Below are 144,179 nucleotides of genomic sequence, written 5' to 3' on the forward strand. Positions count from 1 at the left end.
TTGATTGAATAACTGAATACTTTAGTCAAATTCACACATAAAACTAACGGTCACAATAGGAAGGAAATTTGTTTTTCAGAACTACACAAGCCAGAATTTCATTCCAAGACTTTTTAACTAAAAGAAAAATGTAAGTCTAATAACTCGTGAAACATCACTAATACTTATACTTTAAATTCATATCATAACACTATTCATTTATGTCCACTTGATAATTCCAGAGTTAACTGAATTTGTATTTTTATCAGATGCTCTGTGTAAGTTAGTGCATGAGTTCCTTCCTCTTCTGGCTTAATGTGGTGTGAAGCAAGCTTCTTTCATCATTCACACCATAAAAGTAATAACATTCATAGAGAGGAAGAACAATGATAAGGAGCAAATTTTGTATTTCTTAATTAAGTACACTCTCTAATTAAATGGTGACTGCTTGTATGTTCTCCTAAAAATTAGAACAATACATACATATATTGAATGAGAAAAAGCCTGCTTGACCAAAACCATAAAATATATTTGAAGAAAAAGAAGATGCCACTTTTTCCTTTTGTTAGTTTTTAGATTCGATCCTTATTTTTACACCAAATATTCGTTCTAATACTATTAACACATGTGCCACAAATATTTTTTAATATAGAGAAAAAAATTTCTTTAGGAGTCTATGATAATCTAGTTTATGTTTCTGCTTTTCATAAGCATGGCCAAGGAGATTACTACCCAAAATTCTTTAGCTAATGGAAATGACATTGACTATTTTTTTTTTTTTTTTTTTTTTAGAGATGGGGTCTCATTCTGTCACCCAGGCAAGTGTGCAGTGGCACCTTCTTAGCTCACTGCAGCATCGAACTCCTGGGTTCAAGCAATACTCTCACTTACACCTCCTGAGTAGCCTTCAGGCACATGCTACCTATTCCAGCTAGTATTTTTGTAGAGATGGGGGTCTCACTATGTTGCCCAGGCTGGTCTCAAACTCCCAGCCTCAAGCAACCCTCTTGGCTCAGTTTCCCAAAGTGTGGGGATTACAAGAGTGAACCACTGCACCCAGGCTGACTTTTTAATTTTTATAAATTAATTGTGCTATTTTCACAAACTTAAATTTCTAATAAAGAACACAAACCAGCCAGTCTTGTTATTATATCAAAACTTCCCATTTATTGATAAATCCAAAAATCAATCCTATTTCAAAGGTAATTTTAAAATCCTAAATTCAGGACTAGTATTTTCTCACTTCACTCTGACTTTACCAGGGCATTATTTTCCTCTGTCAATTCTGAAATATGAAATGAGAAATCTGCTTTTATTAATCTAGTTAGAGGAATGAACTTCAGACTTCTAAAATGCAGCAAAGAAATTGAGTCAGGCAGGAAAAAAATAATGAGAAAGTTAGGATGCCTTAGTGAGCAGGCAGAGTCATTTTATGTAGAGGTTTCCCTCAAGCAACTAAATCGAGCCCAAGCAAGCCTATTTCTCTAAAACTTGCTTTACGCGCCGTTCTGTCGCAAAATACATTGTAATAATATCATAAAACAGCTTGAGATGAAGAAAGATTCTGATTGACTGTTCAACATTCCAAAAGGGTAAATTAATATCTGTGAATCTCACAGCTGAAGCATTTTAATGCAAACTTGCAGTTTGTGGGAATTGAATCTGTCCGCCAAAATCATTTATTTATATATAGAAAATAGGGGGAAATAGACATTTCATAACAGCAATGAGTCCAGGGGATGCTGTTATCATGAGCTAATCACATCCCATGGGCATGATCGCACTCAGCTGTGTCCCCTGTCTCGTATTGCTCCAGAGGAATGATTATCTTATGATAATAACCCTTATCGTGGCTTAGCGGGTAATAAAAAATATATACTTCTTTGCCAAGTTCTTGGGCATTTATTCATCAGCTAACTTTTTCCCTCTTGAGTTCTGGTCATATGTTACTTTCTGCTTAGAAAACAAAAAGAAATCTTGTATTCAGATAACACTTTCTGTTAGCAAAGTGGAAAGAAAAACAATAATAATGTGACTGTATTGATCTGACTGTTTAAGAGTGGCATTGCAGACAAGCCCTGATCACTTGAGACCTGTGCACAGAAGATCCATGCTTGCATTGACTTTCGGTAGGATGTCTAGACTGGCTAATCCACTTGGAACAACAAATGTGTTTGGTAGCACAGAAACAATGAAGGGAAATAGATGCTTATACAAAACCATACATATCTTTGTACTATGATGCACAACTATCCAACATGTACTGGAGATTATAGACTATGCAACTTAAAATGTGGTTGTCCCATTTAGACAAAACAGCCTATCAATGACTCTCATACTGCCAAACTGCCAGGCACAGGTATGCCAACAGAAATTCAAGGTAACGCCAGTCACAACAGCAGGAATCCCAGTCCTTTCAGTGAGTATTTGCAGCTTAAGATCCAAAGGCAACAGGAATTCTGAGGCAAACTCATGAAGAAACAGAAAATCAAAAAGGAATTAGAGCGAAAGACAATTGAGAAGAAGGGAAGTGGAACACAATTCTCCTTGTTTATTTGTTGCCTGTATCATAACTCCAAGATTCTCTAATATTCTCTGTTTATTAATAAGTACTTACCTATGCTTTTTTAAATTTCAAGAAATGTTATGCTTTCTATGAAAAGCATACTATTATAAGGTATACCTCTTTTTATACACTAAGACCAATGTATAGCAATATGCAATATTTAATGTTTAAAAAATTAAGGGCAGATCCAATGAAACAGTAAGTGCTCTGTTAAACACAGCATAAGCAATCCAAATGATTCAACTGAAAATTTAATTGTAGTATATATATTTAGTTACATAACATTGAGTATATAGGAACAACATTAATAAATCTCGATGAATAGAATTTTCATTCTGCAGAAGGTATAAAACTTTACAGACCATATTATACACATTCACATAGCTCCTTTCTAAGGTATATCAAAATAATATTTTAGGAAAATTTGAAAGTGGATGAGGGATAGTACAAAAGGGAATAGAATTTATTTAAACTAAAAAATAAAGGGATCCTGGAGAGATGGTAGTGTGACAGCATAAACTTTCTTTTTTTCTTTTTTTGAGACAGAGTTTCGCTCTGTCGCCCTGGCTAGAGTGCAGTGGCAGGATCTTGGTTCACTGCAACCTCTGCCTCCCTGATTCAAGCAATTCTCTGCCTCAGCCTCCTGAGTAGCTGGGATTACAGGCATGCATCACCACGCCTGGCTAACTTTTGTATTTTTAGTAGAGATGAAGTTTCACTATCTTGGCCAGGCAAATCTTGAACTCCTGACCTCGCGATCCACCTGCCTGGGCCTCCCAAAGTGTTGGGATTACAGACATGAGCCACTGCTCCTGGCCAGCATAGCCTTTCAATCTCTTCAAATCTTCACGTAAAACTGACAAAGCAAGTAGATAGCAAAAGCTAAAACACAAGACAATATTTAAAACAAAATTAGAAAGGAGGGTAAGGAAAAAAAAAAACCTCAATCATACAGTATGACATTTCTTTTTTAAAAAATATTTTTTATTATACTTTACGCTCTGGGATGCATGTGCAGAACGTGCAGGTTTGTTACATAGGCATACACATGCCATGGTGGTTTGCCACACCCATCAACCTGTCATCTACATTAGGTATTTCTCCTAATGCTATCCCTCCCCTAGGCCCCCACCCCCCAACAGGCCCTGGTGTGTGATGTTCCCCTCCCTGTGTTCATGTATTCTCATTGTCCAACTCCCGCTTATGAGTGAGAACATGTGGTGTTTGGTTTTCTGTTCTTGTGTTAGTGTGCTGAGAATGATGGTTTCCAGCTTCATCCATGTCCCTGCAAAGGACATGAACTCATCCTTTTTTATGGCTGCATAGTATTCCACTGTGTATATGTGTCACATTTTCTTTATCCATCTATCATTGATGGGCATTTGGGTTGGTTCCAAGGCCTTGCTATTGTAAAGAGTGCTGCAACAAACATATGTGTGCATTTGTCTTTATAGTAGAATGATTTATAATCCTTTGGGTATATACCCAGTAATGGAATTGCTGGGTCAAATGGTATTTCTGGTTCCAGATCCTTGAGGAATTGCCACACTATTTTCCACAATGGCTGAACTAATTTACACTCCAAGCAACAGTGTAAAAGTGCTCCTATTTTTCTACATCCTCTTCAGCATCCGTTGTTTCCTTTTTTTTTTTTTTTTTTTTTTTGAGACGGAGTCTCGCTCTGTCACCCAGGCTGGAGTGCCGTGGTGCGATCTCAGCTCACTGCAAGCTCCCCATCCCAGGTTCACACCATTCTCCTGGCTCAGCCTCCCAAGTAGCTGGGACTACAGGCGCCTGCCACCACACCTTGCTAATTTTTTTGTATGTTTAGTAGAGACGGGGTTTCACCGTGTTAGCCAGGATAGTCTTGATCTCCTGACCTCGTGATCTGCCTGTCTCGGCCTCTGAAAGTGCTGGGATTACAGGTGTGAGCCACTGTACCCAGCCAGTTTCCTGACTTTTTAATGATCACTATTCTAACTGGTGTGAGATGGTATCTCATTGTGGTTTTTATTTGCATTTCTCTAATGACCAGTGATGATGACATTTTTTCATGTTTGTTGCCTGCATAAATGTCTTCTGTTGAGAAGTGTTTGCTCAGATCCTTCGCCCACTTTAATGAAATTGTTTGTTTTTTTCTTGTAAATTTATGTTCTTTCTGGATTCTAGATATTACCCCTTTATCAGGTGGATAGATTGCAAAAATTTTCTCCCATTCTGTAGGCTGCCTGTTCACTCTGATATTAGTTTCTTTTGCTGTGCATAAGCTTAGTTTATTATATCCCATTTGCCAATTTTGGCTTTTGTTGCCATTGCTTTTGGTGTTTTAGTCATGAAGCCTTTGCCCATGCCTATGTCCTGCATGGTATTGCCTAGGTTTTCTTCTAGGGCTTTTATGGTTTTAGGTCTTACTTTTAAGTCTTTAATCCATCTTGAGTTAATTTTTGTGTAAGGTGTAATGAAGGGGTCCAGTTTCAGTTTTCTGCATATGGCTAGCCAGTTTTCCCAACAATATTTTTTAAATAGGGAATTCTTTCCCCATTGCTTGTTTGTTTCAGGTTTGTCAAAGATCAGATGGTTGTAGATGTGTGGTATTATTTCTGAGGCTTCCGTTCTGTTCCATTTGTCTATATATCTGTTTTGGTACCAGTACCATGCTGTTTTGGTTACTGTAGCCTTGTAGTATAGTTTGAAGTCAGGTAGCATGATGCCTCCAGCTTTGTTCTTTTGGCTTAGGATTGACTTGGCGATGTGGGCTATTTTTTGGTTCCATATGAACTTTAAAGTAGTTTTTTTTTTCTAATTCAGTGTAGAAAGTCAAAGATTGCTTGATGGGGATAGCATTGAATCTATAAATTACTTTGGGCAGTGTGGCCATTTTCACAATATTGATTCTTCCTAGCCATGAGCATGTAATGTTTTTTCATTTGTGTCCTCTCTTATTTCCTTGAGCAGTGGTTTGTAGTTCTCCTTGAAGAGGTCCTTCACATCTCTTGTAAGTTGAATTCCTAGGTATTTTATTGTCTTTGTAGCAACTGTGAATGGGAGTTCACTCATGATTTGGCTCTCTGTTTGTCTATTATTAGTGTGTAGGAATGCTTGCGATTTTTGCACATTGATTTTGTATCCTGAGACTGCTGAAGTTGCTTATCAGCTTAGGGACATTTTGGGCTGAGATGATGGAGTTTTCTAAATATACAATCATGTCATCTGCAGAGACAATTTGACTTCCTCTCTTCCTATTTGAATACCTTTATTTCTTTCTCTTTCCTGATTGCCCTGGCCAGACCTTCCAATACTATGTTGAATAGCAGTGGTAAGAGACAGCATCCTTCTCTTGTCCTGGTTTTCAAAGGGAATTCTTCCAGGTTTTGTCCATTCAGTATTATATTTTTACAGAGAAGACAGAAGTAATGGAGGCAAAGACTCATGACCTCAAGAATAAGATAACCACCAATTTGAAAACAGCAACTAGAACTAAGTAGAGATTTGCTCTCTCCTACAAAAGGTGAGTGTAAAATGTCCATCATAAGAAGGACAAAAAGGATTGGAGCAGTCTAGCCCCTGTGAACTCAAGATAAAAGGAGAGAGAGGGTCAAGGCCAAAATGGAGAGGAACACAGTGAGGAAATAAAAACAGAAAATGGAGTTTTACAATGTTGAAAAGGTTTTCCTAATCTCTCCCTCATTTTAGGAATATGAAAAGTCCAATTTCATATAAAAATTAGCAACAGAAATTGATCAAGTTCATATTCCATGTAAATTTATATTATGAAAAAAAGAAGAGGAAGAAGCAAACCAAAATTCTTATAGAAAATAGAAGTATACCAGTGAGATTTGCTGACAAACAGAACAAATTATATTTCAAAGAAAACTAAAAGAGCTTAAGATTTTGATAACAAACATACAAGAATAATATAAATCAGAATTAGGAAAATTTAGAAAAGAGAATACAAAACAAAGTTACTAATAACAAATAAGAGAAAATAATTTTAGAAAGGAAGACCAAACTATACAGAACACATGAGTTAATAACTACAACAGCGTACATTTTACAGAAAATACAAGATGAAAATAAATGAAATCCAAAATCAAATGAAAAATAGTATTATTTGGAACTAAATTGCATACCTGATCATTTTAACCTAGATGAACAACACCTTACAAAATTAACAAACATTAAGAAAAAAGTTTCTTTGTGCCATTTAGATAAAAAGAGTAGCTAATTTATTTATTTATTTTAAAATCTTGACAACAAAATTTTATTAAGTTTGGTAACATCAAAAAAACTTTTTTAAAATTGTTAGGCAGTTAAGTCTGACTTATTAATTTAAACTATGTTAATGTTAATGAAAACAATTTGCAAGCAAATACATATTCCTAAACAAGCAAAATTTTAAGGCACTTAATTAAGAAGACATGGTTGCCACACAGCTCTTATGCTTCTCTTTAAAGAGTACATACTAACATACAAACAAAATTTCCGAGAAGAAATTGTATGTTAAATATCAACCATATTTAATTATTAGATTTAACATTAATAATAATCAGATATACAAATATTTTATGAAGCTTTAAGTGTGTACTTACATTCTTTTTGATGTACATATTTTAAATTTTAACTTTTATTTTAGATACAGGGATTACATGTACAGTTTTGTTACATGGAAATAGTCTGTGATGCTGAGGTTTGGGGTATTGATCCCATCACCCAGGTAGTAAGCATAGTATGCAATAGGTAGTTTTTCAACACACACCTCCCTCCCTCCCTAATCACTCTACTGGTCCATAGTGTCTACTGTTCCCATATTTATCTCCATGTGTGCTCAATGTTAAGCTCTCACTTATAAGTGAAAATTTGTGGTATTTGGTTTCCTGTTTCTACATTAATTCACTTAAGATAATGGCCTGCAGTTGTATCCATCTTGCCACAAAGGACGTAATTTCACTCTTTTTATGGCTATGTAATATTCCATGGTGTATATGTATCATATTTACTTTATCCAACATAACAACCTACCATTTATGGGCATCTGGATTGCTTCCATATCTTTGCTATTGTGAATAACACAGTGATGAACCTAGGAGACTGCATGTGTCTTTTTGGTACAATGGTTTATTTTCTTTTGGGTTTACACCCAGCAATGGGATTGCTGGGTTGAATGGTAGTTCTATGTTGTTTGAGAAATCTACAAATTTCCTTCCACAGTGGCTGGATTAATCTACAGTCCCATCAACAGTGTACAAGCATTCCCTTTTCTCTGTAGCTCACCAGCATCTGGTTTTTGTTTTGTTTTGTTTTGTTTTGTTTGGGGTTGGGGGGGCTATTTTTTTTTAATATTAGCCATTCTTACTGATGTGAGTTGGTATGTCATTGTGGTTTTCCTTTGCATTTCTCTGCTGATTAGTGATGCTAAGCATTTTTTGATGTTTGCTGGCCACTTGTATGTCTTCTTTTGAGAAGTGTCTTTTCATATCTTTGCCTATTTTTAATGGGGTTATTTGTTTTTTTGCTTGATGATTTATTTAAGTTTCTTAGAGCTTCTGGTTATTATGGCTTTTTTGGATGCATATTTTGCAAAGATCTTCTCCTCTGCAAGTTGTCTGTATACTCTGATGATAGTTTATTTTGCTGTGCAGAAGCTTTTTAGTATAATTAGATCCCAATTGTCAATTTTTGGTTTTGTTGAAATTGCTTTTGAGGAGTTAGTCATAAATTCTTTCCTAAGGCCAATGTCAAGATTACTGCCTAGGTTGTCTTCTAGGATTTTTACAGTTTGAGGTCTAACATTTAAATCTTTAATCCATTCTGAGATCATTTTTGTATATGGTGAAAGGTAGGAGTTTGGCTTCAATCATTTGCATATGGCTAGATCGTTATCCTGGCACTGTTTCTTGAATAGGGAGTTCTTTCCTCATTGTTTGTTTCAGTCAGCCTTGTTGAAGACCAGATGGTTGTAAGGGTACAGCTTTATTTATGAGTTTTCTATTCTGTTCCATTGTCCTATATGTCTGTTTTTGTAACTGTACCATGCTGTTTTGGTTACTGTAGCTTTATAGTATAGTTTGAAGTCAGGTAGTGTGATGTCTCCAGCTTTTTTCTTTTTGCTTAGGATTGCTTTGGCTATCTGAGCTCTGTTTTGTTTCTATATAAATTTTGGAATACTTTTTGCTAATTCTGTGAAGAATGACATTGGTAGTTTGATAGGAATAGTACTGAATCTGCAAATTGCTTTGGGTAGTATGGTCATTTTAACAATATTGATTCTTACTACTCATGAGCATGGAATATTTTTCCATTTATTCGTGTTGTCTCTGATTTCTTTCAGCAACGTTTTATAGTTCTCCTTGTAGATACATATCACCTCCTTGGTTACCTGTATTCCTAGGTATTTTATTTTCTTTGTAAAATAATACCTAATATATAAGGAAAAGAAAATTATATTATCACAAGAATTTTTAACGTTTTATCTCAGAAAAATAGATAAACATTTAAATATTCAAGAAAATGATGTATGGAAAAAGGATTTTATAATCAGTAAAATAAATTTTTAAGTGTAAAGGTGGCTCAGACAAACTGCTATTGGGATGTAAGAACTCAGGGAACTCACATTATTCCTGATACCAGAGAAAATTCTTCAGGCAATCAAACAATTAGAGAGATGTTAACATAGAACTAGCCATGAACATTAAATATATAGTTACCTGTAAACACAGAGCTACAGCTACATAAGGGCTAAGAGGTAAGAGTATAGTGTGCAATGACTATAGCTCTGACAGTCAGAGGTAGAAAAACTGAAAAATACAGGGAAGAATGGGAATAACACTACTGCCATATTGGCAGTATTATTATATTTATTATTCTGAGATACTTGCATATGCAATATGAGGTAGAACAATGAGTAATTATGGAATATTCTGATCCTATCATTTCTCTATAGTTGAGAACTAAGATCATTACTGTGGAAGAAAGAGGATGCAGATGCAGTACTATGAGATAAAAATCCATACTCCTGAATTTGGATTGGAAGTATTGACATTAAATTTAAAAAAAATTATTAGGGAAAAGGTCTATTTCCAGTTTGAAAATAAAATGTACAATTTGAGCCTGGAACATTTTATCCTATCAGAGAGTAGGAACACTATTGATGACTCCTGGAGAACTTAGGGGCCAGATTGAAAAAGGCTCCTACTGACCAAATACAGGAAATTTTGAACTTCAGTAATGATAAAAACTGCAATGGATTGGAATCAATCAAAATATTTAAATCCATACTTATAACAATATTTTTTTAAATGGCCATCTTTGGAGAATGACAGGGAACCTATTTATTTCCTTGAAGTCTGGAAAATAATTAATTGTAAATTTTGCCTCTTCAATTTAAACCATCACACAGGGTAACTAAACAGTAGCTTAGGACAAGTATGCTTTTGTAAAAGGATTCTCACTGATGAAAGACAAATAAATTATAGAATTAGAATACCACCATTTTTAATCCCCAATGAATAGATATAAACATTAATGGTTGCTAACATCATAAAAAAAGAAAACCAGACCCCTTTTCACTATCATATTTTTGCCAACTGTCACTTACAGTTGGGCCCAAAAGATTAAACCTGAGTCTGAAACACTTTCAAGATCTCACTACCAAATTGAGAAAAATACAGGGACAGGAACATGTTAAACTGCATGATGAGTATATGATCAATCAGATTGTGGGAATCTCTACAGGAAATTCAGCATGAGTTTGTCAACAATTTAGTAAAACAAAAGTTTGGCAAGGAAACTGAAGATCAAGAGATTTCAAAGATACTATTTTTTTTAATAGGCGTGACTATAACACCTGGGGAGGTACATTTTGATAATAAAATTCTTTTAAAAATGCAAACACATAAATACTATATAAGTCAGAATACTGGTTGCCTACAGAAGGTAGCGGCTTGTGACTAGGATAGGGCACAGGGATTGGTATTCTAGGGTAGATTACAAAGTTCTATTACTTGACCTGATGATGACCAGGGGCGTTTATGTTATAATAACTCATTAGGTTATATAATTACTTATTTTTTTCCTGAATTTGTATTATTTATTTGTTTATTTATTTTGAGACAAGGTCTCGCTCTGTCACCCAGGCCAGAGTGCAGTAGCAAGATCTCGGCTCACTGAAACCTCTGCCTTCCAGGCTTAACCTATCCTCCCACCTCAGTCTCTCCAGTAGCTGGAAACACAGGTGCATGCCACCACACCAGGCTAATTTTTGTATATTTTGTAGAGACAGGGTTTTGCCATATTGCTCAGGGTTGTTTCAAACTTCTGAGCTCAAGCAATCTGCCTGCTTCAGCCTCCTAGCATGCTGGGATTACAGGTGTGAGCCAGCATGCCTAACCTATGTCTTAATTTGCAATAGAAATATAGTAAGTATGAATAATGAAGAAATATAAAATATGAACAGACAAAAAAGAAGTAAAGATATTGAATCAGTAATCAAAGACCTCTTAAAAAAAGAGCTCAGGATCAGTTGGCTTCACTGGTGAATTCTAACAAACATTTAAATAAAAATTAATACCAGTAATTCTTAAACTTTTATAAAGATTTAAAGAGGAAAAAGTACTTCCAAACTCATTCTATGAAGAGAGCATTACCCTGATACCAAAGCGAGACAAAGACTCTACAAGTTAAAAAACAAAATTGGAAAGAAAAAAATGAATTGTTTATGTTTACAGATGACCTGATTGTATACACAGAAAAACTTAAAGACTCCACCAAAAAAACACTAAATTAAAACTAATGCATGAATCTGATAAAATTGCAGAATAAAAAATCAACATATAAAATCCAGTTGCATTACAATGCACTATCAATGAACTATCCCAGAAAAAAATTAAGGAAACAACCTCATTTACAATAGCATAAATAAAAACAAAATATATAGGAGTAAACTTAGCCAAGGAAGTGAAGATTTGTACACTTGAAACTATAAAACATTGATGAAATAAATAGAAGACAAAAATACATGGAAAGATATTTTATGTTTATAAATTGGAAAAAAATAAGTTGTTAAAATGTCCATAGTTCCCAAAATAATCTACAGATTTGATGTAAGCCTTACCAAAATTTCAATACCTTTTTTCAAAGAAGTAGAAAACAGAATCCTAAAATTTGTATGGAATCACAAAAGCCACAGAAAAGCCAAAGAAATCTTAGAAAAACAAATGTGGAGGCATCACACTTCCTAATTTAAAATGATATTCCAAAGATATTATGATCAAAACAGTATGGTACTAATATAAAAACAGACACATAGACCAATAGAACATAATAGGGCCCAGAAATAAACTCACACATGCAGTCTACTGATCTTTAACAAAGATACCAAGAATATTTAATGGGGAAAGAATGGTCTCTTTAATAAATAGTGTTGGGAAACTCGATATCCTTGTGCAAAAGAATAAAATTGGAGCTTTATCTTACACTAAACACAAAAGAGACAACTCAAAATAATTTAAAGATTAAATATAAGATATGAAATTCTAAAACATGTGGAAGGAAACATAAGAAAAGACCTCCTTGATATTGACTGTTCTTGTCAACAATGTTTTTGATATGATCTCAAAAGCACAGGCAACAAAAGCAAAAATAAATAAGTAGAACTACATCAAACTCAAAAGCTTCTATACTGCCAGAGAAATGATCAATAAAATGAAAAGACAACCTACAGAATCAGAAAAAAATATTTTCAAACTATATATCTAATAAGGGGTTAATATTCAAAACATGTAAAGAACTCATAGAACTCAGTAGCACAAAAAGAAATAACCACATTAAAAAATGGGCAAGTGACCTGAATATACATTTTTACAAAGAAGAGATACTAAAAAATAATGGGTATATAAAAAGTGTTCAACATAACTAATCATGAGGGAAATGCAAATCAAAATTACAGGGAGATATCATCTCTGTTAAGATGGCTATTACAAGACAAACAAACATTCAACCAGAAGTCTTGGGAAAGATGTAGAGAAAAGGGAATACTTGTACGCTGTTTGTTGCAATGTAAATTGGCATAACAAGTATAAAAAACAGAATGAAGTTTCCCTCAAAAAATTGAAAATAGAACTATCATGTGACTCAGCAATCCTACTTCTGCATATTTATTCAAAGAAATTGAAATCAGTATTTCCAAAAGATATCTGTATTCTATGTTCATTGCAGCATTATTCACAATAGTCAAGATATAGAAGTAACCTCAATGTTTATGAATGATGAATAAATAAAGTGAGGTATATATATGCAATGGAATATTATTCAGCCTTAAAAAGGAGAAAATCCTGCCATTTACAACAACATAATTGGGCCTGGATAATACAATGCTAAGTAAAATAAGACAGACATTGAAAAACAAATTATATTGTATGTACTTACTTGTATATGAAACCTAAAATAGTCAAATTCATATAAATAGAGAGTAGAATGATGGTTACCAGGAGGTTGGGAAAGGGACAAATTGAGAGAAGCTAATCAAAGGATACAATGTTTCAGTTATGCACGATGAGTGAGTCCTGGAGATCTAAACTAGAGTATGGTGACTCCAGGTAATAATACTGTACTATATACTTTAAATTTGATGAGAGTAAATCTTAAGTGCTCTCACCACACATATACAAACGAAAATATAGTAAGTAAATATGAAAATAAATATAGGACTGTACTCATAAACCTATGTAATATGAACATATTTTTAAAAGATACAAATAACCTAAACCAACACAAGAAAAAAACAAAATAGTAAAATAGCTATTATTTTACAGGAAGAAGTATACAGAATACATAGAATCATCTTTAATATTAGCAAATCAAATCTAGTAGTATATACAAAGGATAATATACTATGATCAAGTGCTGTTTATCATAGAAATGTAAGATCAGATTAAAATGTATAACTCAAAAAATAACTGACCATATTAACAGATTTAAAATGTAAGATCATATGATTCTCTCAATAGATACAGAATAAGAATTTTACAACTTCCAACATCAATTGTTGATGAAAACTCCTGGTATACTAGTGTTATCAGAACACTTACTGAATCTGTTAAACAGTGCTTACAAAAGACCTGCACTGTTATGAAATGCTGTAAGTCAGTGTGACCTTCTACAACTCAAGATTAGAAACAAAAGCATAGATACTCCTTGTTATCAGTTATATTAAATATTCCACTGGAGCTCCTAAACAGTGTGACAAAGATTAAAATAAGTAAGAAATACACATATTGGAAAGGAAGAGATTAAAATGTCAAGATATTTTGTGGTCATATATGAGATCATATACGCATAGAATTCCAAGGACTCTCAAAAATCTATTAGATGTAATAAGTGAATTTAGCAATGGGCACAGGATACAAGGTCAACATATAAATATCAATTTTATATGTAATACAAGAAATACACAATCATAAAATGAAATAAAAAATATTTCTGGCAGTGCCAAAAAGCTTAATATATTTATTAAAAATGTATCAAAAAAGATGTGTAATCCCCCTAAAGAGATGGGCAAAATCAAGTGTTTGTAAAGACATGGAGCAATAGAAACTTTCATATTAATATAAAATGGCACAGTTCCCTCTGAAAACACTATGTCTTACAAAATTAAACATATACACACCACACAATCCAACTATTCCACTCTTAAGTATTTACTCCAAAGAAATAAAGACATAACTTAGCATGAAGATTTGTACACAAATGTTTATCCCAGAAAACTGCTGGGACAAATTATATAATATCTAATTGTGTAGAAAAATATGACATACTCATAGATTAGAAACCTCAATAAGATGGCAATTCTTCAAAATTGATCTATGGTTTCAATACAATGCCGATCAAAATCAAAGCACACAATTTTTACAGAAATTGCCAAGCAGATTCTAAAATAATTTAGAAAATACCAAGAACCAACAATGATCAAAACCATTGTGAAAAAGAAGAACAAAATTGAAGAATTCTCACTACCCCATTTCAGGCTTAGTATAAGCATGAAATTTGCATCATGATAGGTATATACATCAGTAGAACAGAACAGACAATAGAGTCCAGAAATAAACCTACACGTGTAAGGTCAGTTTGTTTCAATAAATAAGCCAATGTATTATTGAGGAGAAAGATAATCCTTTAAAATAATGGGGCTAGAAAAGCAGGATAATCTTTTTTGGAAAATAAGTAAATAAATTTTGACCTTCACTTTGCATCATACAGAAATAACTCAAAATAAATTCTAGACCTGCAGTCACAAACTAAAAGTATACATCTTCTAGAAGAAAATATAAGGGAAAGTATTAATAAAATTAGGTAGGTAAGGATATCTTACATAGGAAATAAAACACACAAACTATAATGTAAATAATAATATAATGTACTTCATCAAAATTAAAAACTTTTTCCCTCCAAAAGTCATCATTCAGAAAATGAGGAGTCAAACTGCAGACGAGGAAAAATATTGTCAATATGTATATGAGCCAAAGCACTGGTATTCAAATTATATAGAAAATTTCTACAATTCTATAATATAAAGACAAATAACCCATTTTTTAAAAAAAGTAATCAATATTTGAATAGATATTTCACAAAAGACAACATAGAAATGGCAACATGAAAAGACAACATGAAATTGTGCTCAACATCACTAGTAATCACGCATAAGCAAATGAAAACCAAAATAAGGTACTATTACACAACACTCAGGATGGTTAAAAATAGAGAGACAGACAAAATCAAGTGTTTGTAAAGACATGGAGCAATGGAAACTCTCATACTAATATAAAATGACATAATTCCCTCTGAAAAGAGTTTGGAAATTTTTTACAAAATTAAAAATATAGTTACCACACAGTTCAACAATTTTCCTTTTAGGTATTTATCCCCTAAAAATAAAGTCATAACTTGGCACAAAAATTTTTCCACAAATGTTTATAACAGCTTTATTCATGATAACCTTTAACTGGAAATATGTTAAATGTCCATTGATAAGTGGATGTATAAACACATTTTGGTATAACCGTAGGACAAAATATTACTCAGCAATAAAGAGTGATGAGCTACTGATACCCACAACGGCCTGGATCAATCTAAAAAATGTTGTGAGGAAAAGAAGGCAGATGAAAGGGAATACATACTGTATGATTCCATCTACATTGATTTATAGTACAAGATAAACGAATCAATGGTGACAAAAAGCAGACTGCTGGTTTCCTGAGGCAAGAGGTTGGGGAACTGATGGCAAATAGATATGAGAAAAATTTTTATGGTGATGGAAATATCTTACTGAATGTACAGTTAACATGACATTGATCATGTTGATGACTAGAAAGGTGCATACATTGGTCAAAACTTAAAGTCTGTATTTTATATGGCTACATTTCATTTTGTGTGTTTAATACATTCTAATTTTTAAAAATCAGTAGCCCAGGCTGGGCATGGTGGCTCACGCCTGTAATCCCAGCACTTTGGGAGGCCGAGGAGGGCAGATCATGAGGTCAGGAGACTGAGACCATCCTGGCTAACGTGGTGAAACCCCGTCTCTACTAAAAATACAAAAAATTAGCCAGGCGTGGTGGCGGGCACCTGTAGTCCCAGCTACTTGGGAGGCTGAGGCAGGAGAATGGCGTGAACCCTGGAGGCCAAGCTTGCAATGAGCCAAGATTGCACCACTGCACTCCAGCCTGGGTGACAGAGTGAGACTCCATCTCAAAAAAAAAAAAAAAAAAAAAAAACAGTAGCCCAACCAAGTAATAAGAGAACAATAATGCACCTTTGCAATTGTTAACTCCCTTGGTACCACTACGCCTTTCAGTAATATGGTCAGAATCATCATAAATACATTAAATGAAACTATGCTGCTTAATCTGTTCTACAAGAAAAACATTACTGAAAATTCCAGGACAAGGATAAGGTCAAACCAATTATGGTGGCTTTTGGAAATGTTTTGAGTTCTTAGATGTTTGGAAACATGTTGCTTTCATTTCTTGCTTTGGTTCTTACTGCCATTCCAAGGAAGGAACTTCTACCCAGCTCAACAGAGATGCTGAATAGAGGAAAAAATTAGTGAGTAACTTAATAACAGCCAAGAATTATCAGACAATTGAGAACAATTGTCATATATCAGAGAACAAGGAATAAAAAAAATTTTTAATGACTCAGCAAACAAAAATAATTTTAATTGTACTTTTAAAATAAATTTCAATTATAATTAAAAGATACTCAAGAACATATTTCATTAACAAATATAGAATAGGACTGAGTGCAGTGGCTCATGCCCATAATTCCAGCATTTTGGGAGGTCAAGGCGGGAGGATAGCTTGAGTCCAGGAGTTTGAGACCAGCCTGAACAGCACAGGGAGACCCTGTCTCCCCAAACACTACAAATATTAGACAGACATGGTGCTACTCACCTGTAGTCCCAACTACTCAGGAGGCTGAAGTGGGAGGATCACTTCAGCCCAGGAGGCAGAGGGTGCAGTAACCCAAGATCGTGCCACTGCACTCCAGTGTAGGCAACGGAGTGAGACCCTGTCTCAAAAACAAAAACAAAACAAATATAGAATAGTGTCCTATGTAAAATGCATGATCAGAACACAAGGAAAAGCTCATGGCAAATGTAAAACAGAAAGTCAAATAAAAAAATTAAATTCAAGCTTGGAATATATTTAAGAAATTATCTCAAATTTAGCGATTCATTCATTCATTTAGTATTTACTAGACAATTTAACGCCATCTCCTTCTTCTCCAAAAGAAAGTACCTCCAGGGATTTGTGGCATTCGGATGGGGCGCCTGGCCAGGTCCACTCTCCTGCTTTTTTTTTTTAAATTTTTTTATTTATTTTTCATTTTTTATTTTTTATTTTTTGCTGGTCTTGGCTTTGTACTATCAATAGTGTCGTGAAATGCACAAATAATTAAACAGTGCATATGGGACTTATAATTCTTGGACTCCATGGAAACAAATAGACAATTTAATGTACAACATGAGGTCAAAAAGTGATAAGGACTATGAAGAAAACTAAAGCAGGAAAAGGAAATAGAACAAGAAGAAAGCGTTAATTCAAAGAAACTCCGTTAGATGAATTAATATATAAGAAGAAAGCTACTAGTCATATGAAGTCTAGAGAAGGTGTTTGTTGAGTCATAATCATATTTCAAGAGGAAAAAAAATGCTTCTTACTGAACCAACCAGAAGGTCAATGTGGCTAGAACAGAACAAGCTAAGGAGACAATGGTGGGAGGGAAAGACAGAGAGAAAAGCAAGGTATTGAAAAGATTTGTATTTTCTTATTAGTGTGATGGGGAATCCTTGGAGCAGAGAGTCATGGCCAGTGTGTGCGTGTGTGTGTGTGTGTGTATTTCAATGTGTATTTTAGATTCAAGAGATACATGTGCAGGTTTGTTACCTGGCTATATCGTGTGATGCTGAGGTTTAGGGTATAAATGATCTCCTTACCCAGGTACAGAGGATAGTAGCCGATAGTTTTTCAACCCTTCCCTTGCTTCCTTTCCCAACTTCTAGTAGTCCTCAGTTTCTATTTTGTCATGTTTATGTTCATAACTACCCAATGTTTAGCTCTCACTTATAAGTAAGAACATGTAATATTTGGTTTTCTGTTCTTGAATTAATTCGCTTAGGGTAATGGCTTCTAGCTGTATCCATATTGCTGCAAAGGACATGATTTCGTTCTTCATTATGGTTGCGTAGCATTCCTTGGTGTATATGCACCACGTTTTTTTTTAAAGTCTCATCCACCATTGATAGGCACCTAGATTGATTCCAAGTCTTTCCTGTTGTGAATAGTGTTGCAATGAACATGTGAGTGCGTGTTTCTTTTTTTGTAGAATGATTTGTTTTCTTTTGAATGCATACCCAGTAATGGGATTGCTGGGATGAATGGTATTATAAGTTCTTTGAGAAGTCTCCAAACTAATTTTTATAGTAGTTGGACCAATTCATATTCTCACCAACAGTGTATAAGCATTCCCTTTTCTCTGCAGCCTCACCAGCATATGTCGTTTTTTGAGTTTTACAAAATAGCCATTCTGACTGGCATGAGATTGTATTTCATTGGGGTTTTGATTCATATTTCTCTGATGATTAGTGATGCTGAGCATTTGTTCATATGTTTGTTGGCTGCTTGTATGTCTTCTTTCAAAGGTATCTGTTCAGGTCTTTTGCCCACATTTTAATGGGTTTATTTGTTTTTGTTTGTTTGTTCAATTGTGTAATTTCGTTATAGATTCTAAATATTATGCCTTTGTCAGATGCCTACTTTGCAAATATTTTCTCCCATTCTATAGGCTATCTGTTTACTCTGTTGATAGTTTCTTTGCTGTGCAGAAGCTGTTTAGTTTAATTAGGTCCCACTTGCCAATATTTGTTTGGCTACAATTGCTCTTCAGGACTTAGTCATAAATTCTTTCACAAGGCCAAGGTTCAGAATGGAGTTTACCAGGTTTTCTTCTAGAATTCTTGCAGTTTGAGGTTTTAAATTTAAATATTTAATCCCTTTAGGGTTAATTTTTATATATAGTGAAAGGTATGGCTCCAGTTTCATTCCTCTGCATATGACTAGCCAGGTATTAGTATCCCCATTGCTTATTTTTGTTGACTTTGTTGAAGATCATATGACTGTAGGTGTGCGGTTTTATTTCTGGGTTCTTTATACCTGTTCCATGGTATAGAGACAGTCTATATATCTGTTTTTGTACCAGTACCATGCTGTTTTGATTACTTTATCTTTATACTACAGTTTGAAGTCAGTGAGGTATTATAATGCCTCCAAATTTGTTCTTTTTGCTTAGGATTTCTTTTGCTATTTGGGCTCTTTGTTGTTTCCATAAGAATTTCAGAATCATTTTTCCAAATTCTGTGAAAAAGTCATTTGTAGTTGTATAGGAATTGCATTGAATCTGTAAATTGCTTTGGGCAGTACAGCTATTTTAACAATGTTGATTATTTCTGTTCATGAGCATGAATTTTTTTATTTGTTTCTGTCATCAGTGATTCATTTCAGTAATGTTTTGTAGTTCTTCTTGTATAGATCTTCATCTCCTTGGTTAGATGCATTCCTAGGCATTTTATTCTCTTTGTGGCTATTGTAACTGGAGTTGTTTTCTTGATTTTCTTGATTTGTCTCTAAGCTCAATCATTATTGGCATATAAAATGCTCTTGATTTGTGTACACTGATTTTGTATCTTGAAACTTTACTTAAGTCATTTATCAGTTCCAGGAGCCTTCTGACAGAGTCTTTAGGGTTTTCTAGGTAGAGAATCATATCATCAGTGAAGAGAGATGGTTTCACTTTTTATTTTCCTATTTGGATGCTTTTATTTTTTCCATTGTCTGATTGCTCTGGTTAGGTCTTTCAGTACTATGTTGAATGGGAGTGGTGAGAGTGGATAACCTTTTCTTGTTCTAGTTATCAAGGGGCATGCTTACAGATTTTGGCCATTCAGTATGAGGTTGGCTGTGAGTTTGTTATAGATAGATCTTATTATTTGATTATTATAGCTTTGATGCCTCATTTCTTGAGGGTTTTTGTATTAGTCAGGGTTCTCTAAAGCGACAGAACTAATAAGATATATGTATATATTAGAAGTTTATTAAGGAGAATTGACTGACACGATCGCATGGTGAAGTCCCGCAGTAGGCCCTCTGCAAGCTAAGGAGAAAGAAAGCCAGTGGTGGTTCATTCAGAGTCCTAAAACATCAAAAGTAGGAAAGCCTATAGTGCAGGCTTTAGTCTGTGGCCGAAGGCCTGAGAGCCCATGGAAAACCACTGGTGTAAAAGTTCAAGACTCTAAAAGCCAACGAACTTGGAGTCTGATATTCAAAGGCAGGAAGCATCCAGCACAGGAGAAAGATGAAGGCCAGAAGATGCAGCAATTCAGCTCATCTCACCTTCTTCTGCTTGTTTTTTCTAGCCACCCTGGCAGCCGATTGGATGGTGCCCACCCAGACTGAGGGTGGATCTGCCTCTCCCAGTCCTCTGACTCAAGCACTAATCTTCCCTGGCAATACCCTCATAGACACACCCAGAAATAATACTTTGCATCCTTCAATCCAATCAAGCTGACACTTAATATTAACTGTCAACAGTTTTTATCAAGAAGAGATGTTGGATTTCATCAAAAGCTTTTTCTGCATCTATTGAAGTGATCATATTGCTTTCATTTTTAGTTTTGTTTATGTAGTGAGTCAAATTTATTGATTTGCATATGTTGAACCAACCTGGCCTCCCAGGAATGAAACCTACTTGATCATGGCTAGTTAATTTTTTGATGTGCTGTTGAATTCGGTTTGCTAGTATTTTATTGAGGATTTTTGCATCTATGTTCATTAGGGATATTGGTCTGTAGTTTTCTTTCCTTGTTGTGTCTTTGCCAGATTTGGGTATCAGGGTGATGCTGGCTTCATAGAATGAGTTACCAAGGAGCGCCTCCTCCTCAAATTTTTGGAAAAGTTTCAGTACTATTGGTACCAGCTCTTCTTTGTACATCTGATAGAACTTGGCTTGTGAATCCATCTGGTCCAGAGCTTTTTTGGTTGGCATGTTTTTTATTACTGATTAAATGTTAGACCTTGATATTAATCTATTCAGTGTTTTTAATCTCTTAATTTCTTCTTGATTCAATCTTAGGATACAGCATGTTTCCAGGAATTCATCCTTTTCCTCTAGATTTTCTAGTTTACGTAATAGAGGTGTTCATAACAGTCTCTGAGGGAGTTTTGTATTTCAGTGGGATCAGTTGTAAATTCACCTTTGTCATTTCTGATTGTGCTTATTTGGATCTTCTCTCTCTTTTTTTTCTTTGTTAATCTAACTAGTGGTCTATTGATCTTGATTATCTTTTCAAAGAACCAACTTTTGGTTTCATTGATTTTTTTTTGTATGGATTTTGGGTTTCAATTTTTTTCAGCTCCACTCTGATTTTAGTTTTCTTTTCTTCTTCTAACATTGGGATTATTTTGTTCTTGTTGTTCTAGTTCCTCTAAGTGTGTTGTTATATAATTAATTTGATATCTTTCTAGCTTTTGAGGTAGGTATGTAGCACCCAAAAGACAGCCCAGTTTATAGTGCTTTCTGTTAGCATTGTTTTTGCTGCATTGCAGAGATTTTGATATGTTGTGTCTCTGTTTTCATTTATTTTAAATAATTTTTGATGGCTGGTTTATGTTTAAAAGATGCCTCAGTATGTAGAATTGACAGTAGATGAGCAATAGCTGAAATGTTAAGACTAATTAGAAGGTTATTGCAGTCATCTTGATGACAATTATGGTGACTATGGCTGGGGTGTTAGCAGTAGGATAAGTGTGACATAGATAAGTGATGCCAGTCTTTTAAATGTAGAGATAACATAGATCAGATGCAGAATGTGAGAAAACAAAGAATACTATTTATACTTGCTAATTAAACAGTAACGTTAAATTTGTGTTACTGTTGGTAATAGGGAAAATCACAAGTGAAACTCTGCTAGCATAAATGATATTTGTTTTGGATATATAATGTGGAATATAACTATTAGCTATTTAGGGGGACAAATAGAAACCTTATGTAAAGGAAAGTAATTAAGGAAACAAATATATAGACAGAAAGAGAGGCAAAACACGTGGAGAACCAATCCTCAAAACCTAGCATTTAACTCATTGAAGTTCCAAGATAATATCAGCCACATTAATATGATGGTCATTAATGCTAATCAAGAGACATTTCAGGCATTCTGCTTTCTAAGAACTTGTTAGAGTTTCACTTCCTGGCCTCCTTTAAGTTGAGTAGGGGATGTAACCAGTTCAGGCAAGAGTATTACTAACATAAGTGAAAGGAGTTATTGTGACACATTTAATTTCCGGTGAAAACCATCCAGTGACTTCTTTTCTTCCCCTAGGCATGGCAACTGGCCCAATCTCTGCTGCTGACTGCTCCTGCAGTCTTGTTCTCAGTGACAATAAACAATGCCACCTTCTCTTGTGATTGATCCATGATGGACACGAAGTAACACTGGGAATAAACCTATGTTGTTTTAAGACACTGATATTTGGGACTTATTCTCACTACTACAGAATAAACTCTTCTATTCTGACTGAACCAACTATTACTAAAAGAGAGAAGAAAAAGGACATTTTTGGACTCACAGTGGCTCAGCTATTTTATTTCCTATGCATCAGTTCTTAAGACATTACTCGAAAATATACTCCAGGGAAATGAGAGAGTAAACCACAAAAGAGGATGACAAGATCTGGAAAAATGTAACTCTATCTCAGCAAAATAAAAAAGGGAAGTCTCAGTATGGGCAGGAGAACAGAAGGCAAAATAAAAGAGGACTCTGGGTTGGGCGAGGTGGCTCACACCTGTAATCCCAGCACTTCGGGAGGCTGAGACAGGCAGATCGAAAGGTCAGGAGTTCAAGACCATCCTGACCAACATGGTGAAATCCCATCTCTACTAAAAATACAAAAATTAGCTGGATGTGGTGGTGCACACCTGTAAGCCCAACTACTCAGGAGGCTGAGGCAGGAGCATCACTTGAACCCGGGAGGTGGAGATTGCAGTGAGCCGAGATCGCACCACTGTACTCCAGCCTGACGACAGAGCGAGACTCCATCTAAAAAAAAAAAAAAAAGGAAAAGAGGACTCTGGGAAAAGAGGGTACTATACCAAATAGAATATTATTGACTTATTAGAGGAACTTAGAAAAATGACAAAGAAACAACTGTGTTAAAAAGGAGGAGTGTAACAGAAACACTACTGATATTGTTTGGTTCTGTGTCCCCACTCAAATCTCATCTTGAAGTGTAATTCCCATAGGGAGGGACATGTAAACCTCACGTGTCGAAGGAGGGAGGTGACTGGATCGTAGGGGTGGTTCCCCCATGTTCTTCTCATGATAGTGAGTTCTCACGAGATCTGATCATTTTATAAGGCAGTTTTCTCTGCTTTTGCTCACTTCTCTCTCCTGCTGTTTCATGAAGAAGGTGTTTGCTTCCCCTTTGCCTTCAGCCATAATTATAAGTTTCCTGAGGCCTCCCTGTGAGTCAATTAAACCTCTTTCCATTACAAATTACCCAGTCTCAGGGAAATTCTTCATAGCAGTGTGAAAACTGATGAATACAACTACCCACTCATCCCCTGTCTTCTAAAAAACTATGCAAATCAGGATTCAAAGATGACTGAAGCAGGAGTTCGAGACCAGCCTGGCCAACATGGTGAAACCCAGTCTGTACCAAAAATGTAAAAAATTAGCCTGGTGTGGTGGCCTGCACCTGTAATGCCAGCTACTCAGGAGCCTGAGGCAGGAGAATCTCTTGAACTCAGGAGGAGCAGGTTGCAGTGAGCTGAGATCACACCACCGCACTCCAGACTGAGCGACAGAGTGAGACTCTTGTCTCAAAAAAATAAGTAAATAAAAAAAAAAATACAAATATGACTCAAGGGTTCCAAAACTGGAAGGGAAGGTGGACAATTTCAGGGAGAAGAATTCATGAAATCTATCAATAGAATAAGTAGGAAGTTGACAGTTGATGGTAATAAGATAAAAATGTAAATTTTAGAACATTTAATATATATTAATTAAAAATTTCCACACACTGGTATAAATTACTTATGATTATTTTTTCATCAATTATTTATGATTATTTATTTATTTTCTCATCACAATAGTCCTATGAAATATTTTTTATTATCAATCCAGTTTTAAAGATGAGGAAACAAATGTCTTGTATAACTCATTGAAAGTCACATAATAAGTGTCAAAGTTATCATTTAAACTCTAAGAGTAGTTACATTTCAAATACTTTTTACCTTGGAGTTAGAAATATGAACAGAAACACAAGAAAAGTTACGGTTTTAATACCAAAAACACTAAAATATGGCATTATTTTAAACTGTGGGTTTTTTTTTAAAAAGGAAACATTTATTCTGAGTAAAATGGAGGTGACAAAACTAGAAATATAAAAATAAATATGCACTCAGTACATATTATTTGCTCTGTAGAGAACACTTTACATAATCATAATATAAATTCTGATTATTGTTCAATTATAAAATTGCCCCATGATATAATACCAAAGTCTAAATTTTAATTATGCAGCTAAATTTAAATCTAGCAGTCTATGAATATGTAAACACTTGTTACATAATGAGGGTACTATTACTAATCAATTAGTAACATGTACTCTTCAATAGACGTTGCTAGGGAACTTGGTTGTCCATATGGAACAAAAATAAGTCCAAATAAAATTGGACTTAAAAGAGATGAAGATAAAGTGGATTAAGTACTTAAATGTAAACAAGCAAAACTTCATAATATTTAGAAGAAAATAAAGCAGAATATTACAACCCTATGTTACGAAATTATTTCTTAGCAAAGGTACCAAAAGCACACATGATGAAGGAAAGGGTGCTTAATTTGTCCACAATAAAATCAGAAACATTTGCACACCAAACAATACCCGAAAAAAAAGATGAAAAAGCAAATCACAAGAAGAGGTATTTGCAGTGCAAATAGTTATTAAAGAATTAGAATATAGAGTACATAAACAATTTTAACAAATCAATAAACCCATAGAATATTGGGGAGAGAATATAAGCAACCATTCACAAGACAAAAGCATAAATGGCAAAGAATAAAGGAAAAAAGTATTTTGTTTGCTTTTTGTGTATGTGTGTGTGAGTGTGATAAAGAGAAAGAAGTTAAAGTAGTGAGCTCACACTTCAGCTTTGAGGAATTTTATCTAATAGAAGACATCTTTTGTGAAATTTATACTATGTGTAAAGTATCTGACCTATGGATCAAAATGTACAGAGTTCACTTCTGCTTTCCAAACTGGGAATAATAATGGCATCTATATATAACAGGTTGGTTCCCCGGGAAACAGTTTTCCAGAAGGAGTTTACTTTGCAGGAGATTTATTGAAGAGTGCCCTTGGAATCAACACCTATGAAAAAGAGTGGGGAGAAAGCAGGAGGGAGCAGCAGAAGAAGGCAAGTGACACAGATTTATGGTTAAATTTGGCCAAGCCCAAGGGTAACTCTGGAGCTAGAAGGGTTTTACAGAACTCTCTAAAATTGGGCTGAAATTACCAGAACTTTTATTGCAGGCATTAAACAGTTATCAGATGAGAGTTATCTTGGGAAAAGACATGGCCTTGGATGAGGTAACTGTCTACAGCTGAGTCAGTTACTGTAGGAGCTGACAGCCGAAGACTTCTGCCTACTGCTACATTTCTTTTACCATGGGCAATAAATCCTTCCTAGAAAGGAGATCTGGGCGGCACATTACATCTATCTCATAAGATTGTGATCACCGAGAGAGAGAGAGACAGAGAGACATACATACAGAAAGAGAGAGAGAGAGGAGAGAGAGATTATGAAAAGAATTGGTTTATAGTCAGGCTATATAAGTGTTGGCTATTACTATTAAGCAAGTAGGCAACCTCATATGAAATGTAATGTCTCCATAAAAGGAAAAGATGAGCCTATAGAGAAATTGGGGGAGTGGAGAAAGAGGTTGGAGTGAACATTTGTTATCATAACATCCTTGGATAATATTCTTCTTCTTTTTGGGAATTGATACTCTCCCATTCCAGCCATGTAGTTCCAGAGGAGCTGTGAATCATTACACTCCATACTCTCCACTAACTCCTGCACAGAGAAGGCCCTGACTTTCTTTGGGCTGAGGATAGAACTGCTTCTTCTAATACTGAGCCTTGTCTGATCTGCATGTGATACAATGTGAACCATTTTGTATGGAATTTCATTTCCCAGTTCTTACCTGGGAACTTTCACTGTGGAAAGAAAGGGAAAATTCCTTTCTAGCAGTCAAAAAGCTGGTAGGTTATGAATTCCATATTCTCACTATAGGTAAATTTACACTTTGGGTCCTAGAAAGACACAGTCATAATAATTCAATGTGGCTGAAAAATTCGTTAAAGAGAAAACACAACCCAGGGTGTTGAGGAGCATACTACCTACCAATTCCAGGCAGTAATGTTCTAAGGACTGGGAAACTCTAAGTGTTTTAGGCTTAATTTACTCTGGTCTATTCTCTGTGAAGATCCAGGTATGAGTCTCCCACAAAGAATATTGCTTCCAGGATCAGAAACCCCATTGGAAAGTCATCTGGTATGTGAGTCTTTCCAGATCGAATATATGAATCCATAAGCCCCCTAACTTACCTTCCTGTCCTCCCTGAGGACTTCTGCTCAACCAGTTTGCAGTTGTACTTGCAGTTTGAGGTATTAACACCAGAGGTCTCTCCCTACTCATGAGCCTTTATCCCCCATAGACAAGGCTTTGCCTCTCACACCCCAGCCTGCTGTACTTCAGTTTAACCTAATCTGCTATACCTATACCAAATGTTAACCATGCTAAGATTGGAAAATGCCCAAGAGAAAGAGTCCTGAAACCTAAAATCCTTGACCTTCTTGCTGGGGTCATGACACATTCCATGACAGACACACAAAAAGGAAACTTCACAAACAATAACAACAAACAGGCCACCACCACCAACTCTATTAATCTGCTCCCACTAAATCCAAAAAAGAGTCACTAAGGCTGGTTGGACCCAATGAAGTCACAAAGACTCCTTTTGCCGGGAAATCACATATCTAGAATAACAGCATACTGAGTGATCACCTTAGCTCCTTGTGCCATAATCTATGATGTTAACACCATTCTCTGCCTTATATGTTTTACATTCTGATATAGTAGAAAACAAACCCAAGGGAAATAAAGGGGGAAAGAAAGATGTTTACCTAAGGCCTAGACTAGAGCATTAAACCTAGCCATCTACTGCAAGCCTATTTCATAGGGGTCTTCATCTGGCACTCTAAAGAGGGACTTCTGTCAATCAGAAAAAAAAAAAAAATTGCTAAGGTGTGTTAAAAAGAAAAGAGGAAAAGAAAAATAATTACTGAGATAGAGAAGACAAATAACCCATGTAGAATTAGAACACCAATTCCTTTTCTATTAAATTTCCTTAGACTTGACCCATCCCGTTTCTCCTTCTTAGAGTTGAAGACATCAGAGGGAGTGGTGGAAGAGAGGGATTGAATAGCACTGGGCTGGAGAGCCGCCTTGAATTTTACCTAGAATCCGATAATATCATGTAGGTTGTCTCAATTAAATATCTGCATCTTTATATGATGCCTATTTACAGTTTGTCCAAAGATTGAGTATGAAGCTTGATTAATTAGAACATATTTAAATTTAACTCAAGTTTAGCCTTCTCTCTTAAAACTTCTATCACCAGTATCAGTTTCCTTAGCAAGTGAATTGAGATTTGTTGAGTGTGAAAGGCTAGACTTGTGAAACTAAAGTACAAATAGGTTATCAAGGAATTTTCCAAAAACCTGATAAGCAAAACCTACATTAAAATGACAAAAAAGCACTAAAGATTATTGACCTTACTAAGAATTTATTTTACATTTTGTATTATTTAAGTGTCAAAACTCCATATTCTTCTAATGTGATTCAATTTATAACAACTCTTAATTCACACAACTTTTCAGGATCACATAGAGTGTCCTTAGTGAAATAAACCTGCACTTAACTAAGAAGAACTAGAAATGTTGTGAACTTGATGCTTTCATTTAATTGCACACATTGAACAGATGGTCGTCATTTAAGAGGAACGTTCATTTTTATCAACTAAGGAGTATCCAATTGCGTAACGTAAAACTTGTGTTCAAGTTAGTCTTTAGTGCTCATCAACAAAATACATTCATTCTTATTAGAAGCAGTCTAAAGCTGTAGTATGAGGAATATTTGCTAGATATGACAATGAACTTCCTGACAGAGAAGGGCTTTAAACACTGGGAGAGGTACCAGGTCACTTTTCTGGAAACCTTTTTTTTTTTTTTTTTGAGGTGGAGTTTCACTCTTGTTGCCCAGACTGGAGTGCAGTGGTGCAATCTCAGCTCACCGCAACCTCTGCCTCTCGGGTTCAAGAGATTCTCCTGCCTCAGCCTCCTGAGAAGCTAGGATTACAGACATGTGCCACCACGACCAGCTAATTTAGTATTTTTAGTAGAGATGGGGTTTCTCCACGTTGGTCAGGCTCCGGAAGATTTTAAAAGTTGAATCATGCTCATCAACAAATATGCTGTAAATATAGTCTTTCAAAGGTGTACTATGAGAACCCAAAACATATTTTTAGACAGTTATTCTGACCTGTGTTGCATGTACTATATGTATAAGTAGGAGGTAAATACATGTGCACATGTATGTTCTTCTGTTTTACTGTAGAGTCAATGGTGTGCCTTGTCAGCTTTTCAAGTGCGATCATTATGCTATTCACTGATGTTCTGCCCATCATCCTCCTCACAAGACAGTGTTACTTGTAAGGGATGTGCCATCACCCTTTTGGCCTAGGAGCCAGCCAGACAATGCACCTCTTGGATGCACCATCCTCATTGTCATTCTGCCCGAGCGCTGCCTGCTCCCTCGCCTCTCCGAAGGTCAGCCTGAGGTCTTCACTCCAACGCTAATGGGTGCACACACGGCCTGCTCACTGCTCCTGCTGTGGCAGAGGAACTTCATCCCTTTATATCTCTCTCTCCCTAGCTCTTTCCCTTCCTCCCTCCTTTTCTCTCTCCTGTACTGGCTCTCTCTTTCTCTGCCTTGCAAATGACTCTGAGGAGCTATGCTGGTAGATGATTTATATTAAGAAAAAAAAGCACTCAAAAAAATTTTTTTTGAACTGGGCTCCCTGAGAGCACTCAGGGCTGCCTCGTAGTGCTCAATGCCTACCTGCTTAACTGCAGGGAAACAAGCTTCTGAAGGCTTTAATGGGATTTTGCCTGAGGCTGTTTTATTAAGATGTTGGCTTTTTCTGCTGCCTCTGCAGCTGACACCATTCACTGTCAGCTGTCCCCTCCCCTTCCCACCGCCATTGCCACCCCCCAACAATGCACCAAATTATTCGCTTCATTTAGTGTTCATGGCTCAGTGTGGGCAAATTGGGAGAAGGAGCCCTACTGGGCCAGATGAACCAGGCGGAGAGGTGAAAAGCCACTGTGCTACTTAAATGGGAGTTTAAAAGGATGGGGGAGGCCAAAAATGGAGAGCTAAATCAATGCCACTGGGGCATACTTCCATCCTATTAGGAAGAATCATATTCAGTATCAACATACCCATTTTGGAAGTGCATTTACATTACTAATTTGCATGAAATCTTCATTTGGGAGAGCCTGTGTACAAGGTTTTGTATAATTACCTACAATATATAATGTGCATTGTATACACATTGCAGGGCCAATTGGAAATTATGTTATTCAATTTTAAAAACTACATACTTATTAAAAGAGAAAATCAGCATGGGATTATATATTTTAATGAATGCTGTGTATTATTTATATACTATATATGTAAGATACTTTCTGGAGAGGGGATTTGACTACAAAATGGAAATTAACATAGGTCGTGGTGGTAATGTTAGAAAGATAGAAAGATAATGAGTTTGTGCCTCCGTGTATGCCTATGGAAGGAGTGTATGTGTTCGAGGTATATTTGCGGTACAGGGAGAATATTTAAAGCCAAATAATTCATTCTTAATTACCTGTTATTTTTACAGCAAGAATAAATTAAACACAGCTCAGCAGTCATAGTGGTCAGGCTTTGGTGTCAATGATGACATCCAATTAGTAGAGGAAAATTTATGTTTATATATAACAGATCTATTAAGTGCTCAGGATGTATTTAGAGTTATTTATCATGAGTGTTGACACAGGAGAAATGTGTCATGTCCCCATTTTATGGATCGGGTAACTAACAGCATAATAAGACGCAATTGACTCAAGATGATACAGCAATTCAGCATCAGAAGCTGAGAAAAATATTGCACTCTATTTCCTTGGAAAAACCTGACCAATAACCCTGTATAACAGAAATGCTTTCACTTAGAAGTCATTCATTCATTCCATAAATATTCACTGACTCCCCTATTTTGTACTTAACTACATGGTATTTCATGTACTGGCTAAAGGTAAAAAATCAAAAGCAAAAATTGCCATTATGTCTGCTCTCATGAAACTTCCAGTTTAGTGGAGAGGACAGACATTGCTGGATGGAAGTGGTACAGTTTAATAAAAGCCTTTATTAGGAGGATTTGAGGCAGTTTGGAGAATCAGATTAGGCTTCCCTGGTGAAGTCGTTTGTATATATGTGTGTTTTGGGGTGGTGGTGTCTGGATACATATGTACAAAGGCCCTCTGGCAGAAGCAAGTTGGTGCTTCTAAGAAAATAGTATGTGGTTAAAGCACAAATATCAAATAGATATTGCAAGGTTTTCCTGGTGAGCTAGGGCTCAGAGCTCACATAGCCTAGGAGGTCTTGTTATCAAAGGCTTTGTTTCTTTTTTATCGTAAAAGCAGTGAAGATTCTCCTACTGTTGAGAGGTTTTCATTTTAAGCTTTGTTTGAGGGTGGGAGCTGTTTTATAATCCATGTCTCAGTAGTAGGAAGTCTTCTTCACTTCCATATGGACGATAAATTGGAAAGATGTGAGAGTGGAAGCACAAAAGTAGCTAGGGGACTTTTGCAGCGATCCAGTGAGAGATAATGGTAGGTTGAACTTGGATGCTGACAAAGAAGTTGAAGAGAAGTAGACAATGCTAAGAGATATGTGGTAGGTAAATTGGCAGGAGCTAGTAATAGTGAGAGAGATTGAGGTTCCAAGGGTAATTTCTAGGCTTCTGATTTGCAAAACGAATGAATAGTAGCTCAGTTTTCTAACACAGGAACACTGGATGAAGGTCAATTTTGGAAGAAGCAATCCTTAAATTTGGCTCTGGACATGCTATATGAGATGACTTTGAAATTTTAAATTTTGAAGTTTCAAGTGAGAAGGTGTTGAATAACTATTGATATGGCCTAGTACCCAGAGGTGAAGACGAGCTTGAAGATATATGTGAATTATCTGTGCATTGGTCATATTGATACCAAGGGAAACGTGACATGAATTAAAAGGAATAAAGGAAGAACTAGGAATATCCATATTTATCAGGTGGCTAAAAGAAATAAAATTGCAAAGGAAAGTGAGAATTAGCCAGAGAGGGTGGTAAAAATATCCTGAGGAATGTGTGCTGTCAGGAAAATAAAGTTTCTCAAAAAAGAATTGTGTTCAGCAGTTTCACAGAGAGGTCAAGTGCAAAGAAGTCTAAACAGACATTCACTGAATTGTGCAACATGGGACCCACTGGCTAGTGAGCACTACTAAATCAGTGAGAGATATTGAAGGCAAACTGGAACGGACCCAGCAGTCTAACATAAGAGCAGTAACCAGTCTCTCAGATTGCAAAGGATTGTCAGTTTATACCTGTTGTCCCAATACTGTTTAGTATCACTTCTTTTACTCTGAAAAGTGTCACTCTTTAGATGATGCATTCTATGAGCACAGAAATTTTGAGTCTGAGGCCTTACTATGCATTTTTGACACCTCTCCCTCCTTGATTTGCCCTTCTCTGTGAATTAGATATCACCATCAATGGCTGGGATTTCTTTGTTCTGTATTTTCTGTCTCTGTGAATATCTCTTATCAATTCTGCCTTGCAGATCTAAAATGTGATGACTCTCTTCCATCTCTGCTGTCATTGCCCTAGATCATATCACTACTACCTGCTTGTACTTCAATAGCCTTTCCTAATTTCATTCCAATCTATTCTTTATGCAACAGCCACAGTTACCATTTTTAAATATAGTCAAATTATGCCCTTATCCTGCAAAAAAATGAATAATAGGATAAATGACAACCTTCAAAAACTTTCCACTGACCTTAAAATAAAAATCAAACTCCTTAATATTGCCTATAAAGTTTGCCATGATACTGACTCTGCATATCAATCAGATTTTATATCATTTCATATGCCTACGTTCTCTCTCAAAACTAAAGCAAAATTGTACCATATAAGATATTCAAAGTGATGCAATCCTTCCTGACATGAATGTTGCACAGGCTGTTTCACTGACTAATAATATTTAATTCACTCTTTACTTAGTGAACTCCTAAGCATCTTTTAGGTCTAAGTTTGAAAACCTAATGCTTAGCTATGTCTTCCAATACTTCCCCCCACTAGTCTCTTATACAATATCTTGTTTTTTTAATCTGACAATTTTCAAAACTGTGATTATATACTTATTTCTGTTTACTTATTTTACATCTATCTTACCATTAGATTATTACCTCAATGAAAACAAGAATAATACCTGTTTGCTCAATATTGTGTAGCCTAATCATATCACAGTACATATTATATCTTCTAGGTTCACAAAATACGTTCTTGCAAATATTGATTATGTACTAAGTACTATGCTATTGTTCAGGTAAGGACTTCCTGAATTAATGATCACTCAAGGGTTAAGGCATATCAACTAATGACTATTGTGTTACAAGTAATTCTTAATTACTTAATAAAAAGTTAAAGCTTATAGATCTCAAATGTAAAGGCAATGAATGCATCTTATTTATGATGCTATAAACTGAATTTAGACATCAAGGTTATCTTTGCAATGAAAGGATGTGATTGGGTTTTAGGCATACATTTTTAAAAGACTGATGACTGTTTTTTGCATAAATATGCTCAATGTGCTTGGACACCCTAAGTCCTAAATACCTTGCTCCCTAAAATAACTACTTGAATGACCTCTACTTTTCTGGTTACCCCGGAGAAAGTCAGGAGGATCAATAACCAACACTCTAGGATAACTTGAAGTCACTAGACACAGCCATGCTGTTATTATAATAGCTTCCACAATATAATAATGGAAAAGTCATCTCCCTCCGGCCTGAGAAAGAATGGCTTTCAGGAAAATGTTTATAATATCCCTTATCAGCACCACTGAGGACACCCCACTTTCCTGATTTGTAGCCTTTAACTCCAACTAAAATTGGGATCTTCTCTTTTCCTGTCCACTAAGTCAGGGAGGTGAACGCCAAAACACACTTGCTTAGGCCGTATGAACCTCCTGAGTTGTTCCCCTTGTAAAGCTCTATTCATCTATAAGAAAGAAAAGAAAGAAAAGAAAGAGAAAGAAAGAAAGAAAGAAAGGCAGGCCGGCCAGTTGGCTGACTTTGGGTGGAAGCATTTTACATGGTAGTGCAGTCCTAAGGAAACTTTGGCAAGACTGTCAGAGAGTCTTTGAGCCAAAGTTGCACAAGTAAAAGAACCCCACATCTCCTAGGTGCTGGCCTGCTTCACTAACCCCGAGGCACTTGGTTTTTAGCTGGTGGTGGCCTGCAGATTTCTAGTCTCAGTGAAGGCAAAGATAAACTTTAGAGTGTGGCCACTAGGGGTCTCAGTCATTTGCAGTTGGAGATCTGGGAATCTCATCCTTAGGACTGCCATACTATCCTTATCAGTTACTTTATTTTAGAATATCATCTCTCAATGACACTAAAGTTGTAGTCTTGTCTCAGATCTTCCTGCCTCTACTGCCTCCCACCACACCAACATTTCTTGTCATAATAATTATTCTTCCCTACAATCAAACTTTTGATTTAGTCATTTTTAAAGTACAAATTGAAGTATATTTTGTTTGAAAACTTCAGTGGCACCCTATATCCTATTTATTTAAGTTAAAACTTAAATCTGCTATACTGAATCATAAAAACATTTCTTGTCCTGACATTCCTCATGTAGCCTTGCATTTTACAACCTTTTATTTTTCAAAGACCACTCTGAATAACTTTCCATTACCAGTCCAGCTTGGTGGCTCAGGCCCGTAATCCCAGCCTTTTGGGAGGCCAAGGGGGCAGATCACTTGAGGTCAGGAGTTCAAGATCAGCCTGGCCAATATGGCGAAATCAGTCTCCAGTAAAAATACAAAAAATTAGCTGGGCGTGGTGGCGTCCACCTGTGGTCTCAGCTACTTGGGAGGCTGAGGCACAAGTATTGCTTGAACCTGGGAGGCGGAGATTGCAGTGATCCAAGATTGTGCCACTGCACCCCTCCAGCCTGGGCAATGGAGCAAGACCCTGTCTCAAAAAAATAAAAATAAAAAAAATTTCCATTACCAGCCCAACTTATTATCTGTAGCCTATAAGCCTTTGCAGATCATATTCAGGCTACCTATAATGCCTCTTAAAACCATCTCACTTCAGGGTTTGGCTAATATGCCACCTCCTGTAGGAAATATTTCCTAATTTTGAGGCAAGCTGCTCCTTATATGTGTTCTCATAGAATCTATAGCTTAACCAAATGTTCTTTACCATGCATGACAATTGCTTATTAGCTTGTCAGACTCTTCCATTGGCAACAAATACTGTAATATTTCCTCACCCAGATCAGTTTAATTTATATGGCACAATTATCTGTTAAATATATGAATAATCATACTTTATTGACATTATAATACAGAAAAAGAAGTGATAAACTATTGACAATGGAGATCAGTATTAAGGGTTTGGGTTCCAATGAGAAGCAGAGAAATGGGCCAGACCACTGTTACTGAAGCTCTAATACATCCACCAACCACAAAGTATGAACTAAGAAAATTCCATACAGTGTCTGCTACTGAGCTTTCATACAAACAAAAACACCTCTTCAATGAATTTTTTCATAATTAATATATGAGCCTCTGAATTTAGTGAAAATATGTTCAGTGATACGTGATATGAAGGAAGCTTCCCTAGAGTTCCAAATATGCATATATATATGTGGTGTGATAGCACATTTAAAGTTGTCATATTAATATTTTTCAGGTTAAAAGTGATTGGGGATATCTATCTTGACATGATGTTATGCTTCAAACAAAAGATAATTTTTTTTTGATATGATTACTCTTGGAGATACAGAGACATCCTAATTCCACCTAGAATCTGTAAACTTTGTTTCCCAAGCTTGAAGACCATTGTTACACCCCTATTGAGAGTTTATTACCATTTTTCTCCTTTTTCATTGTCTACTATCTATATCACTTAAAATAACATTGTGGAAAATTCGATAATTTATCCATGCTAAATTTGGCTATGTGCAGAATATAAATTTAGAGACTAGATAGGTTTATGGTTTATGGCCACTGTGTTTTCTCGTGACTTCCTAATAATAAGAAATATTATAATAACAACAACATTGCCAACTTTTATTGTGTATGCCAAATTAAAGTAAACTCTCAGTTATCTGATATTTAGAGAATAATTTTGTTTTTTGTTAGACATTAATTACTTGCCTAATATGATAATAAATACTGTCATAAGAAAAGCCATAAATTATGAAAAGACAATACAAGTTTCAGGGGCTAAAATTTGAATATTTAGAATTTGCTCTGCAAGAGCTCACAGACATGTGTGTGTGTTTTTCTGTTTGTGTGCATGCCTTCAAGTCTTTAAGATGCATAGAAAAGATATTTGGAACAAATTGAAACAAGAATTTTTTTTTTATGGTAGGGCTAGAAGTTGTCTACCACGGAAGTCAAAAACTGCCTGTGAATCAATCTTTATCTGAAAAGGAGTGAGACAGTAGAGGGGCACTTAGCCTATGCCAGTACAAATGAAAATCTTCATCAATTTACTACAGTGTTTATGTAAAAACTCTGTAGTTGTAAGACAGTCATAATTGTTTCTCATTGTTTCTTTGACCTATTAACTTTCTTATCACTTTCTCTTATCTCCCTAACTTCCAGTCTAAGAAAAGGCATCCAGTGATTAAATAAAAACAAACACATGATGAAATATAACATTTTGATTTTTTTGTAACCTATGCTTTATATAAAAAAATTATTACTGGACTGTAACTTGAGAACAGACAGAATTTTATAACTTTTTTCACAAGCACCTCCACTAACTTACAAATAGGTGGTAATATAGACTCTGATAGAATTGTCTATTTTGTGCTGCAATTTTAAGAATTTTTTAATTGTAGCCTTGTCCATCATGAGGTAGGCATGTGTTCCTTCAAACATTACCAAGGTCATTTTAGATATGAAATCAGAGTACAATTAGAAGAGGAAGGCTAGCACAATGGGCAGAGGTTTTCTGGGAATGGTTAAAGTAGGATAAACCCATGTGATTAAAAAAAAAATGATTAAAAAGGAAAGAACATAAACACATTTAGCCACATAAGCTCCAGTATGTTTCCCTTTTTGTGTGTAGAAAAAGACTATATGTTAACAAGGTAGAATCCCCTGAGTGCCTGTCACTGCTTGGTTAAAAGTTGATTGTTCATAAAGACATAGTCATCTGTTGGCCACTAAGGTACCATGTTATGCCGTGTAACAGTTCTGCCTTAGGCTTTGAGAGAAAAACTTCTTATAATAGTAACTCATTAAAATGTTCTTCGGCCAAGCGAAAGAGTTAATATCCTTCCTTGGCTCCTGACACTCAGAGAGAGTGTGGGTCTAAGAATAATTGGGCCCTCTGAAAATTATCTGTTCAAGTCTACAGTGAATGTATTTTAAATTTTTTCAAGAGGAGAAGAACAAATTGGTCCACATAGAGGTTTATATGAGATTTAAAATACCTGTAGCTGCATCTTATGCCTAAAAAATAACTTTACAACTTTGGAAAGTTAGCAAAGTTAAACAATATTTTCATTAGCTTTAACAGCTTAAACCTGTATCAGGGTGAGCATTGCTGGAATAGTCCTAAGGCAGGACTTAAAAAAAAGTCTATGTTACTGACCATAGTTGCTATACTAGGAGAAGTCCAACTGGAAATGTCTTACTTGCAATATATCCTCTATGACACATGTGGAAAAAAGTGGAGCGAGGGAAGAGGAGGCAGAGAGAATGAAGGAAAAGATAGCTCTAAAAGAACCTGATAAGTTAGGCAATAGTGCAAATTAAAATATAAGCTTATTCATCAACAGTCATACTTAAAAATTATCAGATGGCAGCTACATACTACTAGATACTAAAGATGTATGAAGTTTATGCCCAACACTTTATATGTTATCCCACTAAATATCACCATACCATTGCCATCACATACACTGTAAACTCCTGTGTCCTTAGTACTGTTCTGCACTGGTCGATCTAAACCATAGAGACTTTTGCAGTGGCTGGAGAAATTTTTTAGTGTCCTGATAAGGGGGAGAGGGATGCTACCGACCTCTAGTGAGCAGAGGGTATGGATGTTGCTAAATTAACGTTCTGAAATACACAAAACAGGCCCCCGGCACCCGACCAGAACAAATAATTATCCAGTTCAAAGTGTCAGTATTTCCTCTATTAAGACAACCCTATGCCACAACTAGGTAATTCAAAGTACTATAAATCACTTTTTTTCCTCTTTCTCTGAAACTTACAACCTTTTAAATGAAAATACAGAAACAAGGTAAAGAAACGATGATACATGGTCACATGCAAAGAGTACCATTTTAGTGATATAAAGAATGCTTGACAATGTTGCAGAGCAGAGAGCTGTGAAGCAGGCATGGGGAGCCTGGAGAGGCTCACCCCTGTAGGGTCTTAATGAAAGCGCGAGACTTAGATAAGTGAAGAGTAGGGTTTAGAGCCAACAAAACAAAGATGAGAGGTATGACCGAGGAGCACGTCCCAGGCAACTAGAAGGGAGCAAAGAATGGGTGAGATGAGGAATAAAACTGGGGCTGACATGGGAAACATGTTATGTTCTGCTAGGATATTTACATTTCAAATAAATTGAAATTTATTTAATTAAAATTGTATTTAATTTATTTAACAATTCAAATTTATACTTTAGTCTACAAAATAATGTAGAATTATTTAAGATATTTAAACAGCTGAATGATTTAATACTGTCCAGTTTTATGCTTCATAATTTACTTGTTTCTCTACTTGTTTAAGTTGAATTAATTCCCTGAATTTGTCTTTAGTTTATTTACTTTCCATTCAAACTGTTTTGGAGACTTTTTATTTACTTGAAGTGATACACAGCTAGAAAATGCCAAGCATGCTCTGGGTCTTTATTGTACTCCTGTGAAATGTTATTCATAGCTTCATGCTTTACTTTTGTTATCTTTTACCTTATATCAGAGTTACTTCTTTTGTGTGTGTTTGCATTTCCACTGAATTCCTGAAAGCAGAGAGTAGGACTTCTCTATCCTGGATATTTCAGTGTTTTAAGAGTTTGGTGAAAATTTATTAATTGAATATCTATTGGAGTCCAGGAGAAAGTGTACTCTGGCATTTTAGGAGATAAGCAGCAGGACTTACCTAATTATCATTTGACAGAAATTATATTTTTACTTTAAAGTCACTAGATTTTGTTGAATTCTAGTACTTGTGTGATGCTTAACCATCAATAGTCAAATAATATTAATTTTACTTTACAGTTAAAAGAAAGGGGAAAAGGGAAAAGAAAGAGAGGTAAAACTAGATAAAAATTGTAGGTAAAGACACCAACAAAGGGCTCAAATAGCTGTGTGTAAAAATGCAAGACTGATTTTTCATTGTTTTTTAAAGTCTTACATCAATGAATAGAACGGATAGAAATAGAGTTCATCTAATAGAAACCGTTCTTCTCTACTTCCTTATACTAGCCACCAAAACTCACTAAGAATCAACCTTACCTGTCTATAGTTCTGCTGTGCAGAGTTGAAAATTAGCTGCTTCCTAATACATTTTTGTTGACTGAATCTTGGTAAAAATCTTGGTAACAATACTTCCCTCGCCAATGCTGATTTTCAAGTAACTAGTTCAAGCATTTTTCTAGATCATCTATTTCCTTGGATAAAATACAATTTGTGGGCATAAAACAGCAACCACTTTACTATGTTCATGGATAACATAAATCAAGAATTTGGACAGAACAAAGTGGGAATAGGTGACTTCTATGCTTCATGATGCCTTGGGCCTCTGCTGAAAAGACCCAAACAGCAAGGGGTTGTTTGAATGGCAGAGGATTTGTTTCTTGGTAAAGTACTGGAAGGCTGTGCTCAGCTGACCTAAGCCCCTATAGCTGGCTGGTGGTATCAGACTGGTCAGCATTTCTACACAGCAGTTCATTGCTTTTAAGAGTGAATGTTTCCCTAAGCAAAATGGAAGCTGCATGGTCTTTCGCGACATGGGCACAGCGTCATTTCCATTACAACTGTGTACTGTTTGTGTAGTCACAGACCCACTCTACTTCAAAATGAAGTGCATAGACTGCATCTTTTAATGGGGGAAGTGTCAAAGAATTTGCAGTCATATTTTAAAACCTCCAGGATAAAAGGAGAGTTTGGATAATGATGTTTCCATGCTCCTTTCCTTCTTTGGTCACAGATCTAATTTGAGGTAAATTTTACATATTACCAGATTATTCTTCTTAGGTAAAGAGTCAGTGAACTTCATTCTTAACATTCTAACTTAATTCTTCATTCTTAACTTTATTCTTTATTCATTTCATCCACAAACATGCAAAGAACAAGCGCCTATGTTTCTCTCTAAGAAGATCAAACTAGTATTGAAATGACTTTATTATGCCTAAGGAAATAGTCACCTTTCATGTATTTCACATAAGCATAATTTAGAGATCTTTGTAGGACTGCAGAGTTGTTGACTTCACTAATTTGGAAAAAGAAGGGTGGATCTACCTTAGGAAAATCTAAAGCAGATTCTAGGGCTCAGATTTTTTTTTTTTTTTCCAGATGCATGCTCACTAGTCTCCCTGTGACCACACAATCCTCTATTACTCACAGGACAACTGGTATGAAGGGTCTTCTAAGTGGTTTACCTCCTATTTTTACATGCATAAATACAGGTAAAAGGCCTGGGAGGAAACAGTTTACTTGGGTATGAACGTGTAGAACTCCAGGTTTTGTATGCTTTACATTGCTAATATCATGGGAAAATTGTACATTTTATTTGGCACTGAGCAAATGGAATTGTAACTTATGTTTTTCAATGTGAATAGCTTGCTGTATGCTCAAAGTTACTATTGCTTGTCCTTTCAGTAAATTTAGGCTGGATGTAAGACAAAGAAAGCGTGTACTCCCAAACTTTGTCTTCTACCCATTGGGATCTGCTTTCATGTAGCAATTAGCAGACATATTAAATCATTTAACAATGAAGGCATTGGATGGGAATAAAACTTAGATGTCTCTAGTCTTTCTTTCCTCTATCACTATTTAAAGAACCTCCTGGTTCTGTTATTTTAAGTGAGTCTATATTGTTTTTCACTCTGAAAACCAAGAGACAATGCTATAAAAACTGGAAAATAGAGAGCTCAGAACAAGTTTAACCTAATAGTTTTTAGGTGCCAATTTTTGAATTCTGTCATTTGTGAAAACATGGATGAACCTGGAGAACTTATGTTAAGTTAAATAAGCCAGGCACAGAAGAAAAATAATGCATAATTTCACTCTTACGTGACATCTAAACAAGTTGAACTAGAAGCAGAGGACAGAACAGTGTAATTACCAGATGCTACAGTGAGGGAGCGTGTTGAGGGTGTTGTGGAGATATTGGGCAAAGGATACAAAGTTTCAGGTAGATAGGAGGAATAAGTTCAAAACATCTGCTGTATAACACAGTAACTGCAGTAAATAACAATGTATTGTATGCTTGAAAATTGTTAAGAGTAGATTTTAAGTGTTCTAACCACCAATAAGTAAGTACATGAGCTAATGCCTAATGTGAGGTGTTAACTTGATTAGCCATTCCACAGTGTATACATATTTCAAAGCATCATGTTTTAAACCACAAATATATATAATTTTTATTTTTCAGTTTAAAAAGAAAAGAAGGAAGGAAAGAAAGGAGGAAGGGAGGGAGGGAAGAAGGAAGGAAGGAAGGAAGAAAAGAAGTCAGAAAGATGGGCTTAATAATAAATCTAGATATAGAGATAGTGGGTTAATATGAGGCAAGTACTTAGAACACCACCCAGCAACCTGATCAATCACTTCTGCATTGTTATTATTATCATTACTATTACTATTCCTATGGCTGCTGCTGCTCATCAAGATTCACTCAGTACTGTGGGTTCAATTTATTTCTTGCATCTTTCCTCAGACTAAAGTTTATTTAGAACTTCTTTAATTAAGAAAATGATTATCTTACATGGCATTCACACCTTGCCATTTTCAGACATTAAATGTAACATGGTGAGTGATGTTGTCCTTTCAAGAAACACAAAAAAATGCCTTTTATTTGATTTATTTAAAAGTTGCTTACATTGTTTCATCTGGTTCTACTTGTCTCTCTTTTCCTTTAGATTTCTTAATAATTTTATTTGTGATTTTGTGCAGGGACCTACAGGAGAAGAAAATAATATTGACCAATCTTCAGCATTATTCAAATTTCTATTTTCCTATAATATTAATATTATACCAGTGTATATACATATTAAAATTTATTTCATCTATAATCTCTTTCAATTAAAAAGACAGAGTTGCCTTCAGCTTTGTGAAATTTATGATATGAAGCACCTTAGATGTGCTACAACTGCTAAACTGAATTGTATTTAGTATTTTGATTATAAATTAGGAAAATGGTACATTAACTCCTTTCTAAGACTAAGATTTAAAAGGCTCCATTTATTTGCTGTTGTTCTAGTGTTTTGCAACATATGTTATATTTATAATTGCCTTATTAAATCTTATACACTGTAAGTGATAATCATATTGCCCAGAGCTATAAAATCATCAAAATATATAATGGCGTTTTAAGTTGTTGTATCTACAAATGGGAATTTTTATTTTTAGCTTTTTAATAATGTTTTCAACTGAGTGTTGGAAAGTCATAAGCTATTCAGAAAAGATATTATTTGGCAAGTGATAATAAGAGGAAATCATAGTCAAAATTCAGTCAGATAAGCATGGACATTATAAAACAATTTTACTGTGGGAGAGAACCGAGTACAGACCATAGCTTGCTGGAGAAAACACAGATGAAATAAGATTCACAGGACTAGCTCAACAATACTCTCTCTACTGTTAGCTTCTTTTCCTACCCTACAAAGTTATGTCCATGAACTTGAGTTATAATATCCCTGTTTACTTTGACCATGAATATACCTCATTTTTTTTGGTTCCTTTTTCATTATTTAATGTACTGGATAACAAATCTAATTCAAATCCCTGGTCTGTTTCATTTGTTTCATGGTTTAGCTTTATGTGTTTGACCCTGGATTTTGAAACAATTTCTGCTATTTCCAAATTAGCTCAGTAGAGAAGGCATAAATTCCTTCCCTTGACTCCTGGACTATGCATAACTGCAAAGGTGATCTTATACCCTTAACACCTACTAAAGGAAGGCCCAAATCAAATACCTATTACTGCAACGAAAGTGTTTCAAAATGTGTAATAGAGTAGAAAGCTAGTTAGAAATTAAAATCATCAAGATATTTGACAACATACATTTAAAAAATGTATTTTACATGGATTTCGGACATTTTTAAGTACAGTCAAGATTAATTATTTAATTTTTCAGAATGACAGATTTTTCTGGGAAAATGGTTGATTCCCATTTAATTGGTAAAAAAAAAAAAAGTTTTTGTGAGATGCAGAATTCTCTCTCTTATAAGAAGGTACTTTGCTCTTCTACCAGTAGAACTTTGAAAAACTAAAAACAAGCATACAAACAAACAAAAAAGTCCCAGATTCTTGGCCCTCTAAAATATTTGGAATCTTGATTATCAAAATGGAAGGTGACTAGGAATGTGAAAAATGAAGTAAATAAGCAATATTTAAGACAATAATATTTAACCACTAACCAAAAATCTTCTATATTGTCTCCTGGCTGGCAAATATAAGGGCTGTTTCATCAAGACATATAAAATTACACTGAGCTTATTTAAATAAGTTAAAGTTTTCAAGTTTTTAGAATGGTTTCCAAGATCTTTGGCCTCCCAAGTACACATTTTCTTAGGGAAAAGCAAATTAGAGGAGCACGTTTTTTTTTTTTTTTTTTTTCTTGTTTGAGGTTTTTTAATAAAAATGATTGATATTCATGAAGAGTTTCACTAAATTTATGTGGCTTTTCTTGCTGTGGTGATGGATATTTAAACCCCCAGTTTCACCTCTTCCACCTTCGTTTTTACTTACTCTTTCTTTTCCTCTCTCTCTTCCACCTCCTCCTCTTTACTCTCGCCTCCCAGTTAATGAAGATTGTCTCAAAATTTAATTTTTGGAATTTATCTTTCTTTTTAGATTTTTTATAAGTATATTTTTTCCAGAGCATTATATAAATGGAAATACAAATCTGAAATTAGTAATTTACTTCTAGCCCAAATTTATTTCCCAAGTTCCAGAGCAGTAATGACAATGACAATGACTGATTGGACATATCCAGAGTTTCTTCCTGATGCCCTACTGGCCCCCCTAAAACTCATCATATCCAGAAACAATCCCATCGTCTGTTCCAAATCAGCCCCTTATTATAACCTACTAATTAGTTCAAAAGCTCTGAGCTAACCACAAAAAAGCATCTCCGGACTCAAAGACAGGCAGCTGTGTTGGCTCAGATTGCATCATCTCTTATCTGATACCACTAATATCCTGCTGAAGAAAATGCAGTGGAGGAATTTCTCACCATGTTTTTCAAAGAAAACATCTGGAAAAGAAAGTGGAAAGAGATGATGGATAAGATGAAAAAATGTAGAGTCCTTGAAACCCAAAACATTTGCTTGTGTATGTGTGGTTGTACATGCATGTACATAGGCATTATCATGTTTGAAACTAAAAATTAGAAATACACAATTTTGACTTGTCTATTTTCGTTTAAAGGTTTCCTTTTTTAAAAAACTGTGAGATATGAGAATCCTCTCTAGAATGAGCCATTATTTCCTCTGAATCCTCCTTTTTGCTAGAGCAATGTAGCCCAGAGAAAAGGCACTGACACACATCTGGTTAAACTGGATCTTGGGCAAATACAGCTTGTGGAACGGTGCATAGGGAAGAGAAGGCCTGACTTGAAAATGTATTACTCTTGCTTTTTACAAACAGAGGATTAGCAAAATCTTCTGAATATTTGAGTATGAGCTGGGGAACTAAGTTAGGAACAATGGGTTAAGAGGTAGGAAAAAAAACACAACAAAATGAAACAACAAAAAATAAAACATAAGGTAGTGTGTGGAATAGTAAAGAAAGCTTGAAATAGAAATCAGTCATCCTGGGTTTTATTCCTGCTTCTACTAGCAATGAAAAACGATCTGTGGAATTTGACCACCACGTACCAATCTCCTAAGATTCTATTATCTAATGGTTTTCTAAGCCATTAGGTAATATAAATTCTGCTCTCGTCCATATTGACTTATTTTTCCTTTGAGAGGATTGTGCTGGTTCTCTACGCAGTGGGATTAGGAACACGGACTAAAATAAGCAGAACCCTCCATTTACAGAGTAGATGTTCATATCCCTTAGTAGAGATGCAAAGATCCTTGAAAGGCCCTTGACTGGCTAAATAAACTGTGGTTTATCCACATAAGGAGGTAAAAAGATAAGATGAAAATGTCTATGTATTGCTATAGCACATTTTCCAAGACATAATACTAAATCAGAAAAAAAGCAAGATACAAAAGAATGTATAGGATGTTACCATTTTTGTAAGAGATGTGTGGGCAGACATAGAAATATTTGTTAATTTTTCAAAATGAAATAATGAAAGGGCAAACCAAAGCTAATAAAACCGAATCTGGAGTTCTTTGAATATTAAATTATACTTTTAAATTTGGAAAAATGCAAATATTTTACTTATTTTAAGAAATATATTTAATCAAACAGAAAAAAGTTATCTCCAAAAATTAAAAGCAAACTGAAACAAATAAACCTAATTATATTTCAAGTTGGAGGCAAATCTGCACATAGAAAATTATTTCCAGTGATTTTATAAGACATTATTCTAAAGACTCCACACATGCATGTTCATACATAGTAATGCTAAAATACAGTCACTGGATTATTGCAGTAATCTTAGTTTAAAATTAATGAAATTGAAAACTAAAGTACTCAGAGTAAGAGAAAATAGATGCAAATAGAAAATTTAAAAAAAGGAAAGAATACTGCTAACTTCAAATATACCTTCTTGGTTCTAAATTCCAGTATCAGGGTCATTCATTTAGTTCTACTCTTAATTTTATTTTAAACCCTAGGTGAAATATGTTTATCATATTAGTCAGGGTCAATGAGGAATGCTTGAAGAATGGGAGCAAGCATAATAGAAATAAGTATGGAAGCTATCATTTTTTTCACACTTTGTGTGAAAAGTGCTATTCCAGCATTCTCTCATTAAACTTCCTCAATAATCTTCAGATGTTGGTGCAATTATGATCCCCGTCTATGAGCATTAAGTTGTATATATTTTACGTAAGTTTGATATGAAGAAGCAAAAAAGAAGCTTAATGAGAAGTAACTTAGTATAATTAAAAACTTTAAATTCAAGCTTCCCTGAGTTTGAAACTAATTTTATTTGCCAACATTAACTTATTTTTATTATGTAAACACCCCAGAAGCCTTGTTTTATTAAAGCCAAGAATGGGTATTTTAACATCTACACAAAGTTAACATGGGAATCTAGGCTGACTGAGTTGCCTTCTTTTACACTGACGTTAATTGTAGAGTGTTATTAGTGAAAAGACAACACATGAATAACATAAAGAAGCACATTTTTATTGATGCATAATATTGGTACATATTTATCAGGACGTGATATTTTATTATTAGATTGATGCAGAAGTGATTGCATTTTTGCCATTAAAAATAGCAAAAACTGCAATTACTTTTGCACCAGCCCAATACATGCATAGAATGTGTAATGATCAAGTAAGGATGTTTAGGGTATTATCACCTCGAGTACTTATTATTTGTATGTGTTGGGAAAACTTAAAGTCCTCCTTTTTAGGTATTTTGAAACTGGACCCCTTCCTTACACCATATACAAAAATTAACTCAAGATAGATTAAAGACTTAAATGTAAAACACAGAAGTATAAGAACCATGGAAAACAATTTAGGCAATAGCATTCAGGACATAGGCACGAGCAGAGCTTTCATGATGAAGATGCCAAAAGCAACTACAGTCAAAGCAAAAATTGACAAATGGGATCTAATTAAAGAGTTTGTGCACTGCTAAAGAAACTATCGGTAGAGTAAACAGACAACCTACAGAATAGGAGAAAACTTTTGCAAACTATGCATCTGACAAAGGTCTAATATCCAGCATCTATAAAGACCTTAAACAAATTTACAAGTAAAAAAACCAAACAGCCCCATTAAAAAGTGGGCAAAGGACATGAACAGACACTTTTCAAAAGAAGAAATACATTGGCCAAAAATCATATACAAAAAGCTCAGCATCACTGATCATTAGAGAAATGTAAAGCAAAACCACAATGAGGTACCATCTCACACCAATCAGAATAGCTATTATTTAAAATAACCAAAAAAAAAAATGACAGATGCTGGTAAGTTTGTGGAGAAAAAGGAACACTTATACGCTGTTGATGGGAGTATAAACCATTGTGGAAGACAGTGTGACTTTTCCTTGAAGACCTAAAGTCAGAAATACCATTCAACCCAGCAAACCTATTACTAGATATGTACCCAAAGGACTGTGAAGTGTTCTCTTATAAAGACACATGCATGCATATATTTATTGCAGCACTATTCACAGTAGCAAAGACATGGAATCAACCTAAATGCCCATCAATTATAGACTGGATAAAGAAAATGTGGTACACATACAGTATAAAATACTATGTAGCCATAAAAGTAATGAAATCATGTCCTTTGCAGGAACATGGATGGAGCTAGAGGCCATTATCCATAGCAAACTAATGCAGGAACAGATAACCAAATACAACATGTTCTCACTTATAAGTGGGAGCTAAATGATGAGAACACATGAACACACAGAGAGGAACAACACACACTGGGGCATATTGGAAGGTGAATGGTAGGAGGAGGAGAGGATCAGGAAAAATAACTAATGGGTATTAGGCTTAATATATGGACGATGAAATAATCTGTACAACAAACCCCCATGAAAAAATTTACCTATGTAACAAACCTGCACATGTACCGCTGAACTTAAAATAAAAGTTAAAAAAAATACAGTACATTGTTATTAACTATAGTTACTCTATTCTGCCTTTGAGTATTAGAACTTATTAAGAATAACTTATATCGATTTAAGAGTTTCCTTCTATGCAGACCCTGAATGAGAGTTCCTGCAGTGGCTTTAAACACTTTTCTACTTGGGAATGACTAAAGTACTAGGTAGACCTGGATCCCAGTAAAATACATGAGTTCACTATTATGTCCAAATGAAGGAGGAAAAGAGCTGAAATACATAAAGAAAATCCACCTCCTTCTTTGGAAGAGATATTTGGGCTTTACCAAGAGAATGTCCAAACTACTGAGATTCCTTTCTTCCTCACAAGTTGTTCCTTATTATGAAAGCTTTCTCATTTTTATCTTCTTAGTTTGGCTCATATGATTTTTTCTCTTCACTTCATGTATGCCTTCTCCCTGCTAAATCATTTCCATCATTATAAAAAGCATGATCTGTTATCTGCTATTTTCTATGTGTCTTTTTACTTCACATTTTCTTGTAGCTACTGTGTCATTTCTCTGTCCTGTTTGACAGCAAAACCAATCAAAGCATGTATCTATTTTCCCTTATGCCCACAGCCTCAACATTCATCCATTTCTCATCCTCTCCAATTGGACCTCTATGCTTACAGATGAATGGAATTGTTCTTGGAAAGGTAACCAATAACCTGTAAGTTCACAAATTCAAGAAGTTTTTCTCTCTGTATTCCATATTTCAGCTCATTTTATATATCCATGTCATCCCATTTTTCCCAAACCTTGGATCCTTTTGGAAGCAGAGTCAACTTGGTAGGAAGATGTATTTGATTAGCACTGAGATGCCCTATGACATAGTGGATGCCCTGTTGCATCTCACTCCCATGCCTCGAACCTACAGACTCTCCATTTATCTAAATCCTATTCCTCCTTCAATGCTTACTTTCATCTCCACCTCTTTTGTGTGATTACCTTTGCCTCAAAACTGTGATATTATTCATATGGCTACTTACTTAGCATTTATTATATGCTATCATGCCTAAGCTGCCTTGGAAGTACATGGTGTCTATCTATCTATCTATCTATCTATATATCTATCTATCTATCTATTATCTATCCTCTATCTATCTTCATCATTATCATCTATCATCTTCTATCTCTCCACCCACCCACCCTGACAGACATAAGTTTCTTTGTACAGAAGTTTTGTTTCTAACCTCTAATGTTTTCATTGCATATGGTTATGGACTTGACCCTGAGCCACAAACTGGAAAAAAAAATCCTTTTCTTATTGCATCACACACAAAGGTGTCATATTGTTTATAAATTAAGTGACCGAATTTGAATTTATCTGCTTCTGGACTGCGACATTTGTTCTACTCTCAATGTGTTTATTCTTGCATAAGACTATTTTGATTCTTTGAATGAGAAAGAATAAATATGATTTAATGGTGAGATTGAGGAAAGACAAGTTTTCTTGAATTTAATTCACAGTGACAGTCAGATAACAAGGTCACTTCTTTCATTTAAGAAGGAGAAACACATTTTTTTTTTTCCAGAGGCATTTCTCTTCTTCATACCTTACAAGTGACCATTTTGTGCCTGACAAGAAGGAAAAAAAAAATGTGTTTCTTGTTGTTTTCTCAAACTGAGACTCCACAGTGCTATTCTATAAATTAGAACTTGAGAATAGACTTAGTGAAAATTAACTGTGGACTGTAAGTTTCCCTCTAGCAGGGAGAGAAGAGTATGGTTTTATATTGCCTTATTATTCCAAGAACTCTGAAAATATTAGAGGAATTTTCCTACACATCTTTATAATACAACTAAAGGAAGTGATAGAAAGAGAAAGAAAAGTAAGTTTATGGATGTCTGAACCTGCAGGTTATTACACCAGGTGTTCCACACATGTTATTTTAAATTTTACAACAACATTGACTAATAGGTAGTATTATATCAATTTTCCACATGAAATAACTGAGGTGCAGAAAAATTAACAGGCTTCTGATTCCAGGACAAGATTTCATAGATCCACTTTTCTCTCCTACTTCCCTCTAAATACAAATAAATTATTAGTAAACAATTCAACAGAAATAATAAAAGGACTCAAAGATATGAAAGGGGAAGGCAGACTGGCTAGTGATCCCAAGATTTAAGAAATGACACCACAGTGATGTTCTTGAGCTTTTTAAAATTTTCCAAATATTTCCAAGAGAGGCCTGTAACCCAGAACTGACCACAGGCATAGGCATAAAGAAGAAACCAACAAAAAATAAAAGAAGAAAAGCCTATTTGCTTTAGCCAAATGACAAGAAAAGGAGAAACTAAGCAGAGACCTTGCCAGGAGCTTCCAACTACAGACCAAAACTCGGTACCATATGCAAAGTGGATATGCTGGCATTTGCAGGGTACCTGACATCTCCTAGCCCTCTAATCAGTGGCAGAAGTTATCCAGGCCAACCAAATTTCCTGAACTTCTAATATGTAGCCCAAGTAGCACTTGAAGGAACAGAGCAGCAGCTTCAGAGTCAACATAATAACGAACACCAGAAGAGCATTGCAAGGAATCGAAAACCAAGTTGTCATTGAAGTTACAGCTTTAGCAGTAGGTCAGTACCTACACACTAAACCTAAACAAGATGACTGCCTGCTAAAACACACATCATCCTCAGAACCAGGAAAAACAACTTGAATGGGAAAAACATCAATTGACAAACACCAAAATGAAGTAGATATTGAAATTATCTGACAAGAACTTTAAGACAGCCATAGTAAAAATGCTTCAACAATTGTGAATTATCTTAAAACAATTGAAAAAAAATAGGAAGTCTTTTTTTATTTATTTTTATTTTTTTGAGACCGAGTCTCGCTCTGTCGCCCAGGCTGGAGTGCAGTGGCGTGATCTCGGCTCACTGCAAGCTCCGCCTCCCGGGTTCACGCCATTCTCCTGCCTCAGCCTCCCCAGTAGCTGGGACTACAGGCACCCGCCACCACTCTCCAGTCTCAGCCTCCTGAGTAGCTGGGACTACAGGCGCCCGCCACCACGCCCGGCTAATTTTTTGTATTTTTAGTAGAGACGGAATTTCACCGTGTTAGCCAGGATGGTCTTGATCTCCTGACCTTGTGATCCACCCGCCTCGGCCTCCCAAAGTGCTGGGATTACAGGCGTGAGCCACCGCACCCGGCCAAAAATAGGAAGTCTTAACAAAGACATTGAATTTATTTAAAAAAATACAAATAGAAATTATAGAAGTTAAAAAATACAATAACCAAAATAAAAAACTCATTGGATGGACTCAGAGGAAAGTGAGATGACAAAGGATTGAAACAGTGAACTTGGAAGAGAGCAATAGGGTTTACTCAAACTGAACAACAGAAATAAAATATGCTGAAAATGAATGAACACAGACTCGAGGCTTATAGGACCAAAACAAAAGATTCAACATTCATATCATCAAAGTTATAGAACAAGAGGACAAAGAATGTGGGGCTAAATGATACTAAAAAAAAAAAAAAATGGCCGAAAACTTCCCAAATTTGATGAAAACTATTAACCTGTAAATTCACAATCTGAGCAAATCCAAATACAATAAACCAAAGAAACTTACACCAAAACACTTTATAGTCAAATTTCTAAAAATGAATGACAAAGTAAAACATAGCCAAAGAGAAATGATACATTACCTATTGAGCAACATAAATTCAGATGATAGTACATTTCTCATCTAAAATCATGGGGACCAGAACAAAGGAGTACATTTTTCAAATGCTGAAAGAAAACTGTCAGCTATTCACTCTGTATCATGTGAAAATATCCTTTAAAAACGAAAGAGAAATCAAAATATTCTCAGATTAATAAAACAAAGAGAATTTTTCTTACCAGATCTATTCTTAAAGAATGGCCAAAATAAGCTTCCAGAAACAAACAAAAAAATAGTAATCATAACTGAAGAAGCCTTGGAACTTTGAAAAAGAAAGGACAGAATGGGCAAAAACAGCAGTAAATACAATAGATTAATCTTTAGCTCATAAGTTTCCTTAATATTTGATGGTTGAAGCAAAAATTATAATACCAGTTGATGTGGTGCTCAATGTATGAAGAAGAAATACTTCTTTTTGTAGGTGAGGAAGGACCTAAATGGAAGTAAAATTTTAATATTCATTTAAAGTGGTAAAATGTCAACATCGATGAGCTGTGAAAAGTTACATATGTCATATATATATACGGTAATACCTAGAAGAATCACTAAGAAAATTGTACAGAATAACATACTCAAATACACTATAAATAATTCTAAATGAACCTCTTAGCCATATTCAAATAATTTCTAAAAAGTCAAGAAAAGAGTAACTTAGAAATGATGAGCAAAACAAACAGAAAACAAGAAATAAAATATCAGAGACCTATCATATCCATAACTACTATGACCATAAATAGTCTAAATACACAGGTTAAAATACAGAAATTGGCCTAGTGAATTAACAAAAGAAAGAATACACTAAGATGCACAGCCTTATTATACATTGTCTAGAAGAAACTCACTTCAAATAAAATGATATAAGAAGATTGAATGTAAAAGGACGGATAAATACATATCACACAAACATTAACTTGTTTAAAAATCAAGAATAGTTATATTAATACCATACGAAGTATACTATAAGGCAAAATAAATTAGTAGAAACAGAGTGATACTACATAATGAAAAGATCAAGTTGCAAAGTAAATACAGCCATCCTGAATATGCATGCACCAAACAACAAGGTTTCTAAACATATGAAGCAAAATCTGAGAAGCTAAAAGAAGTACACAAATCTATAATTGTAGTTAGGCATTTAAAAACCCCACTCTGAGTAACTGGTAGAACTACAAGAGAGAAAATAAGCAATTATATAGAACTAAACAACACTATCAACCAACAAAATCTGTTCAATTTTATCACGTGTGTAACTCTGATGATGATATAATTGTATACTGTGATTATGAAAATAGTCATACAGAGTTACACACGTGATAAAATTGAACAGAATTGCACACACATATGTACATACACGCACACATAAGTGAGTGCATGAATAACCAGAGAAACCTGAATAAGTTCTGTGAGTTGTACCAATGTCAATTTCCGGGTATTAATACTGTATTATAGTTAAGCATGATATTAATACTAGGGAGGCTAGATAAATAGTTCATGGGATCCCCCTATATATTTATTTGAAACTACATGTAAATATGTAATTATTTCAAAATAAAACTTTATTTAAGTTACACAAAAATAGTAAGTTGAGAAATATATGCAGAATGGTGCCCAAATCCAAATATAATCTCCTGCCTCTCCAGGTTGTACTCACTGTCCTTATTCCTTAAAAACAAATTGAAGTATCTGGAAGGCTCATTAGTCTTTTTCTCAATGAAAATCTGAATAATTATTCAAATGTCTATATAACATAGGGAGGGAAAAGTTGTAACAGTAACTTTTCATCATTTACACAAATATATTTTACAAAGACATCTCAATTCTCTACCACTCTTTGCTAGTGAAGACATTTATGAAACTCCGATCACTGACAATTTAAAATTTCTAAAGGAAATCACAGTAATTTAATACTGTGATGTAATAAAATCTCCTTACAGATACTGTGTCGTGGAAATTATCAAAGCAAGCTGAGCTTTCGTTTTTAGAGTCTAGAGCAAAGTGCAACTTTTAGATCTCATGAAAGAAACAGCTTATTTTAATTCTTGTAGGGTCATGTCTAGCTTTAGCCACAAGCTAAATAGAAAACATGTTTACATACCTTATTGCAAAAGTAAATAATACCATAACTTTCCATAGCTTCCATAGCTCTCTAGTCATCTTTCACTCATAAAATGGGATTTATTTAAGTAAGGAGTCATTTTGCTGATAATTTTATTCAATATGCTTTTTTTCTAACGCAAAGATTTGGTGACAACATATTCAGCCTTTCTTAGTTTATGTTTTTAATTTTATTAAATAAATCACTTACGGATCAAGTCAGCTCATAAAAAAATAGAAAAAAAAAAGCCTCAAACACTCCACAAGAATAGATGTTGAGCCAAAATCTCTGTAACTTAATCCATCCAACAGTCCAGAAATGTACACAGAAAGATGAATGCTGTTGTATGATCTATATTTTTAAAATGTTGATTTAAAGTTACAAATTTTCCTTTTTCTGCAATATGTATTCATTTTCCACTCAGACTAAACAGAATTCCACAATTTCATAAATTATCAAGCCATTTAGGATACATAATTAATTGGATTGTACTGTGCCATATTTATGAGGGTTATTCATGCACAGTATGAGATAATCATAAATTATTTTGTTAACAAAATCTCTTGAGAGACTTTTTAAAGAGTCTTCCCCTGAGTAACTTCCCTCAGTGTGACTGCTGTCTGATTTTTTTTTGTTGGTTAAATCAGGAATGAGCCATTTATTACTTTATGATTATAAGTCTAATCTGAAAAATACTGAAGTAATCTGCAGAGGAGGTGCAAAACAATATTGGGATTTCAAATCTTCAAATGTTAGAAATAATTTGAAGAAAAAGACAAAGTTCTATTTGTAGATTTGATGCCTACATTTATATTTAAATTTATGAGTTCCAATTCTGCATTTCTTGAAACAAAATTTGTAAAAACTCTGAGGTTTTTATAATTTTTGGAGCAACTTTTAAAAAGCATAATTCTAAGCAGAGTTCATGACCATAAATATGAGAAGGGAAAGGAAAGTGTTTTCTAAAAAAAATAGAAGGCCAAACACATCAAATAATATTTAATTGGGACTGGAAATATTCCAAGATTGACTTTCAAAAAAAAAAAGCTTTCATTACAATAGTTCATGTTGGGCTCATGTTGAGCCTGCCAAAAATTCAAGCTAGATCAGAGCCTTTTTTGAAATAAACACAAGCTTAATCTGATGTAGATATTTCAAAACTCCCACTGCTTTAGTTATAACATCATCTGTCACTGAATGATTTATAAATCACCCTCAATAGACAAATTTCTGCAAGATGGAGGGTGAGATATTTTAACCTGAGGACATAAGGACACGTCTAACTCATACATTAAAGCCACATTTAGAACAACTCTTCTTGGGAACAAACAAACAAGCTTTTTGTGTCCATGCTTTTTTAAGACAGTGATTGTATCTGAAAATTCACAGTACCTAAAATGTTACTCTTTTGTTCCCCAGTGATTAGTCAATAAATGGTCATTGCTGTCATTATTCAGTGCCACTAGAGGACTATTCCTGAGAGCCTGCTGCATGCCAGGATCTCAACTGTGTGTTTCCAAATAGCAACTAAGATTCTGAGCTCTTGAGTCTGACTATGGGGCTTGACTTCCAGCTTCCTGATCCATTGCTGTGGATCTTGAGCCAGTTACCTAACCTGTATGTGCCTTACCTATCTCCCTGTGAAAATGGACGTAATATACTAAAGCCTGTCTCTTAGAACTGCTGTGAAGAAATGAGTTAATGCATGTGACTCCCTTACAACAATGCCTGGCATGAAAGCATTTATTAGATATTAGTTATTATCATTTTTCAATTATTTTACCAATTTTACAGAGGATAAACTTGAAGTAAATTAACTTTCCTACGGTTTCGTGATAGATATGCGAATACTGGCTTATTTGTTAACAATAAATTTTGTGCCTATAACAACCTGTATTACTTCTTTGCAATATTACTCACTACTTTATGAGGACAGTTAATAATCTCAAAAGTTAAGAGTTTCCATTGCAGGATGCTTTGGTATATGTCTTTAAGTTAAATCTGTACCTCAGCATATCCAGAAAAAAAGCAGTTGTACTTAAGAATATTAGTAGGAGAGAAAACATAATAATCTATATAAATTTTCAAGAAATCACTGAAAATGGACACTAATTTGCAAACTCCAGTGGTATTTATAGGAGCAGATATATCTATCCCCTGACCTTGTGGAAATACTTGTGTAATGTCAGTACATTCAGAAGAAAAGTCGTTGGAGGGTAGTTAAGGCAATTGGCAACACAAAGTGAAGACTTCTTATAAATATTCAATTTTTAAATTGAGAGTTTCACATTCAAAAACAAAAAGCTTATGGTGTTCAATTGTAGGGAGATCATTTTTATAATAACAAGTCTGGGATAGACTCTCTGATTCAAGTCTTTATTCTATCTGTATAAGTTGGGATAAGAATGTAATTAAGCCATGCATGCTACCTACCAGGTAGATTGCTGTAAAACTTAAATAGGCAATGCTTATAAAGCATTAATCACAGAACCTAGAATATTTAGAAGCACTCAATAAAAATCAGCTGCTACTGGCAGTGGTGTTGATGGTATTGCTACTTCCTACAGCAAGCAAAATAGTTTTGTCTGACTGCCTCTCTGCCTAAGTCTATTACAAACAGAAGCATAAAAAATAAGGACTTCCATGGGTAATCAGAATTGATACGTTCTTTATAACAGTACATGGGTAGGATTACAAAAGAGATTCTCTACTGAAACAAGAGGAAATGGCTACCTCATAAAGCAAGCTGTTTTCCTCTGCTTTTCGGTTTAGCCCAGGGAACTTGAGCACCTAGGTCTATTGTGGTTTCAGATCCATCCTGTAGCATCTGAGTAAGTGCTGCAGGGAGAAGGAGGATCAGCAGCTGTTTTGTAACCCTCCGGGGATTTTGTGATATCAGTGCACATGAGAGCCCTGTAGAAACAAACAGGGTAAATGTCCCAAGACAAAATTTGAGAAGTCTTAAGATAAGAATGCAGAACAATTATTTATTTTCTTGTTGGTAGCAATTATTCTGTGTGATAATGGACTCAAATCTAATAATTATTATTAAGCAATTATATAGCCCTTTATTTTTGCAAAGTGCTTTACAATAATTTTTATTAGATAGTCATCACAATAACCCTGTGAAAGAGGTCATAATATCTTCAAGGAGGAGAAGATAACTATTTTTTTCTGAAATAGCTTACAATAAAATATTCTAATTTTCCTAATTCTAAATACAAAAGTTTTATGTCGTGATTTGTTTAGCCATCTAGCACACGACCTGGTTTAATAATGTGCAATTTGGAATCACCCAGCCTGTTAACTGCCTGATGCAATTGCTGAGAAAGTCCTATATCCTCAAGGGCAATACAAATAATCATAAAGATTAAAAATGTGAAGAGCAGACAATAGCAGGACAGAAATTCAAGAAAAGGAATGGTTAATGAAACTTTAAAAATTGTTTAATCAGAACAATAAAAATTAATATTTGCTTTGTTTTACAATCCCCCAACACTATTAACCAATGTATTTAATAATTAATGCTTTATCACAATTAACTAAGAATTTAAAAAAACTTTTTTTAGAGACACAGAAATGGAGTTCAAAGGGGTGAATAACTGGCTGAAGGTCATACAACTAATAGTCAGTAAAGTTGGTCGTTTACAATGTTTTTCTAATCTCAATCAACCTAGCTCTAGTCAACCTAATGGTTTATTTTAAGTGGTGCGACCAATTTACCTACTAATGCTAACAGGCTGCAAAGAAGAATAGAAGTTACCCTTTTGCAAAATTGTCAATGTAGGCTAGCTTATTGCATAAATCATCTTCTCCCAAATAGCGTATCACTTCAATTTGTAGAAATGTGCATTCATGCTGTCCTTGGACAGCTCCACGGAGAATGAGAAGTGATGGTATTTTGGAGTCCTGTCACTGTCACTGGTAGTCAGGGTGACTGTGTTTGCAGTACCAGTGCCATGGTATATTTATCCGAACAGTGGTCAGAATTACATAGAAATCCATGGCCAAGAAGGGTATTACCTTCTGATGCCATCTAGCACTATTCAAAGGATGATAACATTATAGTAAACTTGTGGCCAAGCGCCTGTTACCCTCTGAAAATTCAATCTGTTGCTCTCCAGAACACTAAGGAAAACGGTGTTGTAACAGGATAGGGAAGCTGCATCAAAAGAAGTGTTTAGTTCCAGTAGCCTAGAGCAAAAGTTTGGGCTTCTTTCTGAGAAAATATACTACTGGCTGCAGCAGGTAGGAGTTCTTGGCCTTCTTTAATTGCTGTGTTTAACTTATGAAACACTGCAGGCCAACAATATGTACACATGGGAGACTTATCTAGACAGTGCTGTGAACAGACGTACTCCAGACAGCAGTGAATAGGTGTGAAATAAAGAGAAGAAAAAATGGGGAGTTCTGTTTGTACCCACAGGGAGGAAAAATTCTGTACCCAGCAGCCAAGAGCCAAATCAGACCCAAAGGAGGTACTGCAACAGAAGAAGTTAAAGAACTGGGGCCAGCAGAGAGCTCAGCTCAGAGGAAAATGCTGGGCTTCTGCCTCTCCCATTTGTGTTAAATGTAGGATTACTCTTTTATGTTCTCATCATTCTCTACTGCTGCTGTCTTTCAACCCAAGTGTGCTTGCTGTTGTCAATCTGCAAGGACACGATCTGATTAAAACGTCCTGTGGAAGTAGTGACATAGATTTCTGAGGAAATCTTTTGGAAGCTTAAAAATTAAAATATTATGGCTCTATTGGAAGTAGAAATCTCCAACACGAAGTTTCAAATGTGAGCTTCTTTTAGGTCATGACTTTCCCATGCCAGGTAGTGTGAGGCAGGTACTTAACGTCGACTTACCTGAGGCTTAAACATGGACTTCAGGAGGCAGCAATGCTAATAAAAGTTGCCAGAAGTACTGCCTTTGAAAGGTTTTCCAGAATACTTTTTAAAATAGATGTTAAAACAATAATCCGGTAGTAGATCTTCTTGAATAATGAAAGCCTGAATTCTTGCATGTTGTACAGAAATATTTATTTTATACAGAGATATTTATTTTCTATAAGATTAATTGTATAAGCCACCAAGAAAGTGGAGTTGTCCAGAAATAAATGCGGAAAATTAAATTATGTAGAAATAAATTTATCCCATCTTCCTTGGATAGCATCTAACCATTCATATTATACATATTATACATATTATCTCACCGCACATAAGGCTGTGGAGCCAGATAATAAATGGGGAAGTGAGGGTTTGTTTGTTTTCCTTTAAGAAAAATAAAACGAAGTGCACATACAAAAAATTAACTTAGAGAAGTTTAGTTAAAAAACATATTTAATATTTTTTCTGAATGGTTACTAAAAGTATTTTACAGTGCTCTTTCTGAAAAACAAAACAAAACACTGTTTTTCTATATTACAATGTGCTAATATTAATGATGATTAAAGAGAAATAACCGTATAAAATAATTACCATGACTATGTAAAGTAGATTTGCCTAAGGGCAGATTCACCTTCCAGGAGGCCCTCTTTTCCTCCCTAGACTGTCAGTTTTTCCAACTTCTCTATTAAGGGCTTTGTCCATCTTTGTGGGGGAGATTTGGCCTGGGCAGGGGAAACAAAAGGGTGGGTAGTAGGGGAGTTAGTCATCAGGTTCTTTATTTTCTTGGTGAAGGATGGACCACCTTCTCCTTTGTGAATCCTCTTTGTGGGATCAGCGATTAGGCTCTTTGCTCCCTGGAGTCTTGGGGCAGCTGTCAAGAGCCCAGACCACTACATGGCCTCAGAGCTGCATTTTAATTTTGCAGATGAAGGAAATGGCCTCACAGGAGTGGGGGACTGTGGGGTTGGGGCTGGCTAATATGCAGACTTTTTCCAATAGGCTTTATAAGTTAGCAAATCTAATCTTAACTTTTTTTACTTCAGGTCTAATATCCAAAATGAGAAAAATTCAATTCGTGAAGAAAAATTCATCCATCAGAACCTAGAATATCTAGTTAATTAAGTGATCAGTATAGTCAAATTAGTTATTTGATATTTTATTGATAACATTCATATACATCAACTACATATCTATATATATGTAGATAAAGATAAGTAGATATATTTTTCTATATACATGTGCATACATGCAAATGTAGTTTTAAAACTATGTTTTCTTTTTTTATTATTCATCTTATAAATATGAATATATAAAACATATATAAAATTCCAGGAGAATTTATGTAAGGAAATGGTTGCCTATATTTGGCAGAAATATTCTTTTAAGTTGTTATAGTAATTAGAATAATTTTTTGCATTTTCAAGCCACGCAAAAAATTGTCATATAATTTAGCACTCAGAATATTAATATTGAGTATTCTCACCTAGCCTTTTAGCTCTTTGAAAACCTGGATTCTATTTTAATTTATTGCATTTCCAGACAAATTACATTCATAAATATGCACTTTAAATGTTTAACTTGGCTTTGTACAGAAATATGCCGATGTGTACATTAGCACGTATTGCCAGGTTGAATGACCCAAGGTACCCACGTCAAACTTATGGATAAACCATTGTTCTAAAAACAATGGAACTCTGAACCCACAAAAAGACCCATGAAGATCTCACCAGAACTGATCCAGCCCCTTTCTTCTGTTTCTTATTCTTTTCACTTCTCTTAGCCATATCTTTCACTAGGAGGAGTTGGTAAAATAATTAGGTTGTATTTTGACAAATTGAGGCTTAAAGAACACATATTTAGCTAAGAAATCTTATAATATCACAAGAGCTGGAGTCTGCCTTTAGGGAATATACATTTCAAACAGGGCTACCCAAAGCACGTAATTGTGGAATTTTAACATCTCTCTGTTGAGAAAAATAATAAAAAGTTGTACCAAAGGACTTAATTACATCAAACTACTCTTTTTGAGGTACTTATAATGAGTATGCTTGGTTGAAGAAATAAACATTTAATTGAACTAAACTGCAAAAAGCAAACTCATGTGCTTCAACACACTAAACTATTTTTGGTGATTTTAGTTTGGAGAATTAAACATCATAAAAATATACATAGTAAGTTTTAATTTGCATTCTCTCTCAAATACCTATACTTTTCCCTGAGTGTTCCTTTAACTGCCCCCAAGCTTTTAAAACAAAAACAAGAAAGAAAGGACATGAGAAATAATTTAGAAAGGAGATAGTTGCTGCAAGTGGTTCTGCAGTTGCCTCTCTTCTTACACCCCTTCATTTTCAAATGTCGCCAAAATTGAGAGGTGCAAAAGACTGTGCTAATTTTCCTTATAGTTTTAGTCTTCACACTAATTTATTACCCCAACACCTCAGAAATTGGTCAAGTTAAATATTTTGTTTTCCTTAAACATTTTTTTCCAATGAAAAGAACACATTGCTTACTCATTAATGACTGGAGTATTATGGAGTATTGAAATAATGACTTATTGTTTCAATGAGTAGAATGTACTCTATAAGCAAAATGCAATGATTATAATGATATGTATAACACACTTTGTTCCAAAAAATTAAGGCAGCTATAGAAATCAAAACTGACCAAAAAAACACTTGTATTTGAATGTTGCATCTGCTCAGATATTTGAAACTATATCAAAGCTCCCAGTTGGGGTCTTTGTCAAGAATGTGCAGCACTCTCATGTTTACAACACAGATGAGTGAATAGATTCTTACTCATTTATCCTTACTCATAAAGATTGCTCAGCAATCTTTCCCTTCCTTACTCCCTTCTGCCTGTCTAGTGTTACTTCAATCACTTTAATCTGAAGTTAGTACCTCCAGTGTTCTGAAATCTTTTATTGTCCAAATTTTGACCACATAGTTGACACTCTAGGTTTTGCCCAGAGGTGAGCCTAAAGAAATTTTGAAGAAGGCTGTGTATTCCCAAAGCAATGTACCTCTTCTTACATTGTCCTCTCTTTACCATTGGTGATCACATGATCCCAAGGGGGAGGCTGCTACCCCTGCCCCTATCCTATGCCCCATTGTACCCAACCTGGGACCTGGTTCACCTTCCTGCCCCCAAGGTTCTCTCACAATAATAACCTAATAACTTGTTAATGCATAGTAGCTGTGTGCCAGTCCCCATGCCAGGGGCATCAGAGAGTATAGGTTATTTCATCTCCACAACAAACCAATGAGGCTGGTGTTACTAACCTGGCTTTGCAAATGACGTAATGGGTACTCATAGAAGCTCAGTGGTTTCCCATACCCACAGAACTCATGATATGCAAATGTAAGTAAATGATTATGAGTAGTTATGGAACAACATATCAGGGATGTTGCAAATAGTACTAAATCACCAAAGGCTGGCAGTATCAGACACTGTGTCATGGCAATGCAAGGGGCTATTTCGGTATTTGGGTGTTCTTAAGGTCACACATTAAAATTATGTGTTGGACTATCTTAAACACCTAAAATGCCCATAATATAATCTGCTCTTTTCATTTTCTTCATTTTTTTTATTCCTAAGAGTGAAGGATTTAGAGCATGAATCTACCTTGAATGCCTAGAAATCCTGTAAACTGACAGAACAGTTAGAAGGGGATTTGGATAGTGAAAGGAGGCTGACCTTTGGAATTATAGACACTTTGATTGTAATGCGAGTTCATTTACTTACTAGCTAAATTTCTCTCAAGTATGTAAATAACTTGCTCTTCCCTGGCCTGCAATATGAGGATAATAATCTATTGAGAGGAGTTCAGTTGATACCAGTCATATATTTTGTAATCTTTAGTCTGGATTCTCAAAAATTGCAGTTAATATTTCTTGTACTCCAGGATTAAACTGTTTTATAATCTTCTCTCTGCCATTAGGCATTCCCTTACCTAATAAAGGGAGCAACTCATTAATTATCTGAGTCCACTTGTTTTAGAATATTTTGCTGTCACCTTTTCCTTATTGAGCTATGCAATTTCAGTACTCACCTAATCTTTCTAATGATGTTGATGCTGGGTAGAGAACCAAATATAGAGATGTTGAGCTGAATGTTACAAAACACCTACAGTTCACAAAAGAAATAAAGCAGAACACATCTCTACTCAAATATATTTGAGTTAAACATAAGGCTCCTGGTTGCAAATTTGGAGGAGTTTTCTTCTTTCATGTCTACATCTTATTTTAAATGTCCACTCAGAAGCAAGCAGGAGAGACAATTGTAATCTGTTTATAATTTGTTCAGCTTAGAACCATGAACTCAGTAATGTCTTCTACAGTTATGTAAGTTAGGTGCACTAATGTCTTTATATAATTTACCCCATTTTCCTAAATCACTTCTGTCATGTGTAAAAATACCCATTTCCCAAGGTGTTGGTAATGTGTTAAGTGGCATAATAAACATGAGGGCGGCTAGCATAGTCACTAGCACATAGTGATGCTTAATATCTGTTAGTATTTTTCTTTCTATCTCTCTTCCTTTTATCCTTACCATTGGATTCACAAAAGCTGGATGAATGTGAGGCATTCCAGAACAAAGATCTTTGAGTACACTTTGGTTCTCAAGTGGTAAACCCCATATTCGTACTCTGTTAGGCACTTCTGAATCCCTCACCATTTGGAACCACTTATTCCCAGTTTGCTCCAGTTCTGAGTAGAGTCGTGAACAGGTAAATTTTGAGGGCAGAGTCTGCTTGCTGGAAAGTGATTGAAGTGCCATTTCAGCCATGACTAATTTATTTAGTATTCAAAAATCAGTAAAGATTCTTCTGTCACATCATTCGCCCAAATAAAAGGGAATAAAAATAAAGTAGAAACCTGTTTGATGCCTCAGGCATGTTCAGCGTGTTGCTCAGGTCAGTTCATTTCAATACTTAATTTGTGGCACTTCATTTAATGGAATCATTTAACGCCTAAAAAGTAATTATGAACATGAACAAATTTGATTTCCTGGAGTTGATATTTGACATCTCCGAAACACTGAAATCCCTACTGCTGGCTTAAACTATGTTTGGCACTCAGTAAACAATTAAACTAAATTAATTCTAAATATGGGTTATGGATGAGCTCTTACATATCTCAATCTTTATTTATTTATATTGTAATTGAATTTAGCAATGAATAAAGGAATGATTTCCTGCAACATCATCACTCAAAATTAAGCAATGTACCAGAATATTGGCTTGCAGATTGCCAGAGCTGGAAGTAAACTAATCATATATTGTAACTAGAAGAAAACTAGAGGTCATCTAATTTGGTTTGTACTTCACATGTAAGGAAATTGAGACCCAGAGATGCTAAGGGACTTGGATGAAGTCACACAGCTGCTTAGCAGCAAAGCCCATGGTTCAAATCTCCTCTCTTCCAAATTAGAACTTTTTCTATTAAATTATACAATTACTGGTTAATCTATTATATAAGAATATATGTTCGTTTTTGAAATATGTTACTAATCAAGTTGTCAACTTGTTGTTCCAAGTTTCTCATCATATATTTGTTACAAAAGATTTATCCAGATTATATTCTCCCAGTTCCCTCCCATGTGTAAGTCCAGGAATGTTGAAGTCAGGAAGAAAATGAATAGCCATGTAAGCCTATGTTCCTCTGTATCCTGGAAGTGTGGTTACAACTGTGGTTTAAATATGTAACCCTTTCTGGATGAGAGAAAGACGTTGGGAAGATGAGTCGGATAAAACAAAGAGGAAAGGTGTTTGGAAGGGTAGGCAGAGCCTAAGCGTAGTTACTTAACTCGGAAAACTTTGCAAACCATTCCAGTTCTGCTGTCATTTACATCCCCAAAGTGATCAATCCACAAATATAGACGGAAAACCCATTTTATGTGAGGAATGGTAGTGCTTGAGAAGTGTAAAGGACAAGTCATGATTTCTGCCAAATGCACATGGAGAGAAGAGCACATGCAAATAGTGAGATAATAACGACTGCGTAGAAGAATTTCTAAATGCCTGAAAAGAAAAAGATGTATTATATATCACAAAAAGATAAAACATAATTAACTGCAGTGTCAGAAAACACCACCTGGAGAGAAGCAGGAAATTCACATTGGTTATACACATAGTAGTTGCTTTATATAGAAGATCTATTTTAATGTAAAAATCCTAAAAAGCATTATTATACAAGAAAAATGCAAGGCATGATATTGTGCTCAAATATAGGGAGTTGTATAGAGCTTAGCATTGTGCTTGATATTTAGGAGATACTTAATCAGCATTGGTTGTAACTAAATCAACTAGATCTACATATCCCATTCTCCTCTAAGTAGAGAGAATGAGATCTCTTTCAGCCACATTCTCTCTTTACCACATAGTGATTTTTCTTCTTTCTTTTTTCAGCACATTTGCTTTATTGTTTTTTCTAACAGGAGATCAATGTTCTCCTTTTTTTGTAGTACAACTGGGATAAGATGGAGTTCCAAAACCCAAAGTATAAATTACTTCAGTTCAAGCAAAGAGCTCATAATAATCTACTGCCTTAGTAGAATAATCTACTTCCAGATTCTCGGAAGGAAGAATACAATTAGGCCAGTTTGAGACATGTGCATACTCCTGGCCCAATTAGTATTAGATTCTACTCCAGGGCAGGAGTAGAATCATATAATACAAATATGACTGCTCAGAATCATCCCTGGTTGAGAAAGTCATTTGTCAGATAGTAAGAGTATACCAGCTTTCCTCTGACAACTGCTGTTTGAGCAGAGAGTATAACCCACAAATTATATAACAGACAAAGTTTATGTAGCTATTAAGTGGTGGGGCAAAGATTCAAGCCCAAGTCTCAATTTTAAAGATTCTGCAGTTAACCACTATGTGTGCTACCATTCCCAACAACAAATTGATTAAATATTTTCCCATGTTATTCTAAGAATTACTATTTTTTTCGAATGTCTACTGCTCATTGCTGTAAATACCAATATAGTCACTCTAACATAGGCTAAAATTATCAAAAATTGGTAATTCACTCTTTGCTTTTACCTTGGGTTCAATTTAAAGTTTCTATTGCAGGGTGTTCGATAACAAAGGAATGCTTAAAAAATTATCTCCAAAAGTCTTCATACTATGTCAATACCTTAGCAATATCAAACAGTACCTCACAAACTTGAGTAATGCAGAACAGTTGTAATTTTAAAAGTAAGTCACTTTTATTATACAGGCTATTAAATTATTACAATTATGCCGGGTGTGATGGCTCACGCCTGTAATCCCAGCACTTTGGGAGGCCGAGGTGGGCGGATCACGAGGTCAGGAGATCGAGATTGTCCTGGCTAACATGGTGAAACCCTGTCTCTACTAAAAATACAAAATGTTAGCCGGGCTTGGTGGCGGGCGCCTATAGTCCCAGCTACTCGGGAGGCTGAGGCAGGAGAATGGCGCGAACCCGGGAGGTGGAGCTTGCAGTAAGCCGAGATCGCGCCGCTGCACTCCAACCTGGGCGACAGAATGAGATACTATCTCAAAAAAAAAAAAAAAAAAAAAAAAAAAAAAAAAAATTACAATAGCAAAAGTGGGTATAAATTACTTTTTTTCAGTAGCTATTTTATTATAATAGCTACTGAAGAAAAATAATTCTAAAAAAATACAAATTAAGTATTACCAAAACTACTACAGAAATAGAGTTCAATTTAATACTATAATTTAATCAAATAGATGCATTTAGTTAAAGCTAAGTCAATACTAGCTTTGTGAATATGCTTCTTCCTACAATGGCATAGGATCATTTTAAACATTTACTCATAATATCTCACATCACCAATACTATCTATAGTACCATGTGCCATGAAAAAAATCAATTCACCCATTCTCTTCACTGTTTAAATTACTTTGCAACTTTTCCTTGTACCTGATGGCATGTCACCATTTGACTTTCAGATGCCCCCACTTCTTTTCTCATTAGCCCAAGACAAACGCATGACTGTACTTGGATATTAGGTGGTCATCTGGATGAGTCCAAAGTTGCTTATCCTACATTTCTTAAATTAGCTATTAAAATAAAAACATATAATTTTTTAATCATTGTTGAATTTACTTCTTTGAACTCTCAAAAACACAGAATGTATACATAATGTAGTGAAAAAATGTAGTAAATGTAATAAAAAAGCATTATTTGAGGGCAATCAGCTATATGCACAGATACTTGTCTCTCATATAACAGTGTATGAAATAGTCATATTGTGTCATTGTTCAAAGGTTAAATTAATCACTTCTTAAAATGCACCTAGAGGGTCACTCGATCATTTTAATGCTTCCAAGATAATTATCCAGGAGCATGACTACCCCATTTGCAGATTATACCAATTCATATAGGGCAGGGAGCACTCCCTGAAAGGCCACACTCCCAGTGCACATCCTCACCTACCATTGGGAAGTTGACAAACAGACTTTCCTCACAATATCTATGCTGTCTTCACAGACTAGTACATGATAACCGATTTATTTTGAAAGGGGGAGCTGTGTTAGCTGTTGAGGTGTAATATGGAGATTAGTTTAACCCTAGTTTAAAACTAGGGTTCTGATGAATTGAATACCAGTTAGTTAAGTTTGGATACATTTAAGGTGATTCATCCATGCATCCAAACTTAACTAACTGGTATTCAATTAATCAAGCTTTCCCCATAGGACAGCAGCTATGGGGAAAATAATAATGCTGAGACTAGCTCATTCTTCTGCATTTCCTTTCTCAGTAAACAGCGCCATTTTACATGCAGTTTCCCCAGCCAGTATGCTGTGCATTTCTTTTTTTTATTCTTTTTCCTACCACATATAACATCTCATTTCTTTTGACTATACCTTTTAAATAATTCCAATCATTCTGAAAGCCAAGCACTAATGCACCACTCTTTTTTTTTTTTTTTTTTTTTTTTTGAGACTAAGTCTTGCTTTGTCACCCAGACTGGAGTTGAGTGTCCCAGTCACGGCTCACTGCAGCCTTGACTTCCCTGACTCAAGCGATCCATCCACTTCAGCCTCCCAAGTAGCTGGGACTACAGGCCCCCGCCACCATGCCTGGCTAAGTTTTTGTATTTTTGTGTAGAGGCAGTGTTTTACCATGTTGCCCAGGCTAGTTTCAAACTTCTAAGCTCAAGCTATCTGCCCTCCTTGGCCTCCCAAATTACTGGAATTACAGGTGTGAACCAAAGTGCCTGGTCCATGCACCTCTTGAAATACCTCACTCCCACAACCCGGGCCCTGCCCATCATAATCTCACACCTGGATTCCTCATAATAAGTTCTCAGTGATATCTCTATCACCAAGTTATCCCACTCCTCACACAATCTGTTCTCCAAACTGCCACTGGAAAAATATTCCTAAGCTTATCATGTGTCTGCTCTCAGCTCTTTAGGGACCCATTGCTCATAGGTTAAACATGGTTAATATATCTTGCACAACACTGTATAAACTGGCACTAATATACCTCTGTAGCCTCATTTCTCGCTACTTCCATCTTTCAGATGCATTATCGTTCCTCTATCTAAAATGTTACACTTTCCATTCCTCTGCTTGGGATGCTCTTTCTAGTCTCTGCTTCTTTCCACTTCCTTTGTCACTTGTGCCTAGCGCAAGAGTGATGTGGATGAGCAGTATAACTTCAGCACTAGATGTGGATGTGGATGAGCAGTATAACTTCAGGATGTGGAGTGAGACTGGTTGGGAATCAACTCTAGCTGGTCACTAACTGCATGACCTGGAGCACGTTCTCATCCTCTGCGCACATTCATTATGATAGATAATAATATTACCTACTCCAAAGAGTTATTTTATGGATTAAATTGTGAAGGCATGGAGCTGAACTCACACTAAGAAGACAGTAATTGTTAGCTATACACCAATCAAGGAAACAAAAATTCAGGCATTTCCTACTCATGCTTTAAAACTGAGCTTAAATGTCACTCTGTAAAGCCTTGAGGTATTCTCCTGATTCCACATGTGATTTGGTTACTGTCCTATAAACTTTTTAATGCTTCATATTTTATCTATCATATTATATTTTATCATATCATAAAATGCTTCATATTTTATCTATCATTAAAACACATTACATTGTGTTTTAATGAATATTTTAATCGTATTTCTATCCCAACAAACCACACACATATCCTTCTGGTCCACTGGATAAAAAGTGCCTGGGGGCATAGCGTTTCTTCAAAACTATTTCTCACTTGAATTAAAGTCAAGAGCCTTTCACTAAAAACTTCGTCTGTTTCTTACCTATACCAGTGCCCTTCATACAGTCTATTCTGCTTTGACGTGTTCCATTTCACAGCTTATCCTTCTCACTTGAGCCTGAGCCTCATATTTTCAGATTTCATTTAAAAAGAGGGAGTAACAGAAGGTTTAATAAATCTAGTTCTACTGTGTGTTTTTTTTTTTTTTTTGAAAATCCAAATAGAAGTGCAGGTAATATTGAGCATGCATCAGTTCTAACATGTTCACTTGGAATAGAACCCACTTTCATTGAAAGGAAGGAGATTTCATACTTGGTTTATTTACTTGTTTGCTTCTACATGAAAATAATTTTTTTAGAGCATTGTCTATCTATACCACTCCTAGACATCAGTAGCTATCCTAGTTATTGTTGTTGTTTTCTTATATATCTTATTTTATTGACTAAATTGCAGATCCTGGATAGCAGGTACAGATTGTCTTATTTTTTGTTAATTATCGACAGGTTTTAAAACAATAAATGATTCACTATAATAGATAACCAATAAATGTGAAATTACTGGTGTCAATTTTCATTTTTCACAGACTTCTCATATTTTAACTGCTATGAGATATTCTATCATTTAAACATTGTATCAGATGAAACAAGTGTAGTTATTCTCACTTTCATTGGGTTGGTAAGAGTGGTAGAGTGCGAGGATAAGGAAGAGCCTGTTTCTAGGGTCCTTATTTCACTTACATCCTATTCAGGGTTGGTAAATCTCCTGTCTAAGCACACAATGGCATTTTAAGTCAGGGTTTCCCACAGGAAGCATTATGCCTTCAAGAGAGGAAAGAAAAAATCATTGTGGCATGCCAAGCAGGATGTCACTTACACTCGATTGGCTACATCGTCAAGGTTCATTTCCATTAAGCTTTGTGTCAGTTCGGAAACTTTACACATGAGGCTGTGCGTAGCAGTCTACCACTGCTGACTGCCCTGGGGCTAGCCCAGAGTCCCAATCTTGTCATTGGTTTTCCAGAATGTCTCTGTGAGAATTAGTTGCATATGCTGGCCAGCCTCACCATTTGAGACAGGACTGTGGTTTGGTTGTATTTTTATAAATCACTCTCTTACTAAACACATTACCATCTCTGACATATTTAGATAAGGCAAAGATAAGAATAAGAAGTGAGTGAAAATAGTCATAGATGATAGATAGGTAGCTAGATAGATGGGTATAGATGAAATGGATGGATGACTTCTGACATTAATAATAGAAAACAAATGTGAGAAAGGTATTGCTTTCAATTTCTGTCCAGTGCTTCTTAAATGTGCCATGAAACATGCGTAACAGAGATATTCAGACTATGTTTTTTATTGCTGACCATATTAAACTACCTGCATCAGCTTAAAACAAAACATCATTAGCCCAGATTAACACTGGACAAGAGAAAAGGTGCATAGGGGTGTGGAGATAGAATGAGGAAAGTAAGCTATGTTCTTTTTTTTTCTGATTGGTGTAAAGTATTTGCATACCTCAAACAACTTAACTCTTTAAAGAACAATCTTACACATGGTTGCCATTTACATAATGTTACATGGCAGTGTTAAGAAGTTCTCCTTACAACAACTATCTCACTCATACTAGTTTGCACAGTGACTAAATTTATACTATTTATTATTGATCCATTTTCATAAATACTGCCAAGAAATTTCATATTAGAGATCATAAATTTTTAGAAGGCCAATGTGTTAATTCAATACAAATCGATAGCATCACGTTTTGAATTTGTGACAGTTAAGTGGAAAATGATGACATAACACAGACAAGTTTTGTAGAAATGAGGAGAGAATAAGGTGGCTATGCATACATTTGCACATCTTAAGTAATTTTCAGTCTGTTTTTTTTTACGTAGGCTGCATTACTAGAGTTAACTTTACAATTTTGTCCACAGTTTGCTCAATGTCAAGACAGATTTAGGACAACAGAACAAAAAATGACACCAAATCTAAATACAATTACTGTTGAGATTTGTGGACACCTTATTTGGGGAAGAGGGTAAGACCATTTATTTGTGTGTGTAAAAGATTAGAAATCTATTTGTATTACAATATGTTGGAGTAATTTACTGTGTGTTACCATATGTTAGATGAAAAACCAAAGTAGTGGTCAGGCACAGGGGCTCACGCCTGTAATCCCGGCACTTTGGGAGGCCAAGGGTGTGAGGAATCATCTGAGGTTGGGAGTTCGAGACCACCCTGACCTACATGGAGAAACCCCATCTCTACTAAAAATACAAAATTAGTTCAGTGTGGTGGCACATGCCTGTAGTCCCAGCTACTCAGGAGGCTGAGGCAGGAGAATCGCTTGAACCTGGGAGGCAGAGGTTGTGGTGAGCTGGAGATCACACCATTGCACTCCAGCCTGGGCAACAAGAGCAAAACTCCATCTCAACAAAAAAAAAAAAAAAAAAAAAAAAGAAAAGAAAAGAAAAGAAAAACCAAAGTAGTATAATGAACTGAATGATGATTCTCTGCGAGGGCTCAGGACAGGATTTCTTTATTGTAGAAAAGCCAGTATGGCTGAGGTCAGTGTTACATTCCCTATTATGAAAGCTCAAGGTGGGCAGATATATGTTTCCCCATATCCCCGAAAATATAAGGGTCTGAGTAGATTTAGCCAGTTTCTACTGGAATGGAATGTTTCTACCCAGTCTTTAAAATCTTAGAATGGTAATGAAAAGTCATTGAGTTTGTCGGATATTATTTATGGAGACTTCAGCTGAGTCAGTAGTTCAGTGGAGTGGCAATAGGTACAAGGTGGCATAATCTTGGTTTTGCTTTCCTTTCCTTTAGTTTCTGCCGGTTGTCTGTGACACATTTTCCAAGTGCTCTATGATTTTCCTTTCCTTTCCTTTAGTTTCTGCCAGTTGTCTGTGACATGGTTTCCAGGTGCTCTATGATTTCTGAGAGCTATTTAATGTTGACTCAACATATTACATGTCTGCTTAGTGAGTCATGAATGCCTCTTCTTCGGAACTAGATGCTTGATAGATCCATATGTTTTATGTCTTATTTTTTTCTCCATAGTTATGTTTAACTTTTATTTCAGAAGAATTTAATACATAGTGCTTACTTTTCAGGAATTTTTAAAAGGAGAATATTAGCTGTTTTCCTGTGTGTTTTTCATTATCCATATTTTTTTCATTGCTTATTCAAAGCAAGAAATGGGTTTTCCCTGTAACTGCAGTAAGATGATCTATCTCGTTTTACAAAAGTTAAAGGTCTTTTATGCAGCCATTTTTGTGATTGTCTACTGGTACAATTTTACTGGTGCCCCAGCCTGCCTTCAATGTCAATATCCAGCATCTATTTCTTTGAATCAAGTTACCATGTTTTTAAAAGAACGTCCATAAAATGTAAATCTTTACAACAAGAGCTACATGTAAATGAGTACTAAAAGTTGATATTATCCTGATTCAGTTCACTAGAAGAAAGGAATCCCCCACAAAAAGTGTAAAAAGACTTAAGAAATATAAACTAAAGTGAAATTTAAGTCATAAGAATATTCAACAATTCAGTAGCACTTTTCATCATTCAGATGCATTTTCATAAAAGAAAAAGGGATATATTTACCTGTCTTGCTAAATGGTGAGGAATGTCACCAAAGGGAGTGCTGAACAGTGAAAGCCACTGATATTGAACATAGATAGAATAAAGGGAGCTATGAGGCACTGGATACAATGTCTTGTAAAGAATGCCTCTGTTTGGCCAGGCGCAGTGGCTCACGCCCGTAATCCCAGCACTTTGGGAGGCCGAGGCGGGCAGATCATGAGGTCAGGAGATGGAGACCATCCTGGCCAACATGGTGAAACCCTGTCTGTACTAAAAATAGAAAAATTAGCCGGGTGTGGTGGTGGCATGTGCCTGTAGTCCCAGCTACTCAGGAGCCTGAGGCAGGAGAATTGCTTGAACCCAAGAGGCGGAGGTTACCGTGAGCCGAGATCGCACCACTGCACTCCAGCCTGGGTGACAGAGCGAGACTCCATTTCATGAAAAAAAAAATGCCTCAGTTCTAGGTTTGATAAAATAAGATTTATATCGATAGATTTCCATACACAGAGCAATTGGCTGAGGGAATCTTTTATAAGAATACATAATCGGACATGCAAGAGCTCCTTTTGACTACCTTCTTAAGCTGTGAAGCCTAGCAGTTGACTTAACTTTCATAGTTTTGAAGGCATGGCTAGAAATTATTATGACATTCTTATGGTTTTATGTATCAAATAGACCTACCTGGTAAAATATATGCATTATTTCTTATGACAAAATGCTCCATCTTCATTTTTTTCCTGACATAGTAGGTAGTAGCTATAATTTTTTTTTTTTTTTGAGACAGAGTTTCACTCTTGTTGCCCAGACTGGAGTGCAATGGTGTGATCTTGGCTCACCGCAACCTCCACCTCCTGGATTCAAGCAATTCTCTTATCTCAGCCTTCCCAGCAGCTGGGATTACGGGCGCCTGCCACCAAGCCCGGCTAAATTTTTTTTGTATTTTTGGTAGAGACAGAGTTTCACCATGCTGGCCAGGCTGGTCTCCAACTCCTGACCTCAGGTGACCTCAGCCTCCCAAAGTGCTGAGATTACAGGCATGAGCCATTGCACCCGGTCGTATCTACAATTTTTAAAATTCATTTCTTTGAACAATGAATGCTAGACATTGAGGATAATGCAAAGGATATATTTGCTGTCAATGTTGCAAAGTGTAGGATTCCATCTAGAAAATTATTAGTGTTTAGTGTGGGTCCTGTGTGCATTAAGTTCCTGAAAGTTCACTCCAAAAATGTGATGTAATTAGATGAGTTTCCTCTAACACAATTGTATGAAATTATTTGACATAATCTGTCTTTCTGTTTTCTACATTTGCCCCAGGCTCCCAAGGGGCTACAACTATTCTTGGTAAGAAAGATAGTTTCTACCAGAGATTATAAAATTAATGAAAATTTCAAGCTACAAAGTACTTTTTTTCAATTAAATTGATTGACTTCTCCAACCAAAACAGTATTTACATTATAATTTGAAGTGTGATAATTTGAATATTGCTTCAAAAACTTATAAAATATGAGGTATTAGTATTGTTTTTCTTGTTTTCAATGAAAATTAGTAAGTCTAGTATTTGTTTCCCTGGGGGAGAAAAACCTTTGTGATTGTGTATAACTGAAAAAGCAAAACTAAAGGAAACAAGCAAGATGTTAATTCACTTCCAGCATATGTTGACATTAACGAAGCTATTTTTGTTATAGTATTTAAAGATCTAATAGTTTGATAAAAAAATAGTCTTTGTATTTCAATTACACTAACACTTTGTGAAACAATTTTCTCTGCCAAATTCTTGGCAAATAACATCGTTATTGTCTAGCTGAAATGGGGTCCACATGGTTTTCTAGTTCTATGAGCATATTGCTAGTGCTGCACATTTGTGCTTCTGTGAATATGGTACTGAAAACAGTGCCTCTTTATTAATGGATAACTTACTTTTATCTCACTCATTTTCTATTGTCACCTTCCCAGACTATTTAGGTTGTCCTAAAATCTTTTAAACTGTTTCTCATTACCTGATCTATTACCTTCAAAGTTCATATCACAGTCTCTAAATGATGACTATATTTTTATTGTTGCTTATTTTCATCACACTCTCCAAAATGTAAACTTACTAAAAGAAGAGCTTTCTCTGTTTGTTCAGTGCTATATTATCAGTATTTAGCACATAGTGAGTGCTCAATGATTATTTGTTGTAAAAATTGATACTGTCATTCACTATCTTCACCTACCATAGAGGCACTGAGCTACTTCCTCTGTGGGTTCAAATTTAACCAGTTCCTAGATCAATCTGATATAAACTGCTAATGCTTTTTTCCAGTACTGACTAGTCTGGAATTAGTTGTCTTGTTATAAATTATATATCCCAGGAGTATGTGGGCAGTGAGTTTCTGTGAGCCACAGTCTCCCCCTCTTTCTGTGCTCCTACCACTTCCGCCCTATGGTCTGTATGCTTTCTTTCCTATAGCATCTCCATTCCCTGCTGGAATTGAAGCCCCTCTCTGAACCACAGCTCATTTTCTGGGGTCTTGAATATACGGCTAACTTTTGGTATCTCCTTCTCTTGGGAGTCTGACTCTTCTTCACATTCAGAAAGAGAATTATAAAAATGAAATGGCTTTTGTAATAAAAGTTAGGGATTTTACATATTAATATAAAAATACTCTTGGGTGGTAATAAGAACAAAATACCAAAACAGATTATCAAGAAAAAAAAAGAAAGAAAAACTATCTTTGGTGATTATTAAGTATCAAATTTAATACCTGTTTTGAACAGTTTTAGGCATACACTTTCCAGCTTGTTAGGTGTGAAACTGTCACAGGATCCTTGGAGTGTCACTTTTCTGGCCAGAAACTCTGTGGCTGGCGGCACCTTTGCCTGAGTTTTGCTGAGGCCCACTGGGCTCATTGCACACAGTTGGCCTGGCAGGCTGCGCTTGGCTCACTCTATCGGTCTGGATTCCATGCCTGCCAAGGGCGAGCCAGGTATGGAGCAGTGACGGGTGTGTGAGTGAGTGAGCCTGGGGTCTCGCCACTGCCCATAACCAGGCACGCTGTGGCAAGGCAGGCAGCTCCAGGTGCCCGTACAGGCGCTCGTTCCCTATGAGGCTGTAGCTGGACCAGGAGTACCACAAGCAGCTTCCAGGCACCAGGGAATGTGGTGGTGGTGCCTGGAAGCTTGGAGACACCAGGAACCACAGAGCTCCAAAGAGGGTGTCACAGTCATGGCTCAGACAGCTCCAAGGTCTGGGCTCCCGGAAGGGCCGCAGCTCTTCTCTTCTCGCTTCTCATCACCTGCAATGTGGCGAGCAAGGGGTGTGTTTCAGCCCTGCTTGCGTTACAGTTTTTTCGGCCCCATCATTCAGCAGATCCCGAGTTCTTGTCCAGCATCCAGGAAGATTGAGGTACGTGGACAAGTGAAGGGTGAGCAAGGCGAAGAGGGTTTTATTGAGCGACAGAACAGCTCAGAGGAGACTCATAATGGGTAGCTCCTCACTGCAGGCAGGTCGTCCCATCATCTGCTCAGCTTTCAGCAGAGAGGAAACCCACAGTGGGTAGCTCCTCTCTGCAGGCAAGTCTTCCTGTCGTCTGCTGGAGTTGGCCTGAGTCTGGGGAGTTTTACAGGCCTCAGAGGGGAGAAAATGTGTGCTGATTGGTCCATGGGCGGCCACTGGCCGACCCGGAAAAATGGCCCTAAGTTCTCACTCCTGTGGAGGGAACTAGTAGCCCGGCCCCCAGGCCTCAGGCCCTCTGTGGCCTGAAGGTGGGATTTCATTGGGGACCCGTCCCTTTCCACCCAGAAGCCTGTCTACCTCCTACTGCCATTAACCTGCCATCCATGGTGCCCACAGCACCCAGGCTGTTCGTGCTGAGGGGTGCCTGTAGGCCTGCGCTGAGTGGCCTTTACCCCTCTTGGTCTCCCGCTCTTGCTGGTCAGTGCCCAAAGTCCAGAGGGGGCCGAGGCAGCAGGGCCCTGGTGTGTCAATGCTGCCCCAAGCATGTGCATACCTGGGTCATGACAGTGTCCTGGATTGTCCACAACTTTGCTCCAAAATTAGAGCAGGCACCAGGAGTGGGGAGAGGCCAGGCAGTGGGAACAGTCACTTGTGAGCCTGCAGGAGCAGGGGCACTTCCCAGGCCTTCAAGAGTGAAGTGATGCCTCAGTCCAGTCACAGCTGGGCGGCTGCAGCTGCACCTGGGAGGGCGGAATTCCCGCATCTCCAACTGGGAAGGGAAGAGGACTTCCACCTGTCCCTATTTCCCACCGGCTTCCTGGGGCACACAGCCCCGGCCATGCCTCCCCCACTGCAGCCTGGGTCATGGCAGCAGCCACCCCAGACAGGCTGCCACTGCCTTCAAACCCAAGTCATAATGTGAGCCTATCCGTGAGCCTGTGTACCTTGAAGCACTTAAGTGATGCACTTAAGTGATGCACTTGAAGCACTTAAGTACCTTGAAGCACTTAAGTGATCTTGTCTTACTGCCTCCAGAATAATGAGTAAAAATACTTATTAGGCTAATGTTTTGAACACTTACATGCTGGGCTTACAAGAACAAAAAGTGTTTTTATTTTTTAAAAGTATAGACACTTCTCTAATATTGGTAATGTTATGACTTTAATGTATTCTTTAAAGTTCATGTGTTGGAAACTTAATCCTCAATGCAACAGTATTGAGAAGTTAGAATTTTAAGAGGTGACTCAGTCATGAGGGCTCTACCCTTCTTAATGGATTAATTCCATTAAGAACCGCAGGGGTTCAGCCCCCTTTTTGTCTCCGTCTCACATGCTTTCTTCTGCCTTTTGCCCTTCTTCCATGCAGTGATACTCACCATATGCTAACACTATGCTCTTGAACTTTCCAGCCTGCAGAACCATAAGCCAAATAAATTTTTATTCTTTAGGAATTACCTAGTCTGTAGTACTCTGTTATAGCAACAGAAAATGTATTAAAACAGGCCAGAAGGTCTCCCCCTCACTCATATACTTTCCAATGAAATGTCTTACCAGATATGACTTTCTTTATAAGAAGACACTTGTTTCTTGGTAACACAGTACAGATGTCTTCTTTGTCCATCATCCTACTTCTTACATCACAAGGCTTATTATTATGTACACTCAGAAGCTCTGCTTTTAGCTATATGATTAATACTTAGATGAGTTTTATCCAAGCATTAATGACAATACCCTGAAATCATATCATTCCCATTTGCCTCTTTGTCTTGGTTAGGTAGTAGGAGAAAAGTGTCCAGGAAAGGCAAAGAGGTGGTTTACTTTTAGCCACTCCACACTTCCATAAAGAAGATAGATCTTAAGGCTCTTCATTCTTTTTTCACTGAGATTCAGAAGTCCTCTGAACATAGCCATCAAGGTAACTGTTCTCAATCAACTAAAACTCTAACATGGAGGTTTTAAAATACTAACTTTTCTGTGAAATATTCTATATAGTGACTCCCCCTGGATCCTTTGCCATCTGGACATTTTTATCAATAAAAGAGACCAACAGGAAAGAAAACCATCAGTTTATATAGTTTCTGTGCTTCACTCTACTTATATTAACATAATAAACCAGACCACAAAAAAAGGATTGATTTATTTAAAGTTCTACATACTCTTTAAATAATCTAATTGCTGTATAAATTCCTCTTGTGATATTTTCATTATAAAACGATGGCTGAGATCAGTAAAGTGTAGCTTGTGTATCATTTCTTTTCCAGCAAAAGTGGGCATAAATACATTAAGGACTTGAAGGTGGCATTGAATCCACTTCAACAAGGATTATGAAGATTGACACATACCTTTTAAAACTGATTCTTCCATGCAGATTGAAGCCAAGTTGCAAGACCTGATTTACCAGGGTTGAATGAACATAGAGCAAAATAATACCAGTGAATATTCATTTAGAAACAACATCAAACTGAAAATGTAAAGTAAATGTTACTGTGGTATTTGCCTAATATATATGTACTAACTCCCTATTATTTGATAGATATCATACTAAATGCTAACAATAATAACATGTGAGTAAAGCATAGCATATTATCTTAAAATTCAGGTAAGATAATATTAATAGAACTCCGTACTTCTGTACATAGATATAGACATACATAGACACAATAAAGGCCCAAAATTTTAGAGATAAAGGGACTTAAGAGAGTCCTGTCTTTCTTAAGAAACAAGATCTTAGGAATGACCTTGTTCAGGTTCAAATGTCTCACATTTGGCAGAACAAGGCAATTTCTCAGACTCACAACTTTTTGTCCCTAAATTTCTACATAAGAATTTTCCTAATTTATCTTCACAAATTTTTTGAAGGCTCACTATTTTCTTGGCACTGCATTAAATGCTTTCAAATATCTATGACATTCTATGTGTATATATATAATACAACTTTATATATAAATATTATACAGATTGGGCAGCCAAGATGGCCGAATAGGAACAGCTCGGGTCTACAGCTCCCAGCGTGAGCGATGCAGAAGACAGGTGATTTCAGCATTTCCATCTGAGGTACCAGGTTCATCTCACTAGGGAGTGCCAGACAGTGGGCACAGGACAGTGGGTGCAGCACACCGTGCGTGAGCCGAAGCAGGCCGAGGCATTGCCTCACTCGGGAAGCGCGAGGGGTCAGGGAGTTCCCTTTCCTAGTCAAAGAAAGGGATGACAGACGGCACCTGCAAAATCGGGTCACTCCCACCACAATACTGCGCTTTTCCGACAAGCTTAAAAAATGGCAGCACTGGGAGATTATATCCCGCACCTGGCTTGGAGGGCCCTATGCCCACGGAGTCTGGCTGATTGCTGGCACAGCAGTCTGAGATCAAACTGCAAGGTGGCAGAAAGGCTGAGGGAGGGGCGCCCGCCATTGCCCAGGCTTGCTTAGGTAAACAAAGCAGCCAGGAAGCTCCAACTGGGTGGAGCCCACCACAGCTCAAGGAGGCCTGCCTGCCTCTGTAGGCTCCACCTCTGGGGGCAGGGCACAGACAAACAAAAAGACAGCAGTAACCTCTGCAGACCTAAATGTCCCTGTCTGACAGCTTTGAAGAGAGCAGTTGTTCTCCCGTCACGCAGCTGGAGATCTGAGAATGGTCAGACTGCCTCCTCAAGTGGATCCCTGACCCCTGACCCCCGAGCAGCCTAACTGGGAGGCACCCCGCAGTAGGGACAGACTGACACCTCACAGGGCGGGGTACTCCTCTGAGACAAAACTTCCAGAGGAATGATCAGGCAGCAGCATTTTCAGTTCACCAAGATCTGCCGTTCTACAGCCACTGCTGTTCTGCAGCCACTGCTGCTGATACCCAGGCAAACAGGGTCTGGAGTAGACCTCTAGCAAACTCCAACAGACCTGCAGCTGAGGGTCCTATCTGTCAGAAGGAAAACTAACAAACAGAAAGGATATCCACACCAAAAACCCTTCTGTATGTCACTATCATCAAAGACCAAAAGTAGATAAAACCACAAAGATGGGGGAAAAACAGAGCAGAAAAACTGGAAACTCTAAAAATCAGAGCACCTCTCCTCCTCCAAAGGAACACAGCTCCTCACCAGCAATGGAACAAAGCTGGATGGAGAATGACTTTGACAAGTTGAGAGAAGAAGGCTTCAGATGATCAAAATACTCCGAGCTACAGGAGGAAATTCAAACCAAAGGCAAAGAAGTTGAAAACTTTGAAAAAAATTTAGACGAATGTATAACTAGAATAACCAATACAGAGAAGTGCTTAAAGTTGCTTATGGAGCTGAAAGCCAATGCTCGAGAACTACATGAAGAAGGCAGAAGCCTCAGGAGACGATGCAATCAACTGGAAGAAAGGGTTTCAGTGATGGAAGATGAAATGAATGAAATTAATGGAATGAAGTGAGAAGGGAAGTTTAGAGAAAAAAGAATAAAAAGAAATGAACAAAGCCTCCAAGAAATATGGGACTATGTGAAAAGACCAAATCTACGTCTGATTGGTGTACCTGAAAGTGACGGGGAGAATGGAACCAAGTTGGAAAACACTCTGCAGGATATTTTCCAGGAGAACTTCCCCAATCTAGCAAGGCAGGCCAACATTCAGATTCAGGAAATACAGAGAACATCACAAAGATACTCCTCGAGAAGAGCAACTCCAAGACACATAATTGCCAGATTCACCAAAGTTGAAATGAAGGAAAAAATGCTAAAGGCAGCCAGAAAGGTTGGGTTACCCACAAAGGGAAGCCCATCAGACTAACAGCGGATCCTTGGCAGAAACTCTACAAGCCAGAGGACAGTGGGGGCCAATATTCAACATTCTTAAAGAAAAGAATTTTCAACCCAGAATTTCATATCCAGCCAAACTAAGCTTCATAAGTGAAAGAGAAATAAAATCCTTTACAGACAAGCAAATGCTGAGAGATTTTGTCACCACCAGGCCTGCCCTAAAAGAGCTCCTGAAGGAAGCACTAAACATGGAAAGGAACAACTTGTACCAGCCACTGAAAAAACATGCCAAAATGTAAAGACCGTCAAGGCTAGGAAGAAACTGCATCAACTAACGAGCAAAATAACCAGCTAACATCATGACGACAGGACCAAATTCAAACATAATAATATTAATTTTAAATGTAAATGGCCTCAATGCTCCAAATAAAAGACACAGACTGGCAAATTGGATAAAGAGTCAAGACCCATCAGTGTGCTGTATTCAGGAAACCCATCTCACGAGCACAGACACACATAGGCTCAAAATAAAGGGATGGAGGAAGATCTACCGAGCAAATGAAAAACAAAAAAAGGCAGGGGTTGCTATCCTAGTCTCTGATGAAACAGACTTTAAACCAACAAAGATCAAAAGAGACAAAGAAGGCCATTACATAATGGTAGAGGGATCAATTCAACAAGAAGAGCTAACTACCCTAAATATATATGCACCCAATACAGGAGCACCCAGATTCACAAAGCAAGTCCTTAGTGACCTACAAAGAGACTTAGACTCCCACACAATAATAATGGGAGACTTTAACACCCCACTGTCAACATTAGACAGATCAATGAGACAGAAAATTAACAAGGATACCCAGGAATTGAACTCAGCTCTGCACCAAGCAGACCTAATAGACATCTAAAGAACTCTCCACCCCAAATCAACAGAATATACATTTTTTCAGCACCACACCACACCTATTCCAAAATTGACCACATAGTTGGAAGTAAAGCTCTCCTCAGCCAATGTAAAAGAACAGAAATTATAATAAACTGTCTCTCAGACCACAGTGCAATCAAACTAGAAATCAGGATTAAGAAACTCACTCAAAACTGCTCAACTACATGAAAACTGAACAACCTGCTCCTGAATGACTACTGGGTACATAACGAAATGAAGGCAGAAATAAAGATGTTCTTTGAAACCAACGAGAACAAAGACACAACATACCAGAATCTCTGGGACACATTCAAAGCAGTGTGTAGAGGGAAATTTATAGCACTAAATGCCCACAAGAGAAAGCAGGAAAGATCCAAAATTGACACCCTCACATCACAATTAAAAGAACTAGAAAAGCAAGTGCAAACACATTCAAAAGCTAGCAGAAGGCAAGAAATAACTAAAATCAGAGCAGAACTGAATGAAATAGAGACACAAAAAACCCTTCAAAAAATTAATGAATCCAGGAGCTGGTTTTTTGAAAAGATCAAAAAAATTGATATACTGCTAGCAGGACTAATAAAGAAGAAAAGAGAGAAGAATCAAATAGACACAATAAAAAATGATAAAGCGGATATCACCACCAATCCCACAGAAATACAAACTACCATCAGAGAATACTACAAACACCTCTACACAAATAAACTAGAAAATCAAGAAGAAATGGATAAATTCCTCGACACATACACCCTCCCAAGACTAAACCAGGAAGAAGTTGAATCTCTGAATAGACCAATATCAGGCTCTGAAATTGTGGCAATAATCAATGGCTTACCAACCAAAAAGAGTCCAGGACCAGACGGATTCACAGCCAAATTCTACCAGAGGTACAAGGAGGAACTGGTACCATTCCTTCTGAAACTATTCCGATCAATAGAAAAAGAGGGAATCCTCCCTAACTCATTTTATGAGGCCAGCATCATCCTGATACCAAAGCCGGGCAGAGACACAACCAAAAAAGAGAATTTTAGACCAATATCCTGGATGAACATTGATGCAAAAATCCTCAATAAAATACTGGCAAACCGAATCCAGCACATCAAAAAGCTTATCCACCATGATCAAGTGGGCTTCATCCCTGGGATGCAAGGCTAGTTCAACATATGCAAATCAATAAATGTAATCAGGCATATAAACAGAACCAAAGACAAAAATGACATGATTATATCAATAGATGCAGAAAAGGCCTTTGACAAAATTCAACAACGCTTCATGCTAAAAACTCTCAATAAGTTAGGTATTGATGGGACATATCTCAAAATAATGAGGTATCTATGACAAACCCACAGCCAATATCATACTGAATGGGCAAAAACCGGAAGCATTCCCTTTGAAAACTGGCAGAAGACAGGGATGCCCTGTCTCACCACTCCTATTCAAAATAGTGTTGGAAGTTCTGGCCAGGGCAATTAGGCAGGAGAAGGAAATAAAGAGTATTCAATTAGGAAAAGAGGAAGTCAAGTTGTCCCTGTTTGCAGATGACATGATTGTATATCTAGAAAACCCCATTGTCTCAGCCCAGAATCTCCTTAAGCTGATAAGCAACTTCAGCAAAGTCTCAGGATACAAAATCAATGTACAAAAATCACAAACATTCTTATACACCAATAACAGACAAACAGAGAGCCAAATCATGAGTGAACTCCCATTCACAATTGCTTCAAAAAGAGTAAAATACCTAGGAATCCAACTTACAAGGGATGTGAAGGTCCTCTTTAAGGAGAAATACAAACCACTGCTCAATGAAATAAAAAAGGATACAAACAAATGGAAGAACATTCCATGCTCATGGGTAGGAAGAATCAATATCGTGAAAATGGCCATACTGCCCAAGGTAATTTACAGATTCAATGCCATCCCCATCAAACTACCAATGACTTTCTTCACAGAATTAGAAAAAACTACTTTAAAGTTCATATGGAACCAAAAAAGAGCCCGCATCGCCAAGTCAATCCTAAGCCAAAAGAACAAAGCTGGAGGCATCACGCTACCTGACTTCAAACTATACTACAAGGCTACAGTAACCAAAACAGCATAGTACCAAAACAGAGACATAGATCAATGGAACAGAACAGAGCCCTCAGCATATCTACAACTATCTGATCTTTGACAAACCTGAGAAAAACAAGCAATGGGGAAAGGATTCCCTACTTAATAAATGGTGCTGGGAAAACTGGCTAGCCATATGTAGAAAGCTGAAACTGGATCCCTTCCTTACACCTTATACAAAAATTAATTCAAGGTGGATTAAAGACTTACATGTTACACCTAAAACCATGAAAATCCTAGAAGAAAACCTAGGCATTACCATTCAGGACATAGGCATGGGCAAGGACTTCATGTCTAAAACACCAAAAGCAATGGCAACAAAAGCCAAAATTGACAAATGGGATCTAATTAAACTAAAGAGCTTCTGCACAGCAAAAGAAACTACCATCAGAGTGAACAGGCAACCTACAAAATGGGAGAAAATTTTCGCAACCTACTCATCTGACTAAGGGCTGATATCCAGAATCTACAATGAACTCAAACAAATTTACAAGAAAAAAACAACTCCATCAAAAATTGGGCAAAGGACATGAACAGACACTTCTCAAAAGAAGACATTTATGCAGCCAAAAAACACATGAAAAAATGCTCACCATCACTGGCCATCAGAGAAATGCAAATCAAAACCACAATGAGATACCATCTCACACCAGTTAGAATGGCAGTCATTAAAAAGTCAGGAAACAACAGGTGTTGGAAAGGATGTGGAGAAATAGGAACACTTTTACACTGTTGGTGGGACTGTAAACTAGTTCAACCATTGTGGAAGTCAGTGTGGCGATTCCTCAGGGATCTAGAACTAGAAATACCATTTGACCCAGCCATCCCATTACTGGGTATGTACCCAAAGGACTATAAATCATGCTGCTATAAAGACACATGCACACGTATGTTTATTGAGGCACTATTCACAATAGCAAAGACTTGGAACCAACCCAAATGTCCAACAATGATAGACTGGATTAAGAAAATGTTGCACATATACACCATGGAATACTATGCAGCTATAAAAAATGATGAGTTCATGTCCTTTGTAGGGACATGGATGAAATTGGAAATCAGCATTCTCAGTAAACTATCACAAGGAGAAAAAACCAAACACCGCATGTTCTCACTCATAGGTGGGAATTGAACAATGAGAACACATGGATACAGGAAGGGGAACATCACACTCTGGGGACTGTTGTGGGGTGGGGGGAGGGGGAGGGATAGCATTAGGAGATATTCCTAATGCTAAATGAGGAGTTAATGGGTGCAGCACACCAGCATGGCACATGTATACATACGTAACTAACCTGCACATTGTGCACATGTACCCTAAAACTTAAAATATAATAATAATAAAATAAAATAAAAAATAAAAATAAATAAATATGATATGTTTATATATTTATGTATAGTATTGTTTATTATAATACTAGATAATCATTTATATATTATATAACTCATTTCTAATTTACATATTAAAACATATAATATTTATTTGTTCAACTATACTAAACAATTTTCCCAATGCTTAATTATGTCAGATTCTGTGCATTGTATCAGGAATACAAAGGTGAATAGAAATGCCTCTCTGCCACAAAAGAACAAAGATATATAGAAGAAAGAGATACATAAAAATGTAACTGAAATATGTGATGAGTCCCACAGCACAAGTATACACAAAATATGAAGATGGTAACTCAGGCGGCTGTGAGGCCCATTGACGTCTCCAGGAAGAGAATAAATCCTGATGCCTTTTATAAAAAATCCAAATTCAGTGTAGTGGAGATGAATGTATATCTAGAATGACTGCAGTGACTAGATGGTGGCAACATTAACTATTAGGACACAGGAGGAAGAGGTATTTGATATTGGTAAAATAGGACTGGTGAGATAGTTTAAGAAAACTATTGATTAATTTGTGGATATATTGTGTTTAAGATGCTTGGGAAATGTGAAATTGATTATGTATAGCAGATATATGAATGAATAACACTGATTTTAAAGGATGTCCGAGCTTGAGCTGGAATTTAGGGAATCAAAATAATATGCCCATAGAAATATATCTAGAAAGGAACTAAATTAAATTAAAGTCCAAGATATCTGGTTTGGAAGTTCAGGATCTTTTCAAAGAGAAGATATTTGTCATTACCTGCTATTCCATTCTAAGTAAGAATGTGATATAACCAGAAATCCTATTTTAAGTAGGTGTGTATATATAGGTGTGGGATGTGTGTGTGTGTGTGTGTGTGTGTGTGTGTGTGTGTGTATATATATATATATTTATTTATTTCTAGGGTTTTTTTCCAGAAGAATTTCTTGCTCGATACTATAAAATACTGCATTGCTTGAAGGCTTACCCGAGGGTGCTTAGAGAGAAGTTTTGTTTCATTTGAGAGAGGAATGTATGGAGACATAAAGAAATCCATATAAGAGAGTTTCTGAATCTCCATGTTGAGCCTCCAGATTCACTTAACAAAAATCTCATTTGTCAAATTTTCTCATTGCCAAACTTTCAACAAGACTATTGGTGAACATTTCTGGTAAGGAGAGAAATATTTCTTCCAGAAAAAGCCTGCCTCATGTTTGGAGAGCTTTTATTAGTATCTATGTGTTCATTCTTTCATTTATTATTTTATTTATTCACCATGCTTTCATTGAATATCTGCTACACACTGGGTTCTGTACTAGGTGCTAGAAATAAAGCAGTTCATAAACCAGATAGAGTTCCTGCCTTTATGAATTATTGTCACAGGCTTTAAATAAATAAATAAAGTAAGCAAGTAAATAAATAAATAGATAGACATAACTGTGTTATGTATTGCTGCATAATAACTTATTCCCAAATTTAGTGGCTTAAAAATAAATATCTATTATCTCATTTTTATTTTATGTATTAGTTTCATTTTTGTTCTAAAATAAATATTTTTAAGTAACTGGGTTCTTAAATGAACACAATTAAGCCAAGAGTATGTTGGCATATTTCCACTCCCTATAAATGCGTTTTAAAATAATCCTCTTTCTCAGAGAAAACAGAGCAGTACACATATGTGGAGAATGAACTGTGTTACTATACAAATTTGTCACTAGAAAATGAAAAAAAAAACAGAAAAATATCTACTGGAATGAAACATTCTCAATAGCACACAAAAGACTATTTTGTGAAACAAAATTGGGGTAATATACAGAGGGAATAGGCTAAGTGTTAGGAAATTAGATTTTTTTCTTAAATGATCCACTTAAAATTGACACTGATGTGGTTATTTGATTCCTCTGATATTAGTTTTATTGCAAGATACATGGTTGAATAAAGAATACAACTTAACTTTTTTGTTGCAAATTGAGATACATAATTCATATTCTTCAAGGAAGGATATGCGGCCTCAGCTACTAAGGCATATACCTTCCAACTGTCAACTCTTTCCATTTCCCTCAGCTGCAAAGTGGTACCTTGTCAAGAAACAACCCTTATTGAATGGCATGGGGGCAGATGTGTCAAGTGTGGTACAAAGCCTAACCATTTCAGCCAACCAAAAGCCAAATCGATCAGATTTTCATGGGGGATATTCCAGATCTTCCCGTGGGGTTGGCCCATGCCTTGTTGGGATTTCATGGCAATTTGTCTTTTTCTTTTGCTCAATCTTGCATGTACCATATTCCTCCAGCCCCTGATGTTATCATTCAATAATTATTCTGCAGAAAATCTCAATCTCAACATCTGCTTCCAGAGAACCACACTGTGATATTTCATGTCAATGATATTCAAAGAAAGAAAGTGTTATGGTGTGGTTTTGGAGGTAACTCACTTACTACCCATCTGTCAATGAAGATACAATTATTGGTATTATGTAGAACACAGAAAAATCCTTGGCTTAAGGTGATGGTACAATTATTAAAACTCTCCCTGGTGGTGAATTGACATAAGATACCAGTGGAGGTAAATGCTCTAGCTGCTGCAAAGTATCAGATGCTTAAATATTATGAGAAAGGGAAGACAATTTTGCTAAGCACCACTGCTAACCTAGAAAAAGAGTGAAAAGCTCTGGGTGATGAACAGGTAATTAAAAATTAAATATTGAAATTCAGTAGGTCTCTCTGATAGCCTACCAAAAGGCTTTCATATTCTGGATCGGAATATTAGAGAAAATCGAGGATGAGGACCAGTACTTAATAGAGTGCCTTAACTCCAGAGAAGGTTAAATGCCCAACCAAGGCAGTTCTGTGTTGCAAAAGTGCTGGCTCTTGCCTGGCTGAAAAATAAAATGTACCTTGGCACTTTGGATAGACACATCTGGGTATATGCCTCTGAAAATTTTCTATATTCAGAATCCTTTCAACTCTTAGTTTGCAGAAATTACCCATCCCTCTGTGTTAATAAGTGCAATCCCCCACCCACTGCCACTTGCTTAGAAAAAATGCAGAGGCCTTTTGCCCACAATATAGCACGTTATCCTCCTCTAGGAACTGCCCCACCTTTCTCCTTCTCCCATTCTACTCCCTAGGCCTATAACATGAACCAGCCAAAACATTCTGGTGCCAATAATTGAGGAAAGGGACTTCACCTCAAAGAGTATCAAGGCCTAGTTAGTATGGACCAACAAGGGCCAGAGGAGTAAGGTAGAACCAGATTTCCGGAATGCTTTATTCAAAAGTCTAGTACATAAAATTGAATAGTTATAAGTGGCAGGGTATTGGAAGCACACTCCCATTATAAGAAATATAGCACCTTAGTGAGGACTCCAAGAAATGTTGCTAATTCACAACATTGGCTCCTACAAGCATAATAAAAGCAATGGCTATTCAAAGTTGAAATGTCAGGATATCATAAACTTTACCCAGTAGTGGCCTCAATTGCAGCCTTTGTGCTAGATGTGGTTTTATGTAGAGTAGATTAATATGGCCCCAGGTTCCTGTATGCTATAAGGCTATGGATTTGGTAAAGGAGGACTTTCTTACTTTATCCTGAAGGGAAAATTAGAAACTGTTTGCATTCATGTGGAAGGGGCAATAATGTTCATTTACTATTTGTCCCAAGAGCTAGGTTAACTACAGTGCAGTCATAATACAATCTAAAGAAATCTGGGCTATTTTTATAATATGAACAGCATATTGATCCATCACATTGTTTACAAGCTCATTAAGCTGGGTGAAAAAGTAGTTGTCACTATTTAGGGAGACACATATGCTTCAGAAACTGGAGATAAACCCCATGAAGATTGAGGGCCTAGCTAAATTTCAAAATTTTTAGGGCTACAACAGTCAGAAGAGGGTTGAAACAGCCCTTCTAAAGTAAAACAAATTATTTAATGTTTTATTTTCCACTGTGGTTAAGGAAGCACAATGCATGATAGAGCCAGTTTTGAGTGGGACCTAGAGCAGGAATGGGTCTTAAGGCTAGAGGTACTCTCACTTGGGTCATGTGACCCAGCATACCCTTATAATATTAAGAAGTATAGGCCGGGCGTGGTGGCTCATGCCTCTAATCCAAGCACTTTGGGAGGCTGAGGTGGGTGGATCACAAGGTCAGGAGTTCAAGACCAGTCTGGCCAACATAGTGAAAATCTGTCTCTACTAAAAATACAAAAAGTTAGCCAGGTGAGGTGGTGGTGTGCACCTGTAATACCAGCTACTTGGGAGGCTGAGGCAAGGATAATCGCTTGAACCCAGGAGGTGCAGGTTGCAGTGAGCTGAGATCGTGCCATTGCACTCCAGCCCGGGCGACAGTGCAAGACTCCTTCTCAAAAAAAGAAGATCAGTGACTAGAAAGGTTTTATAGAAAGATTACAATGGAGGTCCCTAGGATTCTAAATAAAGGCTTTCTTTGTCATCTGCAGTGAAAATGAGTACATAATATGAAAAGCAACATACATCAGGTCTTGGACCCTGGTAGAGATGGACTATCTGACCATGGGAGACCACTTAAACACTCATCTGAAATATCCCATCTTGCGTTGAGTTTTCTCAGCCTTTCCAAGTAATAAAACTAGGCCCTTTGGCCTCTCTCTGAAATTGGATGATATGATATCAATCATTAGCATATGCTAGGAGGTAAATTTTGTTCCCTCAAAATTCGTAAGTTAAGGTCCTAACCCCAATACCTCAGAATGTGACTAGATTTAGATATGGGACCTTTAAAGAGGTAATTAGGGTAAAATGAGATCTTATGAGTGGTCCCTAAACCAATATGACTGATGTCTTTCCAAGAGGAGATCGTGACACAGAAACACAGAGAGGGAAGACCATGTGATGGTATCGAGAAGAAGGCATCCATCTCCAAGCCAAGCCAAGGAGAAAGAACCTCAGAAGAAATCAGTTCTGCTGACAATTTGATCTTGGACTAGGACTGCAAGGAAATAAACTTCTGTTGTTTAAGCCACACAGTCTGTGGTATTTAGTAACAACAAATACATAGCTTGAACAGTGGGCATAAGTAAACTGTATGAGCAGAGTCCAGACCCACATATTGTCCACCATTGTTTAACCATGACCTTCTTTAGCTCACACCTATGTTTGTATGAGGCAACCTGAACAACAGGTTACAGAGCAGAAACATGTCTGATGGCTTTGTTTCTTTGATTTTGTTTGTTCTATGTCAGAAAGAAAACATTTACCTCTCCACTATTAGATATTTCACTGTCATTCATGTAGTTTGGGTTTCTTGAGTAGTCATGTAAACTGTGACTCATATTTAGCTAAAGAAACGCAAATAGAATATGAATAAGAGCTTGGTCTTTATAATCAGGTGGACCCAGGATCAGGTTAATATCTTGACTCTATCACTTACCACTCTGAAGTTCAGTGTCTGCTTTGGTAGAATTGAGTTAATAGGAGTAATTATAGTCTCAGGTAGTCATAAGTATGAAATGGGATAATTCATATAAATTATTCACATATTACTTGACACAATGATCATGTTATCACTCCATATATATGTGTATCACGCACATATATACAGACACACAAACACACACATGCTTCTCCTACTTTAAAGCCCAGTTAAAAAAAAAAAAAAAACCTTTCATCTTGTCACTTAAGTTGTATCTAGTGCAATGTTAAAATTAGGGTCAATTTTCTAGCCTGTTAAGATCTTTTTTACTCCAAATTCTGTCATCTACCAAGTTCGCAATTTCTTTCAATTTCATATCAAACTCAAATTTGATAAGTGTGTCATCTTCGAGAAAATAAATCATTATTTATTAAGCAGGTCTATGGTCATTTCCTTTTTTGGGTATTGCATATTTTATTATTCAATTTTATTAGATACAGTTTCTATTAATAGGAATCAGAGTTTGATTCCATAAATATATATTTGGCTTCATGTTACTTCTCTCATTGTTTATTTTTTCATTTCTTGTTCTCTAGAAATTTCAAGGAGATTTCTCTATTTCTATAGACCAAGTTCCAATTTTAGATATAAAAAACATTTCATTGAACTCAGAACATTTTCTTCAGCCATAATATAAACCACTGTTGGTAATTTTTAAAATACAATCTTACCTTCTAGTTTACCCTTTAAAAGCCAGATGGCAGAAACATTCTATGAGAAGACAAGGTAATGAAATTAACATTTTTTCTTATGTTTAAACTACCAGGGAAATTTTCCTAGTAACACATAGCTTTATGACGACATCATTATAGAAAAAATAAATAGTGACATAGGTCAAAAGGATGTCAAGCACGATGAAAGCTACCAAAATAGCCTCTTACATGTCAAAGATTTCTGTGGATTTGGTCCCAGCCCTGTCAATCTGTTAAGTTACTGATGCTTCACTCCATGAAGTCAGGGTTATGCTCTCTCACACAGTAATGCCAAATAGCCCAGAAAAGGTTATAGCATTTGCATCACAAAACAGTTCCCAAAGGAGTTGATGATTCATGTACAGTTAAGAGAGAATAAATGAGACCTGCAATTATTACATATTAAGATATTTTTGAACTACTATCTATAACACAGCAAAGTTTTATTTTCAAGTCAGAAAAGTCTTAAGGGTTCAAGCAGGTGGGCAGTAGTCATATTAAAAGTGTCTGAAGCCTGAAGTGAACCTGCATCTCATGTTGCATCTGCCTTTTATGAAGCATTTATATTGCAGTAACATTTGCTAGAAGCAGCAAAGAATTTTGTCAATTATTACACAGAAACCAAGGGGAAATCTCTGATTTCTGTGGACTTATGGCATCTTTATCAGGTTTTCCTCTGTCGCTCATCTAGATGGAAGAATATAATTTTTCTTCCTTTCATCAGGACTTAAACCATACATAATTGGGCCTACCACTAAAAAATTGCAGAAAATAAGATTTTTAAGTTAATTTTTAATAATATTAAATGGATTCTAACTTTGTCAATCTGCTTTATAAATTCAAGCGTTCTTATATTATTGCCTGTTTATTAATCATGATTTTTTCAGATATAAATTGGAAAAACCTAAATCAAGCCAGTTTCAACAAAAAGGAAACTTCTCGGTAGGAGACTAGAATAGTTCAGAGAATCAAAGGACAATTATCATTGAGTAAATGATGAGAAAGGACATCAAATTCTGACCAAAATAAAGTAACAAAGACAAAATTTAATCTCTTATCTGAAAACAAACAACAAAAAAATTGCCAGGTATATATAGAAAACAACAGTTTTCAAGGCAATAGGTATCAGGCAACTAAGGACAGCGATTCCTGAGCGATGATTAATGAATTAGGCGAGCCCTATGATTGTCCCAGATAACTGCCTTAACAGGGTTTCTAGCTTTTGGTGCAGGCCAAAGGAACTGAGGCAGCACCAGCAAATTACCTCCATTGAGGAACTGAGAATCTGGAAGAATCAAGCTTCTAGAGGTTTCAGGACAGAGTAATGGAGAGGAGAGAGCTACAAAGAGAAGAGTGTGGAGCATCTGACTTCCATATTTAGCAGAGTACTAATTCTTACTTGTATGTAAGAAAACTACCAGAGTTTGGGAAAGAATCATAGATGATTAAGCTGAACAGTGCCTGGCACTCACACAGGGCCAAGAATAGTGCCTGTTCGCATCAGCTAAAACGACCTTCTCATGAATCATGGCATTGAACATTCAGAAGAGTCTGGCCTCAGTAATGACAAATAATTAGAACTAAACTAACTGTTTCTATGGTCTCACCTAACAAAACTTAAAAGCAAGACCCCCAAAATTCAAGCAATTTACAAGTAACTTAACAGAGTTCAAGAATATTTCCAGAGACACAAAAATCTCCATCCCCATTGAGTCAAAATTTGTAATGTCTGGTATCCAGTCAATGATTATCAGGTTTGCAAAGAAGCAAAAAATAGAACCCATAAGGAAGGCAGAAATCAATCAATCAACACAAACTGAACCAAAACTGACACAGATATTAGAATTAGAGGACAATTATATTAAAACATTTATTATTCCAAACATTAAATACAAACAGAATTTATATAAAATATGTAAATAAAACTTTTAGCAAAAAAAACTACAATGTCTTTGATTTAAAAAAATACACTGGTTGAGATTAATGGCAAATTAGACAATAGAGAAGAAAATATTAGTGACGAAGACACAATAGCAATTATTCAAAATGAAACAGAGAGAAAAAGGAGTTTAAAAAAAAAGTGAGCTGTGAGGTAATTCCGAAGAGCCAAACACACATGTAACTGGATTCCCTGAAGGAGAGGAGAAGCAAGAAAATAAATAGCATTTACATATTTTAAATTTGATGAAAACTTAAATCCAGAGGTCCAAGATGCTCAGCAATCCCCAAGCATAAGAAATATGAAGACATTATATCCATCTTTTGATTATTATGTGATTATTATGTGTACTCATGCTATGAACATGCATATGCATGGACTTGAATACCTGTTTTCACAAATACATATATTTATAACAACACTATTAATAATAATCAAAAAGTGAAAATAGCCCAAACGTCCATTAGTGGATGAATAAATTGTATTACATACATACGATGGAATACTGTATGTATTCTTCACCTATAAGAAGTAATGAAGTTCTGATACATGGATGATCCTCCAAAACATTATATAAGTGAAGAGCCAGGCATAAAAGGACAAATATTATATGATTCTACCCGTATAAAAAGCTAGGATAGGCAAGTTCATAGAGACAGAAGTAGATTAGGGTCTACCAGGGGCTATCAGTGGCATGGGGATTGACTGCTTAATGGATAAGAGGTTTTACTTTATAGTAACGGAAATGTTTTGGAGCTAGATATTTGGTATGATAATATCTCTTTAGCCATAAGTGCCAGGATGCTGCCAGGTTCTCTGGGAGCCTGTATGCTGGCTCATGATATTCATATATGAACTTCTATACTGAGAAGACATTCATTCATAAAACATGCCAAACTTCTCAGGATGCCAAAAAGATAAATATATGTATCTGTCTATCTATTTATCTATCTATACGTACCTATCTATCTATCTATCTAGTTATTTATCTATCTGTCCAGATATCTGTCTATGTATCTAGATAGATGCATACAGATAGATAGATATAGGTATATATATAAAGAAAATTATATAGACAGCAAAAAAGCAAGGATGACTGATGGTGTTCCAGGGATGGAACTTAATAAGGGAGGGGGCAAAGGGCAAACTACTTTTCAGAACAAGAAGTAAAAACAAAATAGTGGTGAAATAACTATAGAGGTCAGTGCAACAAATGACTCTAAATCTGAATTTTACAGGGAAACTTAAAGGATACCACAACTCTACAGATAGCACGACCCAACTTTGAAGGGAGAGTATTCTGTTGCAGTCCATTAGAAACCAGTAAATCCAACCATTTTGTTATTAGTTAAACTCACTTTTGGGTTTGAAAGGTAAAAAGTTTGAAAGCTAAAATTATGTTGAAAATTTGCTTAAAATACACAAATTGAGCAACTCCTACCCTTAATAACCTCCTGTTTGTGAAGGCAGGCAGGAAGCGCTATGGGAGTAAAAAACCTAAGATAAAATGATAGCACAGTGGGTGGGGCAATATTCATCAATTTTGAAACCTTCCTCCCAGCCATCAGAAAATAATATAACAATTAAATATCCGTGACCCAGGGCCCCAGTGGGACCAAGGCGAAACTTCCTCAAAGAGTAACTGTGGACCAGCTTTTCTAATCTTCTGATTTGGGGTTCCACGCTGAGGACACAGACACTAGTCCACTGATATAAATGAATTGTAACCACTTCAGGATTCCTTTTAAGAAAAAGGCATATATCTGCTAGGCCCTGCATGAATTCCTGATACATGTTCCAGAGTCACGGGGGATCCTAACTGTGATGACAGTGTTGAACAGATGAGTGGTAAGTAAGGTAGAAGCAACTCCAGAAGCAGAATTGGCACCCCCGAAGTAAAAGCATGCAAGCCACCCTAGATCTAGGCTCTTTGTGTGATTTCTGCAATACTTGACTGATACTATTTGACCTTAGGAAATAAAGTCCCCAGCTCTGAAAAAACATTAGGTGATCCAACTAAAAGACTGTATTTTCCTCCCACGTGACTGCTTAGAATGGTATTGAACTTTGGAAAAGACTATAAAATTTTCACATAAGGTGAGTGGAAGGGAGCATACTGACTGGGCTTGAACTGGGACTTAGAGATGATGGCATACATCTGCTCTAGAGATAGAGCAGCAGCCCTCCCTATCCTTAGAGCCGTGTGAGAGTGTGTGTGTGTGTGTGTGTGCGAGTTTGCATATAAGTGAGTCAAGCACACTTAAATGTTACAGAAAGCACATAGAAAAATTGAAGCACACACAGACACTTAAATGTTACAGAATGTTCAAAGGGCTCCTAACTGTCCCAGAATGCTTGCATATGTTATATAGATGTCCAGGCACGTTCTCTGTTTTACACATGAGCCAAGGGGTACATGGAAAAAAATTCATGCATTCATTCTACAATTCAATAAAGTCTCTGCTATAGACTAAACAGTTCTCCACCAAAATTTGTATGTTGAAGCCTTAACTTCAGTGTGACTGTATTTGGAGAAAGGGATTTTAGGAGCTAATTATGGTTCAATGAGATCACAGGGGTGGAATACTAATCTGACAGGATTCAGGGCCTTATAAAAAAAGGAAAAGAGAAAGACTTCAAGTTCTCATGCACACACCAAGGAAAGACCACGTGAGCACACAGAAAGAAAGTGTCCATCTGAAAGCTAGAAAGACTGCCCTTACTAGAACCTGACCATGCTGGCACTTTTATCTTAGACTCTGGCCTCCAAAACTCTGAGAAAATAAATTTCTGTTGTCTAAGTTACCCAGTTGATGGTACTTTGTTATCACAGTACAAGGAGACTAAGACAGTCCATGTCTTCAACAAGCTTACATTCTAGAAATAAAGGGAATGGAATAGCCCAGTGCATCACTAAATCCAAGTATAATATGCCACATGGCCATAAATGCTACAAAGAAAACTACAGCAAAGAAAAGGGGGAATAAAAAATAATGGAGATCGTTATTTCATAAAATATAAAAAAAATTACCTTTTTTAAATAAAATGTAAACTAAGTGAGAGGCAAAAAGAAAAACAGAATGGAAGAGAGCACGGAAAAAGTCATGCTGATATCTAAGCCAGAATGTTTCAGAAAAAGACCACATACACAAATGCCCTGAAGGGAGAGCATGGCAGTGGTTTTAAGGACAGCAGAGAGGCTAGGGTGCCTGTAGCAAAGTAGGAGACAGGAGGAATGACAAGAGATATGGTCTATAGTCTCAATCACCAAGGGCCTTGCAAGACATAGTTACCACTTTGAATTTTACCTGAATGAGATGGGAAGTTTTTGGAGGAATTACTTGATCTGACTTGAATTTTAAATTATTCCATAACTTCTTTATAGGAAATGGACAGTACAGAGGTAAAAATTAAGGCAGGAAAGGTGGTTAAAATGCTATTAAAAAGTAATATCACCAACATAGCCAAGCAGAGTTGGCTGGCAATCATCTTCCCCACAAAAAAGGAACAAAACAACTATAGGGAAATGAGGGAATAAACAACTGTATTTTGACTAGAGTGACTGAGCAAGTATGCTGAGGAGCACCAAGGGAGTGGTGAAATCCTGATGGAGCATAAGAGCCCAGGATAGCACCATAGAGAGAGAAGTAAGTTATCCTGCTTCTGCCTCTGTCTCCTCCACATGGATCTGCTCAGTCTAGGGGGACCGCTTCTTATTTTTATCTTTTATTTTAAGTTCAGGGGTACATGTGCAGGTTTGTTATTATTATGTAGGTAAACTCAACTCATGAGGGTTTGTTGTGCAGATTATTTCATCACCCAAGAACTAAGCTTAGTACCCATCAGTTATTTTTCCTGATCGTCTCCCTCCTCCCACCCTCCACCCTCCAATAGGCCCCAGTTTGTGTTGTTCCCCTCTATGTGCTCACATGTTCTCATCATTTAGCTTCCACTTGTAAGCGAAAACATGCATTATTTGGTTTTCTGTTTCACATTAGTTTGCTAAGGATAATGACGTCTAACTCCGTCTACGTTCCTGCAAAGGAACATGATCTTGTTCTTTTTATACCTGCATAATATTCTGTGGTTTATATGTACCACATTTTCTTTATTCAGTCTATCATTGACGGACATTTAGATTGACTCCATGCCTTTGTAATTGTGAATAGTGCTGCAATGAACATATGTGTGCAAGTGTCTTTATGATAGAACAATTTCTATTCCTTTGGGTATATATTCAATAATGATATTACTGGGCCCAATTGTAGTAGTTCTGTTTTTAGGTTTTTGAGGAATCATCACAATGTTTTCCACAATGGTTGAACTAATTTACACTCTCACGAACAGTGTATAAACATTCCTTTTTCTTTGCAACCTCACTAGCACCTGTTATTTTTTGACATTTTAATGATAGCCATTCTGACTGATGTGAGATGGTATCTCATGGTGGTTTTGTTTGTATTTCTCTAATGATCAACGATGTTGAGGGTTTTTTTTTTTTCATTTGCTTGTTGGCTGAGTGTATGTCTTCTTTTGAAGTGTTTGTTCATGTCCTTTGCCCACTTTTTAATGGGATTGTTATTTTTTCCTCTTGTACATTTGTTTAAGTTCCTTATAGATGTGGGATATTAGACCTCTGTCAGATGCATATTTTGCAAAAATATTCTTTCATTGTGTAGCTTTCTGTTTAATCTGTTGATAGTTTCTTTTGTTATGCAGAAGCTCTTTAGTTTGATTAGATTCCATTTGTCAATTTTTGCTTGTGTTGCAATTGCTTTTGGTGTCTTCACCATAAAATCTTTGCCCATTCCTGTGTCCAGAATGGCATTGCTTAGGTCGTCTTCTAGAGTTTTTACAGCTTTGGGTTCTACACTTAAATCTTTAATCCATCTTGAGTTTATTTTTTAGATGGTGTAAGGAAGGGTTCCAGTTTCAGTCTTCTGTATATTGCTAGCCAGTTATCCCAGCACCATTTATTGAATAAAGAATCCTTTCCCCATTGCTTGTTTTTGTCAGCTTTGTCAAAGATCAGATGGTTGTAAGTGTGTGACATTATTTCTGGGCTCTCTATTCTGTTCCATTGGTCTATGTGTCTGTTTTTGTACCACTACCGTGCTGTTTTGTTTATGTACCCCTGTAGTATAGTTTGAAATAAAGTAGTGTGAAGCCTCCAACTTTGTTCTTTTTGCTTAGGATTGCCTTGGCTATTGGGATTTCTTCACGGTTTCATATGAATTTTAATATCTTTTTTTCTATTTCTTTGAAGAATGTGATTGGTAGTATGATAGAAACAGCACTGTATCTATAAAGTTCTTTGGGCAGTATAGCAATTTTAATGATATTGATTCTTTCTATCAATGAGCACAAAATATTTTTCCATTTATTTGTGTCATCTTTGATTTATTTTAGTAGTGTTTTGTAGATCTCCTTGTAGAGACCTTTCATCTCCTTGGTTAGCTGTATTCCCGGGTATTTTGTTCTTTTTGTGGCAATTGTGAACGGGATTGCATTCCTGATTTGCTCTTGGCTTGGCTGTTGTTGGTTTATAGCAGGGGTACCGAACCCCTGGGCCATGTACTGGTTCGTGGCCTGTTAGCAACCGGGCCACGCAGCAGGAGATGAGCAGCAGGTGAGCAAGTGCTACCACCTTCTTCGCCACCTTTCAGATCAGCAGCAGCATTAGAGTCTCATAGGAGTGCAAATCCCATTGTGAACTATGCATGCAAGGGATCCCAGTTGCATGCTCCTTACAAGAATCTAATGTCTGGTGATCTGGGGTGCAACAGTTTCATCCCAAAACTTTCCCCACTCTCTGCCACTCGTCCGTGGAAAAATAGTCTTCCATGAAACCATTTCCTGGTGCCAAAAAGGTTAGGGGCTGCTGGTTTATAGGAATGCAAGTGATTTTTGTGTATTAATTTTTTATCCTGAAACATTGCTGAAGTAGTTTATCAGCTTGAGGAGCTTTTCGGTTGAGACTATGAGGTTTTTTAGATATGGAATCATGTCATCTGCAAACAGCAATAGTTAGACTTTCTCTCTTTTCTTTCTATTTGGATGTCCTTTGTTTCTTTCTCTTGCCTGATTGCTCTGGCCAGGACTCCCATTATGATGTTGAATAGGCATGGTGAGAGAGGGCATCCTTTTCTTGGGCCTGTTTTTAAGGGGAATACTTCCAGCTTTTGCCCATTTAGTATGACATTGGCTGTGGATTTTTCATACATGGTTCTTATAATTTTGAGGTATGTTTCTTCAGTTTATTGAGAGTTTTTAACATGAAGGATGTTGAATTTTATCAAAAGCCTTTTATGCATCTATTGAGATAATCATATGTTTTTTGTCTTTAGTTCTGTTTATGTGATTAATCACATTTATTGATTTGCGTTTGTTGAACCAACCTTGCATCCCAGGGATAATGCCTACTTGATATTGTTGGATATACTTTTTAATGTGCTGCTAGATTTTGTTTGCCAGTATTTTCTTGAGGATTTTTCCTCGATTTTCATCAAGGATATTGGCTTGAAGTTTTCTTTTATTGTTGTATCTCTGCCAGGTTTTAGTATCAGGATGATGCTGGTCTCATAGAATGAGTTAGGAAGGACTCCCTCTTCCTTAATTTTTTGAAATAGTTTCAGTAAGAATGGTACCAGCTCTTCTCTGTACCTCTGGAAGAATTTGGCTGTGATTCTATCTGGTCCTGGGCTTTTATTTTTTATTGGTGTGCTATTTATTACTGATTCATTTTTGGAGCTTGTTATTGGTCAATTCAGGGATTCAGTTTCATCTTGGCTCAGTCTTGGGAAAGTGTATGAGACAAGGAATGTATCCATTTCTTCTATATTTTCTAGTTTGTGTGCATAGAGGTGTTCATAATATTCTCTGATGGTTATTTGTAATTCTGTGGGGTCAGTGGTCAGATCCCCTTTTGTCACTTCTGATTGTGTTTACTTGCGTCCTCTCTTTTCTTATTAGTTTAGCTAGTGGTCTATTGTATTAATTTTTTCAAAAAACCAACTCTTGGAGAATCTGATGATTATGTGTCTTGGGGATGATCTTGTGAAATATCTTACCGGGGTCCCCTGTGTTTTCTGAATTTGAATGTTGGCCTCTCTAGCTAGGTTGGGGAAGTCCTCATGGATGATATCCTCAGATATGTTCTCCAAGTTGCTTACACTATTCCTGTCTCTTTCAGGGACACCAGTCAGTCATAGATTTGATCTCTTTACATAATCTCATATTTCCCAGAAGTTTTGTTCATTCCTTTTCATTCTTTTTAATCTGTTCTTGTCTAAATGTCTTATTTCAGAAAGCCAGTATTCAAGCTGTTAGATTCTTTCCTCCACTTGGTCTATTCTGCTATTAATACTTGTAAGTGTATTATGAAATTCTTGTAGTGTGTTTTTCTGTTCTATCAGGTTGGTTACATTCTTTTCTATACTGACTATTTTGTCTGTCATCTCCTGCATCGTTTTATTATGATTATTAGCTTCTTTGGATTGGGTTTCAATGTACTCCTGCATCTCAATTATCTTCATTCCTATCCATTTTCTGAATTCTATTTTTGTCATTTCAGTCATCTCAGCCCAGTCTAAAACCCTTTCTGCAGAGGTAGCATAGGGGAGAAAAGATAGCACTCTGGCTTCTTGAATTGTCAGAGTTCTTGTGCTGGTTCTTTCTCATTCTGTGAGCTGATATTTCTTCAATCTTTAAAGTTGCTGGGCCAGCAATGGTGGCTCAGGCCTGTAACCCCAGCACTTTCGGAGGCTGAGGCGGGAGGATCATGAGGTCAGGAGATCGAGACCATCCTGGCTAATATGGTGAAACCTTGTCTCTACTAAAAATACAAAAAATTAGCCAGGCATGGTGGGGGGCGCCTGTAGTCCCAGCTACTTGGGAGGCTGAGCTGAGGCAGGAGAATGGTGTGAACCCAGTGGAACTTGCAGTAAGCCGAGATTGCACCACTGCACTCCAGCCTGGGTGACAGAGCAAGACTCTGTGTCAAAAAAAAAAAAAAAAAATGGTGCTGACATTTGGATTTTTTTTTCTTTTATTCTATTTGATGACCTTGAGGATTTGATTGTAGTATAACAAGGGTTCAGCCAACTGGCTTCATTTCTGGAAGATTTTAGGATGCCAACACTCAGCTACCACCTCCTGGACTGTATGCTTTAACTCTGGGGGACTTGTATCAGAGCTCAATTTTGTTCTCTGGCTCCTCGAGGAATCCCCTGAGCTGGTGGAGGAAGTGGGGAGTGAGGTGCTCCTGGACTACTGGTCACTACATGCTGATGGGTGGTGTCAGCCAAAATGTTCTGTAATGCTGCGACAGTGGGATCCATCTTCACTGGCACATGTCACCAGCAGCATCAGTGGCAGCACAGCCGGGTGCATGCTCATCGAATGTGGCAGGGTGCTAGTGATTTGTGGGGTGCCTGCCTCTCTGTGGATGTTCACCACAGTGGTCTAGGCAGTATGGCTTGGGTGGCAGTGGGGGACACAGCTGGCAACTGTGCATGTGGACATGCTGATGTTAGCATGAGAATGGAATGCTGGCATGTGCAGGACTGTCTGCCACAGGCAGGGGTGTTCACTCAGTGTGAGGAGGATCCACTGTTCTCTGCACCTAGTTTCACTCCTGTGACAGTGTTCATGCAAGGGCACAGTGCTGGTGGGGGTCTGGCTGGCTGTCTCTGTCTGTGCCAAGGCTCTAACTGCAATGGTGATATGGCAGGTGGGATAGGGACAGAGTGCACCTCCGCCACAGCAGTGGTAGGGCAGGGTGTATGCACACATGAGCACTGGTGGGGCGAGAAGCCTATTACACACACCACCACCACCAAAGGGAAGGCTATACCACACTCACATGCCAGCACACACATGCCAGCAAAGCAATGTAGAGGGTGTCCATGGGCCCGGGGTAGGGTGCAGTGAGGGGAGAGAGTTGGTGGGTTGGTGCATGGCCATGGGTCCCACTCTGCTGGACCTCTCCACTAGTCAGATAGGGTTCCCCAGTGCAAGAGCTGTGATGTGGACCCCCAGGACACCCAAGGCTGCTCTGCAGGCAGGCACAGCTAGACTAGGACCCCGGGACAGGCCAGCAGACTGAGGGGTGCTCAGGTCTGGCTGGCCTAGTCTGATGGGGAATACTGTCCTGTAGAATTCAGGTCCAACATTTCTCCTAGGGCTAAAGTCTCCTATGGGATAAGCTGAACCTAGGAAGATGGACATCCCTGGTCAGACTTCACTAACGATGCTGTCACACCAAACCCTCTGGTCTTCACATCAGCTGGTGTGCTGCCCCCACCACTTCACTAAGCAGCTCTCTCTGTCATCTTGAGTGTTTGTGGTGGTTGAGGGGTATCTTCCTGCCCACATTCATAGGCCCATGGCCAGAACAGATTGCTCCTTAACCATTTCAACTCACTCATTACCTCAGAGTCACTGGGGGCCAGGAAACAGTCCTGGTATGTTGTAGGGTTCCCAGCTTGCTTCCCCTTCCGCTTATATTGTATGTTTTCCCTCTGTCTACTCTCAGTGCCTTCCCTCTGAAGATTTGTTAGGAGTGTGCCAGTTATTTTGGTCCCTTGGTAGCAGCTGTTCCTTCTGGCTGTGTCTAGCTTGGCATCTTGCCCAGCACCCAGGACATATTCTTATAGAGAAAAGGTAAGTTGGAGAACCCTGGGGGTCCCCACTGCCACTACAGATGCCAACACCAGCTGTCCTTGCTATGGAAGAGTCTCTTATTCCTTATAAGCCCCAAATCTAGTTTGGAGTGTTGCCAGGAGTTTCTAAATTTATGGGGTGATGTGGCCACAGAGGAGAAGCACCTCATCCACAACTTGCACCTTCCACCCCTGCAATTTAATCTGCTAAAGCATGGTGCCATCTTGAATCCAAACTCACTGAAAGAATGTGTCTTGCTCTGGGGGACAGTAACTACTGTCTCTCTTCATCCCTGAGGCCCTGCTGTCATTCCACCGTGTTAACATGGTGCATGCAACACACTACCCTGGCAGCCCAGACTTTAGGTCTTTTGGAATGACTGAGTGTATTAGTCCATTTCACACTGCAAATAATGACATAACCAAGACTGGTAATTTGTAAGAAAAAGAGGTTTAATGAACTCACAGTTCCACATGGCTGGGGAGGCCTCACAATCATGGTGGAAAGCGAAAGGCACATCTTACATGGTGGCAGACATGAGGGAAAATGAAAGCCAAGTGAAAAGGGAAACCCCTTATAAAACCATCAGCTCTCTTGAGACTTATTCACTACCACAAGAACAGTATGGGAGAAACCACCCCCATGATTAAATTATCTTTTACTGGGTCCCTCCCACAACACATGGGAATTATGGGAGCTACAATTCAAGATGATATTTGGGTGGAGACAAAGCAAAACCATATCATTCTGCCCATGGCCCCTCCCAAATCTCATGTCTTCATATTTCAAAGCCAATCATGCCTTCCCAATAGTTCTCCACGGTCTTAACTCATTTCAGCATTAACTCAAATGTCCACAGTCCACAGTCTCATCTGAGACAAGGCAAGTCCCTTCCACCTATAAGCCTGTAAAATCAAAAGCAAGTTATTACTTCCTGGATACAGTGGGGGTACAGGTATTGGATAAATACACCCATTCCAGTGGGAGAAATTGGCCAAAATGAAGTGTCTAAAGGCCCCATGCAAGACCGAAATCCAGCGGGGCACTCAAATCTTAAAGAAGCTCCAAAATGATGTCCTTTAACTCGATGTCTCACATCCAGGTCACACTGATGCAAGAGGTGGATCCCCATGGTCTTGGGAAGCTCTGCCCCTGTGGCTTTGCAGGGTATGGCCTCATTCCTGGATGGTTTCACAGGCTGGTGTTGAGTATCTGTGGCTTTTCCAGGCTCAAGCTGTTGGTGGATCTACCATTCCAGGGTCTCAAGGACAGTGGTCCTTTTCTCACAGCTCCACTAGTTAGTGCCTCATTGAGGTTCTGTGTGGGGGCTTCACCCCTACATTTCCCTTCTGCACTGCCCTAGCAGAACTTCTCCATGAGGGCCCTGCCCCTGCAGCAAACTTCTGCCTGGACATCCAGGCATTTCCATACATCCTTTGAAATCTAGACAGAGGTTTCCAAACCTCAATCCTTGACTTCTGTGTACTTACAGGTTCAACACCACGTGGAAGCCACAAGGCTTGGGGCTTGCACCCTCTGAAGCCACAGTCCGAGCTGTGCCTTGGCCCCTTTCAGCCATGGCTGCAGCAGCTGGGAGGCAGAGCACCAAGTCCCTAGGCTGCACACAGCAGGGGGCCCTGGACCCAGCCCACTAAACCATTTTTCCCTCCCAAGCCTGTGATGGGAGAGGCTGCTGCAAAGGTCTCTGACATGCCCTGGAGATATTTTCCCCATTGTTTTGGCAATTAACATTTGGCTTCTCGTTAACTTACGCAAATTTTTGCAGCAGGCTTGAATTTCTCCTCAGAAAATGGGTTTTTCTTTTCTATCACATCATCAGGCTGCAAATTTTTTGAACATTTATGCTCTGTTTCCCTTTTAAAAGTGAATGCTTTTAACAGCACCCAAGTCACCTCTTGAATGCTTTGCCGCTTAGAAATTTCTTCTGCCAGATACTGTAAATCATCTCCGTTAAGATCAAGTTTCCACAAATCTCTAGGGCAGGGACAAAATGCCACCAGTCTCCTTGCAAAAACATAGCTAGAGTCACCTTTACTCCAGTTCGCAACAAGTTCTTCATTTCCATTTGAGACTACCTCTGCCTGGATTCCACTGTCCATATCATTACCAACATTTTGGTCAAAATCATTCAGCAAGGCTCTAGGAAGTTCCAAACTTTCCCACATTTTTATGTCTTCTTCTGAGCCCTCCAAACTGTTCCAACCTCTGCCTGTTACCTAGTGCCAAATGCTTCCACATTTTCAAGTATCTTTACAGGAGTGCCCCACTCTACTGGTACTAATTTAATGTATTAGTCTGTTTTCACACTGCTGATAAAGGCATACCCAAAACAGGGTAATTTATAAGAAAAAGAGGTTTAATAAACTCAGAGTTTCAGGTGGCTGGAGAGGCCTCATAATCATGGCAGAAAGCAAAAGACATGTCTTACATGGCGGCAGACAAGAGAGAAAATGATAGCCAAGCAAAAAGGGAAACCCCTTATAAGACCATCAGATCTTGTGAGACTTATTCACTACCACGAAAACACTATGGGGAAAACTGCCCCCATGATTCAATTATCTCCCACTGGATCCCTCCTACAACACATGAGAATTATGGGAGCTACAATTCAAGATGAGATTTGGGTGAGGACAAAGCCAGACCATATCACTGAGACCCCTAAATCTGAATCCATGCAGCATCCCCACCCTAGGGAAAAGGCAGTCCTGTATAGCAAGAAAAGTATTAGCACAGCTAGTTCAGCAGCAGACCCATCTCCCACAAGAGACCACTGCACCGCCACATGGCCCACTGGGCCGACACCCAGCCCAACAGTCAGTCTAGCATGAGCTGTATGTTTCCAGAGAGACTGCTGCAGATTCAGCACACTGCATCCACAACCAGCCCGACAGACAGTCGAGCCACACCCTTGCTTCCCTAAAGGCACCACAATACTGTTGCTTGGCTCACTGCAGCAGCACAAGCCCACACCCAGTGGTATGAGAAAATCTCAGGACAGTAATATCTCTCCAAAACTGAAAGGAAACTGAGAGACCAAAAATATTACTAGACAAGTCGAGTTTGATGAGTAGATGAGTTTATTAGGACTTACATACAGGGCACTCCTGGATGGTGGCAGGACAGCTCTAGAGGTCTGTACCACCTACCATCTCTAAAATGCTTTTAAGCTCATTTTCTGGCTCTTGCCTGCTCTGTTTGAGTGATGAGAGGTAGGTTTTCAGATACTCTTTAGGATGTTTTTTCTTATACAGCTAAAGGTTTTTTAATTTTTTTTTATCAATTCAAGAAGAGTATTAAATAGGGATGGTAAGACACAGCTCTATTATGAATATATTCCAAAAGAAGAGTCAACATGACTTGTTGATAAATTCGAGGCTGTAACTGACACTCAGACATAAATAAATCTACATGATTAGCCAAGATAGAGAAGGAGGTCATGAAGTAAATGGAAGTCAGATTGTCTGTTGTCAGAGAACAACTTAACATGAGTAGGGATTCTGTTAGAGAGGACAAATTTCTGTAATAAATTCTGGAGTTTGAGTGTTTTCTTATTTCTCTACAGTGAATACTTTGTTTGTCCACTGCACTCCATCCCTTCCTGAAGGAAGAGGAGAAAATTGGACATTGAGAGACATGAAAGAACAAGACTCTTGAGACAGAAGTAACAAAAACAGTAGATACTTCATGCCCCCAAAAAGCAATGGTGGTTGAGAATTTGGCAACACCTATGTGTGGATATGAGAATAACATTGTGACAGTGTAAATAATTCCAGAAAATTAGAAGGTGATTAAGAAAAGCATATAGGAAGTGGGCTGTGGATAATAACAAAATTGGGAATGAAGAGGAGTCAAGTGGTATGGACAGAACAGAAGACAGAGTGATGGAAAATAGAAAAGAACAGGCAGGTAGGGATAGTGAGATTCCACACAGTCTGAGCAGAGGTGCTACTAAGCATCAAGAAACTCTAATTATATCAAAGAGTCCCCCCACATCCCTACTCCCATTCTTGAGGATTCCTGGAGAACACAAGCAATTGGTGAGAATTGAGTATCTGACACTTGGATGCTGCGTGTCTCAAAGCTATCAGCAGAGGGCACACTGGAAAGGCTATTACATGGAGCTCACAAATTGGTGGGCCTAAAGGACAGTTCAGAAAAATCTGACTATGATTTCAGGGATTTTCTGAAATATTTGGGAAGAAGTTGTTGTGAAAAACAGTGAGATTCCTTCTCACCAAGCTGATGGAGAGATTATAGCATGCAGTGTATAATTTAATTTCATTTGGAGGGAGGAAGAAAAGGATATCCACTAAGTGGATAGATTAGAGGTTAATGGGAAGGTGTGGATGTGTGAATGAATGGAGGATAGATAAATACCCAGAAGATGGTCACATCAACATATTGGCGATGATGTATGATATAGCTGGAGAGGGAGAAAGAAAGAGAAAGAGAAGAACTACTGTATTACAGACGAAGAAAGATTTTCGTGTTTTTAAATTTCCACTCCTCCTGTGTTGTTGAGTTTGCATATATAATATTTATTTGTAGTATTTTTAGGTAAGAGAAAGGAAAGTACAATCATTGTGGGTTAAGAGAAAGAAGAGTATAATTTCAAAAGCAAATTTAGGCCATGAGAAGACAATGGAGTATAACCTGGTAGGTATAAATGTCTATGTTTTGGAGATGGTATGTGTACTTGAGTGTGTTTTCAGATACATGCATATGACTTGCTGCTTTTTGAATTGTGCTATTCTATTTTTCTTTACCATTCAGATTTCTCAAACTTAAAGACTTGCTCTTATGTCTGAGTTGCTAGATTCTATTTTTGACAGTATAAAAAGGACTTTTCTCACCAAGATATTTAACAAAGGGAGAAAATCATTTAACTCTGCTTTCATTTGCACATGTGTACAACTTTTTCTCCTTACCACCATCCATGAAGTCACCAGTTATATATTTATTGATTTTTAAATTTTTTTGTGGGAACATAGCAGGTGTATATATTGATGGGGTACATGAGATGTTTTGATACAGACATGAAATGCAAAAAAAAGTACATCATGGAGAATGGGGTATCCATCCCCTTAAACATTTATCCTTTGAATTACAAACAATCCAATTACACTATTTATGGTATTATAAAATGTGTAATTAAGTTATCACTGACTATAGTCACCCCATTGTGCTATCAAATAGTAGGTCTTTTTCTTTCTTACCATGTTTGGTACCTATTAACCATCCCCTCCTCCCCACTGGCTCCCTACTACCTTTCCCAGCTTCTGGCAACCATTCTTCTACTCTCTATATTCTTAAGTTCAATTGTTTGATTTTTAGATACCAAAAATAAGTAAAAAGAGGCAATGTTTGTCTTTCTGTGCCTGGCTTATTTCACTTAACATAATGACCTCCAGTTCTATCCATGTTGTTGGAAATGACTAGATCTCATTCTTTTTATGGCTAAATAGTACTCCATAGTGAATATACACCGCAGTTTCTTTATCCATTCATTTGTTGATGGATGCTTAGGTTGCTTCCAAATCTTAGCTATTGTAAACAGTGCTGCAACAAACATAAGAGTTCAGACATTGCTTTGACATACTAATTTCTTTTCCTTTGGGTATATGCCCCACAGTGGGATCACTGGATCATATTATAGCACAATTCTTAGTTTTTGAGGAAACTCCAAACTGTTATCCATAATGGTTGTACTAATTTACGTTCCACCAACAATGTACAAGGGTTGCCTTTTCTCTACATCTTCACTAGCATTTGTTATTGTCTGCCATTTAGATATAAGCCATTTAACTTTGTGAAATGATATCTCATTGTATTTTCATTTGCATTTCTCTGATGATCAATGATGTTGAGCACCTATTTATATGCCTGTTTTCCATTGGTGTTAGGCCACCATTTGCAAAATAAAAGTACTGACTGAGTAAGTTAATTCTTTACATTCTCATTATACCTACAATCACTAGCTTTTTGTTAACACTTCTGTCACTTTAGAATCCTAAGGAAGTAAAAGAACTAAAATCCGAAAAAAAAGTCTCAAAAATTTGAAGAGGGGTAAAATTTTTGGAAATAAAGTAAAAAAATATATTTTAACTAATAATTAAAATAACTTGCAAGTTATTTTGTTTTTCTTTTTTAAAAAAGTCATTTAATTGTGGAGTCCAAGGGTTAGGCATTAAAATAATTGTTCTTAGGCATCAGAAGTGATCTGCCATGGCTCTAACTGCAGCAGAACAAGAATCTAGATTTTCCTGACCTGCCCCTCATTCAAGATTAAGGCCTCATTAATCTAAATTCACTGGAAATGACATTGAGAACCCTCTTGAAAAGAGTGAGATACTGTCTTCAAGTGGAGACTAATGAGGAACAATATATATTTACAGAAGCTTCAGTTTCTAACACAGCTCCTATTGATTATAAAGAGTTAGAGCAAGAAGATATTCTGTTCCAAAGTTCTTAACAAACAGAATTGAAGAATTAGAAACCTCTCCTGGATCCTGAATTTATAATGTATTCAAGTGCTGACATCGTGTTGAAAAACAGAAAATAAGAGAAGTGGATGTTCATTTTACATGGTGAAAAAGCAGTAAATCATAATGTGTGCAGTTTCTGGGACTTCATTTCAATGGTTACTCAGTGAGTTAAACATGCTTTCACATGACAGAGGGCAGCAGGCATTCAAACCTCATAATGTTTCCTATTTTGAGGAGTTGCATTACGAGTTCATTTCATGTTGATTCCATGAGGTACTTAGCAGTTTGAATTTGTGAAATGTTAACTTGTCTAAGGCCTTAGTCAGCTGAAAACTGTAGCTCTAAAGAAACAGTGGCTTTATTTTCTACATAATACTAGATAGCTGATGAGCAAGTGGAATTTTTGTCTCTATGATGTAAAATGTGTATTAAACTTCTGTGTTTTTTCTTACAAAAATTTTCCTCAAAGTAAGAAAACCAGGTAAAACTCAATCTTAATATTAACTAGCTTGATTTGATTCACTTTATTAAATAACTGAAGGTCCAAAGAGCAATTAGAAGTTATTATAGAAAAATGTCTATAGTTGCTGTTATCATTTCATTTTGCCATTAATAATTCAGGTGGCAAGATTTTTAGACTAGAATTTTTGTTGAAGCTATGCATTGTAAAATTAAAACAGAAGCTTGGACACATTCATGAGCCCCCTTCCCTGTCTTTAAAAGGCATGTTTCTAAATGCTCACTAGGGAGTAGAGGGGAGCATAAGCAAGAAGATAAGGATATTTGGACTACATCAATGATCCATTCAATTCAGTGACAAAATTCTCATAATATAATTATAAATACAAATGCTAGTTCTTCTGCTGAATAAGAAGGTGGAAAGAAGAGAGAGCAATGGTTAATCACGTAACAAGAATGTTCAAGGCATAGTACTGAGAGATTTTTCAGACCATATGCCAAAAAGATGTGATTATTTCTTTAAAAAGAGGCTAAAATGCATTTTTCTCTTATTAAAGTGGGTATTTTGAATGCCATTTGTGGACAAAAATATAGAACTAGTAATAAGAGCATGGAAATTAGTCCAGTCGTCCAAATTAATGGGAAACAGAAAGCCACAATGTTAAACACCAAATGTGATTTTCAAGTAAAACATGCAACCAAAATTGGACAGAACACATTCTCAAAAATTCAGAAGTTGAATGGATATCAATTAAGTGACTTTTCAGCAAAAATTAACCATAAATACCACAAAATGATTCAGTGGTAAATCAATACAAAATCACATGGGTCAAATTACACAAGAAAATTGGCAAAACCTATGAGAAGAAAAATCCAGAACTGTGAATTTTTTTCATGCAGATAGGCAGAACCTATGAGAAGAAAAATCTAGAACTGTGAGCTGTGCCCTGAGCCACACTGACCTATGGTTGTCATCAGCTTATCCACAGAGAACATAAAAATTAAAGCACTAGAAAATAGGGTTAAGAACCAGACCTCTACTCTCCGTAGTGTTCAGGCTACCTGAATAATCCTTCCTTAGTGGAAGTCCTGGCACTGATCTTTCAGCAACAGGCTGCACAATCTGAGTTCAGGACTTGATGACATGACTGCAATCCCTGTTGCATGTCAAAGTGTCTTCACTTCTGTATTAGTCTGTTCTCACATTGCTATAAAGAACTACCTGGGACTGTGTAATTTATAAAGAAAAGAAGTTTAATTGACTCACAGTTCTGCAGACTGTACAAGAAGCACGGCTGGGGCGGCTTCAGAAAAGTTACAATCATGGCAGAAGGAGCAGGAGAGAGAAAGCGAAGTGCTACACACTTTTAAACAATGAGAATTCACGAGAATTCACTCTCTATTGGAGAATAGCAAGGGGGAGGTCCGTCCCCATGATCCAATCACTTCCCACCAGGCCCCTCCTCAACACTGAGGATTGCAATTTGACATGAGATTTGGGGGGGACACAGAGCCAAACCGTATCACTTCTTTGAGGTTAATCAGACAAAAACAATTGATGAAATAGAGATTTCTCCTCAACACTTGCTTAATCTTTGTCAAGATACAATATGTACCTTATGTTTTACAGACATGTAGACTAAGTTACAAATTTTAAGGAACCATTTTTAAACAGCTTTCTCAAGCAGCTTAGCTCCTTGAGTCTTCTCTCAAGTTCACCCATGATCCCTCTGAATATAATTTTGTTATTAAATTTATATCTGCGTAACAGTCACTCTAATTTAATGGCTAATACCCAAGAATAATCTGATATAATTGAATAGGCAAACATAGAATCATATTTATAACATAATAATCTGATATAATTGAATTGGCATATGCATGATATTTATAACATAAATACAATTTTGAAATCCAGTTAATCATCTTGAAATACTTAGAACTTGAGCCTAGTGAACTGCTACTAACTACATTGTTCACAACAAGACAATCTATACACATTCTAATTTTCCTCCTTTTCTGTTTTCTTTCTTTTGTGCTTCAAGGATGCACACAACTTTAAGTCTCAGGTAAATTCTATTAGAATCCTTCATCGTGGTCCCCAATGTGCTTGACCTTTAATGTAACTATTCATATAGCACACTATAAAGGCTTATAGCCTTCTGATTCATTTGAGGGAGAACAAATTACACTTAGCCTGAGACTTTTCTTTTAAGCCCCGCTTGTGTTCTTTATGTTTTGGAAAAAAGCCAAAGTTGGTGCTAAGTTAAGATTAGTTTCCAGGGCCTCCTAGCAGAAGTGAGTCAGAATATTCCAGCTTGTTCGTGATGGTATGCACCAGAAAGGCAAGTATAGTAAGAATTGTTACTCTGCAGCTGGTAAGTATTAATAGCAGCTTAACATATCCAAGAGGTTGGGGTGAGTTACAATAAACACACCTATTCTAAACAGACCTTTCTTCTACCTCCCATGTTGATTTTATAATCAACACAATGCTGTCTGCACTCAAGCAGCTGAGATGTAGTCCTTGTTAGACTGCTCAGAGAATGGCTGAAGATAAACATGAGGTCATCACTATCCACCCTGACCTGATTTGGCTCTCTCTACCAGCGTTTACCCCTTTGTCTTCAGAATGCCCATGTAGAGAAAAATGCCTGGGGCATGAGATAACAGGACCACTTGCCAACCCAAAATCTACCAAAATTGTTTATCCTGTATCTGATCTCTCTCTTTCTCTTTGTTCCCATCCTATAATTTCTTCAGCCCTTTTTTTTTTTTTTATTTTATCTTAAGTCCCTCTTTTTCTTTTGCCTAACTTCCAGCAGGAGTCATCACTCCCTCTCTGTCTATTAGTTATGCTGCAAAAATTCTCGTAGATTCTCTGGGACGGGCAAGAGGAGAGAGGAAGGACTCCATTTGATCTAATCTCAGGGTGTAGTATGTAAAAACAAGTCAAAATATTCATATTGTAGAAAGCTATCCTCTCTCCAGCCTCCTTCTGAATGTTATTACACTAAGAGAGTATCTATCTACTTTCCTATGTTAAATATGTTATAAAATGCCCACTATCTTTGGTAGAAAACAGGCATAGATAAGGGTAGATAAGAAAAGAAAACCTTAATTTCTCTGATGTGATATTTTAAATTAAGACTTTACAATTTATCATGATTTAAATATTTAATTTCTTTCTATGTTAACCTTATATTAGTATGGCTATAAAATTCTATTATTATATCAAAGTATTTTAATACTTCTTTCAAAGAGGCTTACCAAAACAGAAGCCCAGTAGATATACTCTTTCTATATTCTTTAAAATGCAAGTCATAATGATGAGTCAGCCTGTTTCTGTTTCTTTCTACTGACCAATGTTACTGCTAATCTTCCAGTTTTGATGGGGATGTAGGGGGAGTGGTTTTACTCCGCTGTTGTGTCCATTGTCAAATTCAATTGTCAAATTCAATTCATAAATTGTCAAATTCAATTCATAAATTATTATGCTTCTTTATTTCTGAACAAATGAGTTATCAAATATCTTCCTGGTGACTCTCATAAGGTATATCTCTTACTTTAATTTGTGCAGTGTGATGATCAAGAGCCAGTAAGATGCACATTAGATAACTTCAAGATTCTCTATAGAGACTAGTCATTGGGAAGCCAAAGAAAGATAAGGAGGAAGTATCTCCAGTTATACATAAAAATATATTTTCTATTATGCTTCTTTTCCATTTAAAAAAAAGTATCTTATTCGGTTTATTCAATGAGACAATGAGAGAGAAACACAGGGAAACAGAACAGAAAAGGGAGAGTGAAGGAAATGATAAAAAAAAAAAAAAAAAAAAAAAAAAAAACAGCCTGATGAAAAAGGAAGAATGGTGGGAAAGAGATAGGAAAGAATGAAGAAAGAGAACAAGAGAGAAGGAAGGGAGGAAGGCAAAGAAGGAGGAAGGATGAAAAGAAGGGAGGAAGATGGGAGAAAGGGAGTGAGGTTTTTCTTTCATTTAGGAAACATTTCAGTGGCTCTTCCTTGCCTTCAATGATGAAGAGATTCTCTCCACTGAACCCACCTCTACCTGTCTCTCTGCCTCGTGTGCACACCCTCACACTCAGTTCTCAGTTCCCATTGGCTATTGAACATGCTCTGCTCTCTTTTGCTCCCAAACCTTTGCGTATGCTGTTTTCTTAAGTTGCCTTTCCACCAACTTTATTATCTTTGCTCGTTTGTTCCTGGCCTTGACACTAAGTTTCTTTTTCATAGTTATACTAAAGATGTATTTTAATAGATGTATTTATATAGAAACAGCAGTATCCTCACACATCACCAAAATTATGGCCAGGAGTCTTTCTTATTGTTTATCTAAAGTCATTTTTTAAGATAAAAAAATACTATCTTCTCTCATAATTTGAAAAGAATTGTTAAAAAGTGCACATGTTAACTCAGAGAGTATAAATTTTACCATGTTATTTCAATCGAACAAACAATTTTCAGATTTGACTGCTTATCTTTCTGCAGGGGAAACAAAAATATTAAAGGGATATGAATTCATTGCCAATAAATCTTTAAAAAGGCAACAATCAACCCATATGTTCTCTTTAGAAATAAAGATGAGAGGTTAATTCTAAGTATTAATAGAAAACTTTAAGGACACACAGCAGAAGGAGACTACCACAAATGATGGCAGCTGTCAATTAGTCTAAATGGAAAGAAGAGGTGAATGCCTATAAGGCCTCAAAAAGGGAAAGCATGGGGAACAGACCAATGGGGATGTGGTGGAGTGGGAAGTGGCCCTCAGGCAAAATTACTCATCCTCATTGTAGCTCCGCTGCTTGGAAATGCTTTCCTATGGTGGCCAATTTTTTTCAATTTGTATGCATAGATTTTTCTGACACTGTAACAATCAGAAATCTGAGACAAAAGATATATTGGGAAATGATGTATTGAGCTTCCATAACCCAATGTCATTTAACATTCGATTAAGTTGAAAATCTCCTTTTATTCTGATTCCTTAGCCTCCAAACTATCTTCTAATTATAGTTTAGCTTTCAGTGTAGTACTAAGTACAGGTAGAAAGAAGATAGGCTGACTACCCAAACACAGCATTCACACTTGCATTACTCTTTTATGTCATTGATATTTTGAACATGTCTCAATCTAATGATCTGAATTGTGAGAGTCCAAATGTAAGATACTCACTTTGCTACAAAGTTAACTTTGGTCTGTAGCAAATTTACAAAGTTACTTGCCCAGTGAAGTCTCGGCAGACAGCCAAGGGACTTTACCCAGTGACATCACTCTGCATAAACTAGGTACTGATATTATTATTGTTATTGTTGTTATTATTATCAAGAAGTTGTTTATACATATTTTAGGGTGAATTGTAAACATGACTGCTACACTATCAACAAATTGAGAGAAGTTAGAGACGCTAAGACAATGAGATATTTGGTCATATATATGAAACCGAGAATGAAATAAGAGATGAAGCCCAAAATGCCTGAGAACCAGGAAGTTCTAATAAATTACTAGGGTGAGGAGTATGTGTGTGGGAACTTACTGTAGCACGATGAAATGGGTTATTCAGGATGAGAGGTAACAAACATAAAATAAAAATGTGAAAAATAAGGTGGAACAGTTTCAAAGATAATGTCCGCTAATTCAAAATGGTGCCTAAGAATAACTTTTACCCTAAGAAATAAGTGAGTTATTTTTCCATATTTGCCATTCTTTCTTCCACTTTTATTCCTTCCTTTTTTTGTCACATGACTTTATCTTTCCAGAAGTAAATATTCTGCCTTTCGCCTTTAATACTTTACTTTTTTAGGCACATTGGAGAGTTTCAACACAGTTACCAAAGAACACTTGTAATTCCAGAAACACCTCCAAATCAATCTTGTAATTTTAAAATAAAATTAATTGTCTTATGCAACTACCCACTACAACCATGACCTTTTGTCATGTTTTTCATAATTTTAATCAATGGATCATTTCCCATCCAGTAGTCCAAGGTAGACAACTGAGGTTCATCGTTTTATCTTTCCTCTCCCTCCAGCTCTCAGCCAATAGTTTCTCAAAATTTTTTGTCTCTCATTCATAATCACCTCTTATATATTCCTCTCTTATCCAGTCCTACTGTCCCTACCTTGGAACAAGCTTTCATTATCTCTTGTCTGGAGTATTTGAGTAAGAAGTCAATTGAGTCTATCCGCTCAACGAGATTCATTTTAATGCAAGATGCAAAGAAGACCCAAAATGCAAAGAATAAATTTAAAAATGATCTGTGGTTTTTTTATTAATTCATTTAACAAATGAATAAGAGTGCCTATTTTCCATAGATATGGTGCTGGGCAATGGGGATATATCAGTGACCAAAATAGATTATTTCTTTGCCCTTGGGGAGTTGAAATCTTACTTGAAAGAGATATGTTATAAACAAACAAACAAACAAATATAATGCTTACAGACTGTGATAAGGGCTAATTAGGAAATAATATGATGTCACAGTTAAAAGCAGGGATGAGGACAAAAGATAGAAACAAGGGGCAAAAATCCTTTCCTTGACCGAACTCTACTCTGACTCCCCTGAACTTTTTCAAGGCCTGAGTTTTGGACTTCCATGTTTACCTCTGTATTGTCCAATTGTAGCAGGAATCCTGCTAAGTCAGTTTACCAGAACCTCTCACCCTTGCTATCTAGTCACCCTACATGTCTAATTTGGTTCCTCATCCTCCACCATCTTCCAGGCGATGTCTGTTCACCCTGCCCTGTCTTCAGCAAAAAATCTGCTAAGTCAGTTTTGCCAGAAATCTCTCTTAACTATGATGTTTCCTCTTAATTATTTTTCATCTACTGACCCACACCCTACTCTTTGGCTATAAATTCCCCCTAATCCATGCAGTATTTGAAATTGAGTCCAATCTCTCTCTCTCTCTCTCTTTTTTTTTTATTATAGCTGTGCATGCAGGTTTGTTACATAGGTATACATGTGCCATGCTGGTGTGCTGCACCTGTTAACTCGTCATTTACATTAGGTATATCTCCTAATGCTATCCCTCCCCCTTCCCCCCACCCCACAACAGTCCCCAGAGTGTGATGTTCCCCCTCCTGTGTCCATGTGTTCTCATTGTTCAATTCCCACCTATGAGTGAGAACATGCGGTGTTTGGTTTTTTGCTCTTGTGATAGTTTACTGAGAATGATGATTTCCAATTTCATCCATGTCCCTACAAAGGACATGAACTCATCATTTTTTATGGCTGCATAGTATTCCATGGTGTATATGTGCCACATTTTCTCAAATCAGTCTATCACTGTTGGACATCTGGGTTGGTTCCAAGTATTTGCTATTGTGAATAGTGCCGCAATCAACACACGTGTGCATGTGTCTTTATAGCAGCATGATTTGTAGTCCTTTGGGTATATACCCAGTAATGGGATGGCTAGGTCAAATGGTATTTCTAGTTCTAGATCCCTAAGGAATTGCCACATTGACTTCCACAAGGGTTGAACTAGTTTACAGTCCCACCAACAGTGTAAAAGTGTTCCTATTTCTCCACATCCTCTCCAGCACCTGTTGTTTCCTGACTTTTTAATGACTGCCATTCTAACTGGTGTGAGATGGTATCTCACTGTGGTTTTGATTTGCATTTCTCTGATGGCCAGTGATGGTGAGCATTTTTTCATGTGTTTTTTGGCTACATAAATGTCTTCTTTTGAGAAGTGTCTGTTCATGTCCTTCGCCCACTTGTTGATGAGGTTGTTTGTTTTTTCCTTGTAAATTTGTTTGAGCTCATTGTAGATTCTGGCTATTAGCCCTTTGTCAGATGAGTAGGTTGTGACAATTTTCTCCCATTTTGTAGGTTGCCTGTTCACTCTGATGGTAGTTTCTTCTGCTGTGCAGAAGCTTCTTAGTTTAATTAGATCCTATTTGTCAATTTTGGCTTTTGTTGCCATTGCTTTTGGTGTTTTAGACATGAAGTCCTTGCCCATGCCTATGTCCTGAATGGTAATGCCTAGGTTTTCTTCTAGGGTTTTTATGGTTTTAGGTGTAACATGTAAGTCTTTAATCCATCTTGAATTAATTTTTGTATAAGGTGTAAGGAAGGGATCCAGTTTCAGCTTTCTCCATATGGCTAGCCAGTTTTCCCAGCACCATTTATTAAATAGGGAATCCTTTCCCCATTGCTTGTTTTTGTCAGGTTTGTCAAAGATCACACAGTTGTAGATATGCGGCATTATTTCTGAGGGCTCTGTTCTGTTCCATTGATCTATATCTCTGTTTTGGTACCAGTAGCATGCCGTTTTGGTTACTGTAGCCTTGTAGTATAGTTTGAAGTCAGGTAGCATGCTGCCTCCAGCTTTGTTCTTTTGGCTTAGGATTGACTTGGTGATGCGGGCTCTTTTTTGGTTCCATATGAACTTTAAAGTAGTTTTTTCCAATTCTGTGAAGAAAGTCATTGGTAGCTTGATGGGGATGGCATTGAATCTATAAATTACCTTGGACAGTATGGCCATTTTCATGATATTGATTCTTCCTACCCATGAGCATGGAATGTTTTTCCATTTGTTTGTATCCTCTTTTATTTCATTGAGCAGTGGTTTGTAGTTCTCCTTGAAGAGGTCCTTAACGTCCCTTGTAAGTTGGATTCCTAGGTATTTGATTCTATTTAAAGCAATTGTGAATGGGAGTTCACTCATGATTTGGCTCTCTGTTTGTCTGTTATTGGTGTATAAGAATGCTTGTGATTTTTGTACATTGATTTTGTATCCTGAGACTTTGCTGAAGTTGCTTATCAGCTTAAGGAGATTTTGGGCTGAGACAATGGGGTTTTCTAGATATACAATCATGTCATCTGCAAACAGGGACAATTTGACTTCCTCTTTTCCTAATTGAATTCCCTTTATTTCCTTCTCCTGCCTAATTGCCCTGGCCAGAACTTCCAACACTGTTTTAAATAGGAGTGGTGAGACAGGGCATCCCTATCTTCTGTCAGTTTTCAAAGGGAATGCTTCCAGTTTTTGTCCATTCAGTATGATATTGGCTGTGGGTTTGTCATAGATACCTCTTATTATTTTGAAATGCGTCCCATCAATACCTAATTTATTGAGAGTTTTTAGCATGAAGGGTTGTTGAATTTTGTCAAAGGCCTTTTCTGCATCTATTGAGATAATCCTGTGGTTTTTGTCTTTGGTTCTGTTTATATGCTGGATTACATTTCTTGATTTGTGTATATTGAACCAGCCTTGCATCCCAGGGATGAAGCCCACTTGATCATGGTGGATAAGCTTTTTGATGTGCTGCTGGATTTGGTTTGCCAGTATTTTATTGAGGATTTTTGCATCAATGTTCATCAAGGATATTGGTCTAAAATTCTCTTTTTTGGTTGTATCTGTGCCCGGCTTTGGTATCAGGATGATGCTGGCCTCATAAAATGAGTTAGGGAGGATTCCCTCTTTTTCTATTGATGGGAATAGTTTCAGAAGGAATGGTACCAGTTCCTCCTTGTACGCCTGGTGGAATTCAGCTGTGAATCCATCTGGTCCTGGACTCTTTTTGGTTGGTAAGCTATTGATTATTGCCACAAATTCAGAGCCTGTTTTTGGTCTATTTAGAGATTCAACTTCTTCCTGGTTTAGTCTTGGGAGGGTGTATGTCGAGGAATTTATCCATTTCTTCTTGATTTTCTAGTTTATTTGCATAGAGGTGTTTGTAGTATTCTCTGATGGTAGTTTGTATTTCTGTGGGATCAGTGGTGATATCCGCTTTATCATTTTTTATTGCGTCTATTTGATTCTTCTCTCTTTTCTTCTTTATTAATCTTGCTAGCAGTGTATCAATTTTGTTGATCTTTTCAAAAAACCAGCTCCTGGATTCATTAATTTTTTGAAGGGTTTTTTGTGTCTCTATTTCCTTCAGTTCTGCTCTGATTTCAGTTGTTTCTTGTCTTCTGCTAGCTTTTGAATGTGTTTGCACTTGCTTTTCTAGTTCTTTTAATTGTGATGTTAGGGTGTCAATTTTGGATCTTTCCTGCTTTCTCTTGTGGGCATTTAGTGCTATAAATTTCCCTTTACACACTACTTTGAATGTGTCCCAGAGTTCCTGGTATGTTGTGTCTTTGTTCTCATTGGTTTCAAAGAACATCTTTATTTCTGCCTTCATTTCGTTATGTACCCAGTAGTCATTCAGGAGCAGGTTGTTCAGTTTCTACATAGTTGAGCAGTTTTGAGTGAGTTTCTTAATCCTGAGTTCCAGTTTGATTGCACTGTGGTCTGAGAGACAGTTTGTTATAATTTCTGATCTTTTACATTTGCTGAGGAGAGCTTTACTTCCAACTATGTGGTCAATTTTGGAATAGGTGTGGTGTGGTGCTGAAAAGAATGTACATTCTGTTGATTTGGGGTGGCGAGTTCTGTAGATATCTATTAGGTTCGCTTGGTGCAGAGCTGAGTTCAATTCCTGGGTATCGTGTTGACTTTCTGTCTCATTGATCTGTCTAATGTTGAAAGTGGGGTGTTAAAGTCTCCCATTATTATTGTGTGGGAGTCTAAGTCTCTTTGTAGGTCACTCAGGACTTGCTTTATGAATCTGGGTGCTCCTGTATTGGGTGCATATATATTTAGGATAGTTAGCTCTTCTTGTTGAATTGATCCCTTTACCATTATGTAATGGCCTTCTTTGTCTCTTTTGATCTTTGTTGGCTTAAAGTCTGTTTTATCAGAGGCTAAGATTGCAACCCCTGCCTTTTTTTGTTTTCCATTTGCTTGGTAGATTTTCCTCCATCCTTTTATTTTGAGTCTATATGTGTCTCTGCACGTGAGATGGGTTTCCTGAATACAGCACCCTGATGGGTCTTGACTCTTTATCCAATTTGTGTCTTTTAATTGGAGCATTTAGCCCATTTACATTTAAAGTTAATATTGTTATGTGTGAATTTGATCCTGTCATTATGATGTTAGCTGGTCATTTTGCTCGTTAGTTGGTGCAGTTTCTTCCTAGCCTTGATGGTCTTTACAATTTGGCATGACTTTGCAGTGGCTGGTAGCAGTTGTTGCTTTCCATGTTTAGTGCTTCCTTCAGGAGCTCTTTTAGGGTAGGCCTGGTGGTGACCAAATCTCTCAGCATTTGCTTGTCTGTAAAGGATTTTATTTCTCCTTCACTTATGAGGCTTAGTTTGGCTGGATAGGAAATTCTGGGTTGAAAATCTTTTTCTTTAAGAATGTTGAATACTGGCCCCCACTCTCTTCTGGCTTGTAGAGTTTCTGCTGACAGATCCACTCTTAGTCTGATGGGCTTCCCTTTGTGGGTAATCCGACCTTTTTCTCTGGCTGCCCTTAACATTTTTTCCTTCATTTGAGCTTTGGTGAATCTGACAATTATGTGTCTTGGAGTTGCTCTTCTCAAGGAGTATCTTTGTGGCGTTCTCTGTATTTCCTGAATCTGAATGTTGGACTACCTTGCTGGATTGGGGAGGTTCTCCTGGATAATATCCTGCAGAGTGTTTTCCAACTTGGTTCCATTCTCCCCGTCACTTTCAGGTACACCAATCAGATGTAAATTTGGTCTTTTCACATAGTCCCATATTTCTTGGAGGCTTTGTTTGTTTCTTTTTATTCTTTTTTCTCTAAACTTCACTTCTCGCTTCATTTCATTCATTTCATCTTCCATCACTGAAACCCTTTCTTCCAGTTGATCGCATCGGCTCCTGAGGCTTCTGCATTCTTCACATAGTTCTCGAGCATTGGCTTTCAGCTCCATCAACTCCTTTAAGCACTTCTCTGTATTGGGTATTCTAGTTATACATTTGTCTAAATTTTTTTCAAAGTTTTCAACTTCTTTGCCTTTGGTTTGAATTTCCTCCTGTAGCTCGGAGTAGTTTGATCGTCTGAAGCCTTCTTCTCTCAACTCGTCAAAGTCATTCTCTGTCCAGCTTTGTTCCGTTGCTGTTGAGGAGCTGTGTTCCTTTGGAGGAGGAGAAGGGCTCTGCTGTTTAGAGTTTCCAGTTTTTCTGCTCTGTTTTTTCCCCATCTTTGTGGTTTTATCTACTTTTGGTCTTTCACGCTGGTGATGCACAGATGGGTTTTTGGTGTGGATGTCCTTTCTGTTTGTTAGTTTTCCTTCTAACAGTCAGGACCCACAGCTGCAGGTCTGTTGGAGTTTGCTAGAGGTCCACTCCAGACCCTGTTTTCCTGGGTACCAGCAGCGGTGACTGCAGAACAGCGGATTTTCATGAACCGCGAATGCTGCTGCCTGATTGTTCCTCTGGAAGTTTTGTCTCAGAGGAGTACCCGGCCCTGTGAGTTGTCAGTCTGCCCCTACTGGGGGGTGCCTCCCAGTTAGGCTGCTTGGGGGTCAGGGGTCAGGGATCCACTTGAGGAGGCAGTCTGCCCGTTCTCAGATCTCCAGCTGCATGACGGGAGAACCACTGTTCTTTTCAAAGCTGTCAGACAGGGACATTTAAGTCTGCAGAGGTTACTGCTGTCTTTTTGTTTGTCTATGCCCTGCCTCCAGAGGTGGAGCCTACAGAGGCAGGCAGGCCTCCTTGAGCTGTGGTGGGCTCCACCCAGTTGGAGCTTCCCCGCTGCTTTGTTTACCTAAGCAAGCCTGGGCAATGGCGGGCGCCCCTCCCTCAGCCTTGCTGCCGCCTTGCAGTTTAATCTCAGACTGCTGTGCTAGCAATCAGCAAGACTCCGTGGGTGTAGGGCCTTCCAAGCCAGGTGCGGGATATAATCTCCCAGTGCGCCATATTTTAAGCTCGTCGGAAAAGCGCAGTATTGTGGTGGGAGTGACCTGATTTTGCAGGTGCCGTCTGTCACTCCTTTCTTTGACTAGGAAAGGGAACTCCTTGACCCCTCGCGCTTCCCGAGTGAGGCAATGCCTCACCCTGCTTCGGCTCACGCACGGTGCGCTGCACCCACTGTCCTGCGCCCACTGTCTGGCACTCCCTAGTGAGACGAACCCGGTACCTCAGATGGAAATGCAGAAATCACCCATCTTCTGCCTCGCTCACGGTGGGAGCTGTAGACCGGAGCTGTTCCTATTCAGCCATCGTGGCTCCCGTGCATGTGTCTTTATAGCAGCAAGATTTATAATCCTTTGAGTATATAGCCAGTAATGGGATGGCTGGGTCAAATGGTATTTCTAGTTCTAGATCCCTGAGGAATCGCCGCACTGTCTTCCACAGTGGTTGAACTAGTTTACAGTCCCACCAACAGTGTAAAAGCATTCCTATTTTTCCACATCCTCTCCAGCACCTGTTGTTTCCTCACTGTTTAATGCTCACCATTCTAACTGGTGTGAGATGGAATCTCACTGTGATTTTGATTTGCATTTCTCTGATGGCCAGCGAGGATGAGCATTTTTTCATGTGTCTTTTGGCTGCATAAATGTCTTCTTTTGAGAAGTGTCTGTTCATATCCTTTGCCCACTTTTTGATGGGGTTGTTTGATTTTTTCTTGTAAATGTGTCTAAGTTGTTTGTAGATTCTGGATATTAGCCCTTTGTCAGTTGGGTAGAATGTAAAAATTTTCTCCCATTCTGTACGTTTCCTGTTCACTCTGATGGTAGTTTCTTTTGCTGTGCAGAAGCTCTTGAGTTTAATTAGATCCCATTTGTCAATTTTGGCTTTTGTTGCCATTGCTTTTGGTGTTTTAGTCATGAAGTCCTTGCCCATGCCTATGGCCAAAAAAGAGCCCGCATTGCCAAGACAATCCTAAGCCAAAAGAACAAAGCTGGGGGCATCACGCTACCTGACTTCAAACTATACTACAAGGCTATAGTAAGCAAAACCACATGGTGCTGGTACCAAAATAGAGATATAGACCAATGGAACAGAATAGAGCCCTCGGAAATAATACCACACATCTACAACCATCTGATCTTTGACAAATCTGACAAAAACAAGAAATGGGGAAGTGATTCCCTATTTAATAAATGGTGCTTGGAAAACTGGCTAGCCATATGTGGAAAGCTGAAACTGGATCCCTTCCTTACTCCTTATACAAAACTTAATTCAAGATGGATTAAAGACTTAAATGTTAGACCTAAAACAATCTCTCTCTCTTACTGCGAAATCCTCTTGCAGTGATACCTATGCCTATTGTAATACCACCCTTTGAATGAAGTCTTCCTTATTGTCTTAACAAATGTCATGAATTTTTTTTTCTTTAATAAAAGAATAGTCTGCAAAGCAATTTGGGAAGGAAATTTGAAATTGACACTCTGCTAATTAACTGTAGATATGTCTGGGATCCTCCTAATACATCATTCTCTCATCACATTTTGAAGGAGCTTAATATACTGAAGCTATCTTCTGCGGTTGCAACCATATACCCTGGCACTATATTGCTACTGAAGTACATTTCTCCTATCATTTCTATTAGTCACTACATATTGTGTGCTTTAGTTTTTTTTTTTTAATATGCGTAGTTTAATTTGGTATATAAGAGACTTTCATGAAAGCATACCAAGGACATAAACTTAATTTCATAATTATATTCTAAATTTCATGGTAAAAGAGACCCTTAGGTACATGTGAGAATAAACAGATAATTGCTTCAAGTTCATGTCTGTTCTCAAATAATTATATATTGAGCAACGTTTGATTCAGTTTCACAGTGTTGCACGTTTGGACACTAACATTTTTGGTTATTAAACAATGTCTTAAATGCTAAAATTGTTGGTTTAGAAATAATTGTGAAAGTGCATTATTGAAAACCAGAGATTAGTTTTAATCAGCAGTTGTCCGCAAAAGTCAGAAAAACAATTTTTAAAAATAATGAGTTATTATGTAAAAAGGTCAAGTCAATTACAACTTTCTAAATAACATCTACTCTCAAGTTTAGTGTAGACTTGAATCCTAGTGAAGGGTATTGAAGAGCCAAACTTATGAAAGATTAAAACATTTTCCCAAAATATAACATACAGGAGGTTAAAAAAAAAAACAAAAAACAAGCTCTATTTTCATTGTAACCTCTCCTTAATGTTAAAGGAAAAGGTAATATTTGACCAAGGAAGTTCAAGGGGCAAACTCATGTTAGAATTACTGGCTGATAGAAGTTAACATCACCCCCTTTAATGTCTAAGTGGCTCTTTAACACTCAGAGATTTAAGTGCTGGATTTAGAAAAGAAAAAAAAGAAAGAACTTTAAAAGGTGTTAACTCCATCTTGTGCCATAAAAGAGGAGATGTTTAATTAAGCCACTGGTAGTTCTTGGGTGGTTTTCAGTTTAGTTTTACACTTTTGACATGAAAGGGTACATGCAAAATTATGTACAAAGTACCTTTTCGAAACTTTGGAAAGGTCAGGGAGAAAATAGCTGGATATCAAAAGCTGAACTTTTCAAGGTTTTTCTCTGATTTTTCCCAAACAAGATAGCCTCCTCCTCCTCTTAATAGTTCTTCAAGGCCTTTTTGGTAGCCAAAATCTTTGTTCTTTTTTTTTAAGCAGCTTTGTAACAGAAGAACTAAAAATTAATTATGGCTATGGAACTTTTACACAGAAGAGTTTAAAAAGCACAGACGTAAAGAAGGGAAAAAGATGAGGGCCCATTTATCTTATATTGACAGGACTAGCTTCAAACGATGACCTTGAATCATAATCATCCTAATGAGCTCAAAATATTTCACTTTAACAAGTGAAACTATAATCAAATCAGTTTCTGAAAGCTCTACTAATGAGCATTTCCTTTGATGAAAACATGGTTAACTGTCTTAGTCTGCAGGAGGTGCACTACAGTAAGGGGCCAGCTCCTGACAACTCATTAGCTGACCTGGGGAGAGAGTAATTTGAATGCTTTTGATAAAAATTTCAAGGCTTTTTTTAACTTAAATTACAATTGATGCACTTTTATAAATAGTATAATTTTTCTAAGTTGGGGGAAACTAGAGAGAAGACTTCAAAGCTGTGGAACAAAGTTTGTTTACCACATTTGGTCTGTTGGATCACCAGAATCAGGAAGGAGAAATATGTTTAATTAGCAACTGCTAACTCAGAGCCAATCCCTACATCGTATTTTTACAAGCTTTATTTTTATGCGTTGGTATGATGTTAAATGAACTTGATGGAGCTACATTTTATAAGATTTAGAATTGAAAATTGGAAGTCACGATTATTTACTATGAGTCTGAAGAAAGTCTTTTTAAAATACTTTCTCCATCAAAACAAATCACTCAATTTACTTAAAGCAGCAAAACAGATGTAAATGAAAACCAAATGCAGAAATGTGGCTTACTTTTTTTTCATTACTCCTCAAAAATCTGCCCCCCCAATAAATTTATCATTTTACCTACTGTTCTGCTCTATTCAGCATCAAGAAATTATCTCTCTCTCTCTTCTTTCTCTGCAGAGCGGACTTGCTGTCATAGCAGAATGTAAAACAAGAATAGTTCAGCTGTTTTAAGTATCAATGGAAGACAGATCTTCATTGCTTCAGAGGGCCCATTCCTTGTCGCCTCCCTCCTCCAAGCTTCCCATTGCTTTTCAGGGGTGTTCTACTTACTTTATATTTGTCATATTTTCTCCCTGTGTTCTGCAAGGCAAACCACAGAGATGGTTTGTGTCATAGACACGTGAGATGCTGTTCTCAACTTGTCAAGTGTTTAATCTCTTTCTCTTTCTAACTCTCTCTTGCTCTCTCTCTCTGTCTCCCTTTTGCCTCAGATTGAGATAGAAAAATATTTCCAATATTTTGGCATTTAAGTTATTGGACAGAGACAGGACACTGACAAAAAGAGGTTTTTATTTTAACTTCTCAAAATTATCCCTCCCTTTCTCTAAGTAGCTTTAAAAAGACATGCGACAGCCGTAAAAAAAACAAGTTATTCATTTTGATCTCGTGTATACGTATGGCATATGTAATAAGTATGGTAGATTCTTGTTATTTGCAGCAGTTCTGTTCTATAAAGTCACAATGCACTCTGAATTAACAAACATTGAATACTGCATCATTGCTCCTGTGGGAAATACAGGGTTAAGTTCCTGCTTACTTCTGGTCAAAACATTTTTGTCAACTGATTAATACATAACCTTGTTTTATGTGTTTCTGTTTAAATACATTGTACTTAATATATATTATTAATATATTAACATTGAACTCAGAGCCATGTTAAAAATATTATTCTGAAACTTGTTAAAATGGTAAGGAAGACTTTATTCAAGATATCACAGAAGGGACATTGCAATAGGGAAGAGAGAGCAGGCTCAATGCCAAATATAGCAAGGACAAGTGGTGATTTATCGACAAGGAGGAGGGGAAGAGGGTCAGTGAACGAAAAATTGCTAAGAGGAAACTAAGAGAACCGGGGGATTTTTGCTAAATTGGCCTAACAAGATTCTAGTTAAAGACAGGCCAAAGACTTATTCATTACAGGTGGGAGATGGGAACCTGATCAGATAGATATCAAGGGTGGAGAAATTCTCCCTAAACTGACTTAGCAGAATTATTTGCTAAAACTGGACTGGGCAGGCCAAAGATGAGATGGTGCCAACATTGAGGTCTAATCAGAATGAAGGCTCATATTCGCCTGACTAAAGTTTGGTCATAGAGAATCTTTGTCAAGCCAATGGCACTGTAACTTATGTCTAAACAAAACATACCTAATACTTATATTTTTTTCCATAAAGCAATTCGCAGCCTTCTTGCACTTAGGAAAAATGGAGAGCTCTTTAGCACTGTAATTGAGTGACATTTTAAACAACAAAATTACTAACATAAAGCACAAAAATTTGAAAAATGCTGCACTAAATAGACTGACCATGAAAAGGACACTTGTTTACAGTATGAAAGCTGGGACAAGAAGGCTGAGGGTCCTACCTCCACTTGGAAAGTGTGCTTCGTGTGACTCAAGTACTTTACCTCTCTGCACAAAATGTGCACACATGAACACAAAAACACATAGGTATGGATTCGGGGGTTACAAATACATTTTAGCTGGTAGAGGGAATCTCAAATAATGAGGATTGACTGTATACACAAACATGCACACATACATATATCTATATCTAGATCCAAATCTATATTAATATCTATTTCTGTATCTGTACATATATCTATATATAATCCATATCTGTATCTATTTGAAGAATGTTAGTCCTTTTGATTAAACAATATCAATGTTTAAGAAAAAAAAGATAAGATTTGGAGTCTGACATTTTTATTTGGGGCTGGAGGGAATCACTTCTTGAAATACTAGAAAATTCAACTCAATATAAATTAAGCAACGCAGTTGCAATGTTAGCCTGATAATTCCATAATTAAGAATATCCTAAATCGGTTTATATTCGACAAACATCTAACTTTCTAGATTAGAATAATGTATTACTGTTTTTCCTAATAAGTTCCTACGATTATATTCAATACTATCAACTCAGCAAAGTAAAAATTAGTGAATGCCTTAAAGCAAGACTGATATTTATGAATTCTATCCAAAGCAGGCATGGTGGCTCATGCCTGTATTCCTAGAGTTTTGGGAGGCCAAGGTGAGAGAATCGCTTGAGACCCAGGGTTCGAGACCAGCCTGGGCAACATAGCGAGATCACATCTCTAGCAAAAATTAACTTAGTGTGGTGGTGTGCACCTATAGTTCTGGTTATCTATACAGGAGCCTGAGGCAGGAAGATCACTGGGGCCCAGGAGTTTAAATTTGTAGTGAGCTATAATCACACCACTGCATTCCAGCCTCTGCAACACAGCAACACAGTAAGACCCTGTCTATAAATAAATAAATGAATAAATAAATAAATAAATAAATAAATAAATAAATAAATATTATATCCAATGTGAATGCTGTCACTAATTGCAACAGTGTGAGATTCTAATATCAAACAGTGCTTCAGAACTAGGCAGAGGCTCCTCTTCCACTTGCATCCTGCACCATCTCTGTGTTGATCTATCCCATTATTTCTTCAGTCAACCTTCTTTCAGTAACTTCTTCTGTAACTTCAATAACTTCTTCTTTCTTTCTTCAGTCATAGACAGAGGGTTTGCTTTCTCAGTCTGTTAACCTGAAGGTAGAAAACAGAGGTGGCCTTTTTTGGAAAATAAGAAAGGTCAGGCAGAAGTCACCTCCTTCTAATAGTCCCACGATAGTGCCTCTGGAGCAATAGGGGCAGCTGGCCAGACGCCCACATCCTGGATATGTCCCTTTCTAGTCTATAAACAAGATTTTACCATAAGTCTCCAGAGTGTAGAAGCTGTTTCCATTTAATCCAATAAAACTTGTACCCTAAGCTTCTGCTTCATTACACACAATCAGAACAATTTTGCCAATTCACGTAGTATCCTAATTTACTCAAATTCTCAGCTGCATTTATCAACCACGCTAGAGAGCTTTTCTCCCTCATGAAGACTCTAAGCAGTTTATGAAATCATAGAAACTCTACAATTTCCACATCTCCCTCTTTTTTTGGAAGGATGTGCCCTAATGTGAGCAACTTACATTTTCCCTCCCAAGGGGAATGCTATCTAAACAGAATTATTAGAGGTGAATGGAAATAGTTTGGGTACAAGGAGGTCCATAAGGAAGAAGAAAATTAGACAAGGCTCTTGTAGAGACTATGGCCACCTCCTCTGTGTGTGTGACCAGACGGGAAAGGAAATTCAACTCTATGGGTAGGCATAATAAGAGACCCAAGATCTTGAGCACACAGTCTTTTTTGTGCTCTGTGTAATTGGTAAAGCACTGGGAAGAAAGGTTTGAAGATTGTGAGATGTATTACATCTTTTGGAATACACAATAATTCTGCTAGTAGTTTATGGAAATCTAACAGAAATATTTTTTCTTCTGTAAACATTTATAATGGATTTTTCTCACCTTTTTTTTCAATTTATAAAAGGGAGTCCCTCTGTTGTTCTTATAATTTTTACAGGGGCTTTGAATAAAATAGTTGATACACTTACTAATGTACCTATAAATAAATATGCCTTCTCTTATATGGCAAAAAGTTCATATATCAGGAGAAAATATATAAATTCTTATACTGAATTATATTTTATAGCCATTTTAAATTTCATAATAAAAGTCACTATGTAGAAAAAATAATACACTTTAGAAAAATTCACTTTTATGATAAACTTTGTAGGAGTTCTATAAATAGTCTATCTATTGAAATATGTTTGTAATTGGATATTTTCAGCATAAATTATTTACCAGCATTCCTTTATCTTTCAGATATTTATTTTACACACTTTTAATAACCATCATGACATTACAGAGTTTTCTTCTCCTCATTTTATTGTGTATATAAATTTACTTGAGTTATTTATCAGGTTCCAAATTAGCCTGGGAGATGTCTTGGTTATGTAAATTCTAGGACAACATATACAGGCATTGCTTTTGTCACATTTCCTGTTAAGTGCCCCATTCTCTTCATTCCAAGTAGTGGCAGTCCAAGAATCTTGCCTGCTAAAAAATTATGTCATTTTATAAAATAGCATTAGCTGATCAGGAGCCAAAGATATAGAACTTTAGCTTAAAGAGACTCAATTTCTGTACACAAAACCACTTTAATTCCTATGCTATGGTTTTCTATATTATTTTTTATTATAAATTAAATAACATGCTTTCTATATTATACTTTGCTTTTTTATTCTTAAATCAAATATTATTATGTTTTTAAGTTAAAGTTACATACACTCATTATAAAACCTCTAGACAATACAGAAAATATAAAGAAAAAACTGAAAATGACCCATATAATAGTCATTTGTATTAATATTTTCAATAACTATTATTTGAAATAAAAACCCTACTATTTCTAACAATACCGTGATAAATATTCTTACACATCTATCCTTGCATGGCTATATAAAGTGGTTTTTGTAACATAAATTATCCTTCTTCTTGTTCCAGGGATATACATATTTTGAATTTTGATAATTTTTTCTAGATGCCTTTTCAAAATGGTTGTATCCATTTATAGTTGTATTAACTTGTACAAAGTTCTAGCTTCCCTAGAACTTTGTACCTACCAGAACCTGGTGTCATGAGATGTTTTGAAAATTTCCAAGCTGATAACTGAAGAACATTGCTTCCTTGCATTTCAAATTTTTATTTAATTATTGTTAGTGAAGGTAGAAAGTAGTTTTGCACTATCTGAAAAGTTAGGCAAGATTACTTTGGGACTAGATCCATAACAGGAGCTCATGAAAAGAGAAAATGAGCAATTGGTAATGTCCAAATTTTAGTTCTGAATAAACACTTACAGCAAAAATATGTTTGGTTTTATTCTTTATATTTCTCTATGAAAATTTTAACACTCTCTATCCAAACTCCCAACCTTACACCCAGAATTCAATTTCGGTATTTGCCAGACTTTCTATGTAATGTTTATAGCCTGATATTTGACAGACAATTCCTTTTGTCCTAAACTCAGTGAAAGGTGAGATTAAATTCTCACTGTACTCTACATGTTTACATTTCATGTACTTTTTAACGATAGTACATTATTATCATACTAATAGTTCAACTACTAATACATAAGCTGACAAATAGAATTCAACTTTAATAAAACTTGTTTTTTTAAAAAAGTCACAAAGTAATGTTAATTATTGAGGTCCTTGATGTATCTTTTTATTAGCATACGACTATAAAGGAAAACAGATTGCTCCCATTGGCACCATTCTATACCTTAGCAGTTTAATGGAATTTTTGCAGTTTACTCATTCTGGTAATTCTGGCCACAATCCACCAGAAATGTCAGGTACATAAATTAGCTATCAGGCAGCACACAAAGGGTGACATTTACAGTGTCCCTTGATGTTCTAAGACCCAACAAGTATTAACTGAGAGGTACATAAAAAAACTGCTCAAAAAAATGGAAATTTACATACTTAAGCTAATACACACACACACACACACACACACACCATTAATGAAAAATTACTAGTATACATTTTAAACAAACAATAAAAATCAACTGTGGCGTCGGTAGTAATATCTCCTTTGTCATTTTTGATTATGTTTATTTGGGTCTTCTCTTTTGTTCTTTATTAGTCCAGCTAGTGGTCTATCAATCTTATTTATTCTTTCAAAGAACAGACTTTTGGTTTCCTTGATTTTTAATTGTATGGTTTTTGGTATCTCAGTTTTATTCAGTTCAACGCTAGTTTTGGTTGTTTCTTTTCTTTTGCTAAATTTGGAGTTGGTTTACTCTTGTTTTTATGAACACCTATATGCACACAAACTAGAAAACATAGAAGAAATGGGTTTTCTTCTGGAAACAGACTATGTCCTAAGATTGAACCAGGAAGGAAAGAAACCCTGAAAAGACCAATAACAAGTTCCAATATCAAATCAGTAGTTGAAAGCCTACCACCAAAAAAAGCTCAGACAGATTCACAGCCAAATTCTACAAACAAATAAAGAAGAGCTGGTACTAATCCTACTGAGAATATTTCAATAAATCAAGAAGGAGGGACTCCTGCCTAGCTCATTCTATGAGAACAGCATCATTCTGATATCAAAATCTAGCAGAGACACCGTATAAAAGAAAACTTTAGGCCAATATTCCTGATGAATACACATGAGAAAATTCTTCAACAAAATACTAGGAAACCAAATCCAGCAGCACATGAAAAAGCAAATTCACCATGATAAAGTAGTTTTTATTCCTGTGGTGTAAGGTTGGTTTAACATACACTAATCAATAAATGTGATTCCTCACATAAGCAGAACTAAAAACAAAAACCACATGGTTATCTCAATAGATGTGGAAAAGGCTTTCAATAAAATTAAACACCCCTCATGTTAAAAGCTTCCAATGAACCAGGTATTGAAGTGATATACACCTCCAAATAATAAGAGACACTTATGATAAACCCACGGCCAACATCATCTACATTAGGCAAAAGCTTGAAGCATTCCCCTAGAAAAGTAAAACAACGTAAAGATGCCCATCCTCACCACTCCCATTCAGCATAGTTCTGGAAGTCCTAGCTACAGCAATCAGGCAGGAGAAAGAAGTAAAAGGAATTCAAATAGAAGATTGAAAGTCAAACTATCTCTCTTCACAGATGATATGATTTTATACCTAGGAAACCCCATAGTCTACCCAAAGTCTCCTAGATCTGATAAACATCTTCAGCCAAACTTCAGCATACTAATCGATGTATAAGAATCAGTAACATTTCTATACACCAATAATGTTCAAGCTGAGAGCAAATCAAGAGTGCAATCCTATTCACAATAACCACAAAAAGAACAAAATACCTGGGAATACAGCTAACTATGGAGGTGAAAAATTTCTACAATTAGAATTATAAAACTGCTGAAAGAAATGAGGCAACATAAAGAAATTGGAAAACATTCCATGCTCATGGATAGAAAGAAATCAATATGTTTTAAATGGCCATACTGCCCAAAGCAATTTACAGATTCAATGCAATTTCTATCAAATTATCAATAACATTTTTTCACAGAATTAGAAAAAATAATTCTAAAATTCATATAGAACCAAAAAATGCCTGAATACCCAAGGCAATCCTAAGCAAAAAGAACAAAGCTGGAGACACCGTGTTACCAAAATAAAGCCACACACCTACAGCCATCTTATCTTCAACAAAGTTGACAAAAATAAGCAATGGGGAAAGGACTCCCTGTTCAATAAATGGTACTGAGAAAACTGGCTAGTCATGTGCAGAAGAATGAAACTGGACACCTATTTTTAACCATGTACAAAAATTAATTCAAGAGTGATTAAACATTTATCTGTAAGACCTCAAACTATAAGAATGTTCGAAGACTGTGAGCTTTTTTTGGTGGTAGGCTTTTAATTACTGATTTAATTTTGGAACTTGTTATTGGTCTCTTCAGGGTTTCTTTCCTTCCTAGTTCAATCTTAGGACGTAGTATCTTTCCAGAAGAAAACCCATTTCTTCTATGTTTTCTAGTTTGTGTGCGTATAGGTGTTCATAAAAACAAGAGTAAACTAACTCCAAATCTAGCAAAGGAAAAGAAACAACCAAAACTAGCATTGAACTGAATAAAATTGAGATACAAAAACTATACAATAAAATAGGAAACACCATTTTGAACACTGGCCTTGGGACATAATTTATGACTAAGTCCTCAAAAGCAATTGCAACAAAAGCAAAAATTGACAAGTGGGACCTTATTAAACTGAAGAACTTCTGCACAGCAAAGGAAACTATCTACAGAGTAAACAGACAACTTACAGAATGGAAGAAAATTTTTGCAAACTATGCATCCAATAAAGGTCTAATATCCAGAATCTGCAAGGAACTTAAACAAACTAACAAGCAAAAACAAAGAAACTCACTGAAAAATGGGCAATGGACACATGCCCAATTGTCTTCTCAAAAAAGACATAAACATGTCCAACAAGCATATGAAAAAAATGCTCCATATCACTAATCATTAGAGAAATGAAATCAAAACCACAATGAGACCATCTCACATCAGTCAGAATGGCTAATATTAAAAATTCAAAAAATAACAGATGCCAGTGAGGTTACAGAGAAAAGGGAACACTTATACACTGCTAGTGGAAATGTAAATTAGCTCACTACCTTAGTGATGAAATAATTTGTACATCAAACCCCAGCGACGTGCAATTTACCCATGTAACAAACCTGCCCGTCTACTCTCTGAACCTACAATAAAAGCTGGAAAGAAAAAAAAAACACACTTCTGGTTTTTATTTGATACCTGGTCAAAGCCATGATTTTAGATTAAATCTCAAAATAATGTTTAATGAACATGGTAGTCGTAATTGTTTTTGTGTTTTAGAACAACTTACAGATTTATTTTAATAAAGCTCTTTTGTTTGTTGGTTGGTTTTTGGTTTTTGTTTTTAGACGAAGTCTCGCTCTGCCGCCCAGGCTGGAGTGCAGTGGCACGATCTTGGCTCACTGCAACCTCTGCCTCCCGGGTTCAAGCAATTATCCTGCCTCAGCCCCCCGAGGAGCTGGGATTACAGGCGTGCGCCACTACGCCCTGCTAATTTTTGTATTTCTAGTAAAGTCAGGGTTTCACCATGTTGGTCAGGCTGGTCTCAAACTGCTGACCTCGTGATCGGCCCGCCTCAGCCTCCCAAAGTGCTGGAATTACAGGCGTGAGCCACCGCAGCGGGCAATGAAGCTCTTCTTTGTATCTAGAATAATTTTCCAGGAATTTTGTTGTTTCCTTTTAACAGATTTATTTAAAATTGAAATTATTTTTATGAGATGTAATGTTTCCTTTTTAAATATATTCTGATACCCAAAAAAGTGTGGGTATTATTGACAAATGAGAAAGAACTTTGTACTTTCTTAAACAGTTGGCTTCCTTAATTGAATATTATTTTTGTCTTTTCTTCTTATTTTGCTGGTAATCAAAATCAATATAAAATAGATAGTGGGGACCACTAGTACAATAACTGCATATGAATTAAAAGTCAGATATTAGAAGAGAAAACTTATGTATCACTTAGAAAAATTTTAGAATTCTTAAGGAAAAAAATACATTGAATGTTTTGGAACACAGGACAATCCATTAAAAAATAAACAAAGAACATGAACAGGAATTCATGAAAGAACAAACACAAATACTAAATAAACAAAATTAAGTTTAAATTCACCATTTATAGAAATCAAAACAGAAAATTTTATTTTACCCATCAAATTGGAAATCACTGAAAGTAATGATAAAATTCAGTGTTGGTCAGGTAGAGGTGTTGGAATTATTTATACATTATTGGGAGAAGTATCAGTCTATAATCTTTCTTGATATTAATTTTATAAAATATATCATCAAAATTCTTAAAACATTTATATCTAGAAGCTTCACTTCTAGCAATTAGGCCTAAGTAAATAAATGATAGACATACAAGAATGGTTATTATAGTCAAACTTATAATAACTGATGTAAAATAAAAACACTTAAATGTGTATTAATATGGTTCTAGGTAGTGGAAAAATCCTAAACAATTCACGAGTAAGACTGATTTCATTTCATTGATATGAAAAGGTATGTTCAAAATGCAGGCACCAGAAAACCATGTACAGTATCCCTTTAGTGTGAAAAATGACTTGCATGCTTACATATGTATATACATTTGTTTGTCCATGTGTCTTTGCCATCTCATATATTTACAGACAATTTCTAGGAAAATGCATAAAAGATGTTAACAGTGCTTATGTCAGCAATCTGGTGGTTGATGGAACAGGGATTGTAAGGGGGAAGATAACTTTTACTTTCTGTCAATGCTCTCCAAATTGTCTGGCAGCCTTAAGATGAGCACTATTATGTTCTTTATACAAACCACTATTTAAAATAAACTATATTATAACAAAAAGTAGAAATGGACACTTACTCTGCATTACCCCATGTGCCTTTTCAAATAGTCTTTTTCTACTTTTTCTCAGCCCATAACTTAAAATATACCTAATACTTTAACTTCTAACCTATTTGATCTACTTCTCTAGAATTACACCAAATTATCATCTCTTTTCAAGAAAGATAAAGAATTTTAAAACGTGGACTTTTATAAGATCTTATTATTTTCTTCTCCAGGTTAGATGTGCCCAATTTCTTAAACACTGTGGTTTCCAATCTTTTCAACATTCCAGTCACCCTCTAGGTGTAATCCACCTTTTTAGCACCTCTTAAAATGTAGCTTACAGAAATGAATATAATATTCAAGACACGGTCTGAGCAGTTCAGATTATAGTGAAACTATTACCATCCTTGAACTTGACTCTCTGCCTCTATTAATGCAGTTTAAGAATGCATTAACTTTTTTAAGCATCTGTTAACACCATATTGACTCATATAGAGCAGGGAGTCAAATAAAACCACAGGAATTTTGCCATAAATTTTCCTATCCTGTAAATGTGCAATAAACAAGAATTTACAATAGCCCAGTAAAATTTCATTTGATTAGTGTCAGCCCATAGTTCCAATCTACAAAGATTTTTTTTTTTAGGCATGCAGCTATCATCTAAACTAATAGCCACCCTTTCCGGCTTTGCATTACCTGCAAAAGTGCTAAGCATTTCTCCTTTCACCCTTCTAACCATGGATTGAACTGCTGAACAAAAGAAAGCCAAGTGGGGGGTCCAAATTTTAGAGATCTTCATAGAGTTTACATCAATCTATTACTAAATACTCTTCAGATATCTGTTCAATTAGTTATGGACAAGAGAGTCTACTCATTTCTTCATACTGTCCTTAAGAATATTAAGAGAATCTTCATGGAATGTTCTATATAAATATAGATACACATTTCTGTGGCTTTTCTTAGCAACCATTTTTCAATTGACATATAGGATATACTGTTAGGTACACACACAAAAATGGAATGTATTACCACTTGGAATGTCTTCTAGAGGTATGAATCCTAAATCTGTGAGCCTGAACTTTTAAGCTCCTATTTGTTAACACAGCTACAATGAGAATTTTATTATCTTCTCAATTCTATTTATATAAGTCAACTTTAGTTGTATATTTCTCCCTCTTGAAGTTCATGAGAAACAATCATTAATGTGGTAGGTAGTGGTGTGTAGTAATTAAAAGCACAGACCCTAGAACCAAAGCTGCCTGGTTTTAAAACCCACCTCCACCACTTAATGTTATGGTACCTTAAGAAAATTATTCAAACAAGCTGTGCCTTTGTTACCTTATCTATCAAATGGTGATAATAGTATTTCTGTCAAAGGGATAAAATGTGTTAATATATGTAAAGCCCTAAGAAAAAACCCTTGTACCTAATAAGATCTAAGTAAGTATAATTACTAACGTTGTTATGACATTTTCAAGAGAAAAAACGACTATAAGAGCAAAGCCATAATTCTGACAAGTTGATATTTTTCTTAAATTAATTCATTCTGTGCCTTACAAACAATACATTTATTTCTGGCTCCTAAATATTTACACACACACACATACACACACACATCTTACCACTTTACAACAATTCTGTCTATTCACTGAAATAGTGCAGAAACATATATCACTATTACCACCATTCTTACTAAGAAGCTGAAATTACTCCTGGACTACTGTTATAAATTCTAATAAGAAAGTTAAGAGGGCTATTGGTGGGGTGGTGAGAGGATGTGTCTGGGGCTCTGAAAATTCAGGGGTCATGTAGAAACCTATACCTCCATCTCCATGGTTTTTATAGCTCCCACCATGCTGACCACCATATCACTGGCAACACTATAATTCAGGGACTGGAAAATAAGGCAGAGGTCACCTCCTTCAGCATGGTTTATGATCTCTCCATTGTCCTATTTTCCAAGAAGATTCTGGACACTGTTCTCTAATACATCTAGTACACACCACACTTGGCCCAACTTCCGCTCACTTCAGTCTCTGATTTCAGTCACTTCCCTCCAGACACTTGGAAATTTTAACAATTCCTCTATTTCCAAGTTTATCTTTCCTGGGACACAAGACTTTATGTTTCCCTTTGCCCCTTTTTCAAAATCCTGCCAATCTCTTTACTTCGCATTAAAACTAACACCGGTTTTGCTCAACTTTGAACATTTCACTCCTTGGAAAGGTGAGCTGAATGTAGACCAAAGTAGAAAAATGAACTTAAGAGCAACATGTCAGCAAAAGACTCTTTCTAACCCTTAGCAAGTAGGAAAAGGGAACTAAATGTAAGAATCAACAGTGTTAACAATTTCTGCATACATTCAGCAATGATTTATTGATCAGTAAACACTATGATAGATGATAGAAACAAAAAGTAAATAGAATTTAGTGCCAGTTTTCAAGAAAGTTAAATATAGCAAAGGAGATGCATGCAATTAATGATATTATAATGTGATAAATACCATAAAAGCAAAGAAGATAAATCCTTAATTACAAAACTAATGTGTGTAAGTTCTATGAAAATTAATCTTTATTCGCAAAAGCAAATGCCTCCATTGTATGGGTGGACATACAAACCTATTCAAAGAAATCACATCTTTAAAGCCCTGCTCCTTAAAGTGTGGTCTCCAGGCCAACAGCATCTGCATCAACTCGGAGCTTATGAGAAATGCAAAATCTCAGGTCCCACTGCAGACCCACTGAATATAAATCTGATATTAATTAAATCCCCTGATGATTCCTGGGCACATTAAAATTTGAGAAGCACTACACTAATGCAAATCTTAACTTGGTGCAAGCAGTGGCTTTGGCAAAAGCTGAAACCTGGCTCCTATTTCAAACGTGCTATAGGAGAGTGAGTTGGTAGCTTCTTAGGGGAGGATTCTTCCAGTGCTTAGCATGTCATAGGTACTCAATAAGTGTTTACTGACTAAATACAAAACTGAAGGACTAAAGCAATGATTAAAATCACTTATGAGTAATGTTTCTAATACTGTTTCGAGCATGAAAGACAAAAGGAAGGAGTGAAGTAATAGCATTAAGTAACCCAGCATGTTAAAGCAGTCATTTTAAACCACACTTTGAGTATTTTCAATTAAATAAGAAAAAAAAAAACAACAACATACAAACAGGAGGCATTCAGTGTTGTGTTGATTCAAAATTGAATTTTAGCTTAATTCTACTTATTAATGTAGGAGAACTAAAATTTTGGGTAACATTTTGAAATTTTTATTATCTTTATTATTTCAAAAATATAAGTTAATGCTAGAAGGGACATTGGCTGTTGCTAATTTCATAGTTATGTAAATCAGCAGTGTGGGATTTAAGGTGTCAACGTGATAACAAAAACTCAATGTCTTCTAACATGACGTATCAACAAGTGCATACGAATTAGAAAGCCACACTATTCCAAAGAGCTACATTAAATCCACCTATGCTAAGAGGGGCAGTTAATTCCAGTAAGAAACAAAGCATATGTTTTAATTATTTCGCATGTTAAAACATAAAATGGGAAGACATATAAAGCTTTTGGTAAAGAAGGGCAATGCTTTCAGAAAAATATAGAGACATTTTTAGAATTAATTGCTTGATTCTAATTAAAAGAATATAAAGGTTAGAGGCACAGTGGCTACTAAAACTCTGATTTTATTTGCATACATTAGTATGACAACTGAATCTTCAGACAAAGGTCATTTTATTTTATTAAAACACAAAAGATCTCAAACTTTTCCTCAAATATGTGTTTACCTGTATCACAAACCAGTTAAATGGTGTTCTTAGTTTTATAGCAACTAAATAACCATGATGCTTAGTATCAACAACCGAAAAAACACCTGAAAGTAGAACACTGCAGCCTATGTATTAGCAGAAGATACAAATGTATTTCCACCTTTTTAGCAAAGTGACCTATTACAAATTATCCCCAGTGGCACCTGCATCCCAGATCCTCAGGCACAACTTAAGAGGATTGTCATGTAATTATAGAAAGGTAAAAGTTTATCTCACCATTAAAAATGAGCTTTGCGCTGGGCAAGGCAGAAGGATCACTTGAGTCCAGGAGCTTGAGATCAGCCTTTGCAAGGTGGTAAGACTCCATCTCTACACACAAAAAAATTAAAAATTAACCAGACGTAGTACCACATGCCTGTGTTTCTACCTACTCAATCATTTGAGCCCGGGAGGTTGAGGCTGCCGTGAGCCATGATTGTGCCACTGCACTTCAGCTTGGGTGACATAGTGAGACCCTGTCTCAAAGAAATTAAAAACAGAGCTTTGTAACAGTCAAAGCCATCTAAAAGCAAAAGGTTATCTAATTTGGTCGATATTTTTCTGTAACAGGAGGATTTCACCCAGAAATCACCATGATACTCTGATGTGTATTAAACCACTAGATATGTACAAAATAAATGAGTCTTCTTTCAATTCTTAAATAATTATTACATCCAGTACACAAAACTCAACATTTTGGACACATGTTTTAACTCAGAAAAACTGTAGTTTGTCCCCTCTTTCTGTGTCACACTGTACTTGTTTATAAAAGTATATTATTTCTCTATCTTCAGTCTCCATGATTTCGTTTAATTACGGGGCTCGATAGCATGATAAATAATAGGTGACTACCTCAATTGTGCTTTTCTTCTCTCTCCTCATTCCGATTGTGAATTAAGGCCAGTATTTGACATTAAGTGCAAATGGATCACTTCATATCTAGCAGATGATTTAGAAAGCTCATAAAAACATGTGTTCACTTCCCTTTGCCCCACCCCTTAGTTGAATTTTAAAATACTCTCTAGAAGAAGGCGGGATGGAAATAAAGTCCCTTTTAATAACTAGACCCAAACACTGAATAAAATACACCTATAATGAAGACTTTCAAAATGATGTCTATCTAATCCTCTGCAATTCTGCAGTTTCTGGATGAATTGTATGCTTTTATAGATCGCAGAAAATAAACATGCTTCCTTCTTTCTCCTCCTCATCCTTCTCCTCTTAATTTTGCTCTCATCTTTCTTCTTTTTGAAAAGTGGCTGCTGAAAAAAGTAAGATAAAAGAAAGAGAAAGAAAATAGAGTTATCTCTGTTTCTCTCTCTCTTTGATCTTTAAAATATCTATTTATAGATAATAAATGTTGCTGTTCACAAAGTAGTTAATTGGGCAATGAAAGAGAGATACGTAATTTTGTAAAACTTAATTTGGCCTTTGAAAGTCTCAGCACTCATAGGAAACCCATGTCAAAGTTTCAGAAAAGTCTGCTAATGTATTTAGTATATAAATGTTATTGACAGCGAACTCTTCCAATGTTGCCATAATTACTGATATTAAAGGTCTTGTAGCTATTTATATACGTGTTTTTGTATAACACGTAGTACTTTTTCAATCTAATAGTGATTGTTCAAATCCTTGAATCGTAAAGGATAGTTATCTAGCTGCGCTTTCAACATGAGAAATCCAACAATGAAATATTTTCACTTTTAAATACACAATCATGCTTTGAGTGCTAAAAAGCACAAGTAGGTCAGGAACCAGTTATCTAAGGTATTTCTTTGAGGGTGACAGCAAATTCAAGCTGGAATTTAAGGAACCCTTATGCAACCATTCTGGATTTCCTATGTAAGTACAAAAATATTTGGATAAAAGTTTCATTTTCAATTTTAAATATGCCTTGGGGACTGTGACAATCTATTACTAAACTTGCAAAAAAATTTGAAGCTTATAAACATAAATACTTAGGCTAAATTTTAAACTATATAGATGGCATATATGGTAAGGGAACCCAAAGGAATTCAATTCAAAATTCCAAAACTGCGAGAGAGATAGAAATCTACCAATAAAATCTCACCATTAATGAGAATATCATTTTCAATCCCAAAGCTCTTACTTCTAGTACTAAATAACATTATTCTATATTACTAATTTTTTACTGTCCTATAGGTGATGGTGAAAAAAAAAAGGTAGGTAAACAAAAGGTAGTTGGTAAAAAAAAAGAAAAAACATTACCGAAATTACCAAATATTAATATAAATGTATCTATTTTTGGCTTTTGTTGCCATTGCTTTTGGTGTTTTAGACATGAAGTCCTTGCCCATGCCTATGTCCTGAATCGTATTGCCTAGGTTTTCTTCTAAGGTTTTTATGGTTTTAGGTCTAATATTTAAGTCTTTAATCCATCTTGAATTAATTTTTGTATAAGGTGTAAGGAAGGGATCCAGTTTCAGCTTTCTACATATGGCTAGCCAGTTTTAAAGCAATCTACTAAGACAAATGGAGAAACTATAGATTTCTCACTGTGGTGTTATCCACTTGCTCAAGGAGTCTCTGGGGATATAGATTAAAGAAACTATGTATGTTTAGACCTTTACATCAGTAAATCTGCCATTGGAAGAGGAACAATTTGGTGGTTGAAGGGGAGATCACCATGGAAAGTTATTAAGACCAAAGATTCACTGAAGCAGGAAGGAGTTTTACAAATGATGCTCTTCTTGTCAGAGCTTCTGCTTTCCCAATATACTTTGTCCTCTACTTTACCTTATCTTCCTTTAGGGAAAATTCACCTCCTAGTTGTTACAATTCGTTATTTTCAATAGCCTGTGTTTTTTTTTTAATTTTTTGATAGAGTGAAGCAACCCAAATACTTATTAGAATATATCCTATGCTAGTATCTTTCTGTTCTCAGCAGCTGGTGTGGTTATGCAAGAACAAAATTTATGTAAATGTTAATCTAGGTTCCCTGTTTCTCTTGTTGATGATTGAAGAGCTTAAAAAGAGAAAAATGTAATTCAATTAATTTCTTCTAATTAAAGTACAATATTTTAAAAAAATCAACAATCACCGTAGCTTAATTGACATTAGTCATTAATTGACAGTCTTCCTAAAGTTGCTAAGGATTGGTTTTCAGTCCAATAACTCCACTATAACTAGGGATCTTTGTTCAGATAGTGTCACCTATGTAGACTACAGAGCCTTATCTAGACTACATAGCTTCCCAGAAGTCACTCATGTACTGAAGGAGAAAAATGTAAAAGTGTTAATATAAATATAATATAATTAACTTTTCTGAGTGTGCTTAAAATAATGTATTTTATATTAGGGTTTTTTTATTTTTGCCAAATTTGGAATTATGCATTTGTTAACTAGTATTTGTAGAAGAGACATGATATGATGTAGGCTTTTTTCCAAAGCCTAAGACAGAGAAATTATACATTCTTCTATTTCTTTAATACTCCTTTTGAAGAAATGGACTACATATTCTTTTTTTTCCTAGTAAATTGAACTAAAAATAATTCTTGACTCAATGCCAACTATTTAACAGCATAGTGTGATTTCTGTGAGGAAATTTACTTATACATAACAAGCTTGATGTGACATAATCAATAGGTTCTCCTCAAAAATATCTGGACATCTGAAATTCAGGCAGCCAACATTCTATCAGGCTGTGTGCTTTGGACATGTAGCATTTGTAATCCAAATTGCTGATCATGGAAACCTGAAGAGAAGTTTAATTGGAACCCCTATCCTCCATCATCAACTATAATAAGAAAGAAAAGTAGCATCTTTCATGTAAGATCTTTGGTTACAACTAAATGAGGCTTTGGGCTTTGACAAACACGATTCCTTTACTATATTTTTAAAAAATCAGAGTCGGTGATTAGATCTCTTTCTATTAAAAAAGTATTACATTTGCAAACTGCAGTATGCTACTGAGAAAATGGCACAATTTAATAAAAAGGAGATAGAAGTACCCTGCTATCTCACTATTATCATCACATTTGGGTTTCTGTAATATTTTGTGCAATCATCAAAAGCAAGGTAACAGTAATATTTTAGCCATCTCAATACCTAGAAGATTTCTATTACCTTGGCTAGGAACGTTTTCCTTGGATGGTTGGTTGACAATAACCAAAGGATAATTTTAGGTCCTAAAGAATTAAACACAGGTCTACTTTTATGAGGTGGGACAGATTGGAAACCGTTCTTTTTGCTTTTTCCAATGAAATTGGAAATGAAAAGAATGTGTGTCATATGAGGGACAAGTGTCATGAAGCCCATCTGAATTATACTTCATACCCCTCTTTATAGCCTAATGTTCAACAATATCCATTTTCCTGGCAGTATTGCACCCATCGAAAACAAGTTATTGACACTTATGTCTCATATATAAATCAAATAAGGCAGACAAAGCAAAGAAGGTGGTTTTAGAGAGATTGGATGGTGGAGTCGAATAATGTGTTTGTTTATCACCTCTAGGATATCACTTTAATACCACACTGAAACAATGGCACAAAATCATTCCAATTAAATGGTCTTAAAATAACATATAAAGCAAATTCAGGTGATCGCATTCTGCCTGGTATGTCAAGAGCTGACAGCACAAAATTGAGCAGAAATAGTTTAAATTTAGCATTCTTCACATATGTGTACAAGGACTGAGAGCAGAAATTGGATTTGCTTCAGTGGAGTCAATTAAAGAATGACTCAACAAGGAAGGGTTGAAGTGCATTGACAGGGCACTGGGAATTCTATGAGTATTGACTAGCACTGGCTTGGGTACAAATTAAGTATTCTATTTCTGACATTAATTTTCTTCAACTGAGA

This window comes from Pongo pygmaeus, chromosome 5 (assembly GCF_028885625.2).
Source record: "Pongo pygmaeus isolate AG05252 chromosome 5, NHGRI_mPonPyg2-v2.0_pri, whole genome shotgun sequence".
NCBI lineage: Eukaryota > Metazoa > Chordata > Mammalia > Primates > Hominidae > Pongo > Pongo pygmaeus.